Here is a 144,179-nt window from a genome sequence, read left to right on the forward strand (position 1 = left end):
CAAACAGGCTGGAGAGCTAGCAAACGGTAAGGAAACACCTTCTGATGTTTAAAAAATGTTTTATAAACATGTTTTATAACAATTTATAAAAAGTGTTTTTTTTATTATAACTGTGAACTGTAATCGACAAAGGTTTTCAAATGTTTTCCTTGAGCAATTGGACTTATTTGTAAATATAAACAAATGAAAAGTTTAATGCTTGAAACACACTCAGTATAGCTTGAGACAGATGCATGTACTCACTGTAACCTTAATTTAGCCTGAGATTAGCCTAAACCTTACAGGCTATCAGTGCTATTCCCAACTAAGACTGGATGATATGAAACACAAACTGTATTGGAAATTGCCATTATAACCTAAAAACCACCCACAAAAAAATATCAGTAATATAAGAAAACTAATTTCCCATCAATAACCATATGATAATATCACCAACCTCTAATTCTGCCCAAGCCATAATACTCTCGAGAAAACAGAGTTTTTTTAAATGTAACTCATAAAGATCTAATTAAAGCATAACCATTTTAACAGCATCAAAAACACTGCTGATTTTATTGGAATTCCAAGTGTAAGTGACACAGTATAAAACCCAGATTATGATGGCATCTAAAATAGACTGGAGACAAGAGGAAAAATTATTTTCTTTATGCCCTTAAGCTCAGACACATCAGCCTGCAGCTTTTTGTCCCCTTCCCTGGGTTTAATTTCATTAAGGGGCTGCATGAATATTTCTATTAAAAGGGGCCATGAAATATGAAGCCGTTTAACACTAGCCCGTGCCGACCAGGGCTAGAGATTTATGGCTCTTTTTTCATCACATCAGGAGAGGGTAGAATTAATATTGCACCCTGAAGATGGTGGCTGGCCCCCAAAGCCCAGGGCTTTCCTCAGAGCTGTTCCCCCCGCTCCATAATTACTCCCACAATTAACTAGCCAACAAATCACAGTGACAAATCGAAATAGTTTATATATTAATTATCCTTGGTAAATGTGTTCATTATGAAAAGACAATTTCACGGGACCCGTGCTGTCTCTTTTATTGCAATAAATACATTTCATTACACTCGCACAAAGTGGGTGCTATTTCCAAGCCTATAGGACAGCTCTGAGGCACCATTTGTGACTCATAATCATTTTCTCCCTTTAATTAGTCGGAGATGGCTCCTCATAAGGAGTGGGCTGGTTTAAAGCTGGACAGGAGGTTATTTAGAGTGGTTGGCCGGCACTAATTTTTGGAAGAGCACTGAGCTAATTTCTCTGAAACGTGCGCCATATGCCACAGAGTCACTCTGTGGAAGTGAGAGGTCATTAGTTAGAGGTTTGATGCAAGTGCACTCATAGCAGTCTTTCCTAATTCACAAAAAAAAAAAAAAAAAAACAGCAGTGCCTCAAATACACAAAAGCAAAATAAAGAATAGCAGAATACGTTTTAAGGGGCTCCTGAGTGATGCCTTTGCCTCTCATAGGGGTCTCTATCAACAGCAGACTATGCATCTGATCCCTGGTTATTCCTCAGGCAGTTTGTGTTCTCCTCAAAGTGTGTAGAGTTACTTGAAAGTCTCAATGACGTTACTTGAGTCACATGAAACAGCAGTCTTCTGCTTTTAACTCATACATGGCAGTGAACACACACACTAGTGCATAGGGGCAGTGAACCCGGATGCCTGAAGCGGTGGGTAGCCATCCATGGTGCCAGGGGAGCTATTGGGGGTTAGAAGCCTTGCTCAAGGGCACCTTAGCTGTCCACTGCCCCTACCCCCGAATTTCCTCCCGGTCATGGGGATCGAACCAGCAAACTTCCAGAAACAATCCCAGTTGAGGCCATGGCACACCACAGTGACCTGAAAATCTCACACCAGCATCCTAAATAACTCACTCAAATCACCTGAAAATCAACTGTAGCCCCATGGACAACATACTTAATTCACTTGAAAATCTCACCTGGGAATGTCACTCCAGAAAGTCTCTCATATCATGGAAAAACACTCCAGTCACCTGTAAATCTCACTTCATTTACAGCAAAATCTTAAACTCCCTGGAAAGCTCAAACTTGCCCCCTGTAATTATTCACTTCACTTAGTTGAACATCTCACTTTAGTTAGCTTACAATCTCATTCTGATCAGAGGTAACATAAACCAAGAAACAAAAGGAACTGCTGCTACTTGTGAAACTAAAGCATTGATTCTCAATCCAGTTCATGGGCTACAGTTTCTCTGTCTAAATACATTTTACTGCTCTGAGTTTGAACTAATTCACTCATTCTGATATTTCTGTCCAATACTGATATTTTAATAAATTAATAAATTTCTATGTTTTGTCCTTATACATGAACATTCAGTCATATCCTGTGAACACTTGATCCTGACTAGGGTTGCAGTTTGTACAGAGACAACTTGGAATCATTGGGCGTAAGGCAAGAACAGCTATTGGACAGTCTCCTTCACTCATGCATAATAAGTCACTCACACACCTGTGGACAGGCTACTTACCAATATGTGTTTTTGAACTGTGGGTGGAGCCTGGAGTAAACCCATGCAGATACAGAGAGAACACTCCAAACTTCTTGCCGACAGTGACCCAAGGCGAAGATAAAACCCAGAACCTAGGAAATGTTTAATGTTGACACTAACGTACCACACATATAATCAATATAATGAAGTATTTTACCTTAGCAAATGTACACATTTTCAGCTAAGTTTATTCATTATCTATTACCTATGCACATCTAGATCTGAACTACCACTTGTTACGCCAATACAGCAGCAATCTCGGACAATTAACATGTCCTCACTACTCTAATCCTTTTGGGGTAAGAAGGAAATTAAGTAAATTTGGTAATTGTTTGCCAGACTATCACTTTAAGGTTCAGGGCCTTTGGGGGAAATTAACCCTGCTTCGCTCCTAGCCTTGAAGACAGCCCTCTGTCTGCATGATGGATGATATGAGCAGATGTCAGAGGTTCAAATGAATTCATTATAGGGCTGTCAGAAAAGGCTGAACACTCATTCTACAGAATTTAATTAGCCTGATTACTTTGAAAAGAAATGAATGAAAATAATTTATTTCAACAAAACAAATTTAATTATTCAAAAAATAAAAGAAAATTTGCAAATGAAAGAATTCCATTGGAATCTTTAAAATAATGTAAGTATTTTAGAAATGACTGTGGTCTAGATTAAATTATCCCACAGTAGTAAACACCTACTCACACAATGTTTCTACTGAAATTAATAGCATAAAAAAGGGTGTCATTCCCCCCACACACATCCCACCCCAGTACTTTTCTTCTGGGAACAATTTACACTAAATATATCAGCACTTTTTGAGGAATCGAATTGTATTTAGCCTTATAAACATTGCCTTATATTGGCGATGGTTTTCTAGGGCTGCTTATTTGGGTAATATTTTTCCTGGAGATAATACATTTACCACAAGGTCAATGAAGATAAAATAGTCCCAGAATAAGACTTGTTTTAATCAGATTTACCACTTTTTTACCATCATCAACCAATCATATACAAACTCAGATTGTGTAGATGGTTTCATGTGTGTTTATAGCAGTAAATTAAAAGCCTACATTTGTGAAGGCACTGCAACCCATCAGGCTAATTTGATCCAGCTTCTACAAAACGTATGTCTCCTGTGGGAATAGGGATGAACATTTCATGTCAAGCTGAACTAAATACAAATGTGTTCTCTTTATCAGTTCTTCTCCGTCTCAGACCTATCAGACTTGACACTAGACAATGACATCTCTATTCCCACAGGAGACATTTGCTGTTTAGGGGTTGGAGCAAATTAGCTTGATAGGTTGCATTGGTATGCCACAAAAATAGCTATTTTATTTACTATTAAAAATTACCATTGGAAATACATGTCTTCTGGGTTTATATAGGGAATTTTTATCATAGCAAAAATAGCAGTAAATCTATAAACCACATTTTTGGGACACCTGGAAATTTTTTGGTAAAAATCAATAAAAATGAGAACCTGTGATTTGAAAATGTGGACCTTTTCTTAACTGTAAAAACAAATGATTGCCAATGTTTTTACCACCCAGCGCAATCGTATTTGGTAGATTTTAATCAATTCAGAATTCCATGCCTGAAACATAGTCATAAAATTTGGGACAGATGCAGGTTTACCACCATCTTACATTTGATTTCCTTATAAATATACCTTATAATTGTTTGTGAACTTAGGGTGCACACAGTTGCAGTTTGAAAAGTGGAATTTTAGTCCTTCATGATACGCCATGGGCGGCACAGTAGCGCAGCAGGTAGTGTCGCAGTCACACAGCTCCAGGGACCTGGAGGTTGTGGGTACGATTCCCGCTCCGGGTGACTGTCTGTGAGGAGTTGGTGTGTTCTCCCCGTGTCCGCGTGGGTTTCCTCCAGGTGACTGTCTGTGAGGAGTTGGTGTGTCCACGTGGGTTTCCTCCGGGTGACTGTCTGTGAGGAGTTGGTGTGTTCTCCCCGTGTCCGCGTGGGTTTCCTCCGAGTGCTCCGGTTTCCTCCCACGGTCCAAAAACACACGTTGGTAGGTGGATTGGTGATTCCAAAGTGTCCGTAGGTGTGAATGTGTGTGTGTGTGTGTGTGTCTGTGTTGCCCTGTGAAGGACTGGCGCCCCCTCCAGGGTGTATTCCCCGCCTTGCGCCCAATGATTCCAGGTAGGCTCTGGACCCGCCGCGACCCTGAATTGGATATGCGGTTACAGATAATGAATGAATGAATGATACACCATAGGAGACAGACCGACCTGGATTGCAGACAGGCCAATCAAGCACACACACTTTGTGTCTATGAAACCATATAGACCCGGCATTGTCTTGCTGAACCATGGACATACCACGAAATGATGCCACATTGATGGAATCATTATATCTTTCTGTTATCTATTATTGTGGACTGTGCTAAGAGACAGTAGTTGCTCAAAGAAGTGCTAAGCCCATGCGGCTATGTTATTCAGAGTTGCATGACAGCTTTTCATACAATGCTGATTGAGAGCTTGAAGGTCATATACATTAAAAATTGGTTTCTGGCCTTGCCCAGCATGGACTGAGATTCCTCTGGAGTCCCTGAATCTTATCGTATCTTTTTGGTGAAACCTTAATTCTTTGCAATCTTTTTAAACTGTTTAACCCTAACCCTTTCAAGATATTCGGCACAAAGTGGCGAGTAACCACCAATCTTTGCTTGCAAAAACAGCCTAATCGACCCAGCAATCTATCATTTATCATTTTAAATCATAATAATGAATGTGGTACATTCTTGTGTGTGTATTCACAAAACAATAAATACACAAAGCACAAAAAAATACCTGACCAAACACATAAGACCTCAAACACTTCACAACACACAAGCAACCACATGGGACCAAAGCAACCACCTAGCAAGCACTAGGGACACTATACAACCACCCAGAAACACCTAAGAATTGCATCCACCTAGCAACACTGTAACAACACCCTGAGGTACCTTAGCAACCAGCTTAGCAACTAGATGAAATCACCTGGGACACTATGATAAACATTGACTACACATTATCAACACTTTAGCACCACATTACCAATGACTTGGCCACCGGTGGCATCTTAGGAACTACCTAAAATACCATAGCAAGCACCTGAACCACCTTAGCACATAACAGAATTTCATCCTTGAGACCAAGAAACAGCCTAACAACTGTATGGAATGCTCTATCTAATGGGAACAAATTTATCTGCACAGGCATTATTCAGGATATGTGCCCTTTTGGTTTGTACTGTATTTTATTGAAGGGTTGGTTCATACAGACTATAATAATGCAAACTAGGCCTTATCAAAACTCATTACAATAAGAAATCTCTGAATGACTTATCTTTTAAATATTTAAATCTTAATGATTAAAATATACAAATGGTTTCGAACATCTTTTGAAGTATTCTTTTCTTTTTAAATATGAATCTATTAAGTCAACAATACTTAACTTTGAATGCAGTATTTCTAGACGCACTAATGACACTTTAACTCGTTTCGTCCAATGGACTTTCAGTATGTGCTTCAACGTCCAATCGCATGTGAGCGTTTTGTGTAGTGGGCGGGCCCATCTCTGTGTTGTGTTTCTCTGAGGCTAAAAGGAAAAAAGCTGGAGCCTAGTTTTTGTTTCGATTTCCAACAGTTTCTCTCAATTCCTTTAAATTTGGGCTCGACACAACTGTCCGGTGAAACGGGTAAAACACAAACGCTGTTAATTTTCGTTGTTGAAAGCTGTGAAATGGTTCAGATAAGCCACAGCCAGGAGCGACATGTCGAGTGAAGTTAATGCGGTGTAGTGAAGTGTTAGCCAGAATTGTTCGCAAATATATACTTTTTTTAAACTATCACGTTTTTAATTTAGTGTGAAAACACGTCTACTGTTATATCTGTTTAGCCTAGTGACTGTGATGTTAACTCGCTGAGTCATTAGCTAACCCTGGAAGAGGTTTAGGTTGGCTTCTTCTTGGAATTGTCCGTTCCATCTTAAATAGCGCGTAGGTTCCATTGTAACCGCCGGAGCATTTAAGGTGGAACGGCAATTGGAGAAAGGATCCAAATTCATTAACGTTTGTATGACAGGGTGATGCGACAGTGACTTCGTTTTCTGTTTTATCGATTTCTGTATATTTGTAGAATTAGACTTAGACTCGTTATAAACTCTGTTTTCTACTTGGTAATACGCGGCATGTCAACTCTGGGTTTCTTGTATATAACTAAATCTTGTTAGCTTTTTAGCTAGCTACTTTAGCTAATCTTGACAAACACAAAGGATTAAAACGTTATATTAATCTCAGTCTATGTATTTAATTTATTTTACATATTCATTAAACCTTTAAAATAATAAGTGTAAAGGGGCGAGTTTAAACTAACGTAAATTAGATTGGGCAACTGCACAGTGGGCTGTTCCGTCCCACCTTAAATGGCGCAGAACTTATGTTCTAGGGTTTAAGGTGGAATGAGCATAGCTGTTGAGAAGCTAACTTCAAATAATAAACTAGCTAGCAGTCTGAATGTAAACACAACGACGTTCATTATGTAACGTTAACATAAATGGCACAGTGACATTAAAAATAAGATCATAGCGCTCATTCTCATAACATTTAAGCCTGTTACACTTTCATATAGACCGTTGTGTCAGTATTAGTTACATTTATCTGGGAGAGTGAAGCTCTGAAGCTAGTTTATTCTGGAAGCATCTCTTGTTTGAAAGGACTCACTGGGGAGTAGGCTCGTGAATATTCAGGCTATATAGCTGTATGTATGCAGAATACATTTTAAAAATATTATTATATACTGACATATATACTCTACATTCGTTTTTGAGTTTAGTACCCTATGTTTTCAAAATACATTAAAAATAGAACCTCGTGTTTTGATACAGGGTTGAGTGGAGGTTTTTTGCACACAATAGACATAAAAAAATTTTAATGAAAGAAATAGCAATGTAACATTTTCAGTGTTGTATATGACACATATTCTCATGGTCACAAACATGAGAATTTTTTTTTCTGAGAATATTGTGCATATTTACAAGCTGTAAGTGCTATAAAGTAGTTACATTTGCTAAGTGTACGTGCATTTTTTAAATTTCTTCAATTACACGCCGTAGTTCATGTGTTTCTCTGCATGCTTGTTATCCCCCTTTTACCCTATTCTTCAATGTTCAGCACCACCACAGAGCAGGTATTTTTTTGGTGGTGGACCTTTCTCAGAGCTGCAGTGACACTGACATTGTTAGCGTATTAGTTTTTGTGTTAGGCTGGTACAAGTGTATCCAACACACTACTGCTGCTGGAGGGTTTTAGACACTGTATCAGACAACCATGTAGGGCTGTTGCAGTGAAAGAATTTCCGATGCAGTTGTTTAACATGGTTCAAAACTGCTATATGTGATATTACCACCCCAAATTACTTAATTCATCCTGATTCTAGTGCTACACTCCTAATTGTCACATGTAACCGGCCTGGACTGTTCCTTTTGAGGCTGCTCCAGTGCTTGTGGACGTAGTTGGGCATTGATAGCTGGATTATAGGTAGCTAGATGAGATCTCAAATTCGGATTTCCCTGTTTCACAGCAACCTTTCTGGTACAGATTTTACATATTGCCTCATCTGAATTGCCTGGGTCTCCCTTTTCATTTGGTTGAAGTCTGAAATGCTCCCAAACTGTCCCAAAAGTTCCATTTGGTTTTGTGACTAGGTTTGCTGCCATTGTGTCCATTTTATAAAACAATGACTGACACTCAGCCATTCAGACGCCAACAGCTAGGACAAATTACACTCCTAAACTTTTTATCATTTTTTTTTAAAACAAATTTATTTAACATTCATTACACGTATATACACCAAAGTGTAAAACAAGAAAGACCATGCAGTGTAAGGGAAAACATGTATACATTGCTGTGGTGACTGTTCTTGCCATTACTTGTTGTTGGCTGGTCAATAGCATGCTATTACACTATTGTGGTTATTGCGATAGCCCTACACACATGTAGATGTGAAATCATAGACAATAGCTCATCTTTTACTGCACACTGTGTGCACAGTGTGTGAGCCTTCAACAGTGGACACAAGAGGCTGTGAATTGATGCTTTAAAAACTCAGCAGCTGTGCTGTGTCTGATCCACTCATACCAGCACAATAAACACTTAACATACCATCACCACATATGTGTCACTGCAGCACTGATAATGATCAACCAACCAAATTATACCGGCTTTGTAGTGGTCCTGTGGGTGTCCTGACCATGGTAGAACATGGTAAAGGGAGCAAACAAAGAATGCAGAGCAACAGATGGACTACAGTCTGTAGTGTTAGAACTATATGGTCAGTGGATTGATCTGTTAAAATTGACAATCATTGTAGAAACAAGGAGGTCATTTTATTGTTTTCAGTGGTCGATGTATACACATGTCTAAAGAAAGGAAGCATCTGGGAAGGATACAGTGTGAATAAGGGAGGACAGCGGTGTCCAAGAGTAATGTAAAACAAGTCAAATGATCCACACTCTATGTTAAGGCGTTTTAATGTTGTATTTAGTGGTATCCTGCACTCCAGTGTTTACAAATGATTGATAATAGGCATCTTTAATTGTTTTAGAGCCAACTCACCAGAAACTATAATTACTTATGCTTGCTTTTATTCTTTTTTTTTTTTAAGTTCTGCCTTTATGTCCTTTCACCTTATCTGAACTATTGCCTGTCTCTTCTCACCCAGCCTGTAGCTCAATGGGAAAATTGTAGCCATGTTCAGCTTTGAAGGAGATTTCAAGAGGACCCCCAAAGTGTCCCTTGGGGGGGCCAGCAGAAAGGTAAGTGCTAGTCATCTTTTGACTTCTGACTGACTTACTCTTTTCATGCCCATGATAGACAAAACTATCTGTTCATGTTTTACACAGGAGGAAAAAGCATCTCTTCTACATCGGACACAAGAAGAAAGAAGAAAACGAGAGGTATGCATCAACTGTGCTGCAGTTTTAATCGTTTATGTGAAGTGTGCATCTGCTTTTGTTGCTAATAAAGGTTTCCATTTTACAGGACGAGAGGAAAAGACTGAAAAATGCAATAATCATCCAGTCCTACATAAGAGGCTTCCATGAGAGAAAGCGACAAGTATGTGACAAGTATCTTAAGGCCTTACATGGCATAGTTATTTTGGGTGCAAGTTATATAATCTCTATACTTAAATATAGTTAGAAAACACTTTTTAGGGAATGCATTTATATATATATTTATATATATATATATATATATATATATATATATATATATATATATATATATATATAGACTGAAGGCCTCTTCTATTCTGTCAAGGATTTACACTTTACAGAGGTTTGAACATCATTCAGTCATGAGTATATCAGGTTTTAATGTTGGATGTACACAATTGGCATCACTGCTAGCCAGCATGACTGTCTGTTAGTTGATGTCACAGATCTGGGAATTTTATGTTTTCTACCAATGCATTAAGCTTTTCAGTGGCAGTGGGAAAAGAAGTAGTGGGCTGGACATGTGTCTCCAAAATAAATAAAAAATGCACAGGCTTGCTCCTGCCATCCTAAGGCTGGGTAAAATCAGTGAGAGATGGACAAAAACTCACAGATTAAACATAAAAACCAACAAATGCCATCCCAACTAATTTTTAAGGCCCGAACTTCTGCATGTGCAGTAGGTGACCTTTTATAGTAGCTGAATCACTGTTTATGGGGGAGTCCACAAACTTTTTATATAGCATAGATGTTTTTGTTAATGTAAGTTGACAGTTATCATTAAACCCCTGAAAATGCTGTCAGAGACAGAATGTAAACTTTTTAATGACCTGCTTGTTGTTCTTATTTCTTGTGTGATCCTTGTGCCTCTAGCATGCCATGCAGAGAGGTCATTTTGACCGTTGTGTGGTTCAGGCCCAGTCAGCTACGGGCCCCACGCTCACAAACAGTACCACTCTCAGCCTTCTGGTGCGACAACTGCTCTTTTTCTACCGTCACAGTGAAGACATCCAAAGACTGGTGAGTCTTATTGCCTTTGAATATCAATATGATGAAATGAGAGGCAATAAGCCTTGAATGTCTTTTAGCTTTCATAACAGATCTGGGCACTTAGCATTGTTTTCCAAGTTTGTTGAGCAGTACAGTAATGTGTTGATAGGCATTATTAGTATTTACACTTGTAGTAACATCCATAATGTTGAGGAAAAAGAAAATCAGATTCTCCTTAATCATACTGACTGTTTCGGGAAAAAAAAAACAATTATCAGTGGCTTGTGCATAATTATTTGAATCAGGAATTTGTTTTATTTTCAAGGTAAGTGAAAATTACAAATGCTTTACCAAGATTTGCTTCTGCACATTTTAGTATACAGTTATATACAAATAAAAGATAAATTGTGGCTTCTGTATGTGCAGTTGAAAAACATGTCTCACAGAAACAGGGGCTACCTTCATCCTCCTAGCCTGTATCATTGTATGAAAAAGGTTTATCTTTTCCTGTATATGCCCACCAACAGATATTATTTTGGAATACTTCTGTGAGGGTCTGATAGCATTCAGTCTCAAGAAAATTATTGAGGTCAGGCACTGATTTTCAATGGTTAGTTCTGGATCACAATCTCCACTTTCCATCAGCTCATCAAGGTTTTGAATGAATGTCCTACACTTCAGAGAAGGGAGTTATGTTAGGAATGTCCCGATCCCATCTCCAAGATTGGTATCGGGGCCGATCATCAGTATTGGCTTTTATGAGCTTGATCTTAAGTCTGATCCTCCATTTCCTGTAGGAGGCAACTCACACTTCCTCCTCCTACCCCTCCTCGAGCTGGTCACTACCATTGTGAATATTCCCTCCCACCAGTGTTTCTAAAATGTAGAATGCTTTGTTAATGTTGTTGTGATCTGACTCTGTTGGCCAGCATAGTTGGGTGTCATCACGTCTCCACTTCCTGTATCTGTCATTTCAAATTAAAAGCCCTCTGCAGAGTTTTAATAAAAGTCTGAAGGGGCAGCAGTAGCTCCGCTGGATTGAGGGGAACTGTTTTTATTTGTTCTGTCTGTGAATATTAAGCTACTCTAGCATTTCAAAGTGGTATTGGGATTAAATTACTTCATTTGAAATGTTCTATTTTTACTACTGAATTATCACGTTTATCACTGAGCATGATGAAATTAAGTTAATGTGTAGCTGCTTAACGATTCGTTTCATGATTTTCAGTGTACAAGCAATATTTCTTTGTTTAGATCTTCAGGCATAGATTCTTGTTTTACCTTGAGTCGATTTTATATATGCACTCAGGAAAAAGTCAGGAGAAATAGGGTTGGACGCTTTCTGGAGTCGCCCTTACACACACGTAGAGAATGGTGGGAGAATGGTGCGTCTGTGCCGGCCGCATTCTCAAAGCTGGAAATGCATCAGGCAGCACCTGTGTGGTGCGAGCAGAAGATACAAAATGATTCCCAAGACTGTGTACTAGTGCACTAGCAGGAAAAAGGTTATTACTGGTAGAAGTGTTATGGACATTTGCATTCACACATACAGCACCTCCTGATACAATCTGGAAAATACTGTGCATGTGTGAAAGTGCTTTGAGGTCAGTTTGGAGCCTTGTCAAATTTGTAAGTGGTTTTGATAGTGGATGCTAAAACACGGATGGAGCTTCAGTTTGGGCAAAGTTTGGCTCATTAAAGGTGTGTAGAACATCTTCATTATTGCTGAAAAAGGAAACTTATTGTTAAATAAGTGTGGTATAATTTCTGATCAACTGAGTTGAATTTGTTTACTGTTTCAGATCTGGCTGTGTCAGAGTGTGGTGAAGCACCACGCTCAGTTCGTGAAGCTGCTGACTGGATCGGAGAGAGCCACGTGCATGTTCCAGATCAAGAGGCTCCTAGGGCACTGCTGCAGGTACGAGGATTGTGTCGTGCTAAAATTCTCACCCCCTGTTATCACAACAACAGCTTTAAAAGGCCTTTGTCCGACCATGTTGTATTGTGCTTTCAATCTTTTCCAGATTTTCAGGTTGTTGAACTTTGTTTCCTTGCCTTTTGCAAGACCATGCCCTATTTCTCACTTTTTATACAGAGAAAGATCTTCCTTTCTCCACGTACTTCATGTGATCTGCATGTCACTTGCTACTATACGGAACAATCTCCATTTAATCAAGCAGAGATAGATACAAGACCTCTAAAATAGTAAATAAAAAAAACCTTTATTTAAAAAAAAAAAAAAAAAAGGGATCTCTAGTTTGAAATCTTGCTGATACATAATTCTGATACATAACTCACCACATCCCTGATCACGTTGAAGAGGTTACAGCAGATGAATGAATATCCAAAATGTTACACAAAGTGGAATTTTTCCAGTGACAACCTGATTCTGTTGAAATTATGTTCAGTTTCTCCTGCATTGTTTTTTAATTTTAATTTTTGTGTCTTTTTGTGTTAGACACAGGGTAGCCAAACAGAACCAAGGCCATTAACATACAGTATACAGTATGTAGTCTTGAAGATACAAGTACAAAGCTAACTACTTTACTTCATTCTAAGTGATTGAGGTCGGAAATTGTCATGAAAAAAAGAGTTATAACTTGTTTTGGTACATCAGACCACATCAATCCTAAAATTCATGACAAAAGTGGAACATTTCTTCCTCTGAGAACAAGGAGGATCCTTTTTTTTATTATTTTATTTTATTTATTGTTGAGTTGTTGTATTATTGTGAGTTATTGTTACTAAATGCAAACCGCTAAATTATCTGCTGTGTATATACTTTCCAGATTGCTCCAGTTGTGTGAGGATGATGGTATAAATGTGGCAGTGCCTATGCGAATGGTGGAAGTATTCTCCTCTGAGAAAACATATCTGCCTGTTCTCCAGGATGCCAGCACAGCTACTGCACTTACAGAGCAGATTTTGCACTATATGGTACAGAAGGGTACGTCATCTCAAGTCTGCAGTCTCTTGATTTGTAGCAGTTTGGAACCATTTTCTTGATGGAGTTTCCTAAGAACATTTTTAATATTGATGTTTAATCTGATCTATATTACAATACTGATAAAATTGATTGATAATCAATGTGATAGAAATCAAAGAGTGAAGCAAAGATTATTAATAAGCTATACTATTTGTGTGTGTTTGTGCGCTCATATGAAGTTAAAAAAACATAGTTTTTTGTGATAAGTGATTTACAAAGTGCAGTCACACTGCTTCAGGAACCTGGAGGTTGTGGGTTCAAGTCCCGCTCCGGTTGATTGTCTGTGAGGAGTTTGGTGTGTTCTCCCCGTGTCCACGTGGGTTTCTTCCCACAGTCAAAAACACACGTAGCAGGCAGAATGGCGACTTATGTGTCCATAGGTGTGAGTATGTGTCACTCTGGGAAGGACTGGTGCCCCCTCCAGGGTGAGTTCCTGCCTTGCACCCAGTGATTCCGGGTAGCCTCCAGCCCCACCGCGACCCTGAACTGGATAAGCGATTACAGACAATGAATGAATGGATGAATGAATGATTTTAGCAAGTGCCATAAGATCGATTTTTTTAAATGTGTTTTGGATTGTAACATCACCAAAAATCTGAACGTACCTGTTTAGTCAGTATTTTTAAAATATCTTTTCTATTCCTCACCTTCTCTCTCTCTCACTGTGTGTATAGGATACTGCAGGTCTCTGTATGTGTTGGTGAATCACAAGTTGCCATCTAGTCTGGAATACAGCGATTCTCCCTCTGTTCCTCTGGCACAAACACTGCTGGAACACATACTGAAACCTCTGCACTTTACTTACAGCTCCTGTCCTGTGGGCGCCAGGTATAAACACCCTGTTATGTACTTACAAATACATACTGATGAACATAAAACACAATACAGTTGTGGACAAGCATTCAGCTACATGCACACACTCACTTGTTAATATAGTCAAGGGTTATCCATCAGATTACGTCACTTTTTCTGCATTTCTCTTGATTGGTGTATTACAGTGTACAGTATATATTCAATTCTCCATTTGATCTTTACGCACAGCAGCTGTACTATATTATCTCTCTCTGTGCAATGGTAGATGGACTGTTCTTGCTGAAACCGTTACTCTCTCACATGGTTGTGAACAGCTTGTTAGAAGCTAGTAGTAGGTAGTGGTTTGTGTGTGTTTGAGCACCAGTTAGACCCAAGGTAACATGGATGCAAATGGGTCTCATTTTTGAGCATCTCAGCTTCCCTGACATCATCATGGTATTTGACAGATGATATTTGATGTCCAAAGTACACGTTAAAGTTTTATAACAAAAGGTAGTAGCCTTTTCTGAACATCGCTCTGTAAGAGCCGAAACGTCTCTTTTTTTTAAAAAAAACTAAACAAAAAAACTGCGTCCCTCCTCAGTACGATTTGTGCTTGTTTGTTGTAAAAGGAAATGAACACAATTAACTAATTAACTGCACTTTGGTTGTGCAGAGTCTTGGTAAATTACTGTTGTTTATAGCATAAGCAGATGTTTACTGATTTTTGTCACTTCTATATATTTGAATATTTAAAACGGTTACATTTGTAGTGAAATAAACTTATTAATAAATAAAACAATTAAATGCAATTAATATATATTAAATATGATTAGTATTAATGTAACATTTATTTTGTTGCATTAGTGTGTTCTTGAAATTTAATGAAAGTATTTTTCAGTGTTTTGTTTATATTCACAAAGTATATCGTTATTGCCAAAACACCCTGAAATAGTGTGATATTATTTTAGGGCCACATCGCCCACCCCGTGTGTGTGTGTGTGTGTGTGTGTGTGTGTGTGTGTGTGTGTGTGTGTTGAGGGGTGGGCAGTAATTACCTCTCTCTGTTTACAGTGAGCAGTAAAAGTCAGGTCAAATCTTTGACTCTGGCTGTAATGTTTGCTTAGTGTTTGGTCTCTGTTCTAAACACTTTCTGTCACTAACGTCCTGTTGTTGTTGTTCCCTGTGAATTGCCACTGTGAGAGAAGCAGCTTATACACACATTTCCCACTGTTTACAGATTTTCACACAGTGACACACACGCACACACAAATCACACTGCCATATGTAGGTGGCTGTGGTGTGGGTTGTTCGGTTATGCTTCTGCTGTGATTGGGTCGAAAGCAGAAACACACCTTTGAATAATACTGATACTATAAAAAAACAAAAGAACGGGTTATTATTATTATCATTAATGTGAACAAATCATTCGGGACGGTGGAAGCTATATGTGCACTCTTGGGTGGTGGGGATGCTAATCTGTCTCTAGTGTGGTGTTCAAAAGTCATTTTTTAGTAAATTTAGCTCATGAAGATCACTGTACCATATTCCATTTGCTGTTATATGTTATTAAGCTGTATTTATTCCACACACAGGAGACTTTTATTTAAAAAGATATGTTATCAAAATTTGCAAGAGCTCTTATTTCTTCTGTTCTTTCTTTTAGGCAGTTTGTGTTCTCAGCCTTTACTGAGGAGTTCGTCTCTCCCCCCTTCACGGAGCAGGTCCTTAATTTCTTTGTGCCGGCTCTTGCAGACCCACGGCTGGCTTTTCCCTTTCAGGACTTCTTGTGGTCCCTCCAGGTCACCCTAGCCTCCTCTGCTGTAGCCCAGGCTCAGGCACCATGGCTCTTTTACTTCGTGCTCTCTGTTGGAGAAACGGGACTAGGTGAGAGGAGGGAGATCTGGACTCACTCTCACTGTTGGTTATAATTTTAAAATATTAGAGAAAGGAAAGTTTACATATGAATTTAAGAATAGAATGAATAAAGACTCATTTATATATCTTCTATAAAATGTAATGTGTAATATTTGTGGGTGAGAAATAAATGTTGTTGGTTCATGAATGGTTTTATAGAAATAGTGATGCCTAAAACTGAATGATTAATCACTACAGTATCTATGTATGTATGTGTGTGTGTGTGTAAGAGAGTATATGTGGAAAGGCTGTGCATGTATTTGAGTGCATTGTATTTTACAGTATTGTGTGTGTATGTGTGTGTACAGGGGCTCTATCAGAGGAAGGGCTACTGCTGTATCTACGCACTCTGCAAACTCTGCTGCCATTGCTGCCAGTGACAGAGAGCCACAGCAAAGCAGAAATCCACAGTGACTCAGAAGATGATGATGATGGCACAATACACCACCATACTACACAGGTACACACACACAAATATCATTACAGCCTTCTTGATTTGTTATTTGCGTCCAATATTGGCTGATATGTAGTAAATACCATTCTTCATGGTGTGATGCCAGATTGTGGATATAGAAGTGTTTTTGTCCAATGGCATTGGTGAATCAACTTTAGGGGATGGGAAACAGAAATTGTGCACTTGACATTATATCACACATATCTCTCTCTCTCTCTCTCTCTCTCTCTCTCTCCTTCTCCCCTCTACAGGATGAGCGGAGGATCTCAGTGCAGTTGATTACGGAGATGTGTGTGCAGAAGCTGGACACTAAACAGCAGACGAATGCTCTTCTGGCCCTTGTGTGGAGAGACTCAGCTAGTGAGGACGTTTTCACCATGATGGCCTCCATCTGCCACACGCTAATGGTACAGCACCGTATGATGGTGCCTAAAGTCAGGTTAGAAAACACACACACACACAATTAGATGAAATTAAACATCTGGCGACAACTTGTTACATTTTGAATGTTGACATGAAGCAAAATCTGCTGATGAAGATGGTACGCCCCTCCAAAATACTCTCTGAAATTGCATGGTCTATGCTCAGTAACTAGACTGTAATCAGTAACAAAAGCAAAAGGTTCATGAGTGGAAAGAGTACTGAACATTGCTCTTTAAAAGGACTGGTGCTGTATTTATGATTGTATTGAGTGCAAGTAAAATTATTTTAAAAAATAATAGATATAGCTAATTTTTTTTTTTTTTTTTTTAAAAACACCTTTGATCTAATTTTTCTGTATATTCACTATTACAGTCTGACAGAATCCCTGATTAGGCTTGGCTATTTGCAGTATAGTCAAATCTAAAGCAAAACGTTTGGATAGTCCTGGAACAGTATGTTTGAAGTTTAACTTGCCTGTAAGTTTTTATCCAATGTTTGAATTGCCAAAGAGACTCATTTGTAACTTGAGTTGTTTAGTTTTGTAGCACTTTCGCTCTGTGTTTGCTTTATAGCAGTTAGCTGACTCCCGAATTTGTAGACATTTCCACCTTAGTTTGGCCGAAACAGCAAATGTAAGTCAATATTACTTCTTATTGGAGCAGGAGTAGAGCAGTATCCTCATTTTGGTTTGTGCCTTTTTTTATGATTAAACTCCTGTTTGTTGTCTAAACACAACCCAGACACATTTTCTCTGCTGTGAGCAGAGAGAGAGAAAGCTTAGCATACCGCAAACAGACTGGATAGATGCAAATGGTGAAGAAACATCCTCAGATTTGTATAAAACATTTTATATTCTAAATAACAGAATAGAAACTGTAAAATGCCTGAAATTATTGCTTATTCTACAAGATAATTATTGCCTGGACAGATTTTCTTTAATCAATATCATATCTTTTTGATTTTAAAATCAATCATTCAGCCTGTTTTGAGAGGAGAAAATTAGTCACTCTGTGTGTCATAATTAGTTGCGCCAGGTATAACATGCAAAGTAGAGAGTTCTGTAAGGAGTGCAGAAAGAAAATTACAGACAAGCATTTTAAATATAAAGGCTATGAAATCATCGTCAAGTAGCTCGATGTGCCTGTGACTACAGTTTCAAATATTAAGACTGTTTAAAGCCAGTGGGACTGTAGCTATCCTCCCTGGGTGTGGCTGCAAAAGGGAAAATCAACTTTGGATTGAACAGAAGTGTAGTGTGAATGTTACACAAGAGCCAAGGAAAACTTTTGAGACCTTGAAACGTCATGGTCAAGGTACCTCAGTGTGTGATTGTCTGATTGGAATTTACAATGAGACAAAACGGAAACATTTTGGTAAGTGAAGTGGCTAAGTACAAAACCATTGAATTTTATATATTGGCCTGTTGAATAGATGTTCAGTATTTGGAGGTTTAGAGAAGACACCTTGTAAACCTGAGACCACTGGAGCAGTTTCCTCAGGAAGAGTGGGTCAGGCTACCTGTTCAGTCTCACTGAGAGCTACAGAAATTTCTTGTTGCCAGTGATTGACTTAAAATGTTATACAAAACAAATGTTAGGTTAAGGCTCCCTTCGTTTTGTCCATGCTGTATTTACAACACTGTGCTGAATCAAAAATGAAAAGCAGTTAAAAAAATACTTTAGTCTGTTTCAGTTTTTTTTTTTCAGAGAAAACTGAATTTTAAAAAAATCATTTGTTTATTTATTTATTTTTTAAATGTAAGGCTACCAACAAATTTGTCCACATCTGTACAAACTCATTTGAGGAGAAGTTGGTGTAGCGCACGGATCAATGCTGAGCGAGACAGTACTGCAAAAGAAAGCAGAAAAGCACTAGAGCTGAAGAGCGGATGCACTTTATACCAGTGTAAAACAGATACATGCACATCAAAATGTCCCTCGTCGGATTAAACATCGGTTGTGCTTCTTTTTTTATTTTTTGTTTCAGCGTATCGTTTGCATTTTAAATGCCCTAAAAGCAATAACAAAGCTAACGATGGAGCCAATTAGCCAATTAGCTCCTAACTCCATGTCCACCATTTTATGACCTGGGGCAGGAAGTGGGCCATCTTAGGACCTGTCACTCATCAATTAGGGTAATGAGTGCACTCTGTTCCATCTTTCATCTCTCTTTAACTTTCTCTCTTTTGCTGTGCTGACTGCTTAAGGGCAGTATTTAGAAAGAGATGGAGGATGAATCATAGCTTTTCAGCAGTTGTAGGCCTTTGCTGTGTTCCAGAAGGAACTGCTGTAGGTGTAAATGCTGTTAATGCTGTCTGGGACTTCAATGTCTCTGATTCACTTTGCTGTTGATATTATAGCCCTGCTAAAATGAAATGATCTGTTCAGTGGTTTGAATTCTCAGTCAGCCTCATATTAATTAATTAAGTGTCCTTCTTTTTTTGAGAAACATGTTTTGTGTGAATATTGAAGGCACACATTGAATTGTGCTTTCAATACCACTGTGTGGATATTTATAACAAGGTAGAAAATGGAGCTTTTATCAGCTGCTCCCTCAGTTTGGCAAATTTTTTTACAGGAAAATGGCAAAAACTTAATTTGCTTTCCTTTCCATGTGATAATATTTTGATAAGCTTTTTTGACATATATAATAACCAGATCATTTTCCAAGATCCACTTAAGTACTTTGACACCCATATTTGTGCCCTGTTTACTATTCCATTTGAACAAGTTTTTCCACGTTCTCTTTTATTCTTCCTCGTGTGCATGTATTTGCTGGAATTTATTTTATTTTACAGCTTGCTTGGAGGGAGAATGCTTTTTCCATAAATCTTACTCTGAGTGCTTTATCATTATCGGATATCTGTACAAAATAATTAGCTCGCCTGGAGAGATTCATTTCTGCGGGAGTGGACAGGATAGCTTTACAAGAGGCGAAGGGGAGCAAATTGCAGTTGCCTGTGATTTATGAGGCCTAACGAAGAGCCCGGTGTCTCTTAGCATCTCCAGCTAGCCTAGCTTGCTAAACAACTATTAAACAAGGAGTGTTAGGTCCTACATTTACTGCATCACCTGAAGGATTTTCAACCTTAATGTGAAAAAAATTACTGTGCTTTTTTTTTTCTTTTTATGTTAACTAAACTGCCATTACACTGGCACTTAATTTCCTTAATGTTTCAGAGACTTATTTATTTATTTATTTATTTAAAGTGACTTACTCTATGGAAATCCAAATCTGTAAATTTGGTTGCTTTGTAAAGGATGCTTTACAATCAACACCGACTACATACACTCATTCTGGAATGACCGTCCACCTGGAGGACTGAATCACTAAGGTTTCACCCAGGGTAGATCGGCAGTCCATGTATGGGCTCACTCACACATTCACTCACACACATACAGTAATATCTTGACTTACGAGTTTAATTCGTTCTGTGACTGAGCTAGGGTTAGTTACTTAGTTTGCTCGTATATCAAATTAAATTTTCCCCATTAAAATGAATTGAAATACTATTAATTTGTTCCAGCCCCCGAAAAAACACACCAATTTCTTTTTTGGTTTATACGTTTAAATGACGTATAAAATAATAATAACACATGTAAAATGTGTTATTATTATGTAAAAAAAAATACACGGGTTCTATTAAGTGTATTTACCTTAAAGATCAGATGAATATGCTAGCGGAGGTGGAGGACATTGGCGGAGGAGGTTGGGGGAGTTATTCGTTTTATGCTCTATCGCTTACATGAACTTCCTCGCTAAGTACTTAATGCTACAATTGCTTTGTAAACAACAGATATTTACCAAGATATGATGTTGTTAAAAAAAACCAATTATATATATATATATATATATATATATATATATACACCACTAAAACGAAGAAAGTTTAGTGCCTGAATATAATCAGCAAATGTAAACAAGTACAAAAATAGCCTTAAAACTTCACAGTTTATAACAAAAACAAAATTGATAGTATGCGGGGTAAGTCTAGTCTGTCTGCTTGGGTTAGAGCTCACATTGGCTGTTGAACTCTTCTGATAACATTTTTGACTTTACTCATAGTCAATTTCGTGCTTCCCACATTCTCCCGTATTTGTTGCATTTGTCCCATTGCTGTCGTTTGTGTCCCTTGTTGGAGTAAATCAGATCTCCTGAACATTTCTCTCTGTTTAGGTTTATTGGTGTATGTACCTCTTTTCTGATCGGTAGTCTATATAAAATTTTTACACAACAGAACAGCAGTATTGTCAGCATTCCTTCATGAAGGTCATTTTCACCCCTCCCCCAATTAGCCTGTGTGTGTGTGTGCACGTGTGTTTATCAGCACTTCATTTGGTAATTGAAATGGAGTTTTTGTCTTGGTCGGCTGTAAATCATTGGTGTCAGTCATTCAGGTCTTTAGAGCTTTGTCTCATTTCAATCAAACACGAGTGTCCTATAAAGGGCCTCTCACGCCCTCGTACAACAGCTGGGATGCTTTACAAAACACAGGCTTGCCCTTATTAGCTGTTGTAGAGGCACAACACTGCTTTCTTTCTTTTTAACATTTCTTAACCCTTAAATGTCTACAGGTTTTGTGCTGTGTGTTGTTAGTAGTAGGGCTGGACCTGTTATGTGATGATGTCTGTAATGGCAACTGCTATTTATTTCTTATAAAATTGCATTCAATATTGATTGTTCATTTCATTTTCAGCATAATATCACATGATCACTTAACCTAAAGAAATATAAGGCTGAAAGCTCAAAAATAAGTAAAGCCTGGCTGTGATTCGTTGATTATAAAGGGTAAAGCAGTCGTATTTCAGTTTCCTTTTATGGACAGTTTTCCCTGAAAACAAAACAGTTACTTATTGGTGTCTGATGCTGCAGCCCCATATTAAGGTGAAGTAGGAAGTTCAAAGGATAACAGAATCTTTGTAATTAATGCTCTGTAGTTCTGCTGTTCTGAACTGTCTGAGGACTCACAGTTTATAAAGTATGTAAGTTCTCAGAATTTATCTAATTAAACCTTTTAAGTGTCTCTAAAGCTTTCTACACTATATTGCCAAAAATATTCACGGTCTTTGCACGTATATGAATTTGAGTGACATCTCATAGGGTTTAATATGATGTTACCCACCGTTTGCAGATATAACAACTTCAACTGTTTTGGAAAGGCTTTCCACAAGGTTTGGGAGTGTGTTTATGAGCACTTTTGACCATTCGTGGGGTCAGACACTGATTTAAAGTTACACCTATATAGCGCCTTTCTAGAAACCCAAGTATGCTTTACAATCAACACAATATTCAATCCACACACACTGGTGAGAAGTGGCAGCCAAACGTGCACAGAGTACTCTCAACCAGGAACGACTATCCTCCTGGAGGACTGAATCTCGCACTAAGGTTTCACCCAGGATGGATCAGCAGTCCATATATGGGCACACACACACACACACACACAGTAATATATTGACTTATGAGTTTAATTCTTTCTGTGACCGAGTTCATAACTCAGTTTGCATGTATATCAAATTTAATTCAATTAAAGTTAATTGAAATACTATTATCAGTTCCAGCCCCCAAAAAACCATACCAGTTTTTTTGTTACATGTGTTGTACATGAAGATGCTGGCAGAGATGGAGGAGATTGGTTGGGGGAGTTTATCATGTCATGCTCTACCACTTAAATTAACTTACTTACTACATACTTAATGCTACAATTCTACAAAAAACAGCGATACAACAGAGATGCTTGCACAGCAAAAACAGTGTGAACTAAACGGTCACTGGGCTACATAGTAGCGAGTGGTGTAAGCGTGTTCACTGGTAATTCATATTGCAGCTCGCATCAAAGAGCAAAAAATTGACTGAACAAAGGCTCGCATCTTGGAAAAATTCGTAAGTTGATTCACTCGTGAGTCAAGGTATCACTGTACAGACATTCACTCACACCAGGACCGCCATGTGGGTTTATTTATTTATTTATTTATTTATTTTCATTTATTTATTTTTTGGGACTGTGGAAGGAAACTGGAAACCCATGCAGAAATGAGAGCCAGATGGGGCTTAACCCAAGATCCCAATGCTGAGAGGCAAATGTGCTAACCGTTAAGCCACCCTGCCGCCTAATGTTGGGCGAGAAGGCCTGGCTCGCAGACTCCACTCTAATTCATCCCAAAGGTGTTCTATTAGGTTGAGGTCAGGACTAATTGGAGGCCAGTCAAAATCGCTCATCCTCGTATCATGTCTTTATGGACCTTGCTTTGTGCACTGGTGCATAGTCATGTTAGGACAGGAAGGGGCCATCCCCAAATTGTCCAAAATCTCTTGCTTTGCTGAAGCATTAATAGTTCCTTTCACTGGATCTAAGGGGCCATGCGTAATCCCTGAAAAACAACCCACATCATAATTCACCTTTCCACCAAACTTAACACTTGGTACAGTGCAGTCAGACAAGTACCATTCTCTTGATAACCGCCAAAACCAGATGGAGAAGTATGGTTCTTCACTCCAGAGAACACATCTTCACTGTTCCAGAGTCCAGTAGTGGTGTGCTTTACACCACTGCACCTGATGCTTTTCATTGCTCTTGGTGATGTAAGGCTTGGATGCAGCTGCTCTGCCATGGAAACCCATTCAATGAAGCTTTATATGCACTATTTTTGAGCTAATCTGAATGCCACATGAAGTTTCGAGATCTGTAGTGATAGGATCTACAGAAAGTTGGCGACGTCTGTGCACTATAGGCCTCAGCATCTGCTGACCCTGCTGTGATATTTTACGTGGCCCACCACTTCCTGGCTGAGCTGCTGTCATTCCCAATCACTTCCAGTTTGTTATAATAACATTGACAGTTGACTGTGGAATATAACGAGGAAATTTCACAACTTACACAGGTATTATTATTATTATTATTATTATATTATAGTATTATTATCCTATCACGGTACCACTCTGGAATTCACTGAATTCCTGAAAGTGACCCATTTTTCCCCCCCAAATGTTTGTAGAAGCTGGCTTGACTGGGGAAAAAAAACCTCAAATCAATGATTTGGATGTGTGAGTGGCAATATAGTGTTTGTTGCTTTGAAGAGGCTCAGACCTAAAAACATTTTAACAGCTGATTCTGTTAAAATTTGTGAGATATTTAATTATTTAATTGGTTAAATGATTCTACTACCTTAAGAAATATAATGTTAATCTACATTATTATTTTTTATAATCAATTTTAGTTGCTGCTTATAACTTAAAAATACAATAGGTCAATACATTGAATCGATCAATTTCTATATATATATATTTTGCACGTGTTTTAAATAAGTGGCTGATGCTTAAGTATCGGCCATCGTTGCCATGAAACGGTATATTTTCTCATCTGACCAAAGAACTACTTATCTGGTAGTGTCTTTCAGATTTTAATCTGTAGTTAGACAAAAGAAAAGTTTTCTGGCTGGTAGTGGTTTGTTTTCTCAAAAATCTGTTGCTTAAAAACAAATAGCTTACAAATATGTAGTTCAAAAATATTTAAAAGATAATGGCACAAACTAATTAACTGCACAAGATTTAGTAGATCACCAAAACTGTTCCAATCAGATCTGCTCCTTAAGTCTGTCATCTTTCAGAGACAGGAAAAATTATCTCTAGTTTCACTTCAGATCTGGGGGCGGTGGAAAAGGTTGTGAGAAAGCAATTCAACAATATGTTTCTGAAAGAATCTGGAGTATTCAAAAAAGCTGTTACTGAGAAAAGCAAGCAGCAAAAAAAATTTCACATTTGCAGATCAAGCCTAGAAGCTTCTCATGTTCTTAAATAATGGGGAGCTGTAATAAGGGCAAAGGGTGGATGCAGGAAATATTGAAACGAAGGGAGATGTTGAGGCTACTGTTATTTTCTCTTAAATATCTGTTTTGTTTCGGGTTTTTTTTTGGCCAATGCTAATAAATAAAGTATAATGTGAATGTTTTAAATGTGAATGGAATGACTTTTGAACAGCTCTGTATAATCACTGTATTGCAGATTACTTTAGACTGTAATTTATTTACCTGTGGATATGTAGTTTTATTCCCCCTTTGATAATTAGCTCATTCATGTGCATGAAGCTGGAATGTAGTCTTGCTCTGTTAATTGAAGTCTTTGTATGTTCCTCTTGTGGAGTCACCTATTCTGTCCTTTATTGTTTTTTATTCTGTGTTGTCTTCATTTACCACACCGGTGCTACTTGCTGTTGGCAAGCTCTGTAAAAGGTGTCAACCGTGAGCGTTTGAGAGTGTGGTTAAGAGTGTGTGCACACACATTTCCCTCCTTTCTCTGGACTTAATCTTTCGTGCCCGACCTCCTTTCCTCCCTTTTTTTCCCCTCACACAAAACCACGCGTGAGTCAGCGTTGTTTCCTCACACCTAAGTGTGATATTGTCTGGACCACAGTGTTTGAGTTGCTGGTCACTCTAATGCTGTATCTCTATAGTCAGGCCCACAGCATTGTCTCTCTGCTGCTCATTAACTTAAATAGGACTCTCGCAGGAAACCACAGCCTGTTTATGACCCCGCAGCAGGTCACCGCTTCACTAATGGATGGGGGCCTGCCTAAATAAAGCTTAACAGCTCCTTTAATTTCTCCCGCAGTGAAGCAGTAGGAAGAGCTGAGAGCAGCACTCACTGATCTATTTGTTTTTCCACCTCCCATTCATTTAGGGGTTGAGGGTGAACAGTGTCCTACTCAAAGTCACGTACTGTAAAATGCATGCCTTAACATTATAGGCAAGGGAGAAATAATTTAATTTTCAAAAGCCAATCTGAACTAAGATATTAAGAAATATGAAATGTGTTTCTCAAACAGTGAAGTCTTCTTTTAAACTTTCAGATGTCTTTTTTTTTGTAAATTTAGTAGAGTGAGCAAAAAAATAAAAGTTTTAATTATCATATGTAGTAACCAGGATGACCCACTGTCATTAGTGTTGATTTCTGTGGACTGCTGTGAGTGCAATCAAGTGACTTTTACATAGAACAAGCTCTATGCATATTTGTATATGGTTTTGAATTGGCCCTTGTACATCAAATTTGCATCAAACATGCACAGATTTGACAAAATATTAATAATCTGATTCATGAAAATCTATGTGATAGATGAATAAGCCTCAGTGCGTTGACTCAAGCACTGCCTGCTTTTGCTTTATTTACATATTTACATGAACAACGCCCTAATTCCTGCCTATATCTTGGTAGTTACCCAATGATAAGGAAGTCAGAGGCTTGTGTATGGTGTCAAAATAGGTTCTTACTTTCACCTCCAAAAGTTTCCCGCTTTTGACAGGGGGCGGGATCTAGACAGTCATTGGCTGCTGAAGTTAAGCACCGCCCATTCTGCACACCCCACTACGTCAGCGAGAGTGCGCCAATCTTACCCTAATTGGAAAATGACTCTAAGCTTCTATGACGAACTGCACATTATCCAATCAGGGTAAGATTGGTGCACACCGGCTGACGTAGCGGGGTGTGCAGAATAGACTGGATGGGCAGGGCTTCTACACCCTGACTCCCATCAAAGGTCAAAAGCGAGAACCTTCTGCAGGCGAAAGTGAGACTGAGAGAAGCGCAACTGAGGAAAGGCAGAATGAAAGCGAACACGGATTCTTTAAGAATATTAAACTTATAATAGATGATTATATACTGAAATATTCTGTTTACAAACCTGTTTTTATAAGTCTCCATGTTAATGACAGTTTTCTCAATTACAAAATGTCATTTATTGGTTATGGGTTCTGTTTTTTGGTTCTCAGAACTTTAGAACCTCTTGTGAGCCTATAGTTGTGAGCTGGAGTTGGAGCAGTGAGAACACTGCTTCCCCTTCCCCTTGCATTTTGAAATAAGCAAAATGTCTAATTCTTTTGTGAAAGAATCCCTCCAGCCTCCAGCTCGCTTCTCTAAGGCCACCGTTGCCCCAGCATGTGCCCCCTAGTGCGTGTGTGCGTGTGTGTTTCACTGCACGGATTACTTTAAATGCGGAGAACATATTCCTCTGTGTGCTAGCACAGTGGTCAATAAAGTAATTCTAATTCTGATACTAATTCACTACTCATGAGTCTTCATGTCTGTTTTTTTTTTTTTTTGTCTTATTTTTGTTCTTGTAATTTCCAGACTCTTGTACAGCTTGGCCTTCAATGCACGATTCCTTAGACACTTGTGGCACTTAATAACATCCATGAGGACAAAAATGATCACAGGGTAAGTTTTCTATCTTAAAAAAGAACAGTCTTCATTCACTAAATTAGGAGCAAATATTTAGCTTCTAGTTTGTGGAAAGGAAGAAAAAAATTGCATATTGAATGTTCAGTGAAATATTGCAGCATTTAAAGTTGCAGCACGGCTTATTATAAAATGGCGGAATGCATTCATTCTATAGGCTCTCTGTACACTTTTGGATATATACTTGGACAAATAGCAGATTTTAAGTGAATAATTATGTAGGCCAAATACTTTAATGGTGGGACGGACCACTGGGTAATAATGTTTTGCTTAGTTGCTGCTTTATAATGTTGTTTTTCTGTATACATTCTACAGGTCTCTGGTTTCTCTGCTACAGCTAATGTCCCGTGGTTCTCCAATGTCTCCTGAAGATTCCAACAGGATTATCCCTCTCTTCTATCTGTTCAGTTCCTTATTCAGCCACTCCCTCATTTCCATCCACGACACAGAGTTCTTTGGCGACTCTATGGATGGTAAAAGTCCATACACACACACACAGGAAAAAAACGTAGATGGACATCATTGCTGCTGTTGGGGGGAAAAACTTATCCCTCACACATAGCCTTAGGAGAGATATTTAATGAGCAGTCATGATATTTATTCTTTAAATAGAATATAATTTCCAAGACACATGGAGTGAAATAGCCTGGACAAGAATAAACATTATATAAAAAAAGAAGTGTGGCCTGAAGGGTAGGCCAGAGCTTCACGAGTACGGAAGCAAATCTGTCTCATCAGACTTATTGTCTGATTACACCTTTGAATTTGTAGCACTGAATTTTTTTTGCACTAAAATTATGCATCTGAGTTTAGTTGCTTTTGAATTTACGTCTTCAGATTCCACTTCTGAATACTATGCTTCGCAATTATGCATCTGAATATAATTGCTCTTGATTTAAACTCGTGAATTTTCAAGAACACGTTTTCACTGTTATTATTCAAGGTTAATAAATTCAGATAAAAAAAATTCAAGCTTAAAAAAATTCAAACAATATATTTCGAAGTTGCTCAAATTCGAAAGGCCAAATTCAGATGCCAAAACACCTTTTCATACGTTTTTAGAAGTTTTTCTGTATTTTAAGTGTAGCAACAGACATTTTATTTAAACAAACTTAAAACAATTCCAGATAAATATTCTAAAGAAATTTCAAATTTAGTTTAAAATGTAGTATAAGGTGCATCAATGTAATTTGTGTAACAAAAATTTTAAATGTTATTACCCAGTGCAATTCGCATGAAAAAATAATTCCTTACATTTGTGTAAGATAGTGTATTTGTATTTTTACATCAAAGAAAACCATTAAAACTTTCCCCTTTGTCCTGGATTTACAGGTCAGCAGCAGCCATCGATGATGCCCTTCTCTCTGTCTGAGCTGGTAACGCTGTCTCGATGTCTGCGGGATGCATGTCTGGGCATCATTAAACTGGCCTACCCCGAAACAAAGAGTGAGCATCGAGAGGAGTATGCAGCCGCTTTCCGCAGTGTTGGAGTCAAAACCAACAGCCAGGTCCAGCAACGCATCCAGGCCCAGCAAAAACGCTGGGTCCAGCTCTTTAAGGTAAAGGTTTAAGGTTTTTACCACTTTTTCAATTTGGTCCCAGTGCTAATGAAAACTAGTGAAACTGTATATATTCATTCATTGTCTGAAACCACTTATCCAGTATAGGGTTGCTGTGGGTCCGGAGCCTACCCAGAATGACTGGGCACAGGGCGACACACACTCACAATCACTCACACACTCGCATCTATTGACACTTTTACTTTTTGAGTAAAAAAAATATTTTCATATTTAGTAAATATTTTAATCAGCAAATCATCTGTTGGTCTTAGTGTCTTTTTGATGTGTAGCTGATGGAGTTTGAAAATCTTTTCCAACTTTTTTTTTCTGAGGAATTGGGAGCTTTTCTAATTTGAGTCCATTTTCTACTTAATAGTGCCATTAGCTTAATTATCAGCACACTAGCGTGTAACATCACTCGTGTAAAAGATTGCCAAGTTGCCTTTGAGCCTTGAGTAACATCCTCATTACACTTTGCAGCTCTTCCAGTGGAGTTGAGACAAATTTTGCTAGGGAGCTGAGAGCAGATGATGTCTTTGAGGGTGTAATTAGCTGAGGTGGGGGTTAATGAGGTGGTGTGTGTGTTCATGTGTGATTGGAGGGGTCAGCGCTGCTCACTCAAGCACACGCCGGCACAGGAAACGAGGAGATGTTTACAATATCTAAGAGAGCAAGGAGTAATGGCTAGTTTCAGTCTCATCACACACAGCTCACAGCACAGATGGCCATTTTGTCTTTTAGACCTGTCCCTACAGCCCCTTTTTGTTTAAGCCCCCAAGAACCTAAATCTGAGTTTGCTTTCTAATTGTGTTAATTCTAATTGTGGATTCTCAGGCCAGCAATGTAAACTTACAAATTCTTTCTTTATGAATATCTTTCCAGAGTCTAATAAACGTAATAAACGTATTGCTCACTATTAGATATAGAATGGGAAGTCCTAAAAAGCACAAGGCTACCATGGCTCCCTTTGTTTGAGCAATCTTGCGCTTGAGCTGGCAGTAATCCTGAGCCTCACTAGAGATTCACCCTGAGTAAAACCCGCGCACATTTCAAGGCTCACACTAGGTAAAACCTATACTCATTCTGAGGCTCAGACTGAGTAAAACCAGCGCTCGCTTCGAGACTTACACTGGGTAAAACCTGCACTCATTCTGAGGCTCAGACTGAGTAAATCCAGCTCTCGTTTCGAGGCTTACACTGGGTAAAACCTTCACTCATTCTGAAGCTCAGACTGAGTAAAACCAGCGCTCGTTTCGAGCTCATACTGAATTAAACCAGCACCTACTCTGCTACTCACACTGAGCCAGACCCGTGCTGATTTCACTACCCATGCAAGCTCTAGAGCTCAGTCATTCCAAGTCTCACACTGAGTAAAACCAAATTCTGAATGATCTTTAAGCTTCTCATTGGTAGGTTTTTGCATGTATGATCGTATGGGAAGTAGTGTTAAGATATGCAGTGGTAGGGATGTGTTTGTCAAATACAACTGTCATAGTGCAAAATCCCAGACTTGTGAACATAAGAGCTATTAAAGTAAGCTCTGTTATATTGATGCTAGCATAAACCCCCTGGGGTTGGTTCACAGCCTGGCCAAACTTTGCTAAACTGCCTACTTTAGATTCACCTACACTACCTACTTAAGAAACATCTAGAATAGATCTTTAAATAAAATGAGCAAAAAACATATATATATATATATATATATATATATATATCTGTGTTATAAATACAAGTCCAAATCTTGCTAAATACTTTAAAATGAATTGCCTTACCACCCCCCCCCCCCAAAAAAAACCCCACAACCTACAACAATGTCATGCTTCCCATCCCCACCCCACCCCCAATTTTTGCGTTTGTCTTTGTCCTAGAATTTCCTGTTGCATAATATTATGTATAAAAAAATCTAAATATAAATACAACCATGTGAAACACCAAAGCTTTTCAGGGATTTCTAATAAGCAGGGTATGCATTTTAGTCCTTACCCTCCCATTGATAGAATGTTAAAGACACCTATATAACAAGTGCTGTGCAGTCAATGGTGGTCCGGCTAAATTAGCTAGCCCAGTCTTGGGTTATATTACTTTAGACTCTCTCTCTCTCTCTCTCTCTCTCTCTCTCTCTCTCTCTCTCTCTCTCTCTCTCTCTCTCTCTGTCTGTGTTTCTATCTATTATCTATTTGTAGTCTCTCTCTCTCTTTTTCTCTCTCTCGCTCATTGCACTGCAGTGTTGTTAGGAGAGAGCTGCTCTTCCTCATGTCCTGGGTGCAGGAGGCGGTGCTGGGTGATTTTTATAAAAGATGGCATGGGCGGCCTGCTGTCAGCTGAAACGAGCTGTTAAAGCACTGAGCAGCACAAATGCATTTTCCAAATTGAAGGTGGGATTTACAGTCAGCCGGACCACCACTGACCCCGCCCCTGCTAATGTTTGCCTCGGGCTCTCGCCTGTCCCTCCGTCGTGTTTTATCACCCCTATTGTCCGCCTATCCATTTAATTGAAAGAAGTTAATTGAATGAAAATGATCAACTAAGCTTGTATTAATATTGCTAATGGAAGGTTCCCTCTTGGCTGTGTTTGGAGAACGGTGACACGGCTGGAGTTTGGGAAAGGCCCATTATGGCCTGCACTTAACCTGATGGGCTAATTAACCAGTGCTCATTCATCCCCACTACCCACCTATGGGGGCGCCGAAGAGCCCCCGTCTTCTCTGCCGTTTGACCAGCAACAGCATTTTGCACTTGCCGTTATTGCCGCCGTTTAGGCGTTGGATCAGTGAGATTGATGGCCGTCCTCTAGAAATGGCCAACACTTCGTTTGTCTTAGGCAGCTGTATGGGGAAATCGCCTTGTATAGATATCACATCCTAACGTGAATTGGAAGTTTACCATTTCTGCTGAGTAAGGAGGTTAAAAAAAGCATCAAATGCACTACATTTGCTGTGGTCATGTCTTCAACTAGCAATTCTTGATTAATGTTTCATGATTGATTCAATATTTTCCTTACATAGCCAGTTACATAGCTCCTCATCAGTATTTCTTCTATAGCTCCAGGTATTCAGTAGACCTGTGTCTATCGGGCTTTAGTAGTTATGTGTGTCCTGGCCTTCAGCTGTTATGAATTTCAAGGTCTTCAGTAATTCCGTATCAGTAGTTATGTATATACAGGTCTTCAGCAGTTTTATAACTTGCATATCGCTTGTTCTTTACTAGTTATGCATCTCAGGTTTTTAGTAGTTATGTAGCTACAGGTCTTCAGTAGTTTATTTCTTGATGGATTTGTTTTGGATCGTCCATATTGCCTCTCTCCCTCTCGCTCTCCTTCTCCTCTCAATGTCAGCAGTCTGGTGGCTAATTAGCAGCATCGACTGGGCCATGACTGCTCATTTGTCTTCTCCACTCACCAGCAATTGGCCAGTAATGACCCTAGAGCTGCCCTTCATTTAGAGAAGAAGGCCAATCTGAAACAGTATACAATCATTTGCAAGTTTTGGTGCACTTTGTAAATAATGCGTTTTGTGGATTTTACATTAGTGTACAGTCTCTAATATGTTAAATTAAGTAAATACGGTGTAACTATGTGTTAATATGTGCAAAGCTGTATTTGATGAAAACGTTAAATTAGTTCTCCTTATTTTCACTGATGTAAACTCTAAATAGATGTGTGCACATTTAATTTATATATTCATCCTGAATTTGTCCAACATGGCATGTCTTTTTTTATTATTATTTATTTATTCAAAAACAAATGGTAATAAGATTGTAATGGTAATATTTTCTTCAAAACTTTTCCCCTTTTCAAACCTTGTTTTTACACTTTGCAGCTCTGATCACTTATGTGTGTATGTTTCAGGTTATCACAAACTTGGTGAAGATGTTGAAGGCACGAGATATCAGAAGGCCATTCTGCCCCAAAGGTCACTGGTTGTCAGAAGAGGTCAACATTAGAGCTGATAAGGTGCTACTGCTGCTGCAGAAGCCAGGGGCTTATATTTGTTCTGAAATGTTTCTTATTGTGAATTCAAACAAATGAACCAGATATAATGAAACTGTTTTTACATTATAGCTGTGAGTGAACTGAACTAATTTTGTTGAATCAAATTGAACTTGGTGTGCTCAATAGTGTTAAATGTCAGTTATCTAATAATAACTTGAACAAATGTTAAATACGTTTAAGAAAATGCCAAGTGATGAATGCCAGGCTTAGGTCTTGATTTTTTTTAACCTGTAAGTGATATGGTGTGTGTCTGTGCATGTGTTTTTTCAGGTGACTCAACTTTATGTCCCCTCTGCCAGACATGTGTGGAGGACCAGGAGAATGGGCCGCATTGGACCTCTTCAGTCAACATTAGATGGTGAGAAATGATCCGCAAATAGTGCTGTATTTACTACTTTTTAGATTACAGTTGACCTAGGCGTTATCATTAATTGATTAAGTTTCACGTCGTCAATGACTTATTGACATATTCAGAGTTGATTGGTTAACTAATAAGTTATTTAATGTTGGCCTTACTATGCTTTTGCTATCTGGCTAAAGTCATCACCTTTTTATAAGCAATAGAGAAATGACAGTTAGAGTTAGGTCTTCACTGTCATTTTAGACAATGAAAATCAGGAAATCAGAAAATAAGCATTGTAGTAATATGAATTTCTGAAAGCACCCCTTATGATTTTAGTATAGGATTCCATGAGCAGTTTTTAAGGCCATTTTAGATTAAACGCCTGTGTTTATTCTAAAATGGGCATAAAAGTGGTCATGGAATTTGTAAAAGATAGTCCATAAATATCATTTTAAATCATCATTTGTATCATCTAAATACAGAAGTAAAAGGAATTTTAATTAGCTAAGTACAAAGGGTAGGCACAATAAGCTAATGCTTCAGCCTATACCTTTTTGGTTTGTAATTGTTTTGTTTTGACTGTCATGTCTATTAATTTAATATTTGTTACCATTAATATTGTTGTCTTCTTTTTAGGTAATTGTTATTGTTGTTGTTGTTATTATTATTATTATTATTTTATTATTATTATTTTCTATATACTTTATTCATTTTGAAAACCGAAATAAACACTAACTAGCTAACTAAATTTGTAAGAGAAATTCACAGACATCAAAGCCCTAACAAACCTACAACTGTAATTTATTTCTAACAACTGACTGATGCTTGGTTAGACTATAGCCCTTGTCAGTCAGCATGGTATAAAGAAATTCAAGATTTTTCCTACTCAGCAAAAACTGGATTCCTCGTTACTTGCCAGTTGTTCTGGTAGTTAATAATGTGAATGTGTAGGGACTTCAGTTCAATTCCTTGGGGGCCTTACCAATGACAGAGCTTGATTTACTGTATCTACTTAGAAAACTCTCAATGGACAATTGTCCGATCAGGATATTCTAAGAAAGCTGTATTTCATTGACTTAATATATTCAGTCTTGCGGTAATCCTTTTATTTATATATAACATATTACTGATCCAGAAAATTATTAATTGATAAAGTTGGGCTTTCATCAAGAATGTATTAATATATTCAGTGTTAATTAGTTAAGTAATAAAGCTAATATTATTATTATTATTATTATTATTATTATTATTCCCATTGTGCTCTTTTTGTTTGACTAATGATGATTAGCCTTGGTAATCCATGACTGTTGGGTTTAGGCTTTCAGTGTAGACTCTATATTTCAAAAAGCGCTAAAAACTGAGAAAGTAAGTTCCATAGTAAGGCTAAAACTAATGGGTAAATGCAAACACAACACAATTTCTTTCTCATTATGTATTACTTAGTCTTAATGTCTTTATTTCAGACATCATTATGATTCTGTAAATGCTTAGAGCAAGGGGGTGCACCACTCCAGTCCTGGAGGGCCACTGTCCAGCATAATGTGGTGATCTTTCTGCTCACACGCACCTGATTCAGCTCATCTGTTAACTGCCAGCCTTACTGGGTGTGTTTTAACTGGGGAATCACCAACTTTATTGGGCACTTGCCTTCCCCCTTGTCTAGAGAGTCCTTTGGATTTATTAAAGGGCAAATTTTTCTGTCTTTTTAACATTATAAATAATCATATGAAGAATGGAAAGTGTGATGAACATATTAGACCTTCATTCATTCATTCATTATCTTTAACCGCTTGTCTAGTTCAGGGTTGCGGTGGGTCCAGAGCCTACCTGGAATCATTGGGCACAAGGCAGGAATACACCCTGGAGGGGGCGCCAGTCCTTCACAGGGCAACACACACATATTCACTCACACCTACAGACACATTTGAGTTGCCAATCCATCTACCAACGTGTGTTTTTGGACTGTTAGAGGAAACCGCAGCACCCGGAGTAAACCCACGCTGACACTGGGAGAACACACCAACTCCTCACAGACAGTCACTCAGAGCGGGAATCGAACCCACAACTTCCAGGCCCCTGGAGCTGTGTGACTGCGACACTACCTGCTGCGCCGTATTAGACATGTAATCAGAAAAAAAATCTTAACAATACTGAGCCTGTATTAGCCTAATAGCCCATTTGTGTAAACATAGTGGCTTTTTCCTTTCAGCAAATGGCTCAGCATTCATGCTGTGTGTGTGCGTGTGTGTGGTGTGAAATCTAACCAATAACAGCATCAGTACTCAGGGGCATAGGCGCTTAAAAATTCAATTAGCCTAAGGCAAGTCACATCTGGCCCCCTGTTTATCTGGACCCCTTTCATTTCCTTAAATGAACGTTTGCATTGGTGACGAATGGCCCTTGTATTGACCACACCATGCCATAATTCTCTCCCCAAGATGGCGTGTTGATAGGCTGCATCAGAGAGGAGAGAGAGAGAGAGGACTGACTAATTGAGCAGAATAATTGCGCTGTACTAGCAGCATGGTCGACAAATGATGCTTCTCCGTTGCTGCTCCCGTACGTTCTATCCCCCTTTGCTGTTTGAAAGGTCTCGAGGACGGAGCTTTAATCCCAAACAAACGTCTCCGTAATGGCCTGAGAAGACAGGTGGACGGATGCAGGGCTTCATACTTAATTAAAAGTGTTTGGCGGCTGAGGGAGACACAAGCTTGAGCGATCTTTAATGGGGGTGCTCTGTAAATACTGGCTCCCCACTAACTGCTAGAGCGTGTTAGAGTACACATCCAAATGATACTTTTTGGTTCTTTTACTGCTCCGTCAAATGGACTGTAATGTTAACCATGCCTAAAAAACACGTTCACACCTCTTCAGAACAGTCAGCGTTGTCTGGCTGTCATGCAATATTTGCACCACTTTTCTGTCTTAAAATAATTAATGGATAGTTTGCCAAAGACTCCAAATATAGTGCATCAGCCAAGAAACACTGAGTGCTGATAGATTTTAGGAGTCATAACATTGACCTAGGCCCTTTTTTCTCCCATCTGACAGCCTTATAGACCAATGTGCTGTGATATATGAACCTCCTATTATGAGATATACATCCCTGTACATTCAGTCTTGCTGGTGTAGTGGATATAAAAAGGACAAATATATTAAAAGAGAATTTTATACTTATTTTCTTCCTCAGTCGGGCTGGAGCCTCCACCACTGTCCGTATCAGAGGAGAGACATCTTGCCATCCTCACAGAGCTGCCTTTTGTCGTGCCCTTCGAGGAGAGAGTCAAGGTAGTCCAACCCCTGTTTATGTCTGTTTCTCTCTTTATATTTTGGTCCCTGGCGGATATATTGGCTGTCTGGTAAGAATCGGCCGATGTATGAAGAATTTAGTGGAATTGGTGAAAGCCGAAGTATCCTTGATAATTAGTGACTTGTCTTATGGGCACCATAGTCAAGGCAGTAACTGTAAGCATGGGGAGTTTTCTCTGTTCTACCCTAGACAGTTTTAATATTCCATCTTTCACTAGATGTTGGAACCTTGCTGTGGGAATATGGTTACATTAAAATATAAGAGCATTTGTGGTAGTAATAATTTACAGGACATTATCTACAAAGATTTTCTGTCTTATCTTTTCTCCGTGTTTATTTCTTTTTTTTTTTTTTTCTTTTCTGTGTTGTAGATCTTCCAGAGACTGATCTACGCTGATAAACGTGATGTACAAGGAGATGGCCCTTTTTTGGACGGGATCAACATAACCATTCGGCGAAACTATATTTACGAGGACGCCTATGATAAACTCTCTCCTGAGAATGGTACAAGACAGTTCTGTAGAAAATATTTCATTTGTAGTGCTTAACCTGGCAGTCCAAGTGTGTAAGGACAAATTAATCTTTCAGCCATAAGAAGAGTGGCAGGATTATATATCTTGTTTTTTTTTATTTTTTTTTATGATTTATGATGTGTAATTTATTATAAGCAAAGATGGACTTTTTGTTTTGACTCTTGACTGTCGCTTCACAGTGAGGTTTTGTTTTTGTTGACTTCATTCCCCTTTAAAAGCTGGCACTTCAATTTTTAGTTTCCCTTTGCTTCCAGAAAATCAATCCTACCCTTATTTAAATTCAGCATAGGTGCTTTTGTGCAGCTACCCGCAATTAAATGTCTTTGTTGTGTCCAGAAGAATTCCATTACCCAGTGTTGGTTCCCCCCTCCCTCTCTTACACAATCATTGTAATATGTTACTGGCAGAGAATTTTGCTGTAAGTTGTGTTATGAATTTAAATCTCTTCCTCTGAATCTGTTTCAGAGCCAGATCTGAAGAAACGCATCCGTGTTCACCTCCTCAACGCTCATGGCTTGGACGAAGCAGGCATCGATGGTGGCGGGATTTTCAGGGAGTTCCTGAGTGAGCTGTTAAAGTCAGGTTTTAACCCCAACCAAGGCTTTTTCAGGACCACCAATGAGGGGCTGCTGTACCCCAGTCCCACAGCTGAGATGCTCATTGGAGAGAGCTTTACCCAACACTACTACTTCCTTGGGCGGATACTGGGCAAGGTATGTCTGTTGGAAGGGAGTAAGCAGCACATTTAGTTTTAGAGGGCTCTTTTGACAATGCACACCTGAGGCAACTCCACAGTAAAGGCCTATTCACAGAGATTTATAGCGATTAAAAAAAAAAAACATGTCAAGTTTTGAAAACGAATACAAACACATTTAATGCTGTCTTTCACACAGAGAGAGACTGGGTGCGATGCTGTGGCAGTTTTTCATTTAGACCCTGTTCTATGCTTGGTGTTGGACAGATGCATTAAAATCAGACTGACCAATCAGAGCTCCATTGTCAAAGTTGCAAACCAAAGTAATGAGCATCAAGATAGCAGCAGAATACAAAAGATTTTTTATGAGAGGAGCAACACGCAGAAGCAGAACCTTTAACTCCCCCATGGACCTATAGAAGTACCTCTAAAACAGCTCATTTTACAGCTTTAGGTGTGGAATGAGGGGCTGGCACTCCCCTTGTTGTCTTTTCTGCAAAATCACTGGGCACAAGGCGGAAACACATTAAGATTCTTGCTTAATATGATGTCTCCAAAAGTCAAATTGACTAAAATATTACATTTAAAAACAATAGCTTTTGGCACCCATTTAGCAGTTTTTTACAATTCACACAATTGTTTTCTACTTTATTATGTTATCCCAAACTTTTTGACTGGTGGTGTATGTCTTGTAAGAGTAAGGTAAATCAGGTGATTTGGTTTTCTTTGCAGTTGGATAGACTCCAGTTAAACAGATAGCTTGAATCAACAATGCCAACATAGCTAGCAGTGATTAAATGCGGATAAAGCCTCAGACATGAGTTTTAACCATTTTAGAATGATACTTTGTCTGCCAGACACACTTAAAAGCATATTTCAGAGTAACAAAAAGGTAGTGTTCAATTTCTTACTGCCTCCAAACTGAATACAGGTCAGCTGCTGATAAGGCACAGTCTTCTGTTGACCACCTCTTCTGGCTGTTATTAATACAGTATAATACCAAGAAATGAGCAAATAATTTTGAATAGATGGAAGAGTCAACAATACCTGTCATTTATTCCTGTCACGTGTGGAAGAGTCAATATTGCCTTTGGTCTAGACTTTCAGCAAGTTGGATATGGTGTCCATAAAGTTAAATGATTTGACCCACCCTCCAATAATAACTAAGCAGTCATTGAAAAGTGATGTAATACCTAAATTATGTCTCCTGCTGTAGATTTCCTAATAAACCCTTTCAGACTTTTAACATCTCCACCTTATTTTCTTTCCCAAGTACTTGTACATATTTCTAACCATAAACCAGTCTTCAAATTGGTAACTTTACAGAAGAAGAGGAAAGTGTTCTTAACTTTAAACCCCCCACCCCCTTCAACCAAGTTGCTTTGGATCATTTCAATTGGTCCACCTATAAAATACTCACATGCTCTTTGTTTTAACTGGTGATTCCCATTCCATGTTTAACTGTTTTCCTACCTCTTTCCTTTTTGCTTTATTTTATCTTTGAGTGTGCAAAAGCATGCATTGCACTTTCAGTTTGAATCATTGCACCCTTAATTAATTCCTAAACAGGTCAATTAGCTCTTTTTGTCAAATGTATCAACATTTCAACAGTAGACACCACATGTATTGCTAGTTGCAATGCAGCATGTTTAAAGAGTCACTGTATGCCCAGACATTTGTAGACATCATTAATGATGAGTGAATTCATCCATCTTAAGATGCACATAATGTGGACATGCCTCCATAATCCCCTTGGTAATACATGGTCATTAGAATGGAATGCTCTGGTCAATTGAGTCCATCAAGTAATTTGTTGATGAGTTGCTATGGAGTGGCGATTTCAGTTCTCATCAGTGTTTACATGGCTGAATGCAAATTGTCACAGTAGTGTTTCAGTCCAGTGAAAATACTTTGAATGTTTAGGAACATTAAGGCACCCTGTGGCTATACCTCTGAAGGCATATCATGAAAAGATGACTACCTTGAACTTGGTCATGTTTTTCAAAAACCATGTGCTGCCCAAGTGCATCTTTCTGGTGCACCATGTGATTTTTATTTTATATTTTTTCCTTCCTAGAACTGGGCCTGCTGTCTTGCTTCAGTTTTTTTGTTATTGTTCCTTCATTTGATTGGCAGCAAAAGTATTCACAGCATATATGGTGATCTTGGATCGATGATGAGGGTGAAAGGTCATTTTCAATTAGCGCTCCAAGTCTGAGTGCTCGGATAACGGACCATACCCAAATGCTTTTATTTATGAGGTCAGCACAGTTGAAAGTCAAGTGTATTTGTGGCCTCTTCATTCAAACAATTTGCCCCAGTCGAGATTTTCATCAGCGTCGAGTGATTTCCGTAACATCTTGAGAAACCTCTCCTTGAGTCTCATTCCAGTACAGAGCAATGTAGCACTTAAAAGCTGTAAAATTGGGAAATTCTGTTGATCGAAACCCACTTTGTCAGACCACAGGACACCGTTTACATTAGCTCCTCTCCTGCAACTTCTCCCCGTCCCCTCAATGGAATATCTAATCGCTGTTGTTCTGGCTGTGTCCAAAAGCAGCGATTTATTAGCTGCTAATGTTTTTAAAGTTTCTTTAATGCTCCTGGCCCAGATTGTTTATGTCGAAATGCGGCGGCTTTGATGTGAGGAAGGTGAAATGACCTCACACCACAATCCCTCCCCAATCTTCAATTACACCCCTCCATTAGCCGATGGTTCCATAGCCATGTTTGTGTGGCGGCCACAGCGTGCTAAATCAGTTGCCGTCATAAATAATCTAAACCCTGCCCACCAGTAATAGAGTTTTGATCTGTTTTACAGTCACGGTATCAATGCTTTTCCCGCCGAGGCGATGCGGCGGTCTTATTAGAGTGCCGTAACACATACCACATACACAGTGCACACGCGCACACACACATCTACCTAGTAGCAGACATGGCCAGTGAGAAATGGCCACCCTTCTCCCATCTTATTCCATTCACTTGCCCTGTTCCCCACTAATGGCTCAGGCAATTAAGTTGAGGAGATTAATTTGAATTTGACTTTCAATTAACCCTCTTTCTCTCTCCATAAATATGCTGCCGAGTGGCAGGAGGAGTGGGCTATTGATATTTGTTTAGTGCTGTTATAAAGGCAGTTGACATAGATTAGAATTACATCACTGTTTCTGCATGGTACACACACACATACATACACATGAGAGTATACACACACACACATACACACGTATCCCTCAGACACTCATTATACTAATTAATGATTAAGGGCCATTGGTGTTGCTAAGGGTAATGGGATACAGTCACTATCACAGACTCCCAAGAAAGCGTTTGAACTGTTTACTAAATTGCAGTCAGTCATTGACACTCACTGTTGACATGTTTATGAACTCATTGCATCCCACTTAAGGATAACGTCATAACAGTCTTTGGATATTAAAGAGTGATACACTGCTTATAGCAGGTTAAAAATTGATTTTGCTAATACCGAGGGCATTGGTGTCCATCCTTGTAGAGCTACCCTCATTTGCTTAGAAATCATAGACATCATCTCAGTATAGGGACTGACCACTATGAAGGTCTTAAAGAAAAATACTAGTTTAACTGATCAGAATTTTTCCTTTTTTATAATGCAGTACTTATTTTCCTCATATAAAAATGGATTCATGTACATACCTGATATTTATATTCACGTTTGTCTCTTATAACTCCTCTATACATTTCATTTCCCTGATTTATTTTTGACGTTGTTATTTTTGCTAAAGTGCAAATTATATGACTGCTCCAGTTTCTTGCGAGATCTATAAAGCTTTATACTCATTAGTGACCTTGACATATAAAGCTAACGATGGGGGAACAAGCTCCAAACTAACTAGGGAATATTCAAAAAAATGTTCTGCATAACAGACCTTCCAGCAAACTTTACTAGCAAGTTTTCAAATATGAACAGTCAGCTGTGAAAAGCAACTGTAAGTAAGTCTTGTGAAACATTGCTACTTTAGATACTTTAGATCGCTACTTTTAAGTAGTTGTACACCAGCACACTAGTGCTGTAAGTTTTGTCTGATGAAGATTTATAGTCTAATAAGGGTACAATCATGTAAACAGCACAGTTCAATAATGTAAGGTCTTATTTAATGTAAGCTTAGTCTGAGCAAAATGTGAAGGGCAGATTTCGGACAGTTAAACTGTTTATAATAGATCTATCTTGCAAATGCTCTTATTAACATGAACATGTTTATGACAGTGTTTATGTGTGGTTGCATTTTCTTTCTTCATGCACTATTTGGATCATGGAAAGTTTTCCATTCGACCACTGATGACGGTTTCAGATGTTCGCTAGACTGAACTGGTGCTGATGACAACCCCAAGCACCAGTCATATAGGACTCGCTCCAAAAAATATTTATCATGGTTTGATGTGTCAGGGATCTAAACCTGAGCTCCCCTCAAACAACCCTCTAACACTTCCCACCTCTGCTCTTCTAAATATAATGAACATCTGGTCGTATTTACCCACTTTCCCTAAGTTTTTATACTTTCCAAGTAAAGTTCCTCTCTTAAGAAGTGATAGCCAGGAAAGAGAAGGTCACATGCTGAGTGATGGCCTCCGCGTTTGAAATGCATTATATTTTTTTATTGATTCTTAATGTTGTAAATTAACAAATTTATTTGGCAGCAAACAGAAGGCAGCCGCTTAAGTTGTTGGCATTTAAACTCCCCTGATGGCGTCGCGATTTGCATTAATTACCTTGCCACTGCACTCACTGATATTAAAAGGCTCGGCTGCCATTAATCCTTTTTATTCTGAGTGATTTTGGCACAATTTCTGGCAATAAACAGCAATAAATAACAAAGAGCCCCAAAGAACAGTTGCCGCCTCGCCTCCATATTCTTATTGCCGCTTGTTCCCGGCAGCACAGTTATTGATAGGTTTCAAGGGGCTCTCACGGTGCATATGTTGCCTCTCCGGTGCAGGCTAAGTGGATTATTTTGCATAAAAAATGCATTCTGTTTTTTTGGAAGTCGAGCGATTAACCTGTGTTTAGAAAAATGCCCTGATTTACGAGCCGCCTGTGTGTTTTAGATGCGTGCATTATGGAAATTTGGGAAATTTATAATCCATTTAGTTGATGTGGCCGGGAGGGGTTAGTGCAATTCTTTATATGAGGTCTGTATATTTTAATGTCCTGAAATGGGCTTTTTTTTAGGACTATTCCAGTACATTAGCTTTATGTCTTTATGACTTGCCTCACCAAGTGTTTGGTGGTGTCTTGGGTCAAGGTCAAGTTTGGCGTTTGTAAAGTTTGAGACTGCTGAATTTGTGCTGGTCATATTTCAGCTAGATTAGCATGCATTAACATTGTGTTGATAGCCAGGAGTTCTGTTGTGACACTTTAATATGTATGGTAGTGTCAGAAAACTGTAACGTTCCCTATTATGTTCAGCAAGCCCCGATAAGCTATTCGTTTTGATCTGTCAGAAATTAAAAGCAAAAATTGTATTTTAAACTTAAATAAATCTCTGGAAATAAATCTTTTTTTAATAGTTCCACCTTTTGCCTTTGATGTAGCATTCATTTTTTAATTTTCCACACCTCCAAAGTGTAGTCTTGGAAGTTGATTGCTTTTTCTGCTTGTCACAGTTTTCCCCTGTATTCCCAAGCATATTCAGCAGTGTTAAGGTCTGGACTCTGGAAGTCAAATGTTCTGAAAACACTAGTAGTGGCTTTTTAACAGCTGCAAACCTTTTAGGGGCATTCCATTCTGTTTTCTTCTCACAAGGGAAAACGCATCAGACTGTTTTCTATATAATATACTATAGGGTATATTTTTGGGAGGTCTTCCAGGTCTGTGTACATTTTGTGTACTTTTTACAAAGTCACATATGGAAACTCCTATTTTCACATGTTCTCCTAGGACTTTACCCTTCCTTGTTTAATTTTATTATCTTATATCTAATCTTTCCAAAAATGATTATAATTTCTATGAACAGCCAAATACCAGACATATCTAAGGTGCTTGGCAATCTTTGGAATTGGGTAGAAACTGTAAATGAAATTTGAAATGAAAGATGCTGGCCCTTATTGTACTGTTACAATCTCTCTCTCTCTCTCTCTCTCTCTCTCTCTCTCTCACAGGCTCTATATGAGAATATGTTAGTGGAGCTGCCATTCGCTAGCTTCTTTTTGTCTAAACTGCTGGGTACCAGTGCTGATGTGGATATACACCACTTGGCCTCTCTGGACCCAGAGATGTACAGAAACCTTCTTTTCCTCAAGAGCTACGAGGGGGACGTGGAGGACTTGGGGCTGAACTTCACTGTCGTCAACAATGACCTGGGTGAAGCACAGGTTAGGAAGGGGGATCGTCTTTCTTTGTCTTAATCACTCCCTTTTATTTGCTCTCTGACTTTCCAGTCAAACTGTAATGCTTCCAGTCTCCCCTTGCTATTGCTTTTCTATGTTATTTCTGTTTTTTTTATTTTTTATTTTGGATTCGCTTTGGAAGTTAATGATTGATCCAGACACTGAGGATTTGTACTGCAGTGGTTGAGGTGATAAAGCACGTTACTCTCGCCTTCTATTTACCAGCATAATCATGCTATCTTGTGAAAGCAGCTTGTGTAGTTCTCCTTAAGCTAATAATCCCCACAGAACCACTTATTCACCAGTTCACCATCCCGAACGTATCTGTAATTAATCTGATATTCTTCATTTTATTTTTACTTTGTTTTGTTAAGGCTTTATATGGCAGAAATGGTCGTCATTCGTTATACTCTCATTTTCCACATTTCTTAGTCCTTAGAATTAAACTTACTCTTATGAGACAGCAGTTTTACACTGCTGTACAGTGCATACAGAAACGTATCACGTACGCCTCACTTTTGTCTCACATCATAATAGCAAACTCATTAAAATATTTATTTAAACATTTTGCTTACAAAATTAATGAAGAAAATGCAGGAACAGTTGTGAAAATTAACAAATAATGGAGAAACCTTTAAAAAAACAAACAAGTGTAATGAGATTTAAACATTGAAAATCACCTATGCATTTCTTTGCACAGAGTAGACTCTGTGTGGCACTTTTTCAGAAGAGGCACCTTGCCACACAGTTTTAAATAAAGCTTGTGAGGTGGTTGTCACATGCACAGACCCACCAACCCCAAATGTAAAGAGTTGCAAGTCCTTCACAGTTGCCACTGGCCTCTTAGTAGCTTTCTTAATGAAGGGCCTCCTGATTCATTTGTCCAGTTTGGAGAGATGACCTGACATAGGTGTGGTATTTTTGGTGCCTTATTAATAAAGCCTTAATAATAAAATCTTTTTGTATCATTCTCCTAATTAGTGTCTTTTCATAACTTTATTTCAAAGCCAAAACTTATTATATAGTGCTTTCCATAAGTGGGTTTTTTAGCGATGACTAGAGTTAAAGTGAATTTATTAAAGTTAAAGTCTAATTATTTTGGAGCATATAAAATCTTGTCTTTCAAAGACAATTTAAGGAAAATTGTGTCTTTTATGTAAAAAATATAGACAATTCCTCAGACAGTCTTTTCCCTTTGTCTTTTTATTTATTTTTTCACAGGTGGTTGAGCTAAAGCCAGGGGGGAAGGACATCCCAGTTACCACAGCGAACCGGATTGCCTACATCCATTTAGTGGCAGATTACCGTCTGAACAAACAGATTCGTGCACACTGCCTGGCCTTCAGACAAGGACTGGCCAACGTGGTCAACCTAGAGTGGCTGCGCATGTTTGACCAGCAGGAGATACAGGTAATGATTATCCAAGCATGATTGGAGTGAAAACACACACACACGGGTATACACATTTACATACATATGCACACACACACACATGGCTACAAGTCAAAATTTGTAATGGTCCAGAATGATAGTGTCTTTTTATTAAACTATTCTTTTTAGTTCAACAGAACAGTTATGTCAGACAAACAAATTGTAACCCCATAAAAACGTGAAAAATGCAAATATATAATATATTTTTTGTTGTTAATATTTCTCAGGTTTTAATCTCTGGTGCCCATGTGCCTATCAGCCTAGATGATCTGAAGAAGTTCACCAACTACTCAGGTATGACTTAGACACATGTTAATTTCAACTGCTATCTGTTATGCCTCAGTATTTCAGACAAGTTTGTATGTATGGTATGCTACACTTAATGTACCTGACGAAAGTACCCTCTACAGTAAAAAATGACACGTGGAACCATGCGCAAGTAACTTCATAGTCCAAGATCAACCACCCAAATGATTTTAGGTGCAAGTTATTTGGAGCTGTTCTCACTTTGCCGAAACCTGAAACAATGTCACCCTCAGCTGAGGTACCATTTGGTCTGGATAGTCTGATATAACACAAGAACCATGAAAAAATATGGATATCTTTCTTCAAGTCTAGTTGAAGCTAATCTAGTCAGTCTTCAGTTTCTCACTTTGCAATCTGTGCACAAATGAGCAAAGGCAGGTGCAAGAGTGTAGGAGTGAGTTTGATATTGTTGGGGGACATATTTGCTAAGTCAAAGCACACAACATACCCAAAATATTAGCTATAAGATAATTCCTATGTATATAAAGCAGTAAAACCCAGCTAGTATTAATGTTAACTAACTCTTAGATCCTCCTCTGTTTCCCTAACAGTTATATACAAGCCGCTTTCATAACTGTAATTAGCCGTCATTGTTATCTGCTGTGCTCTCATTATTGACCTGAAGCCCAGAGCTGGTAAGAACTAACTTTATAAAACCAGACTCTGACGGTGAATCGGGGGCCAGTGAAGCTGATGATTAGAGAAGCTTTATATTCAAACAGGTGCATTAACGAATGCTGAAAGAAGACCCATTGTGTCTGATTGTGTTAGTCTCTGAGGCGCATATTCAAAATAAAGGTTTGTGAAAAAAAAGCATGGTTCCAGGCAAACTTAATTTTTCTGGTCTTCTGTCTAATGTTCTTTTAGTATGTTTAAGGGCTATTAATGAATACGTTGTGAGTGGGTGCTTTTTATTGAGTAAGCCTTAATGGCAAAACAGAAAAGCATTAATAAAGACAGGCATAAAAAAGCAAATTTCTTCCAATTATTTGAGCCCCTACCTGCAAAAACGTGGGGCACGCCCCACTCTTTGAGAAACGCTCCTCTAGAGAAAGACCAAATTCTCAGGTCTCCCGCACTTTTTTGTGTGAGACGTGTTCTCGCAGTGGAACAAGTTCTGCATGCTTTAGGCATGGGGCAGCACCTGTGCAGCGCATGCAGGAACTATAGCGAATTCTCCTCAACGTTACCTCCTCTGTTCACACATGCGCTGACTTAGACTTTACCCAGATCATTTTCTAAGGCACTAGGAGGACAAAGTCAGTGTGAAGTATGGGTGTAAAATTATCAGTTTATGCTTTCACATAAACAGATCCTCTAGGTAAACTCCTGAACATTTCTGGGTTACCATGCAGGTGTGAAAGGGCCTATATTTAAATTGAGTTAAATGTAAATTATTATTTGCTATTTGTGCAGGCGGCTACTCAGCCACTCATCCAGTGATAAAGATCTTCTGGGACGTTGTGGAGAACTTCAGCGATGATGAGAAGCGCAAACTGCTCAAGTTTGTCACCAGCTGTTCACGTCCTCCATTACTGGGTTTCAAAGTAAGTCACAGTAAACAAACATACAGCTGTCAATTACCTTTTTTAACATCCTATCTTTTGTTAAGTTTAATAAGTTTATTTAAACAGCGTGTAGCCTAGAATTTAGAACAGTAGAATATCTGCATTATACACAGTATAGGAAGTTTGGCTTTTTAAGATGGAGTGTGGTAAGAAAGTGCATATCACTTGAAGCAACTAAAATATTTTAAATCCCTAGTGTAAAACCATGTTAGAGTAGTGTTGTTAACCTTGTAAACAATGCGAAACAAACTGAAATTATTTGAGAATCAGTAGCTCATTTTAAAGAGGCGATATATGGCATGTTAGCTGAAATCTAGAGATGTTGTATGTGCAGGTGCTGTGCTTTTGTTTTGACTCAATTTCAGAGTTCAGGGAAAGTTCACAGAGACACTCACCTGCCCACGGGTTTGTTGTAGTAAGCACTGCATTCATAGCTGTTATCAGTGGTTCCACTGAAGTCCTTTAGAAGGGTGTGTGACTGCTTAAAAAAATGCTAATGGAATGAATTTGTGTGTGTGTGTGTGAGGGGGGGTTCAGCTGAACATACATGTACATTGAGAATCATTTTCACATTAAACTATGATAATAGGGCTAAAGTCTCTTATCTGGATTTTAGTGTGTTCTTTATGAGTCATGACTGAGTGCTTTGTTGTCATTTATATTACTCCCCTCCCCCCCCACCCCACCCCTTTCCCCTCAGTCATCTTTAGATGCTGTGAAGTTCGGCTAGGTAAAATGACACTTAGTCTTCTGGTTTATCTTCTTCCTGAACAGTTTTGTCTCTTTCAAAAACTAGTTAGTAAATCTGTGAATAAAAATGAGCCCATTCATCATGGTGTCATGGACAGTTAATTTGAAGCTTTTATTAGTAACTAAGACTTTTTTTATTATTATTTAAAAGACCACATCAAACTGGTTCTGGGTTAGGATATGTCACATTAGTTCTGTATTGACAGATATTTTGTTGTTGTTATATATGTAAACAAGTTGAGAAAAGGCACTGCTAAAAACTGTAGAGGAATAAGTTTTACTGGCAGGAAGGAAGAGAACCCGTTTAATGAATTTGACTTTGTAGCGGACAGAAATCAAGGGAGAACTGGAGGGGAGAGATGGCGTGAGGGAGACAGAGTGAAAGAGATGGAGGAGACAGTCCAAGGCACTATGCCCTCTCACCTCTACCTCCTCTTCAGCCAGCTCGGCCTTAATTAGGTGCCGTTAAACACCCGGGAATTCATTAAGGGAGAAATGGCCCTGTCAGAGAAAGCCATTTAAAAAAGATGATGGAAACCCTTTCCTCAAAATGATGGCTCCTGCCCTGACACTTTCTCGATAAGCAACGATACTTTAATACGTTAATTGTTAGAAAAATGGAGCTGTTAAAAAGGAGCCCCCAGATCGGTTTAATCGGGTTCGCTCTAGGGTTGAGCCCCACGTAAGCCTGTGGGCAGTCGCTAAAAGTCAGTGAAAATTTGTAGCTGCTTGTGTGAGATTTTGTGACATCAGTGACCTTATGGGTATTAGTTGTCAAATGTAGCAATGATTTCAGTGATGAAATGCGGTCAGCCCTGCTCTTGAATCAACATGTTGTATCGCACCAGGCACATACGTCCTCAGCGTTTTTAACTTATGTTAGAAATTGCTTACAGCTGCTGTTTTGTTGCCCTAGTATCATGGGGCCTGTCAGTTTGTTACAAAGACTGTCAGTTTATGTTGCCATACATTCTGTATCTACACACACACATGAATACATGGAAAATATGTTGTATATATTTCTTTAATTGCTTATTTAAGTGTTTCAGTATAGCACCAATAGGGGTAATTGTTCTGTCCTTTTTGGAACATTTTTCAACAAATGTTTTTGGGAATATAGGCCTAGAAAAATAATTTGGTGTGGCCCGAAAGCACTGACAGTATCGTATTGCTACTCTTATGGCACTTTTTCCACTGCATGGTATCTACTTTATTTTACTTGGCTCAATTTAGCTGTTTTGCTTCTCCATTTAAGTTTCTCATCTGGCACCTGGAGCAGAGTATTTAATTTTTTTTATTGGTACCTGCTCACTCGTGGTTCCAAGCAAACTGAGTAGGGACTAAGCCATGATGTTTCAACCTTTTACAGTGCTGATTGCCCAGGGAGACTTGTCACTCACAATGAAATGCACACATCCAGCACAAATAAATCGTTTGTAAAATCTCAAAAAGCTGCAGTTGAGATCACACTGTTTTTTTTTCACAAAGCCAGCTTATAAAATTATGCCATGGTCTTTGGAGAGGTTCAAACAATCCTTGGATTGGTGGCAGATAAAAGAATTCTTTGAGAGTTGTACAACAAGTAACGGCTCAGCTATGTTCTGTCCCAAAAAACAACAACTCCTGAATGCATGTTAAGTAAAGAATATCTAAGGTTAAGACCATGGTTGTTGTGGTTTCCGAAGCCTGCGGTTCCCTTTAGCGACAGAGTTTAATGACATCACAGGCCACATTTCAGTAGGGTGCAGTGGTAGTGGAAATCGAACAAGGTACCAGGGACCTAAAAATGTGTGTAAAGTAAAAGTGCCATTAATGTAGTGAAGTAGTAAAGTCTCCACGTAATGTAAATGTCTCCAATTGTAATAGAACCTTTTATATTCTGTTAAAGTTCATAAATCTGTAGAAAGGTTTCTCACACATGTCTATATTTCAGTCAAGGTTCCCTTAAAGAGAACGTCTATGACTGTGGGGAAACACTGTACTCTCTGGTTTGTTTACGTTCAGAAGCTCACTGTCTTAAGGTGGAACAGTATGTTTGAGGAGAAAAACAACCTGTGGCTTTAGTGTAACTTATCTGTGTTTTTATTCACTGTTTGAACTACCACAGAAGCTCATTTGTAACTCGAGTTGTTTAGTTTTGTAGCACTTTCGTTCTGTGTTTATTTTCATGCAGTTAGCTGTCTCTTGAATTTGGAGACATTAATCCAAAACAAAAAATAAGTCAATATTACCACCAATGGAGCAGGAATAGAGCAATATCTTCAAACAGGTTGTGAACGGTACGGGAAATGTTCGCCATGCCTAAATCACTGTGTCCAACACTGTGCGCGGCATGTGTGAACAACTGTTCTGGGACATCTCCGCACCCGATACTCCAGAGTTTCTCTAGAAATTCTCTGGAGTGCAGGTGTGAAAGGGGCACGAGAGAGAGACTGACTAGCATTTTTTAAATAGCCATTTACTGCTACTGGGGCTTCATAAACACATTGTGAGCATGCAAATGAACTAGAGAGCCAGCAAATAGTGAGGAAACATCCATAGAATTTTATAAAATGTGCTGTTTTTATTAACTTTTAAATGAAAATCATGAACATCGCCTTTAAGAATCTTTGACTTTTATTAAATTAACTTTTTTTTTTTTTTTTTTTTTTTTTTTTTTTTAATTAACTCTGATACATGAGCTAACTCCTGTTCTTGTCTTTCTCTTGCTTTCTCCTCAGGAGCTGTACCCAGCCTTCTGCATCCATAACGGGGGAAGTGACCTGGAGCGCCTCCCCACTGCTAGCACTTGCATGAACCTCCTGAAACTGCCAGAGTTTTGTGATGAACAGCTGATGAGGAGCAAACTACTCTATGCCATTGAGTCGTCCTCAGGTTTCGAGCTCAGCTGAAACATGACTGGCTTGTGCCACTAGGGTGGGAGGACATTTTTGCTAGGGTGATGAGACAAGACATGAGTGGATTAGGGAACTTTCCTCTGCAGTACATGAGTACATGTTGGTTTACCGGGACGATGTAAAAGAAATGAGGGACATTTTAAGAAAAAAATGCCTCAAGTGGATGCTCTGAAGTTTTAAATGGGCGAATGCTTGGACACTCATAATAGAAGAGTTTGGGGGAGGAGAGTGTTACACCAACTGTGTTGAAATTTTAAAAGACTGAACTTGGAACAGTATAGATGTAATAAAAACTGCATCAATGGAAGTGATTCTACTGCTCAAAACCTTAATGAAATACACCAGACTTCACAGATAGTGAAGTGCAATCTAAAAACAGGTGATGCAGAATTCACCAAAGATTTTCCTAGGCTGTTATAAGAGTATTTTCACGTTTTGCAGAATGGATTTGGTTGTTTAAAGTGAGATGAACATGCTAAAATATTAGCTGTGTTATGACTGTGCGGCAGATGTAGCTTTGGTAATAAAAACACAGGTGTTAGATCTACTAACATAAGGATGTGCTAAAAAACAAACCTCTGTAAAACAAAATCATGCTTAAGCCTTTAACACAAGAAGATACTACAAATTTAGCTTCGCTAGAAGACTTAACCTAGCTATGCTTATGAGAGCTTTGCACACAGGAGTGTTTTACCACTTACATTTTAGCTACACTTTTTTTTAATGCTTCACAAAGTAGCTTAAAGAGGATTAGCGAATCTGAAAACTTTCTCTTTAGAATGAAAGTCAATTCTTCCGATTTTCTGAATATTTTCCATGTTCATTGTTTTGAAACACGGCTAATATCATTTTTGAGTTGTGGTTCGCTGAGCTGGGAATGCAGTCAACGTACTGAGGAAAAATGTGAGACCAAGTCTAAAATCTCAAGTCTAAACAGCCATGTAATAAATAAGGTAATGTAATAAATCGGAAAGCACAACTATATATATATTATAAGATTTCTTCACACATTCTTTTAATTAAGCCCTTTCCAGTCTTCTGTTTTGAGAACACCAGCAGTCTTTTTTGGCCTTTTTCTCTCTCTCAGTAATGGCTTCTTGACACCTCCAAATACGTTTTAGACCCATTGTGTTGGACAGAGTGTCTAAAAGTGGAAGAATTGACTTGAGCACATGTGAAGCTTGGTTCTGTCTCAAATATGAAAACTCATACATTTCATTCCTTCACCTCATGGTGTTAAGAAATAAATGATAATGTGGCCCAAGAAAAATTTTCAAGTGGAAGTAGTCAATTGACACATTTGCAGAGCACTGTTAGGTGTAGTGTATGGCTTTGTGAATGTGTAGGTTTTTTCTACATGAACATTCGGCTGTCATAAGACCTGGGTTGACTTTGCATGGACACTTTCTGTGTTCATATTGCTACACATGAAATACATTAGTTGTTGAGCTTTACCACCAAAACTGAAGCCATGTGCAATAATGTACAAAATCACGAGTTGGAAACAAAACGCGAACGTAAACGTTCTGTTCTGTCCCCCGTTCTTTTCTTTTAAAATGACCTAGCTGCTTCAGTAATATAAACATTAAAGCAATGTGATTCTTTTTACCTGGCTCCAGCATGTGCCTATTCATGCTGTTAATTTCAATAGCATTTTTTATTTAAAGAAAAAAAACAAAAAAAACACCAGTGTGTCTACTTTTGAATGCTAAGTAATCTTTTTTTTGACTGCTCCTATTATAGATTGCATCGCTCCCTGCCAGACACCAGTCCGTAACAGATGTTGGAATATGTACAGGAGGTCCTCTGGTTACGTCAGTCCCGAGTTACAATGTTTCGTGGTTACGACACATCTCCCATTTACTGTATAAAGCCTTGTTTCGACTTAAGTGGTTTTGCGTCGTAAACATCGTAACGTGAACTTCGTGTTTGGTGTGCGCGGCGGAAGAATACATGGTTACGCGGCTCGGACCGAGGAGGATAGGTGTTAGTAGAGGATAGGTGCTTACAATATATTATTTACGTACAGTATGTACGTATGTTCCGACTTACACCGAAAATTGGTTTACGACGCGACGTAGGAACGGATCAACGTCGTAAGTCGAGGACCCCCTGTATTTGGAAAGTGTATGAGCGTATGGTGTTCTTTCTCCAGCTATGTTTGTCTTGGTTTGTCATCCTCTCTGACCCAAGTACCCTTCCTTAAAACATTTAAACAACCATCGCCCCTTCGTCCCCGTTCAAGGTGGAATCAGCCGTATAATCCTCCATCTGTCAGAATCTACCTTGATCCTACATTTCCCAGCCTCCACATTGAAAGTGGAATCAACACTGAGCCTCCATCGCCCAGAATTTTTATTAAAGGTAGAATCAGAACTATGTCCCTGTATCTCCCAGATGTAGGATGAATCAGCAGAATCGTCCTACATCTCCCTGCATCCATATTAAAGATAAAATAATAACATCGGCAGTGTGACTCTCCATCCCCCAGTGTTGTCATTAAAGGTGGAATCAGCATTCCCCAGAACAGGACGCCTGACTGTTTACAACTCCAACATTCAGTGTACTGTCTAAGGAACAAATCCTGGATGATCTCATAACACAACCTTCTTGTCCTGAACGCAGAAAAAGATTCTATGTAACAGATTGTATGAATGAAAAATGATTAAATATGTTTTTGGGATTTTATTTGCAACAGAAGTCAGTGCACTTTTTTTTTTGTCACAGTGTATGTGCTGAGAAAGCGTGCAGCTGGGTTGAAAGCCTCGTTTCTAAGTTTTATGGCCTTTGACATATAATTAAAGAAACATCCAGTGATGAAACATCGAGAGAGGCTGATCTGGCCTGGAGAGCTGCTATCCGCTGGACACAAATTAAGATGCGTTTGTCATAAATCTATTAGCCCATGAAAGCCAGTGTGAGATGAGGGCTTTCTCTCTCTCTCTCTCTCTCTCTCTCTCTCTTTCTCGCTCCCTCTCCCTGTTGCTTGGATTATCTCCACTCTCTCTCTCTCTCTCTCTCTCTCTCTCTCTCTCTCTCTTGCTCTCGCTCTCGCTCTCTCTCTCAAATGGCTGAAGCAGCGGTCAGCTCCCTCCAAGCTCAGAGAGGGCTAATTGGGTCTTAAAAACCCAACTTGTCCCGTAGATATGAGGGATTGATCTCAATTATGGGGAGATTTATTTGGGCATATTACCTTATAATGGATTACAGCTCGCAAACTTAATGCTACTGGCCATGAATCACGCCTCACACTGAGCTGCACTGAGGAATTTCCAAAGCCTTTAAGAATCGTCCTTACAGCTCCTAAGGTCAACTTATTTTACAGTGGAATATGAGAATCGAAACGTTTAATCCCAGGGAATTCATTATGAAAGACGGATGGGCTTAAGCGGCTGTTTAACTGCCGTACCTGTTTTTCACCTTGAAAGAGAGCTGTAATTAGACATAAATGCTGAAATCATTTCTTTCCTTTCCCAGAATTCTCCACAAAACATTTGTGTGGCTGAGTGTTTCTCAGGCTTGATGCAGGTTCGCATGGGCTGGTGTGAAATGTCATAACACTGAGGATGAACCTTCATTCATTTATACATGGGCAGACAAACAGGCCATAAAATATCTTCTAGGTGTTCTATAAAATATTTCACACATTTGACTGAGGCACAAATGCCCCCTAATGCCCATCCACTTGATTTTTGCTACTAGACGGTTGAAAACATGTTTTATCCCTAAGATTCTCTAGAAATATATAACATTTAAAATAGGAGAGTAGGTCATTATTAACTTTTGTATTTTAGCATTACAGGCAGTACGTCAGTTGTTTATCAGTTCAGTTTTCAGACATTGCAGATTTTGAAAATAAACAATTGGTTTTGAACCTAATATATATTTTTTTATGTTTATTTATTGGGCACAGTACACGTCTGCAAAAACCCAAGCCAGAAAACACCAAATAAGTGATAAATCACAACATAAATAACGTATGCTTGTTGCTGATTGGCTAGATTCAGTTATACGTCATAAACTGACAGTTATGAGTGTCATATAACCTTTGTCCACACGTGGGCAGCAGTCCACAATCTGCGTGATCACTTTTCACATTAAAAGTTTGTTCATTTATTACTCCCTAGTAATTGGTTTTCCAGTAGAGGTTCGTGTCATCAGTTCTGTAGTCATGAAGACAGAAAAATGCAGTTGATTCGACACAGCGTCATGGCTTTATTTTTATTTTATTTTATTTAATTGATGAAACAAAGAAGATACATTCAACAATAAAATGATGTGGGTAAGACTACAGTTATAAGGCTGTAATAGGGCCTTCTGCTGTTCAAGTCTCCCCCTGGCCACTCGAGCCTGCCCATTTTCTGAGCGTTTTGCTGGGTCCATATTTAGAAATAGTTTAGCTGTAACCTCTAACTCACTCTTAAATGGAACAAAACCTTAGTTCCTTTTGTATGAGAGACAAGCACAGACCTTAACACTCGACTCTCGCCAAGGTGAGGGTGCATTCTACTTAACCAGGGCAGAGGCACAAGTGGCTTTAATTGCTCCTGATTTGGTGGAATGCTGTGTCTCCCTCTAGTGGCCAGACGCCATTTTGGCAAGCATGAATAATATAGAGTAAATAAAAATGAAACAAATATTTTTATACTTGTTAATTATTCATTTTTTAATTTATTGTCAAGCTTGTAAACTCGTCAATGACTTTTTTATATAGGTTGTTAGAGTTGGTCATAAACATGACAGGAGTGGGCAGCTCATACGATACTGTTTATGGTTTTAGGGAGGGGTGGGTTAGAAAAAAAAACAATATAAAGCTAAATATAAAATGAGACACAACCTTTCTTCAAAACGGTAAATTCCGCAAATGCAATGTAAAGTATAAAATTATGTAGATATGTGTAGCCTAAACCGCCCAAGAAGTGGAGAAAAGGAGTGGCAAATAAACCGTCTTCGTGACGTCACATGGAAGAAACGAAACTGAAGCCGATCTTACGCCGTTTATTTCTTCTCGAAGTCTGCAGCCTTAAGAGGCGCTAACACCACTGCAAGTAAAATCTCAGAGACCAGACAGCACCGGTCCAAGGTACAACATCTCCCTCTTTTTACAATAACTTACAGAAGGAGAGTTTTAGCGTAAACAGGAATCAGAGTCGAAGTCTCGGTGAGATTAAAGTTTATCTGCAGGAAACCTGAATACACGTCAGATCACCGTTTACCCTCAACAAACCCGCTTTGTTGTTTTGGAGAAGTGGGGAATTGGAGAACGGGAAACTTTATACAATTTCCCAAAATGCATTGGCCTTAACCTTTTAATAACTACTTTTTTTTAACTGTGCGGTTTATGCGTAAACAAAACAATACCTATCTTTTTAATATGGTCACCCTAACATAACCGTTCTTACTTTCCAAGTATAGATTAAAAATCACAGCTTCATACAGAATAACTTTATCTGCGCGTGCGCAGAGAGCAGATCCCTTTCTGTGTACAGAGTCTGTCGGTCCAAACGGCGGGAAAAGTCTACTCTTTTATTATTGTTATTATATTGTGTAGGACAAAGTTATTGTGTATGTAGTTGTGATTTTTAATGTTTCTCGAACAGAATTACACCTTGTGCTTGTCCAGAGCTGGATAATTCCCGTTAGGAACGGTTATATCAGGATGACCATATTTGGGTTTTCAAAAAAAAAAAAAAAGACGACAAATGCATGAACCAGGCAACTATGCTGCTGAACTCAACATTTGGCCCTAAACAAAAATAACAAACGAATATTTTTGTAATTTTATTATAATTGACACTTATTTTCTGTTCATACCAAACTTTAAGACTGAAGCAGTGTATTAAAGCCACTTTACACCAGGAAATTCAAAATCATGACAGAAACTGTTGAATTTACATTTTAACTTTTTTTTTTTTTAACTAAAAGCAAGCACCAGTTTATCAACCAGAAGTAATAGACTAGATAAATGATCAGCGCAGTGCTGGGTTCCAGACATTTATGTAGAAATACTTAGATTTCATATTTTATAAGGTCTGGTTTCTCTTTTCTTCAAGGAACACAGACAGCCGGCCGCCGTATGGTAGCTACGAGTACCTGTATGTCGTGCAAACCACTGGGGACTTGAGCTGGTGGGTACCTCCTCTTAGGCAGTGGGCAACTATGTGGTTTACCATTTATTCTTCTTCCTGTTTCTCGGAGTCCACTGAGGCTACACAGTTCATGCCAGGAATAAGCGACAATTTTATAGCACTTCTTTTCTATCGGCCAGTCATCACCCCAACACCGCGGCTGTTTTCCCTTCAGCTATGCTATCTCAAATTAGCTGCATACACTACCCCTCCATTCTGGAGCCCAATAATGGACACTGGCTAGACAACCTGGGTGTGGAGCTTACAGACCCATGCTTCGATTGTGCGATGATGCCTTTGACCATTCACTAGGACTGTCTGGCAGGCTTTGAGGCAAGTCTTATATAGCGTTTTCTAAATGGATGGACTCTGTTTGCTGAGTTAAACCAGCTGAAGGACTTAGTTCTAGCTATGAGCAATACGAATCAGAGGCAGTCGGAAGAAGCCTTAGTGGATGCTTGGGGCTCAGCTTCCGAAGAGGAAGTGGAGTGGAGAGGATGCTGATACTCAAGCTGCATCTTTATTTAGCAAACATGCTGCCTATTGATGCTTATGTCATATGAACAGTGGTTTCACCGGATAAGGCATTATTGTTAAGTTTCATAATTTAAGGCACGTTCCTGCTACTGCTGAGGACCCCACCACTCCAGAGGAGCTGCTGAATCTGGCTCTTTTAACAGCTGGATATATGACCCACAATACTGGAAAGCTCGTCGCCAGGTGTGGCTGGCTCAGTCCTACCTACCGAAGCCATGCCATGCCCCTTTGGTCTGTGCCCCTAGTTCCTGGTTTTCTCTTTGCTCCTGTGGCCAAGGAAGCCCTGGAGCACCGCTCCTCCTTCACAGATGCATGGAAGTTTCATGGTGTGGGACAGTCGCAGACCCACCACACAGAGTTCAGGGCTATGGCTGGGGGCGAGGGATTAGCAGAGCGGCCGTGCGCCCGCACGCAGTCAACACTCCCAACTTCCTACTTTCATGCTTACTCTTACGTCTACTTTCATGTTCCCATTGCTTTGGACCACAGCTGCTTCCTCCGGTTTGCCTTCAATCAGCAAATTTGACATAAAATAAACTATAATATAATATAATTGTTTTAATGTCAAACATTTCCTACAATGATAAACATATGACTTCTATTCACCAGAACAAAACACTGCAACTCCAGTTTTACAGAATATAAAAACATCTTTAAAGTTTCACTCCTGGTCATAATTTAAACCCTAAGAACGTGTGTTCATCAAATTTATATATTTAGAAGTTATTTCCATGAAAACAAACCCCAAATGCTTTTAAAGTGACTTAGATGTAACTCTATACCTCCTTTATTCAGTAAATGCAGATCTATGATTATGCAATTAGTCTGCATCTCCATCTCCACTTACCTCTTCACCACTCATCTGAAGCTTGAACGTGTCACCCCACAAGCTGACCGGATTGGTTCCTTAGGTTTATGACATCAGAAATCCAGTCTGTTTGAATTCTGCCAACTGAGACTGTTGAATGCTGTTGAAGACTGTGAATGCTGCACCTTGTTATAGAGTGGTTATTTCATTCATGATGCGTCTTCTAGTTTATAAAAAACACAGCACAGAGGGGGAGGTCTGTGAAATCTTTGAAAAATTATATGGAAAATCTTGTATAACTTCAGTAAAATTGCTTATTCCCATTACAAACACTTTTAGTGGCTAAAAGGCTTACTTTATTTAATATTTGACAGGCTGTCAAGAATATGGTCACACAAAACAGAAATAACTTTCATCATTTAAATGTGTATCATTAAAGATTGCATGTGTTTTTTTATGCCTTTATCATGACATTAATGTACTAATTTGTACCATGACATACAGCATGTGTGTTTACTGTCAGAAGTATCACAATATGGTATGGGATATTTTTAAGATGTCTCACATTTTCTTCATGTCTCTGTGTGTCAGTCATGGCTTCCTGCAGCAGTCTCCTGTCTGAAGATCAGCTTCTGTGCTCTATCTGTCTGGATGTGTTCACAAATCCAGTTTCTACTCCATGTGGACACAACTTCTGCATCGTCTGTCTCAAAAAGTACTGGGACAGTAGTTCACATTGTCAGTGTCCCATATGTAAAGAGCAGTTCTCCAAAAGGCCTGAGCTACGTGTGAATACTTTCATCTCTGGACTGGCTGCTCAGTTCAAAAGGTCAGTTCCGGTCAAATCCAATAGGGCTCCAGAGATACCTTCTCCTATAGTGCTTTGTAACTACTGCATAAATGAAAAGCTGGAGGCTGTAAAGTCCTGTCTGGACTGTGGAGTGTCTTACTGTAACATTCATCTGATGCCTCATAAAACTGTGGCTAAACTCAAGAAACACAAACTGATGGACCCCGTGAAGAATCTGGAGGAATACATCTGTCAGAAACATGAGAGACCACTGGAGCTCTTCTGTAGAAACGACCAGACTTGTGTATGTCTGTTCTGCATTGAGGGAGATCACAGGAATCACAATGCTGTTCTCATAGGGGAGGAGAGCTTATTGAAGAAGGCAAGAAACATTTAAAAAATTTTCATTTATTTCTATATAAATTAATACAGTTTTTTAAAATAAGTACTTAGTAACTAGTAATTATTTTCTTTTTCTTATAGACACAGTTGGGGAAGACACAGGCCAAAGTTCAGCTCAAGATCCACAGTCGACTGAAGAAGATTGAAGAAATAAAACAATCCTTAGAACTCAATAAAGTGAGTAAATTAACTGCATTTCATTAATAGTTTTTTTTCATGCAAACACTTACAAATGCTAATTGTAATCAACAAGAAAAAATCACTTGCTGAGATGTTTGCGATTTTAATCTAGAACCGTTTCTAAAATCCAGAGAATATCTAATGGTCTAATTTAAAGAAGAGAGTGAATCTGGGCGAGCAACATATGTAGAGCAACAAGTGGACTACTGTCTGTAAATACAAAGAGCTCCTGTATAGACATTGGAGCTGAGAGAATGGAGAGTGAGTGTAGAAACAAGGAGGTGGTCATAATGTTATGGTTGAGCCGTGTATATCCTCAATAAAAGGCTTGAGGAAATGTTTCATTGCTTAATGATAGCTCATGAAGCAATGTGTGGTTTAATCACACCCATGGTCAATCAGAGTAGGTCCAGCGAGATTTAATCATTTGGAGTTCACTATCAAAACTTTGCTATAGATTGTTGTCAGATTTTATTATTGTTTTTGTCTTGGTTTATACTATGTTTCTCACATATAAAGTCTTATATGGATTTCTATAACGTTCATCATTGCAATTCAAGCAATCCCTATAGGGCGGCACGGTGGTGCAGCAGGTAGTGTCACAGTCACACAACTCCAAGGTCCTGGGGTTGTGGGCTAAAGACGGGTGACTGTCTATGGGGAGTTTGGTGTGTTCTCCTCATGTCTGGGTGGGTTTCCTCTGGGTGCTCCAGTTTCCTTCCACAGTCCCACAAACACTTTGGTAGGTGGATTGGCGACTCAAAAGTGTCCATAGGCCATAGGTGTGAGTGTGTATGTTGCCCTGTGAAGGACAGGTGCCTCCTTCAGTGTGTGCCTTTGTCCCAAGCATTATGGCAGGCAATGTATATGGCTATTGTTGTTGATAATATCGTGTTTACTGTTAGAGAAACACAGAGAAGGAGAAAGCAGACTGTGTGGAGGCCTTCAAATCTCTGGTGTGTTGCATTGAGAGAAGCCAGGCTGAGCTGCTGGAGGTGATGGAGAAGAAACAGAGAGCAGCAGAGAGGCAGGCTGAAGACTTTATTAAAGAGCTGGAGCAAGAAATCACAGAGTTAAAGGGGAGAGACACTGAGCTGGAGCAGCTCTCACACACTGAGGACCACCTCCACCTCCTAAAGGTAAGATGTCAGTGCACTGTTTATCATTTTGAATACCGATTTGTGTTTCTCACGTTGAAGTTGAGAAACTCCACCATAGTGGTGCAATTCAAAGAAAAAATAAAATGCAAAGTCTGTGTTTGAGATCTTGTTGGGTCTTACTGGGGGCCTGTTGGGTCATGAACTATAGCACTGGCATAAATATTTTTCCACACCCAAGAGTTAAGATCTGTTTTCTTGTAAATAAGTCATTAAAATTATAAACAGAGGACGCCTTCCTGGTGAGGTGTTCCGGGCATGTCCAACGGGGAGGAGGCCTCATGGCAGACCAAGAACACGCTGAACTCTTCGTCCCCCCCCCAGAGGGGCTGGAAGCAGTGGCTGGGGAGAGGGAGGTCTGGGTTTTGTCGTTACCACGACGTGTTGACCTTGTATCTAGGTTAGGTATCTAGCAGGTTTATTTCAACGCATCGGAGAGCATCTCAGAAGGCCTTCAGAGCACTCACAAAGACACAAGGAAAAACCACAGATTACATAGGCATCTTTTGGGGTGAAATCATCTTGACCCTCCTATTTTTTTTAATTATGTTGCATTCCATAGGACCCCAATTAAAATGCTACCCTTATCTCCTAAGGATGTTTTTTTTTAAGAAATACCTCGTATCATGCTGTACCAGGCTATTCCATGCTGCTCCATACACCATTCTTTTTTTACAGAGTTCATGCCCAAGTCATGAACTCCAGTGTCTCTCTATACATAAGACTCTTGTTTAAAACAAGCACATATCTCTATATTATTTGTGTGTGAGGAAAGTCCCATGCCTGACCTATGAATAAGTGGATTCATATGTTTTTCACCTGCTCAATTTTTTCGCTAATTCTCCATCAGTTTTTTTACTCGGACTGCTTCCCCCACGACCCAGACCCGGATAAGTGGTGGAAAATGGATGGATGGATGGATGAATTATAAACAGGATAAGATGTACAATATCTTATGCCAATCCATTACAGCTTCATATAGGGCCCACCACACTCTCTTCCTACCTGCAGCCACAAACTTGTTTATACCTCAACACTAAGGTTGCTGTGGCCATTTATGATCCAGTCAGAAACCAACTACGTTTAACAACTACGGTTACTCATTGAGCCTAGCCCATGTGTACCCAAACCACCCACTGTATCACTAGCTCCTCACAGGGTTCATCAGGTAGGCACCTCCCCTCTTCTGTGTTTCGCTGAATAAAGCCCACAACACCTCCAGAAAGCTCAACAGTGAAGCGACACCATGCGTGTTGGCCAGAGCCTCAGCATTGATTAGTTCACAAGCTCAACAGGACGGCTCTGAACTCTGCAGCATTTCCACACGTACTATATCTCACAGAGAGAGGAGGACTGCTGAATTTGTCTTATTTGAGTGAGTGTGTGTATTTGTCTGAAATATTGTAAAGGGAAGTGGTGGGGAGACATTTCTTGGTGTTAGTGTGTTTATAAAACCCCATATAGCTGTGTAGAGCCTCCTTAAAGTTCACATGCTTTAACCTGTTACACTGAATAAATAATTAATTGTAATTCTTAGAAATCAACAAAACGTTCTTGGTCTTCTTTGTTCTTTGGTGGTAGATCATCTAGTGTTTATCTTATGAACAAAAAAAAAACACTGATGGCCATGTATGCTTTATTTATACATATACAAAGAATTTGCCTGAGGTTAGCTCACAGTGTGATTATTTAATTTCTCATAAACACTTTACCATTGTTTCTCAGTAGTACTGTAGTAGGACAAGACTCCCATGCTGAGGGATTTCTCCTCTCCCCTGCTGTATTGTAGATTTACCCATCCCTCTGCAATCCTCCAACCTCCAAGAACTGGACTGACATCAGAATTAACCCTCATCTGAGTGTGGAAAATGTGAGGAGAGCTCTGTTTCAAATTCAGGAATCACTCAAGATGGAGATGGAGAAGATTCCTGACATTAGTGAGTATTTACTGGTGAAAATGCTTGTGAGGACGAACACAGGTGTTTTCAGAGGTTGACACAAAGTCACCAAGATTGTAATGTTCATCTTTAGCACATGTCTTGGGGTTAAATCCTTAATGTATGTTAAATTGTTCATTTTTCTTTTCTCAACAGAAATGAAGCATATTCAACATTATGCAGGTGTGTGTGGCTTTTACTGATCTCTAAATGTATGAGTCTGTCCTGTTCTATTACATTCTGTCTTTTGTAAAATGTACAAAATAAATCTGCATTTGATTTCCTTCTCTTTCCCTCCACCAGTGGATGTGACTCTGGATCCTGTCACAGCTCATCCTAAACTCATTCTATCCAGTGATGGGAAGCAGGTGACCTGCGGAGAAACAAAGCACAGTATCCCTGACAACCCCAAGAGGTTTGATCACTGTGTCAACGTACTGGGAAAGGAGGGGTTCTCCTCAGGGAAGTTTTACTATGAGGTTCAGGTCAGCGATAAGACAAAGTGGGATTTAGGAGTGACCAGTGAGTCCTATAGCAGAAAAGGCGAGATTACACTGAGTCCTAAAAATGGATACTGGACAGTGTATCTCAGGAACGAGACAGAATATAAAGCGCTAGACACCCCTCCTGTCACCCTGTCTTTAAAACGGGCTCCTGAGAAGGTGGGGGTGTTTGTGGATTATGAGGAGGGTGTAGTATCCTTCTATGATGTTGATGCCAAGACTCAAATCTACTCTTTCACAGGGCAGTTTTTCACAGAGAAAATCTATCCATTCTTTAGCCCCTGCACAAATTATAGCGGTACAAATTCAGCCCCGCTGATCATCCTGCCGGTTAAAAGGGACAAGGATCCTTTGACTTTGTAAAGTCACTACTACAGAAAGACACTTTGGCTGCCATGGCTTTGTAGAGCATACATACAGGGGTTAGACAATGAAACACCTGTCATTGTCTCCCACAAACCTGTGGGAGGTTTCATGGCTAAACTGGACCAGCCTGGTGGCCAATCTTCATTAATCGCACATTGCACCAGTGAGACCATGTGAATCCAATGGTTCAAATATTGTGTCCTGAAGGCGGTGCTGTGTATCAGGATGACATATTCATTCATTCATCCATTATCTGTAAGCGCTTATCCAGTTCAGGGTCATGGTGGGTCTAGAGCCTACCTGGAATCATTGGGCGCAAGGTGGGAACACACCCTGGAGGGGGCGCCAGTCCTTCAAAGGGCTGATTGAGTAGTTGTGCCCAGAAATGGAATGTGTGTTGAGAAGTCAGAAAAAATAGAAAGCTGTTACAAACCTAACAATGGAACTGACTTGCTCATTAACACAGTCAAAATCACAGCTAACTTTGAGTCTAACTACGAATACCTACCATTAGGACTTGTAACACTATAGCACTAAGAAGTGAAAGATGTCACAACAATAAGAATCTGGCCACAGCCTGCACTACACTCTCATGGAGAAAAAAAAAGGTTCTGTGTACAACAGTGTTTAGAAAATCCAGTTTTGTACCCTTAAGGTACATTACATTCTCTTTTCCAGAAGGAGAGGTGAATATTTGTAAACTTTAATTAGAGAACTGTGTGAAAATAAAACAACAATATACAGTACCAGTGTTTGGACACGCCCATGGGGGTTTGCTTTGTTTTGGGCCATTTTCCACATATTGTGAAGTACCAGTCAAAAGTTTGGACAACATCTCATTCTGTTTTTATTTCCTACGTTGTGAATGAATATGGAAGACATTAAAACTATAAAGGAACACATATGGAATTTTGTAGTAAACAAAAAAGTGTTAAACAAACCAGAATATTTTATACTTTAGATTCTTCAAAGTAGCCACCTTTTTGCTCTGATGACAGTTTTCCACACTCTCAGCGTTCTCTCAATCAGCTTCATGAGGTCGTCACCTGGGATGGTTTTCAGTGAACAGCTGTGGCCTCATCAAGAGGTAATTTGTAGGACTGCTCACCTTTAAATGTGTTTAAGACCTTGGGATGTGCAGAGGTAGGGGCTGGTACACAGTTCTATACAGTGACTAGCCCTATTCCACCAATCACTAATGAGAAGGTGTGTCCAAACCTTTGACTGGTACTGTATAAGTAAGGGAAATTAAATAGTGAACACAAGTGAACACAAAATTTGGAATCATACTCATACTTCCAACTTCAGTGGAAATTCCTCAAGACTTAAGTATTCCTCAAGTTAAAATGAGGCTCAGTAGTGTGTATGACCTCCCTACAACGCCTGGGCATCCTCATGAGGCGGCGGATGTTCTCCTGAGGGATGTCCTGGACAGTCTGTGGTGTTGGTGGATGGAACGAGACATGATGTCCCAGGTGTGCTTGATTGGATTCAGGTCTGTGGAAGGGGCAGGCCAGTCCATAGCATCAATGCCTTCATCATGCGGGAACTGCTGATACACTTTAGCCACATGAGGCCTAACATTGTCAAGCATCAGAAGGAACCCATGGCCCACTGTACTAGCCAATGGTCTCACAATCACCCTCCACAGTGTTGGGCTGTAAGCTCAAACCCCACTTGTGGATCTCAGGCCCTCGTACCACCCTCATGGAGCCTGTTTCTGACAGTTTGAGCAGAAACATGGACATTAGTGGCCTGCTGGAGGTCATTTTGCAGGGCTCTGACACTGCACTTACTGTTCTTCTTTGCACAAAGGAGGAGGTAGTGGTCTCCTACAGCTCCCTCCACATCTCCTGGTGTACTGGCCTGTCTCCTGGTATCTCTTCCATGCTCTGGACACTGCTGACAGACACAGCAAACCTTCTTGCCACAGCTCACATTGATGTGCCATCCTGGATGAGCTGCACCTGAGCAACTTCTGTGGGTTGTAGACACCACCTCATGCTTCCTCTAGGGGTCAGAGCACTGACAAAATGTAAAAGTGACCAAAATATCAGCCAGAAAGAATGAGAACAGGAAATGGTCTGTGGTCACCACCTACAGAACCACTCCTTTATAGATGTCTTGATAACGTCCTCTAATTTGGTTGGTAATAAACAGGTTGGTTTCATAGAAGTGTGATTGACTTGGAGTTACATGGTGTTGTTTAAGTGTTCCCTTTATTTATTTATTTTTGAGCAATGTACATACAATTTCAACCATGCAGAGATCACTGAGATCCTCTTCCTCACATAAACATGTTGGCTGTTCAGAGGTCATTTTTGAAGCTTAGGGGTGCTTTTGCTTTCTATTCAACAAAAATATGGAATAGCCAGTATTTTTAAAACATATTTGCACACACTGGCCTTTGGATAGACTCAAGAGGATTGTTTGTTTTGTTATGTGTGTAATGTTTGTTTTATTGTATTTGTGTATGTTCCTGCTTTATTTTAAATATATATCCTGAAGAACCACAGTCATTGTCCATTTTATCAGCTCCACTGACCATAGAGGAGCCCTTTGTAGTTCTATAATTACAGACTCTACTGCATCTGTGTTTCTACATACATTCTTATCACCATTTTCCCCTGCTGTTCAATGGACAGGACCCCCACAGAGCAGGTATGATTTGGGTGGTTGACCATTCTCAGCGCTGCAGTGACACTGACATTGTGGTGGTGTGTTAGTATGTTGCACTGGTTCAAGTGGATCAGACACAGCAGTGCTGCTGGGGTTTTTAACCCTATAAAGCCAAATGTATTAAATATGATACACGATCTTTGGAGGTGGCTCTTTCTGGATCTAATGACGAGAAATACCGAAACTTCCATCCTTTTGGGGCAAGTGTTCCGAGTCCTCTACTGAACTGTGAATGAAGTGGAAGCATTTCCGTGTATTTACCAAACCATTATAACATTATTGCTATCATCATGAAAACACAGGAGAAGATCTGAGATCTGAAGGCTACTTTTTTGTCAAACTGAAGCAATTCCAGGTGTGATCTGTATGACTTTAGTTGTAGTAGAATTAAGCATTATTTATATCATTTCATAGATGTAGTGTGTTATACCTGTCAAAAGCTCATTAATATAATAAATATTCAGAAAATCCAATCTGTAGTATTGAGTATTTTTATACTAGAGTATTTTTATGAAACAAAAAGCTTTTTGTGTCAAATGTGTTGGCTCAGTTGTCGTCATAGATTGTGTGAGATTCAGAGGAAGAAGGTGGTGATACAGATGAGTGTGGGAGGTCTGTTGAATGACCTCATACCTCAAGCCAAGGTTCAAACAGTAACAGAAACAACTGTAGTTCCTCTAAATATGGAAACATGGCTGTGCAGATGAACAAAAAAGACCCTTTGTGGTTTTGGGGTTTTTATTACCACCAGTATATGAAATGTACAAAGATCAGAATGAAGAACAGAGTGCTCATGTGTCAAGGACATCTAGAGCAGTTTTCCTCATCTGTTCAATGTTGTTTTCCTGAATAATGGAGACAATCATTTGATATCGATTGCTTAACTGAATTTAAGAAAAATTAGCCTGAAGAACTGTTTTAACTGATGCAGTGAACCAAATGAAAGATCATTCATTCATTCATTGTCTGTAACTACTTATCCAATTCAGGGTTGCTGTGGGCAGGAGCCCACCCGGAATCATTGGGCACAACCCTGGAGGAGGCGCCAGTCCCCCACATGGCGAAACACATCCACATCTATGGACACTTTTGAGACGCCAGTCCACCTACCAACATGTGTTTTTCAACCATGGGAGGAAACCCACGCAGACACAGGGAAAACACACCAAACTCCTCACAGACAGTCACCTGGAGCAGGAATCGAACCCACAACCTCCAGGTCCCTGGAGCTGTGTGGCTGCGACACTACCGGCTGCGCCACTGTGCCGCCCAATGAAATACCAATTCAAGAAAAATAAATAGTGGTAAATACCTAGATATGATGCACTCATAAATGATCCAAAATTTATAAATGAGCAAGATTTAGATTTTTAGTTAAAAAGCCACATAATGTTTTATTTATTTCAAGTGTCAGGATTTACAGTGTCCATTCACTGTCCACTCTTTTAGACCTTGCTGGTTCACCTTGTAGGTATAAAGTCAGAGACAGTAGCTTATCTGTTGGTGCACAGTTTGTGTTGGTCGTCCTCTTGTCCTTCATCAGTAGACACATGACGCCACCCAAAGGATGCTGTTGGCTGGATATTTTTTGTTAAAGGACTATTCTCAGTCCAGCAGTGACAGGTCTTTAGAAACCCTAGAGTATGCAGTGGAGCTGATAAATTGGACAGTGAGTGTAGATAAATGGCAGGTGTTCCTAATCCAGTATTTGTTCAGTGTATGTTCATGCTCTTTGTTTAACAATAGTAGAAATGGCACATGGTCAGGACTTGTATTTATCCATTAATTCATTGTATGTACTGAAGATGTGAAAATTGTATTTTTAGAAAATTAAATAAAAGTTGATGGTTCTAAAGAGAGTTGTATGAGGCGGGTGGAAACCTATTTCAAATAGATACAAAATATAGTGATGCTAAAAGAATTGAATGGTCCTTCATGATGGGGACCAGCCACTGAATTTCATTACCAACATTACAGCATAACAAAATTTTGAACATTGGTAATTTATGGCACTTTCCAGTAACTTGTTTTATTTTTGCGTAATTGCTTCACTTATTTAACTTTGTAAGATGAATGGGCTTCACCAAATAGCAATTGGGCTTTTGAGAGTTTAAAATGAAAACATTGTTGCTGGTTGTGTTCTATGTCCACACTCGAGACCTGAGGGGTAGTGTAGAATACATTTGAAACCTTAGGGCAAGTTGGTAATGTTGGTAATACGATTCAGTGACTGGTCCCACTCATGAAGGACCGTTAAATTCTTTTTGTTTGTGTTGCACGTTTAATTTGGACACATTTATGACAAAGAGTATGTTCATGTTGTCAATGTTTATTTCTGTCAGCTTGAGGTTTACATTAAATTATGCTTTTCATATTAATTTCTATAAAAATATCTATAAAATAACATTTTAAATTAAGTACTACTTGCAGATAAGGCACTCAGTTAAGGTCAACCATCCTGAGATGATCTGTTGATTCCGTCAAACTTCATATCTCCAAATTTTCAGTTGTACTGTTAAAGTTGTCTTTGCAGACTGTTGTGTGTTACCCTGGTGTTAAACACTGCGTTAACTCCAGAATCTGTAAACTATGGTTAAGAGGAACAACTGAACGGACTAAAGCTACTCTGGAGTTTTAAAAAATAAGTTGCCATGAGTTTGAAATCTCTGACTACTAGTGTGGTTCTTTAGTTGAGTTAGTGGTTCTGTAGACTGGAACAGGAAAGCAAAAGGCACTAATGCATATTAATACTTCTTATCTGTGGACTATAGCTCTTTGAAGTACAACTTATTATTCTGAGGATATTTACAGTGTTGAAAGTGCTTTTCATTAATTACTATTGCCATAGTTATGTTTCTCTGAAGTAACAGACTTTCAGCTTTTGTTTTTGCTTTGGTTTCTCTTTCTATACTTCCCTCCTTTGGCTTTTGTTTTTTTCTTTCGTTTTGAATCAGTGGCAGTTCTGGCATTTGGGGTGGCACCTCTGTTTGTTCACGTTGCAGCGGCAACCTCCGCTTGTGTCTCCAGGACCCTATGAGGAAAACGAGAATGATCAGCACTAAACCCTGAATGCAAACCACAAATAAAACTGGTTGCACACTTGAAATTAAACCAAGCTGAACTACAGAACTAAGAACAGGCTTCAATTAATAGATTTAAAAAAGAAGGTTCTATGCTTCAGCACGGTTAGAAATCAGCTTTATGCAGTGGACCAATCAGGAGGCAGTCTAAGAACAAACAGGCCACTTCTGTTCAGCAATCATACAGCATATTAACAAATTCAAACCACTCCATTCTTTAGCCATGAAGACGGCTTCAAAATACTCAGCTTCAAAATGCCATTCCTGTTTAAAGCATAATGCCAGTTGAACACGGTGAGTCTGACAGGTTACACACCCCTGGACCCCAGCGCGGCCCTCTGGTGACCCAACAGATCTCTGTGTGACAAACAGTACAACGCAGCCAATCACAGCCTTCTTTCTTCTGCACAATTATGCCACACTGGGGACAGTGCATTGCTTCCCCAGACCTCACCAGATTCTGAGGGAAGAAATGAGGAGGTGGGGTTAATAACAGGGAAACTAGGAAAGCCAAACAAGCAAAGCAGTAAAGAAATATCAAATAACTCAAGAAAACAATCAAATTCATTTACTTAACGTGAATAAGTGTCATGACAACACTTCCAATTAGTAAATACTTCATGTTTAACAGAGGTGGGTAGAGTAGCCAATAACTGTTCTCAAGTAAGAATATTGCTACTTTAGAATAATATCAAGTAAAAGTAAAACGTAGTCACCTAATAATTACTTGAGTAAGAGTAAAAAGTACTAAGTGACAAAACTACTCAAGTACTGAGTAACTGCTGAGTAACCTCTTTGTTTAATAACCAGGACGTCAAATAATACACGAAAATATAAAACAGCAATGAACAAATTCAGAGCTGGAGAATATCTCTTAAACAACTAAAACAATAATAAATTAAATCTTTACAAAGTGGCAAATTAAAGTCAGCCACAATAACGTAAACACAAAACAGTGGTGAGATGCAGTTATGTGACAGAGCCTCTGTTCGAAGTCTCGACAAAACAAAAAGAGATGGAATGATAAAAACAAGTAGCGAGTAGCAAGCAGATTATAGCTCAATGTAACGAAGTAAAAGTACTGCTTCTTCTTCTTCACAAACACACTCAAGTAAAAAGTAAAGATTATGCTGCATTTAAACTACTCTTATAAGTACAATTTATCCAAAAATTTACTGAAGTAAATGTAGTGTGTTATTACACAACTCTGATATTTAAGTAGCCCTCATTTCAAGACCTCTGAATAAAAGCAATGAATAATAAACTGGAATGCTCTGAAGAAGCTGCACCTAAGCCCAAGGTCATTAGCTGGTACTGATAAAAACTGCCTAGAAGCATGCACTTCTACAAGATGTGAATGCGGGCAGTGAAACTATGTCCTCTGGAGTCATGGAGCCGCCTCCAATTTATTCGGGATGAGTTGGAATAACATTTGTGATCAAGAAATTAACATCCACCATCAGTATCATAATCTCAGCAATCAAATCCTCACTGCAATGTTCTGACAACTAGTGTTTTATTTTTTAATATATTTCTTTACATTTTTTATAATATATTTAGTTCTACTGAAATAATTTTACACATTTATCTGCAGCAAATATTTAAACACAAATATAGGAAGCCGTAATGGCAGCATTAAAATTCCATGTGTGTGTATGACCTTTAACAGATCCCGGGTTCTTCGGGCTGCAGTGTCATTAATGGCACGAGCAGCGAGATCGTCCTGGTACTGTTTACAGTTCATACCTTCATGGATTGCCTAAGAGACACAAAGACAGAAAACACATTTATTGCTAAACTTGTTTTAGAGCAATTTTTGACCTGTGCTTTTACACCTGGTAGTTTCATATTAGTTATTGCAAGATTACTGTAAGGAATGTCATATCCAGATCTGTTTGTACAACAACCAATGCACAGATGTTCATGTCAGCAGAAGCAAATCTAAGTACTGAAAGGGGTACTGGTGTTCAAACGTGACTAAGAAAATATTTATGTTTTTGCAGTTTTACAACAATTGACTATATTTCATCTGAGACCACCTTAAATACACCTTGGGTGAATGTGGATAACTTCTATCCAGACACACAATGCATATGAAAAAATAAGTAGTAAATGATGTGAGAGGTAGCAATAGCAAAGTTTTGTTAATTGCATTTAGATTTTATTTATTCAAGTATCTATGAAGGTTAATTGAGCGATCGCAGTGAATCAAAAAAGGGAAATATAGGGCTGTATACATATATTTTTAGGTGACATTTTGTGTCTTAAAATTTAGCACCAAAAAGCTTACTTTGTAGCACAAGTTTTAGAGTAGTTGTAATTAATGAAATGGAACGTAACATAAACAGATCCTTGTTTCTACGCTCACTGTCCATTCTCTCACTCCACTGACCATACACGAGCACTTTGTAGCTCTACCAATACTGACTGGAATCCACCTGTTGCTCTGTATACCTTGTTCATACTCTGCATCAATGATCAGGAATCCCACAGAGAAGGTATATTATGGGTGGTGGATCATTCTGAGTGCTGCTGTTACACTGACGTGGACTTGTGTGAATAAAACAGGTGTTTTTAAAGCCCTATGTCACTGCTGGACCAGCCAAAAGCGTCCTGTGTCCACCGATGAAAGACAAGAGGAGGACAAACAGGGTGTACCAACGAGATAGTTGTGTCTAACAGAGTGAACAGTGAGTGGAGTCAGTGTTTAAAATGTCCAGCAGCAACGCTGTGTCTGATCCACTCATACCAGCACAACATACACCAACACACCACCACATCACTGCAGTGCAGAGAACGATCAACCACCTAAATGATACCTGTTCTGTGGGGGTCCTGACCATTGAAGGAGACGGTGAAAAGGGGAAAAATAAAGTATACAAAGCAACAAATAGATTATAGCCTGTAATGATAAAACTACAAAGCTTCTGTAGGGTCCGTGGAACTCAGATTATGGGCCTCATTCATGTCTCGCTGGTCAGATCCATCCATTCTTTTGTATTTGTGCAAGATTTTAGAACCTCATACTGTTCCCGAACCTGTGCAGGGGCTGTCCGCATTTGGTTCCTTTAACACTGGAAAGCTTAAAGCATTCATTTTTAAGCCCTCATCCCAGCATCATCCTAGGTATTTTAAGCTGTGTTATACTTGACTGCCTTATAAGTGGAAATTCAAGGGCGGAGAATATGGTAATAGCATATTAAATGCAAAGAAACATGCACACCCACCCAATTTGCGAACATTTGGTATTCAGTAACATACACACCTTCTACTAAAATATCTGGAGGGAAGTTTTCGGAAATGTCAATTTCTTCGTATATTACGCGCAGTTTGCTTGTGTTTTTTCAAAGGTTTCATGAATGAGGCCCAGTGATTGTAGAAATAAGGAGGTGGTCATGATATTATGGTTGATTGGTGTATATACTTGTTAAGATGAATAAACATTCACAGCCTTGTTAAAACGTTTCATTGAACAGTTTGTCTTCCTGTGATAACACAACAATGAATGACCCAATGGTGACTTAATATCAAGTACAGGTACTGGCACCCCAATTGAGTGAATGCTCACATCCCCTATGTACGTGTGTGTTTGTGTGTGCTACCTTGCAGAGCAGGCAATTGTGCTTTCTGCATACAGGGCAGTGGAAGGAGTTGACCGTGTCCTCGTACACACACCAGCCTGGGCAGTCTGTGGTGGCACAATGATAACTGCCCTCACAGCGGGACTCAGCTACTGACAGACCCCTCTGTAGCCAGTGTTCATACTCCTCACCTGAAACCAGCTGAAACAAAAACCTGTGAAGCATGTTACTGGTTCATACATATATACTAATGTGTATAAAGCTGTGTAATGTAGGAGTCAACACACAACTTACAGCACGGATCTCTCTCTCCTGCAGGGTACAGTCACATGCGTATAACTCGTCTCTATATGGACAGGCCACCTGAGGATCCTCTGACAGCAGGATCACTGAACGCAAGCATTCTCTGAACACACACATACACACATCTCTATTATGAACATCCTGGACCACCATTCAAACGTACATATACCCATTCATACAGTATTTTTATTTTTTTTTGTTAAGTTTATTAGAGGTTTCAACTGTTTTACAGGAGATGATCAAAGGTAGGATTAGGATCCTGTTCCTAAAATAACTTTTTAAATAAGCAAATATACCACACATGATTTTAATATAGTACAGGAGGTCCTCAGGTTACATCAGTCCCAAGTTACGATGTTTCGTGGTTACGACACATCTCCCATTTACTGTATATAGCCTTGTTTCAACTTAAGTGGTTTTGCGTCGTAAATGTCATAACACGAACTTCGTGTTTGGTGTGCACGGCAGAACTTGGACTCGGGACCGAGGAGGATAGGTGTTAGGATAGGATAATTGCTTACAGTATGTTATTTACGTACAGTATGTACGTATGTTCCGACTTACACCGAAAATCGGTTTACAACGCGACGTAGGAACGGATCAACGTTGTAAGTCGAGGACCCCCTGTGTATTAACTGGGGTCCTGGTGTAAGAGTTGACAGCATTATCGTGATTTTTTTTATACAGAGTAAGGTTTGGTTACACTGGGCTTAATCATCTTGCAGTAGCTTGTGGAGCAGACAGAGCTAAATGACCTTTCCCCACTGTAGCTCGCCTAGTGGGCAGACTGAGAGAGAGATGTTTCTGTCGATGTGGTTAGTGGGATGCCATTTTGTATTTCACCATCATTTGTGAATGTGCAGTTATTTGTCATTGTGCAACATAAAATGAAACGTGTCTTCAACCCATCTATGGCATTGAAAACACCCACACAGAGACAATTCCAGTCTTCCAGTCCTAAGCCCTCTTCTCTAACCATTAAACCACAGATGCAAACACCAGCACCATTTTCCAGTACTGCTGTACATATTATTATACATCCCAACCACAAGGGACAGAGAAGCATCTTCAAAATCTCCTGCCCGTTATGTATCTATCCATGCTTCTAACATCACAAAATCTGGACTTGATTAAGAACTACAAGATTTATGGCACACATTGGGACAGGCACGCTGTCATTTTTCTCTCTTTTTCTGTGGCATGCTCACCTGCAGAAGCAGTGCAGACACTCCCGCAGTAGAACTCCCTCTCCTGGTTGGAGCTGCACGTAGCAGATCCTGCACTCCACACACTCTGGGTTCGGCACCAGCTCCTGGCCATCCATCTGCACCAGCCGAGCATAGTTCTCCCTGCGCTCCGTCTCCTGGGCCTAGCGCACACAAATTATTATTCAGTTAGAAAACCCAAGCAAATACAGACACGTTCACAAATTATAAAAAGTGATTATCACAGGACATTGTGATAAAACTGTAGCAAGCACACCTGATCTGTTGTCCAAACCAGGATTTATATTTTCTCACTTTTAAGTGGCCTATTTCTTTTGATCACGAACACACATAAATTGGGGAGAAAAACTGTCTGCCTTTTTCTTTTTATAAAAAAAGAAATAAATTAGAAACTATTTTTAAAATGAAGGGCTGTGGTACATTAACCGTGGTGTGATCATTTATTGGTGACTTTTAGGTGACATTTATTGGCATATATTTTTAATTGTGGAATGTGGAAATGTAATTGTACCATGTGGAAGCTGTGAAACGGCAGTGCGTTCAGCAATCTGATCACCTCAATAAAGAGGAAGCTGGTATGGAGCATAGTGGTGGAAACACAGATGTTACATTGGCTTTTAGAAGGCCTTTAGTGAACCATGCATCTTTATTGTTTTTTTTTTTATTTTGTCTTTCCTCGTCTTTTACCATTGGCACTTTGTCACCAGCAAGAACATGAAGGCCTGATGGGAATTCTGAGTGTCATGAAGTCATTTATGTGGAATTTTTGGTATCCTGGACCCAAAGTAACATACAAAGTAAAACAAGTCAGGTTTCCAGTTTGATGAGTGATGTTATCTGGGCTTCAACATCAGACGTACTTCAACATCAACTCTGCTGTTTGCTCAAGTCACTTGAGAAAAAAAGGTGCTGAGCTGGTTTCGGTATACTATGTAGTGCAGTGGTTCCAAAACTGGGGGGCATGGGGTTATTGCAGGGAGGGTGGTGCAGCTAGGCAAATCAATGTATATATAAATACATGTTATGTAATAATCCCACTGTAAATGTGATGTCATATTATTTAGTTTAATAAGAAGTTAAAGATTTGTATGGATTACAAATGATGTCCAGTGAAGTCTGGAAGAAAAATACATGTGTGCCAAAGTGTGTGTGGGGGCAGGGGCTAAAAAGTATTCTTATAAACAAAACGGGCACTACAGAAAAAGTACCACTCAGACCATGCTCTACTGCTACAGCTCCTCCACATGACCAAAATGGCAGTCAATTTATATGTGGCTTAAAAACCTTAAGTTCAGTGTTCCACAAGCCTGGGCTACTTATTGAAGTGGCAGCCTTTCTGTTCTATCAGAGATAGTGGCTCCACAGTTTCTGGATAGCTGTGAAATTATGCAAAAGGCATGTTCATGGTTTGCTGTTGGTTGGCCCAAAAAGAAACTGATTTTGGAAAGATGGAAAAGAGATGGTTTTACCACAGCCATATATATCTACGTCTGTAACAATGTTTAAATTATTTTTTAAATAAATTAATTATTTGCAGAGAACTGCATACAAAAATTGGTAAACCAAGACAGTCCAAGACATATTTGTTTTCCTCAGACTTAACACTGTTAAATTCATTATATTTAATCACTGTAGTCTAAAATGTACTTCTATTTTACTATTGTCAAAATTACCTTTGGAATCTCAGGGATCCTGTATAAGTTGAAAGTTCTAAATAATCTACAAAATTAAACCATAACTAGGTTAAACTAAAATTTAAGATGTGAAAACAAACATGTTTAAATAAATGCTAAATGAAAATGAAAATGCATTCATGAAAGTTCCTAAAACCAAACTGAATTGTCCCAAGAAACTGAAAGTAGAAGTTAGTTTTGAAAGGTGTGGTGACAGACTCAATGAGATAAAGTATATTAAATTACAAATGCTAAATCACTCAAGTTAGGTTAGCACAACCGCTGGCATCACATAGGAACAGCATTTTAATGTTCAAGAACCATGAGAGAAACAGACCTATGCACATTAAAATGGGCATACTACTCTCTGTATATTGATAAGAAATATTTAGTGAATGTGTAATGGAGAGAGTGAGACACAGCACAAACAAAGATTGTACACTGTTCATTCAGCATAGACAACTTCTTACATTCAGAAACACAGGAGAAACAAAGCAAACCCATACAGATTTGAACAATCAATAAAGTACTCAAACTGAGCAAGGTGAAATTCACCTGACAATATGACAGAAAATAAGTCCTCAGTCTTGCCATAAAATACTACCATAACATCCACTGAACAATGAAACTTAATTCTATTTATAAATGAGATATAATATAAACTAGAAAAAGCTTATTTACTCCCATTTCTATAGAGCTTCAGTGCTGCACAGTGCAAAGATCAACTATTTCTGGAGGCCATCGTGAGTAGGATCAGATTGCTTAAAGCTGGGAAAGTCCTAATTCAGTAATTCAGGATGTTTTGATGTGAAATAAACTCCTTACAGTGGTGATGATATGGATCATGGGTTTCAAGACATAAAAGTGTCAACATTTATTTACCATTTTAACCAATACATGAGTTTCATGTTGTGTGTGTGTGTGTGTGTGTGTATTAACACAAAAATAAAGGGGGTAGGGGGCAGGGTTGCCTTTCATTACCAGTACCATGACTGAATTGTGTAGTGTGATATGAAAAACTAGAGGAAAAAAAAAAATCTTTAGTATAATATCTTGTAAATTTGGGCAATTTTGGAAATATAATCTTTTATTTGTTGACTAAAGGTTTCAGGGAGAGCTTTAGCATCAGCCACAGAAAACTTAATAGAGAAACACGCTCAAACATGCAAACAGGAGCTGTGTCTCTGCATGTGTTTGTGTGTGTGTGTGTGAGAGAGAGAAGGAAGGCCAAGAGCTGATCCAATACTCATAAAATGATCATTAAATGATATCTTATATATATTCATAATGTTATATAATAACACTGTGAGGAATAAATCCATTACACTCTCCAGAGGTCTGGTTTCTATCACCACCATTTTAAACAGTTCACTTTTACCAAATTCCTTGTAAATCACTGCAGTTTGCTAGGATTCACTTATAACCCTAGCCTTGCATTCAAATACAAACCCCTACCCGCTTTCCTTGCATTCCTACTACTTGTAGGTCCACTTGTATCTGATATGTCCAAAAGTTTTTAGAGGCTATAACTGCAAACTCTTAATTTCATTTAAAAAAAAAAATACTGAATGAGCAGTTGTCTACAAATATTTGGCCATAGAGTGTAGGTGCACAGTTAGACTATAGCTAGTCTATACTGCAAAACAAATCATCAATTTGTGCATCAACGGCCTCTCTCTAACTGTGCACCAGCAAAGCATAGCTACAAGAGAGGGTTTTGTATGAAGTGGCTGAAGAGATTACATATATTTATATAAAAACGTTCTTTGTATTTTATAGCAATAAAAATTTACCACATCACAACCGACTAAAGAAAGCAGTACGGTTTAAAATGGTTAATAATTTTGAATGTTTTCAAACTACAATTTGGTTACAATTTAGTCAACAATCTCCCCTGAAGTTAAGTTAAAAATATGAATTGGAGCTCTTATGGTAAGTAAATACATATACACAGTATAACAACAGTGTATACACATTGGCTCTTATTCATCAAGTTGCATAGACATTTTTTTATGTGAGCACTTAATGTCATACAACATTAAAGCATAAATCTAAAATTAAACAAGATTGTGTAGCTTGTTTCAGACAGGAGAGAGATACCCAATTTTCACTCCATTTTAGCCAACACCAGATCCTAGTATGAGCTAACTAAAGCCCTTTTCAGAAGGGATTATTTTACCCTGGGAAGCTGGAGAAATGTTGTTTAAAAAAAGCATCAGTATTCATGGTGGATTTGCATTGGACGAGAAATCTCAGTGAAAACAACAGATATGGGAGAGACTACTCGATCAATATAGTGAGGATCAGACACAGCAGAGCTACTGGAGTTTTTAGAATGTCACTACTGTTCTGAGGACAGCCCACCTACCAAAAATGTCACTTTCATCACTATTGCTGAATACATACAAATTTAGTTATTGTTGCCTGCAACGCTCAGAAAACAGAGAAACATGTTTATCACAGGGTCACATCACCTTTGTTTTAATAGTACTTTTTAATCCTTGGGGAAGTAATGTACTAACTGTTGCAGTTTTTACAAGCAAGCTATTTGCCCATCCTTGCCTGTGATCACCATTGTCTGATTCTCATTTATATGATGTGGTCTACATTTTCAACAGGAGACATATCTGGACACAGGCCGGTCAGTCAAGCACATAACAATACTGCCTAAAGCAGGGGTCATACACAGCAAAGCTACTGGAGTTTTTAGAATGTCACTACTGTTCTGAGGACAGCCCCCTTAACAAAAATATCACTTTCATCACTAAACGCCTCCTCCAGCTCTTTGAATCTCAAGAAACCCATAAAAAACTCCATTACCCTGAGACATGAGGAATATTTACCCATTAACCAATTCACAGTGGTTAACATAAATAATTTACACACCCTGATATTACAATAAGAGTATGTCATATGCAACTAAGAGGAGTAAAAGGAGAGTTTCACCCTTCATGCAAGTGCTTTCATTCACTATGAACCCTGATAACATGTCTGAGTGAAACAATTTTTTTTAACTAGATTGACCAATGACATTGGCATGCATGAAGATTGTTTGTATTGTATAGTCACATTTTTGAATATATATTTTTCTGGGATAATAAGTCCCAAAATACAGTGCACAGATTTCACCTCGTAAAAGATGATTGTCTAAAGACTATTTACAATTGTGTTAGTAGTCACTCAAGTCCCTTCAAGTTTCAAAGCATGTAGTGCAGATGTTTTTTGAGATACATATATCAATATATATATATAAAATCTATCTGTCTCTGTGTGTAAAATGTATAAATGTATGAGATGTTCTGTTTGTCAGTAGTCCTGGTTGAGGTTGTGCTGTAGTGAGTTGCTGGCCCTCAGCTCTTCTCTCCTCCCTTTTTCCTTTAAAAAGAAAACCAGACAGAAGAGAAGAGAGTCAGACCGAGGAGCCAATCAGCACCTAATTTTCAGCCTACCCATTTCTTGAATGTTTTTGTGAGTAAAACTTGTAGAAAAATTTACTAGTGACTTATCCTATTTTTAGAAGCATGAGGGCAGAACAATAGCTCTCCCCAAAGGCTAAAAATGTGGACCATCTAGTCAAGATGCCACTCCAACTATTCTAACTATTTATTCTGAAAGTATCTAACAGCAGTAAGCTGTGGGGTAGGGGGTGCTGCGTGTTTATAGCAGAGCAAGAGTGGTGCGAGTTGTGTGATGCACTTTGGGGGTTCAAGTTTTAGCAGAGCCTGTGTGTATCTGACCTTTTGTGAAAGGCATGCTTTCAGCAGGGGGATCCAATTGATCTTAAAAAAAGTAAACATGGTGTGTACAGGTTTACTGCTGCTAGTGGCTGTGCAGACAGAATTTAACATACAAACCCCATTTTTCAGAAAAGCTGGGACTCTTAAAATAAACTGTATAAATCTGTAGTTTGTTCGTTCATTTGAAAATGTATTTAGCGGTCAAAAAGACAAAAATATTTTAAAAGTTATCAGCAACAAACAATGCTATTTGTTTAATAGATATAAATGTTACTAATTGTTGCAGTTTTTACAAGCAAGATATTTGTCCATCCTTGTCTGTGATCACCATTGTCTGATTCTCATTTTTATGATGTGGAATACATTTTCAACAGGAGACATATCTAGACACAGGCCGGTCAGTCAAGCACATAACAATACTGCCTAAAGCAGGGGTAATGAATTAAAATTCATTAAGGCCCAGTTAGAGAAAATTCTGTCAAGTTAAGGTCCAGAACATAATGTGTAACCTGCACTATGATCGGTGCCATATCCTGCATGTTAAAGTAGCCTTGTAGTTATAGCAACATTTTATGTAGTTATCAACAGAATTTCAAATGACCATTTCAATATATTTCAACAAGATTTATAAATGTGCTTTTCTTATTTCAAGTAAAATTTAGAATTAAAACAATGATTTAGAAAAAAAAAATGCACATGTAAATAAAGTCCCTAAAGAGTTGCCGTTAACTTACTGTGTTACATAACCAGCAATCTGATTCGTTCTTATTGCTGGAGCGTGGGACTTTATCCATTAACAGCAAGCTGATAGGCTCTTTATGCTTAAGGACAGGAATCCATGTTCAGTGTTTAAAAATAAGGGAACGATTAGGGGTTAAAATTTTTATACGTTTCTGGTTTTAATTCACACAACACTGTCGTCCTGAAAGTGTCCCGAAAGAGCTTTCATCATGTCCCTTGGGATATTTTTACTGGCCTCAAGGACAGCTGTGTCTAGAGCCCTGCCCTGTGTGTGCCACAGATGTGTAATGCACAGATCTGATTGGCTAAGTATCCTCACGTGTGATATGCAGAAACGCATGTGATTAGTCTTTAAAATGAGTAATTTCCTGGAGCACTAAACCTGAACCGTAATGACTAGAAGAGTCACACCATTTAAAACATACACTCTGTTTAAAATTAAACTGCTCTTAATAGTTTATCAGTTAAAAGTCCAGGTCCTGATAGGACAGATAGGTCCAGACTCGGGCCACGGGCTGCCTATTTGTGACCCCTGTCCTAAAGACTCATGCACATTCAGCAGCCGTTTCTGTCCTTGGCATTTACGCAGAGATTTCCCATGACTCCCTGAATCTTTTTATATTATAAACTCTTGATGGTGAAAGACCTAAATTTTAGCAATCTTGCTTTGTAAAATATTATTGGATGACAACTCCCATGAATTTTGGCATAAAGTGATGAACAACTACAGATTTGTGCATGGATGCTTTTGTTATGCCTTTTATATTCACCCACTTTTGTATACATTTTTCACTCCTACTTTACCCCTGTCCAAGTGAATATATTTCTTTGTTCACTTTTTCATTAAATAAAAGTTAAAGAGAATAACAAAATCACAGATTAATATCTTTATTTCATTTTACAAAATGTCCCAACATTTATGGAAATGGGGTTTGTATGTCTATGTCAATGGGTGTCTGAGTATTTTGTCAGGGACTGTATTAATGTAACCTATAGAGCATGCCAGTCTCATCAATGCATTAATATACAGGGAGTGTTCAAAACAATACAAAATACTGATTAATTTGCCATTTACCATTTACTTTGAGGTGCACCAAATGAACATATACTGTGTACCGCATTCACTGGAGTGATTAATCTACATCCAGTACATCTGGGATGAGTTGGAGTAGAATTTGTGATCCAGAACTAATCATCTGACATCAGCACAAGATCTCACCTATGCCCCTTAAGGCGGAATGCCATGAGCACATTAATCCTCAGTCAAATCCTCTCTAATAAAACTATGAATTTCAACTAATTTTCAATAAATTTCATTGAAATGTTGGAGGAACATGTGACCACAAACGTTATAATGTAGGGGCACATGACTGAAAAAGGTAAAGCAGTGGTAGTCTTAAACTTTTTGACGTGTTTAGCAGATAAAATGGCCTGTGTACATAAGCACTTCTTATGTTGTTCCTGTCATTTCATATGCCACCTGCCCCCAATTCTGCATTTGCATTTTGGAAGCCCCCTGTCCAACTTGTTCTGGTGTTTTCCCTGCTGCAACATCCCTGCCTCAGATTGTTGGATGATTAAAGCAGGGAAACCACCAAATTACTCATTGCAGGGTTCTCAGCAATAGTACTGGGAAACACATTGTGTCAATGAAGTGTTAATCCATTGAATACAAATTTTCCCATCAATATTAGAAGCATATTGTCACATATCTAAAAAAAACAGGAAATCTATTTAGTTGAATACAAATTTTGTCCATGTATGTAGCAAAATGAACATAAATAGGACCAGGTCTGACTTGCTTACTTTCTGTGTATGACCAAAACAACTGTGTTCTCAACTCTTGCTCATTTTAATTGACTTTTTATCTATTAAACTTTTAAAGTATGATTATTAGATACATCTCACAGTAAAGAAAATTAAAACTGGGTCCACTGCTGTTCTTAGTAAAAATGTTCTAAATGTGTATCAGTGAAGTTATATAGTTGAAAGGCTGCCAATATAAAGACTAGTGTTTATAGAAGTTGACATCTATGTACAAGGGTATGTGAGAGATATATATACATCTCACCTGCTGATACTGTCTGATAGCCTCTTTCTCCTGCTGGATACGGCGCAGTTCGAGAGCATCTGGTCTGTATCCTCCAGGCACAGCGTAGTTTTCAGGCCGGTCAGAACTGCACATCTCACAGCCTGGACGTGTGGGCTTGTTAATGTATGTACAGGATGGGCAGGCCCAACCCAGCTACAACAAGAGGAAAATGTGATAATTGAAAGAGAACATTTGTCCCTCCAAATCAATATATATATATATCGTCACTGTACAATTAAAAACATTTATCTCCATTTTTGTAGATTATTAGTTTACTGCATCATTTGAACACGACAGTCTTTTATGATGAATGAACCGATAAAAATGCTCCAACATTTTTTACATTGACTTCCATTGAAAGTTAAAGTTTTTACATCTACTCCAGTGAAGTTACTATTTTTAAAAAATATCTATTTTTAATTGGGAATCAAAAAATTCTGTGGCATTTTTGCAGTGTATATATCAGTCCTTTATTAAGTAAGTCTAGTGGTGTGAACTTAAATGTTTCTAAATTTAACATGATAAAATGAAACATATTATGAATTACCTCTTCAAATTATAGATTTTCTCCTTGTTAAATTATATCTGTGGTCTACATTTTCAGGCTCTGAAACATGTTGCTTTCTCTAATAGCCAGAGTCACATGAAATGTTGCATAAAACCTAACAGATGGCATTTTAGGACATTTTTAGAGACAGGTCTAAAAATGTACCCATGAGTCTAAATTACTCAAAGGCTTCAAAAAAGTACAATGTATATTTTGGACCCCAACAAATGATTGCATCATCATAACTGAAATACTGTTTAAGCTCGTGGGATAAATAATTTGTATTCAATAACAATCTGGCAAAACTAAGATCTTGAAGTTTGCCTTTTGTTGTCCAAAAGACTTTTTCACTGGAAAGCTTTCTGGTTTAAACACATGCTTTATTGAGCCCAAAGGAGATTGATGCTTAACAGAAGAAGAAATAAATATTGTGTGAAGAATGGGTACAGGTGTGACTGTGATATAAATATATATATATGTACCTGTTTGTTAGATCTGTTAGGCACCATGGCTTCGTTCAGCTGTGGCATCTCCAGATTAATGAGGTCACGAATTTCGCTCAGCCCTAACCTCTCTGCTCCAACTGTTCCACTGCCTGAATGGGATAAGGAAGTTAAAGAAAGAGGTATCACTTTGCAATAAGCTTTAAGAATTTTAAAATGGTTTAAAATGTCTTTATTATTTGCAATTTAAGCAGTTATAACATGTAAATAAACAGAAAAACACTGACACGTTGTTAAGCAAAAAGGGTGAGCCCATATTCACCTGCACTGTTAAAGCTCAGGTCTTACAGTTTACTGACATAACCTTTCCTCTAAATGAGAACCGAACATTTCAGCTTTATCTGATATTTATATTCTTACTCATCTGTAAAACAGGGGGTTGTTCTTTCTATTTATGTGTTACAACTATTCATTATTATTGATTTTATGGCCTTATTAATAATTACATAAAGACACATTTACATGGTTTATGATTTCATTTGTATATAAATGTTTTTGCAACCTATTCGTTTTGCACATGTAGGGCACTCAGGCTAGGGTTTGGGTTAGTGTATCCAGATGGATATACACTTGGACAATTTTGCCTGTACAATTACAGCTTATTGAAACTTGGTTTATGAACCAAGTGGTTGATATTTCAGAGTGATATAAATAGAGATAAATTAATATTGTTCTAAAATGACTTGGATATATTTGTTGGTATGCCCAGAAAGATAAAAAAAAATAATACGGTTAAAATGACATATACAACTAGCTGTTTTCCTCTTCGTATCACAGATTCTCAAACATCTAATCACTCACCCAGGAGAGGAGAGAATAGGCTAAAATGATTAGAAAGACAATCACAGTCAAACATGTGTGTTTCGACCAACATAAATTGGTTCGCAAACCAGAAAAGTTTATTTCCAGCTGGAACCAAAAAGTTAGTTCTTCAGCACGAACCGTGGTTTCCATCTGTGGACATGTCTAGCTTCAGAAATTCCAGAAGGGCTCAGAGTTTCAAATAAAGCATATTCCCACCAAAACAGGAATCTGCTCTTTTGCATTTGTTCTTTGGGCCTGTGATGTTTCTCTGCTGTTCACAAGCTCAGCAGGACAGCTCAGAAATCTGCAACATTTACTCGTGTATCACAACTCACTGTGATATGACCCCAACTGTAAACAAAGAATAATCAAAGACCCTGTCCTGACTCTGTCCATTTATCTGTGGCTCTGGCACTGAATTCAGCCACAGTGATCCTGGAACCAAGCAACCCTGCAACATCCCCCACTAATGACGTATACTTGTTTCCCCCATCTTAACCGCTGGACACACGGGTCGGTCCACTGGAGAGCACCAAGGTTTCAAGAATCAGGAATGCAACAGGTTCAAGAACCAGAGTTCTAAACCAGATTGTTAAAACTGAATCCTATCCAACATCTATGGGAACAGCCAAAACATGAAGTCCAGAGAAAGCAACACTTAAATAGTGACATGAGCCGTTCACTCAGGAAGAATGGGTCAAACAACCTGTTCCTAGAGGCAGAAGTTTCACTGAAAGCTACAGAAATCAACTGTCCATGCCTTTTTCATTTGTTGTATAATTTTTAAATATTCTGTTGAATCAAAAATCAAGAGCAAAGTCTGATTTACAATAAATATGGAATAAGCAATATTTGGAAGTTTCCAATTATCTCAGAGAAAATTGCAGGATCATTTTTTTCTTAGAAGGGTACCATCGTCAAGTCCATGTATATTCTTCACTTTCCAACAGAAAATAAGTGCCCAATGGCAAACGAGCCTCTGTACAAGCAGCAGGGAATTCCATGGGAGTTACTCACTTGGTGCAATGTGTGTAGGTGCAAGTCTGTATGTCTATTCTTCTACAGTGTTTGCAAGATCCATTATCAAATTACAGAAATACTTGATACACTTTTTCTTAGCTAGATTGTCTTTCACCCACTATTCCTTTTCTAGTTTTGCGAAATTGCTGGACTGTTTTGAGAACCATCCACATATTCTCAATGATATTTAAGCTAATTCCTTTTTTAAAGCTTATTCTCATTAGGACCACCAATGGACTAATGCTGAACAGTTGTTCTGAGATCACTGGTTTCTGAAAACTAAAATTGTGCAAACAAGTTTTGTGAAGTACATTACAATTGAAGAGTAATACAGTTTGAACTGCTCTGGAATTTATCAGCTGACAATCCCTAGTGAGAATTTTTGACTTACTTACAAAATTCTAAGGAATTAAATAAGGTTTAATAATTTAATTATGTTCTTTGGACTCTTAGACATGCTACAAGTTTAATAGAAAAATGTAATTGATAAATAGTAAACATTTGTTGCAGATGTTATTTTTACTTATTTTAAATACAATAAATTTACAAAATATGCCATTTTGTCTAAACCACATAAATAAGCCAGAAGTAACCTTGTCATGTGATCTGGAGAGAACAACGAAAATATGGGCACCACATACTTATCATGCATATACACAACAATTAAAAGTTTACATATACAACATTAGGAATAAATTCAGTCTCACTTCAGTTCTGCTGTATTTAAGCATACAGAACTGAAGAGAATTTTGAATGCATTTGGGTGTTGTTGCACCACTAGTTAGCATGGCAGTAAACTCTATTGAAGCATGTACATGCAAGTTGTGTGTGCACACAAAGGACCCCACCTGAGTTCTTGTTGTGTGTTTGGTGTAATCTGCTGGGCAGAGTGCTGTAGGGCCTTGAGTGTGCCGCTGGTCCGTTGGCTATAGGTTGTGTTCCCCCGTTGTGTGTGTTTGGCGAGAGTAGAGCATTCTCCTGCTCCTGCTGAACCATGGTCTGGGTCAATCTATGCTGCCGTGCTGACACCAGATACAAAAACGCTGTATCTCCATCACGCTGAACGCCATAGGATGCTAGAGAGCGTGTATCAGCACACAGACACTGACCAATCACCCAGCGCTGCACACGAGGGTGGAAGCCATACTCCACAAACACCTGCAACAAGAAATCAGATAACAATCAATATTAGGTGTTCATGTTCTTCTCTCATGCTGCAAGCCCAGCAGACTACACCAAACACACAAGAAGACAGGTGGGGAGCGGGACATGCACGCACACAACTTGCATCTACATGGCAGAGTTTTTGGAACTAATTTACATATTCTTCTTGTGTATAATATGAGTTTCTGACATGCCTTAACACACCTGCTGTTTGAGAGCAGCTATCGTGATGTGGGGGAAGACTTTTACTGTGACACAACAGGACGAGGACGCATCCTCCACCACCACTGCCAAACTGTACCAAAATAAAGATTAACAATGTCAGAGATAGCAGCTTGGTAAATTCACTTTCACATAGAAGCATATTTGATTTCATTAAAGTGTATCAATTCTAGACTTCCTACACTCATCAGTTCATGTCAATCTCCTCTATCACATATAATTACACCATCGTTTCAATCAGAAATTACAACTTTTGATGTTGTTTTTGTAAACTCTAATTTGTACTCAATAAATGCATTCCTGTTGCTGGGTATGGGCTGAATACGAGCATGTGTAGCCTTTTGGGAACAAACTTTTTTAGGTAGGTGAAATTTGTTAAAATATCAAAACACCTCAGACATGGTTGAAAAGCCTCAGACTCCAGGGGGTTAATGTATTCCTCACAATATGCATAAGTATGAAAGCAGTTCTGTTTTTTTCACCTGATCTCTGTGTCGGTGAAGGATTTCTGTGATGGCTGAATAGACAGCACTGTCTGCTGACGAGCCAGAGTCTCTGCACACACAGAAGCAGCCTGAACATCGCCAGCCTTTATGGCCCGAACCAGCTCCTGACACACCTCCTCTACAGAGAAGAGAAGAGAAGAGGTAATGTGAGCGTGGAGGGGTAGCTGGTTAATATGTGCATCCACACAATGGACAATAGTGGCTGTGTTGTTTGTTAGAGAACACATAGCAATGTGGAAACACAAAGGCCTACCTGTACTAGACAATAGGTCAGCACTGTTTGCAGCAAGGGGCTGAGGAGGCAGCTGTCTGTGATCTGTTGAAGAACTAGCAACTGAAGGAAGGATTAGAGAGACTCAGTTATTAAAAAAAAAAAAGTCACTATGCAATACAGTGAAAAACCATCTGCAACCCCACAATTAGTGTGTTGCTACTGACATGGAGAGTTAATCATAAAATCAACTTAATTCAAACCAAAGTATGTGGCTAATTCGTGATAAGGTACACAATGCCCTTAAAAATATAAAGGTCCATTAATAGGCAAACAAATTTGTTTCATACTCTTAAACATTATGTATTTTTGAAAGTGGTGATCAAATACAGCTATTTCAGCTATTCCATACTGTCAGACTAATAGCATTAATAAGTTACAGGTTAATTTAGAAATTTAAGGAAAGTTTTAAATCAATAGAACATATAACAAAATTAAAGGGCACAAAAAGAAGATGAGTACAGGGTGTCTTTGTTAAGGCTTTATAAGTCTGTGAAAGTACATCAGAAGCCAGAAAGAGAGAAAAGGGACAAAAGCAAGTGAAAGAGAGGCAAAAACAAAATGGATAAAAGAGAGACAAATGTAACAGAACAAGCAGCAATGTAGAAGTGGGTAATATGGTACTATTTTACTGCGAACAATTCTGTTATTGTCAGGATTGTTAGGACAAAAACATGGCACATGCATTTTTGTTACTTTCTTTTTTTAACACTGATGTTCACATAGTGTCAAAATGTAATAATTAAATTAGAAAGAATGAATCCTTTAGTTTCAATTTTGGAAACTAAATCTTGGAAAAAGTTGGAAAAGGCTTCTCTGGATTGCCGTTTTAAAATGTTCATTATACGTCCAAAAGTCTATATGTTATGTATATTTAATACATATACACAAGCACTTGAATTAAACGTATTACAGTCTCACTTACATTCTCACGTCCATGTGGTCACATTCTCACGTCAAGTGTGGCTGTGTTAACCGGAAATAGAAATGAAGGTTTATTGAACTTGTGAAATCATTCCAGATCGCCCAAATTTGGAGCTGTCTGCTCGTTAGCGCAGCCACGTGCACTAGGCACACGGTATCGGATGTTGTTATCAGAGTCTTGTTTGCGATTACGGGTACGAGTCAAATACCCAATACTAGTACCGGTATTCATGCATCTCTACTGCCTATCAAAGAGTACCGTTTCCCTTAGCAGGTGAAGAGCTACATACCTCGATGGGCCTCGCGGAGTGATGACATCACCACAGTGGCCCAAGCCTGTGCTTCCTGCTCAGACTGGAAGTTGAATGTGATGTGGTCATGAGGGGGCATGGTCAAGCTCAGCTCATGACACCGTGGTGTTTTGACATCATAGCACACCTTCCTCAGGTCAAACTCTACAATAGTCTTAAGGTACGAGATGACACAAAATATCAGAAGGTCATTTACATAACATAATGAAAAGTACATTTTGGTGTAAAATCTCTTCAAATAAATTTTCTGTTGAAAGTGAAAAATAACCACATCGATAACTGTAAGTTTAAGCTTGGACTCCACAGTTCATGTTTTGAGTGTTTTTTTTTTCTTTTTTAAAAATTGGGTTGAATAATTAAGGTATGTTATAAAAGAAAAACCCAACAATGTAGATTAAATGTAGAAAATAAACAGCCTGATAAGCTGTTCAATTTAGTATTCAAATTCTCAGATTCAGTTTCGCTTAAAGACGCAGCTGTAAATACTTCCACAGTCTCTGGAATAACAGCAAAGGCAAAATGATTAAAATGTAACGATACAAAGACAACAAATGTTGCTTTAACGAATTTTAGAGATTGTGAGACCAGGCAAAAGCAGAAGTAGCTAGTAAAGTAATGTTACTAAAATTCAGTGCTAAACTGATATGGGGCTTGTGGGCTCATGTTGATATCTGATATATTTGTACATCTTCCAATGCCAATACATAGACATGTATTAAATGCAGGTTTTTGGATTATATCTACCTATAAAACAGAACATTTATTACTGACGTTTGTAGAATAATCTAAATACAAAATTAATAGTATCATTAAATACTGACAGTGTTTTTTTTGTGAAAAGAATGTATGAACTAACATGACATTACGGAAGAAAAGAGAAATTTCTATTGGTGAAATGGCTAAAGGTTTGGGCACAAAGTAAAAATGATTACTTCAAGTGTGTAAGAGTTAATAAACAACAGTGGGTTTAATTGTAACTACAGGGGTTCCTCGACTTACAACATTGATCCGTTCCTACGTCGCGTCGTAAACCATTTTTCGGTGTAAGTCGGAACATACGTACATACTGTACGTAAATAACATACTGTAAGCACTTATCCTATCCTAACACCTATCCTCCTCGGTCCCGAGCCGCGTAACCGTGTATTTTTCCGCCGCACACACCAATCACCAACTTACGATGTTTACGACGCAAAAGCACTTAAGTCGAAACAAGGCTTTATACAGTAAATAGGAGATGTGTCGTAACCACGAAAACGTCGTAACTCTGGACTGACGTAATCCAAGGACCTCCTGTACTTAAAATTGGAGACATTAAGATGACTATTTTCACTGCAGATGCTAATTCAAAACCATTTTAAAGGATGGATAAAGAGTAATTCCAGTTTTCACTGTAAATCACTACAGAACGTCTTTCAAGAGCATATAACGTGAAACGTTTTACTGTAGAGAAAGTTGCCGATTTTGTTTAGTTGTTTTACAGCAGTGGTGTGAGAAACCAATGTTACGAGATCCTGTCATTAATTTCTCTTTCGTAGCTGCTTCATCAGGGTTGTGGTGGCTCAGGAGCCGACACAGAATCATTTGGTGAAAGAGAGAAACACACCCAGGACAGGGGACCAGTCCATCACATTTTGGTGGTCCGGTATCCACAGCACAAATATAGCAGTATTATTTAACAGTCATTATGAAAACTAACTTATGTTTATTCTGTGCTTTTATATCCAACGTCTATTATGCTGCAAAAGCAATTAATCTTCAAAAGAATTTTAGAATTTGAATCACTTTATCGGTCACAAAGATATTGCACAGTAATTTGTTCTCCACATTTAACCCAATCCGTGCAGTGAAACACACGTCTACTAACACTAGTGAACACTAAGTGCGGTGGGCAGCTCGGGTAGCAGCTGGGGGATATGTGCCTTGCTCAAGAGCACTTCAGTCATGACCTGCCGTCTCTGGGGATTGATCCAGCAAGCGTCCAGTTACAAGCTCAGTCCCCTGACCACAGCTGCCCCTTACAGTGTCCTCCATGTCTCTCAAACTTAATGGGTCCTCAAAACTATTTTAAAAAAACAATGTCTCAGTCAGTGTAGCTCATTCATAACAATATAGACATGAAGCTATTACCAAAATGCACATTTCTTGAAATATCTTGAAAGAAAACACAACCTAAACAACTTAATTATGCACAATATGGTGGAAATCTGACTGCGTAGACATTACTTCGACTAACATTATCTATAGTATTTTATATATACATTTATAGTAAAATAAATACTTTGACAGGTCTCCTATAATCTAAAGGATGCTGCTCCCACCCTCCACAAGTATTATGGATTATATTTTACTATTAAAAACAGAACTGGGTGAATATTAAAACAGGTAATATTAATTTTAAAAGGTTCACGTCCTACATTAATAATGTTTTGTTTGTGTACTGAAGTAAGGCAAATGTGAACGAGCCCTGTTCTGATTTAAAGTTAATTTACTGGTGATTTTGGTAAGAAATAAGAAATCTTTTTCATAACTAAGACTACTCGACCCATAGTGAAGGAACTTTTCCTCCACAAGAGATGTTTCACTCTTTCTGTAGTGTGAACTGTGTCAGTTAAAGTGCCATCGTAAGCTGTTTCTCACCCCGCTGCAGGCTCGGAGCTCCAGCCGGAATTCCCCCTCCTTCCGCGGGTTCATACTCAGCTGTAGCCGCAGCGCCTCTTCACCGGCGCCGGGCACACAGAGTGGCCGAGCTCCGGACAGTCCCACCGACACATTCACCGACATGAGTACGGTGCTGCAGCCCACCTCGGAGGCCTCAGAGCCCGGCAGGGCAGAGCCACAAGAGCCCGGCGGAGCAGAGAAAGGCCAGGAGCCCGAACTCAGCGCCATGGCACAAGAAACCTCAGACAAAAAAACACAGCGCTGTGTTTATGAGGCTAAGAGCCTTAGAACCCTCCACATATCCTGCGTTAAAGACATTTAGGTCAAAATGTGTTTCGTCATCATCCTCCTGTTTGACATCGAGCGAGGAAACTGCGCTTTCACTTCTGCTTGAGCATGGCTGACCCGCGTTTGTCTGGAGTCTCCCCGAGGTGGCCAGGCCCAGCAGAAATCTCCTCCCAAATGTGAAAACCCCCGCCCAACAGAACCACAGTCTGGCACCAATATGCGTGTCTAAATTTGCACGTCGTAGTATTTGTTCCTTAAAAATCTAAGTCGCATTAATGAGACAGAAGTAAAGAAATTCGCTGCTAAACTATAACATCCTTCTGCTGTTGTGAGTCGCCTTGTTAAGCCTGAAATATTACTAATAAAAAAAAACATAAACAAAAAACAAAGCTGTCAAGTCAGGTTTGGACTATTCAGACACCAGCACTGTCCTGAAAGATAGTGAATGTAGTGAGAAGGATAAATATGTATTTGGACGAAGATCTCCAACTATGCACTACATGTGTGAGAGGACCACTCTAGAAAGACTTGATAGTCTGTATTTTCCCAGATGTGACACCTGTGTAGGTTTCGTTTGTTGAATGCTGCACATTGGTGGTGGTTAAGGCAACTTAATTATTTACCTCCTATAAATGTGACATATTTGGGTGTCCAGATAAGTTATATATGTAGTGATTATCTGGACACCCAAATATTTCCCATTTTGTTACATTTTTATTTAACAAACAATTTTGTTAAATAAAACATAACATGTATACTTTTTTCTTCTCCAGGTAATATCTAACACATCTCCAATCTTCAATACATTCATATTACTTGAAATAAATTTGAATAACAAATTGTCAAGTAACCCTGCAACGTCAAGTATTTTCTCTCGTTAACTACACATGATTTTATCAGGATAAGCAAAAATCTGGCAACCCTGCCTCCAACTGTACAAACAAGAAGCCTGCTGTGTAAAATCCATGCCGACCACAACAAAACCACGCCCATTTCACTTAGGTTTCCAGTGAATTGTGGGGCTTTTTTTATTTATCAACAGAAGCACCGAACTTCTGTATTTCCTGTATAAAAACTTCTAAAAAATTTAAATTAATATGAATTTAAGAGAATGTAATAAGTCTCTTCTTTCTGGTCCAAAAATGCCTTTTGTAGCAGCTAAAGCGGTGGTTCTCAAACTGGGGCGTGAAGCAGAAAGAGGCGAATGTAAAATGTATTACTTAGAATTTAATCATAACTGAAAATCTAAAGTTTGTATGTTTAAATTACACAATGTTTATATTTTTCTTAATTATGTTCCAATGAAATTCATTTGTGTTGTAGAAAAATACAACGTGCGGGACCGGCGGGTGTGGGGACAGTGTTCCTCCGCTTTTGTCCAGGGAGGGAACGAGGCCCCCAGTTTTTTGAGAAGTTTGTGTAAAAAAGCCAAGTTTCAGTTTCTAGACTAGACGTAAGCAAAAGTTATAGACAAACGTGAGCAATTTGGATTTTATTATAAAAAACGGCAAAGCAAAAACGAGAAAAAAGAGACCATGCCCGAGAAGCCCAGAATGACTAAACCCAGAGGCAAAAATTGAGAAAAACTTAAAACACTCGGCCGAAGGAAACATTTAAAAACCAAAGCTGCAAAGAACAAATTACAACGCATTGTCCTGTTTTTGTCATCGTTCTTTCAGTATCTCATAAACAGAAAGCCCTCACTGTGACTGACCCTGAAATCATAATTCTAGTTCATTCATTCATTATCTGTAACCCTTATCCAGTTCAGGGTCGGGGTGGGTCCAGAGCCTACCTGGAATCATTGGGCGCAAGGCGGGAATACACCCTGGAGGGGGCGCCAGTCCTTCACAGGGCAACACACACACACACACACATTCACTCACACACTCACACCTACGAACACTTTTGAGTCGCCAATTCACCTACCAACAGGTGTTTTTGGACTGTGGGAGGCAACCGGAGCACCCGGAGGAAACCCATGCAGACACGAGGAGAACACGCATGTATTATCAGTTTGTGTGAAATTAAAGACTTGTACGTATGTTTTTTAGCATAAAATTTTAACATGGAATGGATTTTAAAATCATCTTTAAATTAAGTTTCCTAAAAAACTAATAAAATGTACACAGACCCTGCCCCACCACTTAATAAAGCGCAGCATACCACACATGCACACTATATAGACTCAATTGCCTGTGAGTTCGGTGACGTATTTTTGACAGTGTTTTCTCACTTTTCAATTCGTGCTCATAATCTAGAATTCGTACCTGTAATAATTCAAGTCATATTCAAAAATCTTTATAATCGTATATTTTAAAGTTGTATTCATACAAAACACACACAAAACAGACTTTGGTGTACAAATTAGATATTTATGTACGAATGGTTGGAAGGACCAGAAAGCCATGCCTTTTGTACTGATGTATCAATTAACTTGTTCACTTTCAAATAAGCAGCAAATCTTGTGTTGTTACACTAAAGAAAATCTTACCCTCCACATTAAGAAGACTTATGGGCTGAAACTGTTTTATACTCACAGCATCTTTAGGGATAAGAATACTACATGCTCTTCTCCACTCTTTTCAAATGATCCCTTTCTTCCAAACAACCATCAACTTCTACAAAAACTTCAAGACCTCAGGTGCATACTTGTACTCCCGATATGGCTCACCATTAGACCCTGGAGAAGAACCTGCCTTTGCATGATGCATCATATCTTGAACCTCACTTCATTTGCTGCTCAATTTCACCTAATGGTGAAATATCCCATGGCAACTCTAGCTCCTTTGCCTCATCTTTATCTGTATACACACCATTGAAACGCTCCATCAAATTCTCTCTTTCCAACTCCCAGATTTCTCCTAACCAAATAAAAATTACTCAATGCTGCCCTTTTTGTTCCTTTTTTTCCCTCAAGTTCTCTGCTCTTCTTAAAGAGCCTTTAGTGTAATTTTTATAGTGCTTGAAAAGCACTATATTGTTATTCCTCTTCTTATTATATTTTACAATAGTGCTAGAAAAGCACTCTATTCCTCTTCTTCTTATGTTTTATTATTATTATAATTATTATTCTCCAGTTTCTGTGATTAATACAGCCTGAGCCACTTAATATACAGACACAATTTGCGTTTCGAAGCTCTCAATTCTGAGAAGGGTGCTATGTATTTTTGGAGTTGATTTGTCATTTTTAATAAATGTGCGATTAATTATAAGAAATCCCCTATTTAAATGAATGAGTTGAGTGTTCAGATTCAAATCTTAACTGCACACACACACACACAAATACACACTGGTCAGCCTTAACATTATGACCATCTCTCTGCAATCACTATCCATTCTCTCAGCTTCACTGACCAGACAGAACTTTGTAGTCTGACATTTACAAACTGTAGTCCATATGTTGCTCTGCATACGCTGTTAGCCCCTTTTCCCCTTGTTCTTGAATGGTCAAGACGCCCACAGAGCAGGTGTAATGTGGTGGTGGATCATTCTCAGCGCTGCAGTGATACTGACACTAACACTGGTGGTGTGTTAGTGTGTGTTGTGTTGTGGATCAGACAGCAGTGCTGTTGGAGTTTTTAAACCTCTCAGTGTCACTGCTGGACTGAAAATAGTCCACCAACCAAAACCATCCAGCCAACAGCGTCCTGTGTCCACTGTTGAAGGACGACCAACATTCAATGAGCAGCGGCAGATGAGCTACTGTCTCTGACTTTACATCTGCAAGGTGGACCAGAGTGGACAGTGAGGGGACACCAGCAGCACTGCTGTGTCTGGTCCACTCATACAGCGCCACACACACTAATACACTACCACCACGTCAGTGTCTCTGCAGCGCTGAGAATGATCCACCACCCAAATCATACCTGCTCTCTCACACACAATAACACACACACACACTTCCAGCTCTTTTCAAGCACTATTTATTACTTTCAGAAAATGCAAGTCTAGTTGTTTTATATTTTTCCCATGAGGTCCACTTTAATAGATCTCAAGTTTGCATGCAAATAAAAAAAAAAGTAGATGCAATACATTTTAACATAATCATTAGCTACGTAATTCAGTAATTAATATATGATATGTGTGCTGCACAGCGGGGCTACAAGGAGTGTTTCTGTCACACAGCTCTAGAGTCTCAAGTCCACACCTCGAGACTTGTGCTCCTTTCACACATGCACTCTAGATAATTTCTAGAGAAACTCTGGAGTATCGGGTCAGGAGATGTCCTGGAATGGTTGTTCACACGTGAGGGAGATTATCTGCCTCAGGCGCGCTCTCACAGTGGGAGTTGAATCACGTGATTTAACTCTTGTACAGAGTGGAGGAGAAACTCTGAACATTTACAGTGTCATTCTCACATGTGCTGACTCTGACTTTATCCAGAACATTTACTAGCTCTCAATAAAGTCCGGGTAAGGTCCGGGACAAATGTTGCGAAAGGTCGCGTTCCCACATACAGCTCCTCTGGGTAAACAATAGAACATTTCTGGATTACTGTGCATGTGTGAAAGGGTCATTAGTGAATGATGTTCTGCGATGGCCTTGTCTGGGATTTTTTCCTGCTTATTCTAATGATTCTGAGTAGGCTGTAGATCCACCATGACCCTGACCAGGATAAAGAAATTACAAAAGCTGAATTAATACATTCATTTTGATATATGAATGTAGCTTTTGATATACTAACTGTATTGTCTGGAAAGTGGATGGCACGTTTAAAAATCTTTGTGAAGTAAGTCTGATCATGTGGGCCTTTTAGAAAGCCTCTGACAAAGGGTGGGTGGGCGGTTGTTCTTTCTAACCAATGACCTATTTTCTCTTATTTGAGTAGCCTGCAGCTGGGACCAATCAGATTTTTAAAAGAACAGTTAACTGGCAGCTCAAAAAAAGATTTGATTGGCGGGCCTTATTCGATACCGCTAAAAAGGCGTGGCTAAGCAAGACGGAGGTATGTGCGTAACAAAGGCTGGGCGGGGCAGAGAGAGAGAGAGAGAGAGAGAGAGAGAGAGTGAGAGTGTGTGTGTGTGTGTGTGTGGAATCGAGTCGGATTAAGAGAGGAACGGACGAAGAATAGACGACCTACATCTTCGCTGTTGTTGTTTTCGTTGCTTTTAGACCCAAATTTAACATAAGAAGCGTCTTTTGTGCACATTTGGATCAGGTCGCCTTATAAAAAGCGACGCTGATCTTTCATCATTGCGGGTTGCAGTAGTTTATTGGTTAAAAACAGGGGGATGCAGCTGCAGTGGCGAAGACCATCGCTGGATGTTAACGGTTTATTTTTTTGTTTAACGTCCGAAAGCGGATTTTTTATAAAAGCGAATGTAAACAGGATATTTATGTTACGACCGTGGAGCATTAACGTTAGTTTACTTCGACACTGAACCTTTGACAAAATTATTATTACCGTTTGAGCTGCAGCTTCTCGTTTTGACTTTATTTCCATTTGGACAAGTGGACTACCAGTGAAAGGTAAACGTTATTTCAAACAAACGGTGTTTTGTGCTCGAAAATCAAGTAAACATGACGCTGTTGTGTTTTGTCGAGTAGCTGAGCTCAGTCTAGCTTTTGTAGCTATGAAATGTTACTCGATTAATTTTGGGTTTATTTAGCATTATTTACAGTATCATATCACATTGGTTCCAAACAAATGATCACAAACGCCCCTTGTTTTAACATTACATTCAGAACCGTGTATATTTCACCGTCCTCTTTGTCGTATAACCTTTTTTTACAAACCAGGAAATTGTGTTGCTAATCTTAAATGGGTTGGGTTGGTTATAACGTTCTACGTATAACATTCAGTAATTATAACAAAGCTTAAAACAACATTGTGACTTAACCTTAATTTCTAGCTAAATTTCACATTCACAAATCCAAATTTTATTCGAGGATTGCTAGTCGTTTTCAAGAATTTGGAACAGTATTTGAAGCTAGCGAATTAGAATCGAATCTTGGAGTCGGTTCCCCTTTTCAAAGCGTGTGTAATTCTAGATCTGCTGGTTGCCAGTGATCGACTGAACCGAAATTGGAGTCGGCTCGGTCTTTTATTTGTGACTGCATTCTTCATGGCACTTTGGCATGAACTAAGCTTGAAATAAGTTTTATCCAGACTTTCTTAATTTTTCTATGACCCTGACTAGATTTAGTATTAAAACAGTTGAGTCTTTGGTCAAAATGAATTGCAGTCGATTCTGTCGAATTGAGGGGTGCAGAGTCGATTCGATTCCGGAAGACATTATTTGACGACAGTTTATTTATGTGACAATAAACACATTGTTACAAGTTTAACTATTTGAAATGGTATTGTGATGATCTCTCAGTATTGTTCTAATATAAATGCTCATATTGCTTTAATTGTAGTTACTTCATTGTACACTGTCCACTGTAGGTACCAATTTGTTTGCAAGTTTCATGTGTATTAAAACGTTGGATTGTAGCCTAATGATTAATTAGTTCACTTAATGTTACCTGAGGTCACATAGAAAAGGATATTCATTGTCTGTAACCGCTTATCCAGTTCAAGGTTGCTCAGGGGCAGAAGTCTACCTGGAATCACTGGGCATAAGGCAGGAATACACCCTGGATGGGGTGCCAGTCCTTCACAGGGCGACACACACTCACTCACACCTACGGACACTTTTGAGCTAACGTGTTTTTTGACTGTGGGAGAAAACCCACGGGGAAAATCTCCACTGTGAAATATTTTGACTAGCCACTTGCAGGTCAAATACGGTCTTGAGACACATTACATAGATTGTACTTCATTTGTCTTCATTTTTTGTGCTGTCTAATGTTCTGTTTTTGTTGTTTCCTTACATTCAGTAATGAAGCTTCTGGAGAACTCGAGTTTCGAAGCCCTGAGCTCTCGCCTGTGTGTTGAAACAGGAGATGCTCACATCCTTGGCAGGTAACCTTATCGTTTTGATGCTTTTGGTTAACCCAGGGGTGGTGTTTGACCTAAATTTCCAGCTTTCATTTTTGTTGTTGTTGTTGGGTTCTTCCTCACCCTTTCATTTTCCACAAATATATTTGAGATGAGAAAAAATAAGATGTATATTTGCCTGAATTGTGCAGTTTTGATATACCAGAAGAATAAGAGATGTGACAAAAATGTTGAAATATTTGCTATGTGCATTTACTGTACAATATGCATCAAAGTTTTGTGAGTACATTTTAGGAACGCTAAACAAATATATATTGTTTTTTAAAATATGTAAACAAAAGGAAATAAACATAGTTCAATGGCATAGTCTGGGCATATCTTTATATAATGTGACATAATTTATCACAAATTCTTTGGACTTGCAGTCAGGCTACTAACTTTTGTACCAGAAGAAGTTTTAAATGTTTAAATTAAGAGGTGGATGCGTATATACACTACAAATCTGTTTCTGTGAGCTTTTGAATTTAATGCACATTCTGTTTTTGTACAGTCGTGTTGGAAACATTTCACAGTCATACACTCACAACACCCACATGCCCCAACACGTCCCCCTCTCTCTTCCTGTTTGGTTATAAAGTGAGGCTTATGTATTTTTGTACGTGTTAAGAAGTACCATTTAAGCTGATTAGATTGTCACCTTTGTCCTCGGCATGAATACAGACATCCAATGCTCTTAAATACATGCAGAACACCCTGAAACTGAGCAGCTGAACTTCAGATTGTATTAAATACAATTCATCACATTATATCACCTAGATTACTTCATAGTGCATCAGAGGAGAGGGAAAATGATTTCAATCAATAATATCTTGTTTCACTTCCCCCTTCTATCACGCTAGCCCATCATAAAAGACATTTAGCAACCTTGCAGACCTTTCATGATCCGATGTCTTACTCATAAATATATTACATGACATGCATTTCTTGGCTGATTGACCACATCTGCTGGGAGGGGGGATACTGTGTATATGACATTAAATATTTAAGATTTTACACAAATAAACATCCACATTTATTTCTGACACAAATCTAAACGTCAAGAACAATGTTGGTTTTAAATAATTGATTTACTTAATCTGTCGATACTTATTCAGAATATATTTATTTTGGTTAAAAAAACATTTAATTAAAGCAAAATATTTAAAACTGAAGTTTTTGATTTTGTCATGTCCACTTTTAAAACATTTCAGGATTGATAGAGGAGATATTAAGATTAAAAGATCTTTACAAACCCAGTTCTGAAACAAACCAAGAACACAGCTGGGATTTGTCAGTACAAATTCATATCTGAATTTAGACACTGGAACCCATTCCATAAATGTTGGTAATGGGGAAATCTCAGACTAGAAATTTGTGAAATTCTTTAAAACTTTTAAGGTTATTATACTTGTGTATAAAACAGAAATTGTTTTTTGAGATTTGCTTGAAATATGCTCAAAAAATGCACCACTGAATAAATACAAACAAGGCATTAGAAAAATTTCTCACACTACAGTGAATACAGCTCTGTATTTATGGAACAAAGAACACAAAGCAATAGTGAGTAAACTATGACTGCATTTACACAGTTAAAACAAATTTGAAATGTTATGTTTGATTAAAACATTTAGTAATTTAAACAGAATTCATTAACCTCTGGTTCTGTTTTTACTCTCATTTCACATACTGCCCCAAAATGTTTGGAACTGATGTTTGTAAAATAATAAATGTATTAAAAAAAGAATATTAGACTTTAGAACTAGATCAGAACAATTCTATCAAACAATTCTGGAAAGCAAAATCTGCTCAGATTTTAGCAACACACGCACAAATGAACAATCTTCAGTGAAGTGGAAATTGTCGTCGAGTGCATATGTTTTTTAGGCTTTGGTATAAGCCTTAGTAAGTAAATGAGTTAAATCATGTATGTTTACAGAAAGGAAAATACTGAACTGTGTGTTGGTGTGAGCCTCTAGGGTTATAACGTTACACTCTTGCCATATTTGTGTGTGTGTGAGAGAGTGTGCTGACTCACAGGGCCATGTCTTCATATCAGAGTACAGAGAGTAGTACAGTGTCTCAGGGTCTGTATAGAGTTATGTAAACAGGACATCATTGGACATGATTGACTTCCTTTTGTCTGTAGTTTTTGTTCTTCCATGTATTACGTCTCATGGAAAACAGATATTTCCTATGAATTTAGCATAGCCCGTGTTGTATAAACATAATTTCAGAACACAAACATGCACTCCACAGTGCACATACTGAGCTGCATTTAGTGATGTCATGGAAACACCTATTCTAACAAATGTTTAATGTACAGCAGTTTAGTTCCACCCTATCACAGTGCATAAAGAGTTCTCGTAAAGTGTGTTTCTGTCCAGACGGCTTTTTCAATGAGGCAATAATCACCACAGAATGATTATGTAAAATGAGTATCCCTGGTAGGGCAAATTATTTCAAAGTTTATTGTTTTTCAGTGTAAACCCAGCTGTAACACTTTTGCTTTTAGTTTGTAGGCATGATTTCAGAAATGTCTTTGTCATTGATCACTGCTTTGTTTTGTTTCTTGTTTCACAATTGCTCCTGTGTGTTTTTGTGTTGGGGAGGGGTTGATGCAAGTCCCTGGGTAATGCTGCTACGCAGAGAGAGAGTTTGTGAGACATTCTGACCTTGAATAACCACACACAGAGCAATGTCTTCCATACAACTGCCAAGATCACTAGTGCCTATTGGATTAGTGCACAGAGCAGCCTTAAAACCATGATGTCTTTTAGTATGAATATAGTGTGATTTGTTTCTCATACATTAATATATTTATATATAACTAAATATGACAAGCTTTAAATTCAAACATTGTGGTAATTGTATGTTTTGGAACAAAATTGACCTTAAAACAAGCAGAACGGAGTTGTCATTAAATAATCAGTTCTTTAATTTTAACATTTTATATTTTAGATTTTGACACTTTAACTAACAATGTTTTGTGCTGCTCTGTTTGTACGGCCGTTGTAAAGAAAATTAGGCCACAGTGTTCTCAATCACATGACACTCATTTAAAAAAAAAAAAAAAAAAAAGTGGCTTTTGCCCTTCGACTATAAATAAGACCCGGGCAGTGTGTCTGCACTGTGACCGCACAACTTTTTCTATTGCATAACCCTACAGACACACACACACACACACACACACACCAACCCCATCTCCTTTAGCATGGATAACATTTCATCCATTCTTTACTTAGACCTGTAGATAAACACCAGTCCTCCAGAAATAGGACACAGCAGCCTCTGCTCTGCAACAAAACCACAACTCTTCAGATCTTTTCCACCTTGTTCAGTAAATGCAGTATAAAATAAAAGATCACATCTGTTTATTTGTCCTTTTTGGATACTTATTCAAATATGGTGTAATATGTATCTACTCACTGTGATTGGATAATCAAAATGCACACCCCATTGTGATTGTATGGTTGAAATACATTCACATGCACCTGCTGCTTTAACAATACAATGTTCGCTCAGCGCTGCCATAAAAGGAAGCAAAGCTATTTGGCAAGATCTGTCTTAAGAAGGCAAGCCAGTGGTACGAGATAAACACAAATTACCCCCCACCCCTTTTTTTCTTCTTTCTTTTTTTTTTTTTTTTTTTTTAAACAGATAGCTATTTTTAGGCTTTTAAACCTGATCGTATCAGATTACAGCTAAACATCTGAACTGCTTTGAAAAACAATTTTAACGTGATTAAAATAAAAATGGAGAAAGCTGGGGTAACATGTTTTGAGAGTGGAGGTAAAAGAATAATATTATGTTAACCATTTTGACCAAATCTTGTAGAGTTTGTCACTGCCTCACTGAAGATTTTGCATTATATAAATACATGTACAATGTCATACGAAGGCACATACAATTCTATCAGCTTTGTTGCTCTCTCTATTTTTAAACATGGAACTTGATCCATGTTCTTTCACATTTAGATTTAAGACTATGGGCAGTTCTTAATGTGTTTTATTAACTAAACTAGTTTGTTTCCTTAAAATAGGGTACAGTTCATGCACGTTTGTCCTTGGACATACTTATTTACTTGGACATTTCTTCTTTAAATGCAAAAATACATGTGTTGACTGATTAGACGTGCAAACTGAAGTTAAACCGAGGGAGAAACAGTGCTGTTGTTATCACTCTATTGCTGAATGTATGTAATATGTTTGCCTTGTGTATTTTAATTGCTTTTTATAACGTTCGCCTTTATTTTTATTTTTACATGTTAGTTTGAAGATTACACTGCCATTTTACCTAATTTTCTTGTTGTATTAGCAGTTCAGTTACTCTTTTATTCTTATACATTTTTTAAATGGCAACACGTGGAATACAACATATGAAATGCTTGTTACAAATACAGTATTGAATTATTTTACAGTAATTTTTGCTGACCTCAACATCACCCATCCCATTGTGTTTATTTGCATAATTCCGTTCTCTGACCTGTGGCTGTTTATATACAGTGGTTTTATTTTAGTTATACACTGCACAAAAAATAAAGGGAACACTACAATAACACATCCTAGATCTGGAATGTGTTGAGAACAAAAAAAAAAAGATCAATGAAAATCTAAATGGGTATACCATGGATTTGGAATCAAACTAAAATAAATAAATAACTTGTGGAATATCAAATTGCAGGCTGATCCAATATCAGTGGAAATTCCTCACAACAAGTTAAAATGAGGCTTAGTGTGGTGTGTGTGTGGCCTCCATGTGCCGTATGAACCCCCCTACAACGCCTGGGCAAGCTCCTTATTAGGATCCCCAAAATGATCTCATCCCGGTACCTAATGGCAGGCACTGTACCTCTAGCTAGCACATGGAGGGTTGTGCGGCCATCCAAAGAACTGCCTCCCGACACCATTACTGACCCACTTCCAAACTCATGCTGGAGGATGTAGCAGGCAGCAGAACGTTCTCCACGGCGTCGCCAAATTCTGTCACATCTGTCACATGCGCTTGGTGTGAACCTCCTCTCATCTGTGAAGAGCACAGGGCACAAATCTGAGAACAGAGAAATGGTCTGTGGTTACCACCTGCAGAACCACTCCATTTATATTATCAGTATAGCTAGTTGCCTCTCGGTTGTCTGATCCATTTACACAACAGCAGGTGAAATTGATTCACACTCACTGTTGCTTCCTGGACAGGTTGGTTTCACAGAAGTGTGATTGACGTGGAGTTAAACGGTGTTTTTTAAGTGTTCCCAATTTCTTTTTTTGAGCCATGTATTTCATTTATTTATTAAGGACTTTTTAAAAAATATTTTTCTTTCAAATTTCAATTATCTGAATATTCCTAATGACAGCATTTTTGCTTAAAATTCAATGCATTTAATGGGTTGTAATTGCATCATTATACTATTAGATATCAGTTATATATTTATATCAGTAGCATAAAATGGTAATATTGTTTATGGCAATTATTTCTGGGAAAATACATCGACCACAAAACAAATGGCGTTCATGACAGGCCTAAGCACATTAGTAAAACTACAGCACACAACCACAGTCCGGCAGTTGATAATACTGTATGCATTCACCATTTCTCTAAAGACCACTGCAAGATCTGCTTCAGTACTCTGTCTCTACTGTAGCTATTGACTCCTAAAGTGCCTTGCTTTGTTCACATCGACTGATGTCATGCTCCTACACTCTATACCTCACCCGTCAGCATGCCTTTCAGACTGTGTCTGTGTACAGATTAAGGAGAAATCTGGAATTGCTGCAGATCACTGTATTTAAACCTTATGTACACTTATATGGCACTGAAAACACTAACAACTTCTAAACATAAATATATATATAATACTCTTCTGACAGGCACAGCACCAGTCAGAGTCCATATTTCTTGCTCAGTAGTATTGATGGTATTTTACATCAGAGATTTTAGTTTATGGCACAAGCCAGAGAAGTGTGTTTGTGTGTGAAAAAAAAGTGTGTGTGATTATGGTCATGCTCCTATATGAAGCTGTTATTAAAAAAAGATCTCTCTCTTCTCTTTTTCTTTTCAGGATTGAGAGTTACTCCTGTAAAATGGCTGGTGATGATAAACACATGTTTAAGCAGTTCTGCCAGGAGGGGGAGCCACACGTTCTGGAGGCTCTTTCACCCCCACAGTCAAGCAGTGCCCCTAGCCCCAACATGTGAGTAACCTGCAGAAACACACAAACATAAAAGCAAACGAATCCCAGCTACTGCAACCGTTACATTTCCACCATGCTACATTTTCACAAATACTTGCCTCAAACTGGTTTAAGGTTTAATTCCTCACTAATAGACTTGTTTACAGTTGTTATGGTGCGCGGTACGTTTCAATATATTAAGCAATAAACAAATAAAAAAATAGAATATACACACATAAATGTGCAGAAGAATGAGAACAACGCAATAATCAAACGTATTAATTATTTCCACCCGTTCTGTCTCAGGTTGGGGAAGAGTGGAGATGACGGGGAAAATCCTCTAAGTGATAAATGCAGCAGGAAGACGCTGTTCTACCTCATCACAACGCTGAACGAGTCGTTCCGACCCGATTATGACTTCAGCGCCGCTCGTGCTCATGAGTTCAGCCGCGAGCCCAGCCTCAACTGGGTCTGTACAAACTCAAAAAAACAAAAAACACACACTTTCCACATAAGGCAAACTTATCCACACTTAAAGGTTCTGTCCTTTCTCGCTTTCAGATTTTGTCAGTTGTTTTTCCACTGTAACAAATAAAAAAGGACAACCTACAAAGTACAAGGAAAAAGTACAACCCCAATTCCATTGAAGTTGGAATGTTGTGTAAAAAAATCAGAATACGATGAATTGCAAATCCTTTTCAACATATATTCAACTGTAAACACTACAAAGAGGACTGTTCACAACAGACACTTGCTTTTTTTGTAAATAACTACAGCCAGGAACTATTCCATGAAAGAAGATGCTAGAACTTTAACAGGAGCTTGGCCACATAGGAGGTCACTGAAGTGCAAGGACAGTTGACCTTTCTAGGACTCCCAGCCTTGAATGAAGCACTAAGGAGTGCGTTCGCTGTGTCCTGATAATCCTGCTCACACACACACACCCGGAGACTCACAAGCCTCATTACTGCTTTTATTGTAATACAGATTCACTGTTTTCTTGTTGAGTTTTCCTCAGTGTTTAGCAGGTTAGTGGGGGAGGTTTTCAGAATGCAGTCAGCCTTGTTTTGAGTGCCTGTGGTTTTGTTTGCTGATTTTTTTTTCTCTTGCGCCCTCAGGTGGCCAATGCTGTGAACAGCAGCATGTACTCAGCTGTAGGAGAGGAGTTTAACTCTTTGGGGCCAGAATTGTGGAACGCCATTGACCAGGAGATCAACCTGCAGAGCTGCGACATTTACAGGTGCGTATCTGTCTGCGTAGTATGTTTGTTACATGCTAATTTATAGCGTTTAGTCAAATAAAAGAAACCAGGCCATAGTAAGCGCAGTGAAATCCAATTTCCTTGACAACAAAGAATGGTTGGTCATCCGAGGTGATTAATTAATTAATGAATTCCAAAGATATTTTATTTGCTACTGGTTCTTTAGTTTTAAATAAGTACTAAGAAATGAAAGACTTTAAAATGATTCTTAAATAATTTGTATTTTGGCACTTTCCTAAATTTATTTTTTAATCTGGATTTCATTCTGACTTTTGGTGAAAAATTGTCTTTTATGTTTTTTAAAAATTATAAAAGTTTGGTTAAAAAAAAGTTTGCTTATTTAATTTAGTCAATTTAATTATTTAATTTTAGTCAGCCTTTCAAAAGGGTGTTGCAAACCCTTGCTTAGAAATGATGTACTGGGAGATTTGTCTGTTTATTTACAGGGCAGTAGAGTTGTATACTTTGTTGTGTTTTGTAGCTATAACCCTGACCTGGACTCTGACCCTTTTGGAGAAGAGGGCAGCCTTTGGTCCTTCAATTACTTTTTCTACAACAAGAAACTCAAACGCATCGTATTCTTCACCTGCCGCTCTATTAGGTGAGGATTCAGAAATCTCACACAAAAAACATGCAACAGTTTTGGCAGCAACGCTGAAGAGAGATTGGTACTTTTCAATGATCATATTTGTTCCCTGTTTAGTGTCCTGAGTAGCTATGGCCGCGGACACCTTGAGAATGAGCTGGACATGGAGCTGGATGACGATGAAGATGAAGAAGTGGATGGAATTCTAGAGGACAGGTGAGTTTATTTACAAACTATTCCTAGTCTCGAGGTTGTCTAGGTATTCATGATGTATAATTAATTTATGATATATAATTAGGTCTAATCAGTAGCCCTCTTATAGTAGGGCTGTGCAATATCATATTTGCGATCTTTTTTTTTTTTTAATGATTAAAAGAAATAAATAATACATTTTAATATTGTGATAAAGGTGATATTCTGTCTTGTTTACGTGGTGACATCATGCTACCAGTAATACCATATAATTGGTAATGCCAGCTACCCATAATATGGCATACGGTCTTTACATGGGTCATTTAGGCACAGTGACAAGTATGGTGGAATGTGGCAGAATTACAATTAATTATTAATTAATTAGAAATGTGGTAGATCAAAAAGAGCAAGAGAATCACACTCTAGGTCATGTAAATAAAACCCAACTGTTTACCTGTGTATTTTCTCTCTCGTTTTCATTCACACCTGAGAAGATGAGGTAATACTAAACATCATGTTTTTCTTACTGAGATTTGACATTATTCTCTCTGTCTCTCTCTCTTTTTCAGGTTCCCCCGAGCCCTGTGTGTTTAAAGCTTTCTCGGGGACAGCCTGAGCTTCTGCAAGTGAAGCATCCCTGTTTCTCCATCTCTGATCCAGCTCTGCTTCTTAACCCTCTTCTGTTCCTGGAGCGCAGCAATCAGCTGTTGGATTTTATCTATCATCTGCACGTTTAAATGCCAAAAAAAAGGAAAGGAAATAAGAGACCTTCAGTTTGAAAAATCTATGTGTTTTGATTACACATTTGGATGTTGGAGACCCCTTGTGGACATTCAGAAAATGCCAAGGAGGTTTCAAACAGGTCTTTTATATAAACTGTTTGGGCAAATTCCGTAAAAGACTCGAGGATGGTCTTGAACACTTCTTCTGCTCTTTTTGGTTTACCCAAGAAATGATGTCAGTATGATCCAGCATACACCAGCAGTTCAGATGGCAGGGGCTAATCTGAGTTATATAAGGAATTCTGTCCAATGGTATGTGGGGAAAAGGAAGATTGACTGGCTTCTTTCCCCACTCTTCTCCCTATTTAGCATTACTAATGGCTTCTCTGACCGATTTTATTGTTTCTTCACTTTGCCTTTTTTATGTTTAAACTGTGTTTTAAATTCAGAGATTTTAATCTGTGAAAGCTTTTCATCTCACTGAAGTATACCCTCTGCCCCGTGCGTGAGCGCTCTGTAAATTGTTATTGCGTCTTTGTTGATTCCTAGGTGGAGAGCCTTTTGTGAGTGAACAGTACTAAAATGTGAGACAGCCTCATCATTAACAGTGGGGGAGATTTAAGATTTGAAATATGTGATTAAAACATCTGCTGTCATGCTGTATTAGTGAAAGTGTTGCATCTTATTAATTAGTGTTAGGTGAGTTATTCTAATACAGAATTTAAAGCCCTAAACGTCTTGCAGTATAGCATTATGTTTAGAAGCCTAAAATTAAATAAACATTTCTAAAATAAAAAACTTGTTAAAAGAGCAACCCATTTGCTTTCACTGAAAGCCACATGAAGTCCACAGTATACAGCTTAAAGCAGCTGTCATTTAAGCTTTCCTCCTTGTCTACAGTATCTCATAATGCACTGACTGTTATTGTTTTATTGGTTGAGCTTAAAGAACAGATTAATTAGCCTTTTTAACTGATTAATCTCCTCTGTTATCTGATTGCTACAGCGTGGTATTTACAGTGATATTTCCCCTCCTTTGGAAACAGCATAAAATGTAACCATGTAGCTGTCATATGGAAAAGGTGTTCTCTTTCGATATCCTGATTTACATATACGAGCCTCTGTAAATCTTTTCACTGAATAAAGTTTTCTGTCATAACAACAGTGACCTATTCATTTTGTCTGAAGAGATACTCCACGATGACCAATGCTCCTCACGTGGAAGTGAAACAGACCCAAGAAACTAAGCAATTAAAGTTATTAAGCTGCAATGGTAACTTGATCTCAAATTTAAAGCTGGATTAAAACACATTAATGTCTTTTAATGTCTGAAAGCCTAAAGTGTGTGTAATATCCGAGAGATGTTGAAAGATTCTGACCTGACTGAATATGAAATAAAATTTATTTAAAAAGAATTAAAATGCATGAACTAAATAAATAATACATTAATAAATAAATGAAAATTCACAAAACAATCCTCAATACAGCCTGGGGCGAGGGTTTGCAAGCCCAAATTATAAATACAAAATAGGATATACTTGTGATTTTCTTGATCGTATGAAGTTGTGAAATCAACAGCACACTTTATTTAGCATAATGAAGTATGATAACCTCAAATATAACTGACTGCTGTGTTAAAGTTTAAGCCAATATATTAACACTCAGAATATCACTACTGCAATGTCTTATCTGAGCACAATCTCTTACTGCTCTTAATCTCATATTCTCAGGTACTTAAAAACCTTGGCACAGCATTAAAAATGTATTCAAGTATGCCTCATTATACTTTCACATATGTTAGCAAAAAATATACATAGAATGATACTTAAAAGTGCAGATTTGAAGTATTTAAGAAAAAAAATTCCACTCAGGGTAGATCACCCTCTAGATCACCCTTCCATTCTCAATTCCCTCTATGCCATTGGAAAGGTACCATCATGGCACACCTGCCAACGGAAGACATCTCACTTTATTAATGCTGCCCCTCTGTAGTATTTGACTTCAAGGCTGCTACTAATCCACTTTCCACCTATTGTTGCCAGCCTCAGACCCCTTACCATTACCCAACCACCAGCAATTACACTGAAGTAGAATTTGAACTTAGCAACACTCTGCCCAATGTATGCAGTCTGATGCACTGTCATGGTGGCCCCAGATTAATGTCACTATTATTGTTACACTGTAGCTTAATGACATTTAGCTGGTGATACTTTAAAATTCTATTAGTAGTTGATCAATTTGACTTCCTCTGGCACGATGATCTTGGCCATCGTAAGACCAACACTGACTCTATCACATTGCGCATTCATTACCCCTTTACCACTGCAGCATTTAAATACTCAGATTACCAATCACGCTAGAATTTCTGTCATCATTATAATAAAGGACATTCAATTTACTCAGCCTAATGCTATTCCTCTACCATCTCACAAGGCGCTCAGTCATGCACCAGTTTATTAAAGGTAGTTCATTCATAGACTCACTAACCTCTTTCATTCACCTACGCACGATCCAGGACACCAATCAACCCTCGGCCAGAATACCTGAACCTGTCCATTCTGTAGCAACTGGACATTTTTGGGGGTCCTGCTTCTTACGCATTCATAAGCCACCTTGAATTCCTCCCCAAAGACTTCTGAGTTCACCTCCCCATTTCAGCCTCTACTGACGTGGCCCGTACTAGCAAATAGCATGTTAAAACATGCACGCCCACCCAATGTGCGAACATTTGGTATTCACGAACATACTCACTTTCTACTGAAAAATTTGGTATTTATGCAGCGTTCATGAATCTGGCGGAAGTTTTTTGGGAATGTCTATTTCTGCGTACATTATGCACAGATTGCTCACATTTATTTTTGAGCTCTCGCCCCTCGCTTCCATTATATGCTTAGCTGAACCTATGTGTGCTTTTAGGTCCTTTACACCTTTAAACATGGGAAAACATAGGAATTTCTTTTTTAATTAATCCAAGAACATTTACGTTTCGGCATACCTGCTCGAGATGAGGGTAGGTACATGAGACTGACCATTTAAATGTTTACAGAGAAGGTTATCGACCAATAACGGTAGCTTTACTAATAACCAATAGCATCAAAGCTATAAAAAAATACAAACCGATTTCCAAAAAAGTTGGGACACTAAACCAATTGTGAATAAAAACTGAATGCAATGATGTGCAGGTGCCAACATCTAATATTTTATTCAGAATAGAACACAAATCACAGATCACAAGTTTAAACTGAGAGAATGTATCATTTTAAGGGAAAAATACGTTGTTTCAAAATTTCATGGCGTCAACAAATCCCCAAAAAGTTGGGACAAGGCCATTTTTTACCACTGTGTGGCATCCCCCCTTCTTCTTACAACACTCAACAGACGTCTGGGGACAGAGGAGACCAGTTTCTCAAGTTTAGAAATAGGAATGCTCTCCCGTTCATGTCTAATACAGGCCTCTAACTGTTCAATCGTCTTGGGCCTTCTTTGTCGCACCTTCCTCTTTATGATGCGCCAAATGTTCTCTATAGGTGAAAGATCTGGACTGCAGGCTGCCATTTCAGTACCCGGATCCTTCTCCTACGTAGCCATGATGTTGTGATTGCTGCAGAATGTGGTCTGGCATTATCTTGTTGAAAAATGCAGGGTCTTCCCTGAAAGAGATGACATCTAGATGGGAGCATATGTTGTTCTAGAACCTGAACATAGTTCTCTGCATTAATGGTGCCTTTCCAGACATGCAAGCTGCCCATGCCACAAGCACTCATGCAACCCCATACCATCAGTGATGCAGGCTTCTGAACAGAGCGTTGATAACTTGGGTTATCCTCGTCCTCTCTGGTCCGGATGACATGGCATCCCAGTGTTCCATAAAGAACTTCAAATCGTGACTCATCTGACCACAGAACAGTCTTCCATTTCGCCACACTCCATTTTAAAAACCCATGGCCCAGTGCAAATGTCTGAGCTTGTGGAGCTTGCTTAGAAATGGCTTCCTCTTTGCACTGTAGAGTTTCAGCTGGCAACGGCGGATGGCACAGTGGATTGTGTTCACTGACAGTGCTTTCTGGAAGTATTCCTGAGCCCATTCTGTTATTTCCTTGACAGTGGCATTCCTGTTTGAGGTGCAGTGACGTTTAAGGGCCCAGAGATCACGAGCATCCAGTAGAGTTTTACGGCCTTGACCCTTATGCACAGCAATTGTTCCAGATTCTCTGAATCTTTTGATGATGTTATGCACGGTTGATGATGATAACTTAAAAGTGTTTGCTATTTTACGCTGGGTAACACCATTCTGGTATTGCTGCACTATCTTTCTGCGCAACAATGGTAGAATTGATGATCCTCTTACCATCTTGGCTTCAGAGAGACACTGACACTCTGAGAAGCTCTTTTTATACCCAATCATGTTGTCAATTGACCTAATTAGTGTTAATTGGTCTTCCAGCTGTTCGTTATATGCTCAATTTCCTTTTTCCAGCCACTTATTGCTACTTGTCCCAACTTATTTGGGATTTGTTGACACTGTGAAATTTTGAATCAACATATTATTCCTTTAAAATGTTACATTTACTCAGATTAAACTTTTGATCTGTCATCTATGTTCTATTACGAATAAAATATTGACATTTGCCACCTCCACATCATTGCATTCAGCATTTATTCACAATTTGTTTAGTGTCCCAATTTATTTGGAATCCGGTTTGTAGAAGATAAAAAAAAAAGAAAAAAATAATACCTAAAAATGACCACATTGAGTAATAACTCACTACATCAGAATTAAATAGAACAGTCATTCTCAAACTTTTACACCAAGTACCACCATTATCAAACCCAAACCTCCAAGTACCACCTATGATATTTACCACAGAAACATGTGCACCCCTGGTTCTTCCTCTGTTCCGGAGGCAAAAAACAAAGTCTTGCTTGAATTATTGCATGTTTTTGTTGTTTTTTATTTGCTTTTTATTACATGATTAAAACAAAATAATTACTAAAAACAATTACTAAAAATTATAGTGAGAATACAAATACCTACTCCTAAACTGAATGTTTTAAACACAATTATACATTTATGAGAACATATACCCACCGCAACCCTGAACTGGATAATGAATGAATGAATGAATATAAAATTTATGGGCAAAAAGCCTTTTGTAAGAAATAAAAACGGGAAGAAGTTTAATATTAGTTATGTGCTTTAACAGGCTACAGGTGAAAACGGCGCTTGGGGCAGGTGCTAACAGCAGCCCTCTGTGCTTGTAACAGTAGGTGAACAAGGCGCAGTGCTGTGTTAAATCTTCTTTTGGGCTGTAATTGTGCAAAGAACAGCCACATTTTCCTTCAGCTGAGTGTTTTATTCATGTGTACAGATTTCTCGCTTAATTTTTCTTTATTTTTGTGGCATTTACAATTGATTTCATGCAGATACACTGGGCTTGGATCTGGATCAGGGCAAAATAACTGGGATGTCACTAGATTTGGCTATTAGCAAATTTGATTAATTTTATGGTTGTGTTTGTATGTTAATTTACGTTTATCACAAAATTGCTTGTATGTCAGTTCAGAAAATGTAACTACAGAAAATGATCCAGTATTCAGGTTTATTGTCAAATCCTCTTTATATTATAAATCAGTGGTCCCCAACGAGTCAATCATGATCGACAGGTTGATCTCCAAGGCCATGCAAGTCGATCGAGATAAATCATGGCTGGTTCAGTTATGGCATTTAAGTTACTTTAGCTGTGTCATTCTGTACAACCACCCAAATAAAAGGTAGGATATTTGTATAGGCTAAAAGAGGTATATCAGAAAATTCTCCCAACAGAAATATAAGCAAGACATATGCACAGCCTAAATCCCCTTATGAGGGCAAAGATAAGGTAATTACAGTGATAATTCATTGATAATAAATGTTGAATTTTTTGAACATTTGTTTCAGCATGTACAGTTTTGGATTGATAAAGCAAATAACAATAAGCTAAGATTGTATAATGCACCGGAGAAAAAATATGGGAGATTTTTCATGAAAAACACATGAAGACATTCAAAATTGTGGGTCTGAGCATGCGCAGAGCTGCTGTAGGATAGTTGTCAATAGGTAGCACAACATGTCAGAACACCTGTTTAGCTCTTACAGACAGCCTCATACCACTACAGCCAACACTCAGCTGTACATTAATGAAGTAAGTAAACAGTTATATTTTATGTTATTGGAGGCGATGGGGACGTACACAGCGTTGTTTTTAAGTAGCCGAAGCCTGGCTTTTATGCTGTTAGATCTTTCATTTCAAGTTGATCTTGTATGTAAAAAGGTTGGTGACCACTGTTATAAATGATTAAGGTATTTGTTTGCTTTTCAAACCAAATTAATTATCTAAATAATAACTGAACATCCTTGCTCTTGTAAAAATATATATTCTAAAATATTGTCTAAAATCTACATTTACTTTACATGTCTGAGACTGAATACCACACTATTTCTTTGATTAAGTGGTGCATGGCTGTGTATTTCTCCAGTAGATATTCAGACCACGTTATTTATTGTGTTATTTTTTGTATTCTTTCAGATTTCATTATTATTATTATTATTTTTAAAACTGGCCCTGAAGTATGAAATAATGAATTCTTTCACTGAAAACATCTCACATGGCAGGTTTCAGGTAGTCATCAAAGAAAAAATATGCAGGAAGTGGGAGACATACTGCTTGAATCTCTCTTTTCCCTTTCAAAGTGCTGCTGTCTCCCTCAGGCTGCTGCAAAGAAGATTGTTAGAGCTGCTGGAGGAACAGGGCTTCCTCTGCTGAACACTAAATAATGGAAATCAGCCACTAAGCAGTGAGGCAGAGAGATGAAATGCTGGGGGCCTCTGGCAAAATAAGCATCGCTGAATTCAAAGCAAGGATGTCAGCAGCAAGGTTGTGATATCACATGAACTATATGTTTGATTTAAAGAGCAGCAAGGTACTGTTGTGTTTTTTGTTGTGTCTTTTCCCTTGTAATCTTTAATGCAAGCTCAATATTTCTGAAGTATTTCTGGAAACCTAATTATCTTTCCAATAGCAGAATGGAAAATGACTGTTCATGAAAAGCACCTAATGCAAGACTGCAATAGCTCTATTTGTTTATTTACAATGAAAATTCACACACAAAAAAAGAAAAATCGTTAATGAGGCACAGTACTTAGCCCAAAAATAGCTTCATAGCTATTCTATCATGACCATTGCACCATTATGAAGCCAGCAGCTATAAATCATCTTATATTTATCATCTGTAATGGAACACTTTAAAATTTATACTGATGGCTTTTTCCCTTGTAATTTTTTTCTGTATATTGGTCTAATAGCAGATATATAGTGCAAGAATATGTCATCTCTGATGGAAATTATTCATAAAAGGCTATAGATGCTGATTTTGTTAAGGGATATTGAGATAGCAGTGACACATAAAAAAAATAATAATAATAAAGAAAAAGGAAAAAAAATATATATATATATATATCAACATCTAGGGAGCAATATATACAATAACAACTTTAACAGAGGATTGATAAATGCTGACCATTTAATAATTTATTAACATTCTTTGCATTGTAATCTTCATTTACATTTAAATAAAAACAGTGTGGGCGCATGGTGGTGCAGCAGGTAGGTGTCGCAGTCACACAGCTCCAGGGACCTGGAGGTTGTGGGTTCGATTCCCGCTCCGGGTGACTGTCTATGAGGAGTTTGGTGTGTTCTCCCAATGTCTGTGTGGGTTTCCTCCAGGTGCTCCCGTTTCCTCCCACAGTCCAAAAACACATGTTGGTAGGTAGACTGGCAACTCAAAAATGTCTATAGGTGTGAGTGAAAGTGTGTGTGTGTTGCCTGTGAAAGGTGTGTTCCTGCCTTGCACCCAGTGATTCCGTGTAGGCTCCAACTACCCCCACCCCCACCCCCAATATTACTCCAGTTAAAGTAAAAGTCCTCTGTTTAGATTTTCACTCAATTAAAGTATAGACACATCAAAATGGTCGGTATTTCAGAAGACATTAAAAATATCTACTTGTACTTCTTGCGTAAAGACCTGTACATCTGTTGCTGTCTTCATTTAATGAGCAAAGGGGCCAGTCCATCAGCATCCGTCTAACCATGAGTGGTTGAAAACACTGTGCGCACGTTCAACACGCTTTCAATAATGAGCTGCAGGGCACAATTTTGACAACGACTCACTAGACTCTCTGATGTATTGGCTGCTCTAGAAAACTCAGGGAGTAATATTGTAAAATATGTAAGGATACATTGGATTGCATAGTTTTTCTGTTTTATTGAATAACATTTAAATTCTGCAGTTACTGTTGCTGCATACTTAAGGAATAGGGATATATGTTTACACATGTTTTAATGCTGTGAAAGCTGATATTTTATGATGTGTGTTTACTTAAATTGTTTGCACTCTGACATGTATTGTACAGATTGGATATATTGTAAGAATGCAGAGTTTTACTGTTTGCAGTTTTGCTCAGTCTGTGATCCATTGTGATCCATTACTCCTTTTTGAAATATTAAGTCTATGTATCGAGATAGGATCTCATTATTTTGAGATACTAAGTCAATATGTTGAGATTGTATACTATCTCAATATATTGATTTATTATCTAAAATAATGAGATGCTGTCTCAAAATAATGAGATACTATCTCAATTTAATGACATAGTATCTCAAAAAATTGAGATAGCAACATGTATATTAACGAAAAAAAATTGGGGCCTTTTTAAAAATTATTTTATGTGGAGGAAACGTGCTTCCATAGCTGCAAAGTAGCACATTTAATCAAGGTAGCACAACTCAACAGAACACTGGTCATGAACTTGCAGCCATGAGACCAGCCTGTCTGTAAAGGAAGTGTAGCCATTCAATAACAACATTGGAATTGAGTCAGGATATAAAATGTGAATGCCTAAACGAAAACCTACCTCATATATTGATCCAAATACAGCCCTCTCCAATTCTGTGTCCAATGCATTCCTTTTTTGCTTAAGGTTGTGCTGAACACAGCATCTTCTTGCTAAATATCCATCTGCTGCAGCGTGGAGGATATCTCTGCATGCATCTTTCCAGTTTCAAATAAGTCTCTAAATTAAATTCCAGTGTGGCCATGTTGTCAATGACTTATCCACACCAATATGAAAATCAAGTATAGCCTGTGGACCATTTTTTTCATTTTGTAATTTTGACTAGAGCGTAAAATCAAAAGTTTAAAACACAAACCATAATTTGTTTTTTGTATCGGATTCATAAACTAAATAAAATATTTTTTCATTTTCTGGTTTTGGGTTCTCAACTGAATATGAAAAGAATGAATGATACACAGATTTTAAATTGTCAGTTTGAATTTTATTTTTAATTTTCATTTTCATTTTTATTATCCAGTTTATGAAAAAAAGCAAAGCCAGAGTGGTATTTGAATGTTCTTTTCCTCTTTAGCCTTTTCATTTTAGATTTGAACATGAAATACCAACATAGTTTTGAAAATGAAATGACAAAAAGCTTTTTTAATTTTTATTTTATCACTGCTTATGCTTGAGTGAAAAATGAAATTGTAAATGAAGTTATTTCATTTCTTTTTTTTTTCATGATATTTGCTCCCAAGTTTGGAAAAAGAAATCGCAAAATGGTATTTTTGTTGCAATTTTAATTTAGGCAGGATTTGCCTCCCGTACCATACAACCACAGCCTCTCACACTTTACCAAGAATTCAGTCCTGGAGGTGGGATTTTAGCCGTTTGTGTATCAGATACATTGACAAAACCTTGTATTGTAATTTTTGTCTAAAATTATTTCTAGGGAAAATCCAGTCACTCACCCAGACTCAGAACAGAATTTCAGAACAGATTGCTATTAAGCTAAAGGAAAGAGAATCCAAGGAGTTCTGACAAAATGTCTTGAGCCTAATAAATGTAACTGGACAGATGTTATGATGTGCTAAATGAGAACCTTGTTTAACTAATATGTGTACATACATTTCTGAAGTACTGGTTATGTACTAAAACATTTTATACATATTTTTATACTGTCATCAACACAAAGAGCCCACGTACTGTAAAGAACGCTTACATTTTGATTACCTGTTTACATGTGGTGATTTGTGATCAGATAAAGCTTTTTACTTACAAAGTGGAATATGTTGTGGAAACTGAAGAAATAAACTTGTAAAAATGTTGTACAAAACATGGTGTTTATTGAATGAACAATGCATAACACTCTGAAACAATAGTGAATGAAGCTTAATTTACCAATGCATACTTTTGTCACACTCTTGCCCTGTCTATTGTGTTCCTGCTCTGTCTGTGTCTCCTTTGTTTCCTTGTTTGCCATGTGCTAGGAGCACATGGCTCTGTTATTGTCTTGTTTCTGTTTCCCTCCTTGTCCTTTGTGGTCCTGCCCCCTTGTTATCGTTATCCAGGTGTCCCTTGTCTGTTTTGTGCATTTAAGTTCCTTTGTGTGTCTACTTCTCAGTTGGATATTTTCCCTTCTTCTTGCTCTGCTCACAAGTTCCTGTCAGTTCCTGTTTGTACCTTTGTCCTACTGTTTTACCTGTCTGTATCTCTTTCATTTGTTAGTTCTTCCCCTTCAAGTCTGTTAGTATCTCTTGTCAGTCTTTGTCTCTCACTCTCTCTCTCTCTCTCTCTCTCATCTGTTTCCCCTTCTAGTCTGTCTGTACCATTTGGTTTGTTAAGCTCTCTTGTCTGTCTGTATCTCTAGTCTGTCTGTATCCCTCTTTAGTCAATTGTTCAAGAGTGGCTTGACACAAGGAATGCGACAGATGAAACCCTTGTCTTGTAATACATCTGTGCGTAGTGGTTCTTGAAGCACTGACTCCATCTGCAGTCCTTTCTTTTCCAGGGTGCGGTTATCCCTATCGCTTGTACAATTTTTTCCTTCCATTCTCCTCTCTATTAATGTGCTTGGACACAGAGCTCTGTGAACAGCCAGCTTCTTTATCAGTGACCTTTTGTGTCTTACTTGTGTAAGGTGTCAGTGGTCATCTTTTGGACAACTGTTGAATCAGCAGTTTTCTCCATGGTTGTGTAGCCTACAGAACTAGACTGAGAGACCATTTAAAAGCCATTGCAGGTGTTTTGAGTTAATTATCTGATTAGAGTGTGGCACCAGGTGTCTTCAATATTGAACGTTTTGACAATATTCTAATTTTCTGAGATACTGAATTTGGGGTTTTCATTAGTTGTCAGTTATAATCATCAAATTAAAAGAAATAGACACTTGAAATATATCAGTCTGTGTGAAATGAAGGAGTATAATATACAAGTTTTACTTCTTGAATGTAATTACTGAAATAAATAAACTTTTTCATGATATTCTAGTTTTATGACCAGCACCTGTGTGTGTGTGTGTGTGTGCATGTATATATATACACACACACAGTTTTTATAGTTTTTTTTCTAGTTGGAGACGAGACAGTTTTATAACCCCTTTTTGATCACTAAATCAAAGCTTATAAACCCTTCAGTTTTCAGAGTAATGATGTAGAGAAAGATGAGATAAAATCCTTGCAGCCCCCTGATGTTTTGTTTACACTCTGAAAGCTTTATCATGGGAAAAGACAGATGGCACTGAAATGTGTCACAGCAGCCTGAAAAAATGAACATGGTCATCCCTGAGGCTACAGGCTTATGCAGTTCAGCATGGACAGCTGGATATGACAGTCTTATTACCCGTGGAAGGACTGTGATTGCACCAGTTCAACATGAATATATAAATGCTGATAACAGCTAGAGTTCCAGCGATAAATCCTACCAAATCCTTTTCTCATAGATCTTTTTTTTTTTCAAAATATATAAATGAATGATAGTTAAACTTATATATCACACTCTAGACACACTAAACACTCAACCACCAACAATGTATGGCTCCAAGTGGATGATGTACCAGCAACCATTCCAGAACATTTCACTCACCACAGATGAGCTATTAGGTACACAACAGACAAGAAAGAAAGACTAAGCCAGTTTATTTGAGGATGGGGAAGATTAGGAGACCAGAAATTAAGATTTGGCCTCTTTTCAAGGAAATGCCCCATGATCTTTCATGAGATCCTGGAGAGACGAACTTGTTTTTTAACGTCTAATCCAAAGGATGGCACTATTTGTTCAGTGCTCAAATCCACACATAACACAAGGACAGCATAAAACATTGAACAACAACACTTCCACCAGTCACCCAAGTATGTTATCATGTTAGCATGTAAACATGATAATTGAGTGACTATTTGATTTGATTGTAGGTTTTTAATCTTAGGTATATAAAGTTGCCAACTCTGCATTTCCCATGGTTTATATGGGAGCTATATGTACGGTGATAATATATATATATATATATATATATATATATATATATATATATATATATATATATATATATATATGATGTTGATAATAGATTAGATGGCACTTGAATGTTTATCACAATAATTTAGGTAATCATGGGTGGTAATTTGATGATGATTTTGTATACGGTGGTCACTGATAATGTAAGAATTTTCTTGGGCACAGTTTTCTGAAGAGAACTGTTTGTTTACGTATAATGTTGCTGTTCACTAAAGAAATGCAGCTTAGATCAAAGGAGCTGTATTTTGTTGTTGTGTTCTATTTACATCTGGACATACAGGCATAGGCTGTACAAAGCCTTTCACAAAACTTTGTAATGTTTTATTCAAAGTCCTCTACTGAGAGCTGAATTTTTTTAATCCTCGTATCCCAACAAAACAAAATCCCAAACATAAAAAGGACAGCTTATTACCTGATGTGTTCATCTTTTTTCTGCTTGTAGAGTTTATATAATCTCTCTGTGTTCTCCCTATAGCTGTGCTGGCAATCACGCCCACCAAAAACACAGCTATGACAGGAAACGGCAGAGATACATCATTATCTGACAGAGGAAAAAGTGCAAGTGTCCAATACTAGAGTGGGAAGCTGCAGTGTGGAAAAACAACAACAAAAAAGATTTCTACATCGACAATGAATCTGTGTGACAAGAAGCAGCTAATGCCATGTACTCACTGTTACATTCAAAATGTAACACTATGACTGATCAGTGACAGAAGGTCACAAGATCTTTCACCAGGAGGAGCCCACAATGAGTCTGGTCCCCAAAAATACATTCTGTGATGAAATCACACATGAAGTGGTGCAATGACAACTTTTTCTTTAAAAACTGATGGGCAGAAATGAGCAATATAACATGTTATATACTGATTTACAGTGAAAACACATGTAAGGTAAATATATACTAGATGAGAAAAATTTGGGTGTGGGTAGCTAGGACTGTTTGTTTTGAAGAGAGGTTTTTTAGATTAGATTAGATTAGATTAGATTCAACTTTATTGTCATTGGGCAGAGTACAAGTACAGGGCCAATGAAATGTAGTTAGCATCTAACCAGGAGTGCAATATATAACATTATTTACATGATTTACATAAAGTGCAGTTGTGATTATTTACATAAAGTGCAGTTGCGATATGACATTATGATTATGGATTGTGATACTGTGATGGTGGAGAGAAATAAACATTTTTGCAATAAAAACAGCTACATGCTGCTATTACAGAAAAGCCTGTGTGTATGCACATGTATTCTGATAGAAACTATACTATAGTCATCCCTCACTACTTTGCGGTTCATCTTTCACGGATTCACTACTTCGTGGGTTTTTTCAAGGGGGCTTATGGCCGCTATATCGCGGATATTGAGGGAAAATCGTGAAAGATGTGTAAATTAAAAGTATATTTGTTTATTATTTACATGTATTAGACTAGGCCTGTAGGTGACAAATTATATCTTTTACAAATATTTCTTACGTACAGTACATGTATTGTTCATGTCCACGTCCGAGTGAAATTTACGCTAAATCACAGCTTAGGAATTACTCTATTAAAGAAACTGGTAGGATATCACATGTAGTTCCACCTGAAAAACATTATAGAATGACTGTTTAATGCAAAGGGTGGGTTGTTAACAGTACAGGGAGGGTTTTAAAAGTCCAAATACTCATTAAATACATAAAAAATATCTTTCCTCTACTTCGCGGAAATTCGTGGGTGGTCTTGGAAAATGAGCGATCACAGTACTGTACAAGGTCAAGAGGTTTTGTTGTCATTTCAGCTATATTAAAGTACACATAAAGTACTAAATAAAGTAATAATAAAGTACATATTAAAGAAATTGAGCAACAGTCCTCCAGGACCAACACAGAACAGGTGTGCAGACAATATAATGTAATAATTATAAATGGTCTTTCAATACAAAACAGAACCAAGGTCATTCTATAATTTGTGGTACATTTCACATCAACAAAAAAGTACAAAAACAATGTTCTCCCAATAGAACAACAGTGGTTCAAGTTAACTTCAGTGTAACATATCTACTAGTTTCAAAGCTTAAACATTAATTTTTTTTTTATCTTTAAGGGAAAGGATGTTTTCACTACTCAGGTTGTCAACTATGCTACAGACAACCTTCATGTCATACTAGGTATTAGATTAAATTCTGCACATCAAGTAAAATACAATTTTAAGGGTTCTTGAGTCTATTGCAGCATATATAAAATGATGTTTTAAAAATAATTTTAGGAATTGTTTTTTCAGACACACGTGATATATCTTTAAGGACAGCAATGTTTTTTTTAATAATAATTATAATAACAATAATAATAACTACCATATGGTTCGTTTTGAGAGTTTTAAGAGATTTTGTTGTTGCAGAATTGCTTGATGCTGCTGCTCTAGTGATTGAGGTGATCCCCGCCGCTCCTGCTCCAGTGAATGTGGCACCTGCATCTTCTGTTCCCACGTCCGTGGTTCCTATCGCTTCTGTTCTTGTGTCAGCAGTCCCAGCCGCTTCTGTTCCTGTGTCGGTGGTGACCCCCTGCATCTTCTGTTCCCACGTCCGTGGTTCCTATCGCTTCTGTTCTTGTGTCAGCGGTCCCAGCTGCTTCTGTTCCTGTGTCGATGGTGACCCCCTGCGCTTCTGTTCCTGTGTCGGTGGCCCAAGCCGCTTCTGTGAATGTGGCCACTGCTGCTCGTGTCCGTGAATAAGCCCCAGGGACTTTGAGGCTGACTCATAGGGCAGTGCCAATGCTGGTCTCTAAGACTATGCCACAGACATATACCAGTCCTGGGCACTCATCTGTGTTTTTTTTTTTTTCTGTCTATTCCTGTTTTGGTTCCTGTCCCATTCCCTGTCACAATGTTTGTGTCTGTTCCTGTTAATGTCCTGGTCCCTGTTCCCCTGCCTAATCCTGTCCTGTCTCCAGTCCAGTTTCCTGTCTTTGCTCCTACCTTGTCTCAAGTCCAGTCCCCTGTTCAGTCCCAGTACTCAGCTCCAGTCCTGTCACCTGTTCCTGTTTCTGTCTTGTCCCCAGTTCAGTCTCCTGTTTCCGGGCCTGTTCAGTTCCCTGTCTGGTCCCATGTTTCGTCTCCTGCTAATTCCTTTTGTCAGTCATCTGGCTCTCCGGTCCAGGGTTTTGTCTTCTGTTCAATCTCTTGTCTCTGCTCCTGTCTAGCTCTAGTCCTGTGATCTTTTAGTCTCTTGTCTTTTGTTTTCCAGGATCTTCTCCTTCGCCAGCTCCGGGATTCTAAGTCTACGCAACCTGGGAGTTGTACATTCAGGAGGGGGTTTCTGTCACGCTCTTGCCCTGTCTCGTGGTATCCTCATCTGCATTATGTCTGTTTCTCTGCCGTGTGCTCTTTTAGCAGAAGACTCTGTTTGTTTTGATCCCTTTTCTCTGCCTTAGCTCTGCCCTCTCATTAGTGTTTCCACTTGTGCCTCCTTTGTTACCCTGCCCTCTTGTTATCTCTTCCAAGTGTGCTCCTTGTATAGATAGTCCCTTGTTTGCAGTGCTTCCTTGTGTGTCTGTGTGTAGATGTGTGTTTTTCGTTTGTGTAGCTCGGTGTTTCTATGTCTTTGTGTTTATTAATTTGTCTACACCGGTTCACAGTCGTTTCATCTTTCAGTATATTCTAGTCTGTTTCCAGTGTCCTGCGAAAAAATGAGGTGTAACACAGTTGACAATGAAATCACTCAGTTGATGCAATTAACATAGTTGACTGGACACATTATTAATCATCAGCACTATGTTTATTTCGGGGCAGGAGTAGAAAATTCGATTGAAACTTTAAATGAACACAAATAATTAAATGATGCAAAAACATATTGCAGGAACATGTTTCACACAGTGCAAATTAAACATTCCCACTGATCAGTGGTAAATGGTGAAGTGTTGGAACAAGTGGTTTTAATTTTTACATTCACACATTTTAATCAATTAATTCAAAATTAATTTAGAATAATTTAATTAAAAAATAATTTAATTCATAAAGAAAGTGGCAAACTCATAGAAGAGGAACAAGTAAAGAACAGTTTTTAAAGTAGTGTTTTTGTAATAAGTTCAAACCAGAATAAAGATCCAAGTGAAGCCTAAGCTAAAAGCTAAGTATTAACAAAAGTGCAGTAACATCAACATTGCAACATTCAGCTGAAACTTTTAGAAACTAGACCTAGGGGCCCTATTCACAAGCAGTGCCGATGGGTCCCTCACCACATATTAATCTAACAACTCTTAAATATCTAACAAAAATAGCGTAATCACACAAGACTTCACTGAATTTTTGTTTTATTTGATTAAAGGCTATAACAGTAAATGCCATCAAAGGCAGCCTAACATCATAAGCCTGCATGAAAACTGAGCACTTTTCATTCATTCATTCATTATTTGTAACCACTTATCCAGTTCCGTTTAGCAGTGGGTCCAGAGCCTACCTGGAATCATTGGGCACAAGGTGGGAACACACCCTGGAGGGGGCGCCAGTCATTCACAGGGCAACACACACTCACACATTCACTCACACACTCACACCTACGGACACTTTTGAATCACCAGTCCACCTACCAACGTGTGTTTTTGGACTGTGGGAGGAAACCAGAGCACCCAGAGGAATTGAGCACTTTTGCATAAACAAAAATTTATTTAGAGTTTACAGATTACAGATAGGTCATTTGGTTATTTCAAATTTTTATTTCTAGTTTTTAGCACTGACAATTGCAGGTATTGCAGCTTTGTGGTATTGAAGTGTTTTATACCCACAGGAGTTCATTTAATGTAGGCTATTTGGTTTCACATTTGTGCTCACCTTTCTTGGAAGATAAGTTTGTTAGCAGTTGCTTTTCCTCTTTCTTTTATGTCTCTTTCCTTTTCTGATAATTGTATTTAGCTTTCTTGGGCATCATCTTTGTTAGCATGGATTAATGCTCACTGCCGCTTCAGCAGAATGAACGTTAAGTTAAATGGGCCTAGTCTGGTGAAGGCGGACGAAACCATTTTGTGCAAGGGTTCATTCTCAATCATTCTCAAAACGTGCCTCAGACACAATATGAAGGCTAGGACACACAATTCAATCCATCAATCAACCGATTTATTTATCCAAAACCTTAAACTTACATTAGTTAGCAACATTTATTGTGATTTTTAAATTATATTAATATTTAAAGGGGGCGGCACAGTGATGCAGCAGGTAGTGTCGCAGTCACACAGCTCCAGGGACCTGGAGGTTGTGGGTTCGAGTCCCGCTCCAGGTGAATGTATGTGAGGAGTTTGGTGACCTACGTTGGTAGGTGGATTGGCGACTCAAAAGTGTCCATAGGTATGAGTGAATGTGTGTTGCCCTGTGAGGGACTGGCGTACCCTCTGGGGTGTGTTCCTGCTTTGCACCCAGTGATTCCGTGTGGGATAAGCAGTTACAGATAATAAATTAATGAATATTTAAAGGAAAATAATATTCCAAACTCCACAAGGGTCCTCCCCTCACATGGGGCCCTGGTAACTCAGTTCCACTTTTCACCCCACTATGACGCCCCTGACTAGACCAGATATCTTTATCAATCTAGACATAGTGTGACATTATTGGCTTTGGAGGAGGAATCATTCTCAAAATGTCCTCAAACAGATACCACAGGACATCATCTCAGTGGTAAGACAGAAACGGTTGACTACTACATGGTGCATACACTTTGCACGTGAGTTCCTGAATGATACCTGGGTACATTTCTCCATCATATTTCAGAGCACACCACTAGCCAATCAAATCAGGACCCCACAGCATTTCATTCTCCTTGCTTCTGTGTGTTAGAGGCAATGATGGGGCTTGTTTTCTGAACCTCAAAACTAAAGGTATGGGTATCATCACACTGACACTCATAACTTTGTCTGGCAATGCAAAGGCAACTTACATCTTGATACAAGATCTCTCCTGGTGCCCCTGTGACCACCTGGTGGATCTGCATAGTTGACGGCACTGCTTTCAGGCAACTTGGCATCTATTTAGTAGATTCATCCACCAGATTCTCTGGAATGTAGAACACCCTAACAATTCTGCTGTTGGCCAAACCACTATAGAGGTGTTCTGCTGAAGGGATGTCATGACCTTGACTAACAAGTCTGTCAGCGGTTCATTTCAGGAGGCCTCCCACTCCATCTGGAGCACCCTTCTGATGACTTGTTTCAAAAAAGTTCCATGTCCCCCCTTTTGAAACCACGCTTCATCAGCTCTGTGCTGAAGAGGAAGAAGTGTCCCTTCTGTCTATATTTTGTGCATGGTCCATCACTGAAGAAAGGCACCACCTTGACAAAAGGATGTGGGGCCTTCACTTCATCCAGGATAGAGGATAAATGTACCCAGATGGCAGGTGGGACTTCCGCTTTTGATGCAGGAATTTCTCCAAAGCACATATGGTCTGCTGTCCCACCAATATAAAGAATCCCTGTGTGGAGGGCTGCTTGCTTTGATGCAAAGGGCATTGCCTGAATTTCCATTGATAGCTTGCATGAGTAGTTCTCCCGAAAAATCGACATGAATTAAGCATTCTTGTTTGGTCATGCTTTTTTTTAATTCACGGTAGGGGTGAACTGACTTTTGATTTTAAATATATGCCCTTTGAAATATCACAGTTAGCCTTGAAACATCTCTAGCAGATCTGTCAACATTATGTCCTTTTTCTTTTTCATGGGATTTTCATGGGGGAATTTTTCTTTTCACCATAATTGTTTTCTTTTCTCTGATGACTGTTTCAGTTGACCAATGAGTGATTTGGACATTTGCCTGTAGGTTACCTTCTGCCATGGTAAACTCCTGTCCTTTGCAGTTGGGACACGTTGTAAATGCAGTTTAGTTTGGATTGCAGCTTATTGACGTCACCATGTCTTCCATGTCTGCGTTCCTAATTAACTTAAGAGCTTGAAGTTTTTCAGACAGAAAGGCAAGATTCATGAATCTTGCAGACAGGTTTACCCAGTAATTAGTAGGCTGTAATTTAAAATGGTACCGAAATTTCCTGTGGAGGTTTCTCAGGGTATCATTTAAAGACCTTTTCAGTTTCTTTATCTTGCCTCTGGTAATAGTTTGTGCTTAACAAAGGCTTCGGTACTTCACATTGCCTTCAGCAGGACTTTTCTTTTTCTTTCTGGAGAGGTGTAGCACTGTGTGAACTTCTTTTTGTAATGCATACTTCTTAAGGATCTTTCCAGTTACAATTTGTGACATTACCTGCCTATGTGTTTTCTTTTTGGTGGCATTAAGGCATCCTTTTGTACTGGCCATGAAGGCATGTTTGACAAACAATGATGTCCGTAACAGGGACATTTTGTAGAAATCACCTTGTTTTTGATGCCAGGGATTCTGAGACCGTGCAGCATCTTTTGAGACTTTTGCATTGTTTGTCTCTTCCTCTTTTTGGTTTGTTGAGCACATTTTTTAGATTTTGAATTTCTTTGTATATTTTTGAGTTTTCTCTCATGACTGTTTTCCATGCAGATTTTATTCTGTCTGAAAGATTCAAATATAATTATATGTTTAATTATATATCAAAATATAATTAACAGATAATGTAACTTGAATACATAAACCTCTTTCTATCTTGCTATCATGAATCTCTGCCTTGTTTCCTGTGGCTGATGGTTAGCTTGGCTTTGTGTAGCGAAGTTGTCAAGCTTGCACTTTCTTTCTCTGCTTCTCTGTTGTGCTTTCTTCCAATAGCCAAGCTTGTTTCTTCTTTTTCTTTCACTCATCTCTGCCACTATTTTCACCTTTTCTTGTGATCTGAGCTTGTGCCATGCCTCTCTCTGCTTCTCTAAATATGTTGCCCTCCTTGCAGGGAAACAAATAAAAAATAGATATTATTGACCTTAATAATTTTATTCATTATTTTGAATAAACCAAGGCACTCTCAACTGAAAAACAGACATAGAAAAATGTTTGCATCATGGAAACATCATGATAAATTTCAAGCTAAATGAAGCATATGATGCACATAATGTTATTGTGATATTAAAACATGTTTTCATTATCATTAGTAGGTAAAAAAGAAAAAAAAAGAAAATAGTTAGAATAAATATAATTATTATAAATGGACATGGAATGTACCCCAAATAATAGAAAGACTGACTATAAAGACTGACGTTGCACTGACTGTGAGCCAGTCCTTCTCATCCACTAATACAACCTCACAAATGCACTTCTGAAAGAATAGTCAACAATTCCCATAAACACACTCCTAGACCCTGTGAAAAGCCTTTCCAGAAGAGTTGAAGGTCTTATAGTTGTAAAGGGCTGGCCAACATCATATTAAACCCTATGGATTAAGAATTGCATGTCACTTAAATTTGTAGGCATGCGAAGGAAGACAAGCGTATATTTTTGGCAATATAACGTAGATCCTGTTCCCAAGCTTATACATTCCCTGATTCCCCAGTCATTGTACTAAACCCTGACAATCATGAGCTCTTCTAAGCTACTGCTTAAAGATCTGAATTTTTATTTTTTACTGTCTCAGTAGGCCCTCCTCCAGTCCTTTGTCTGCCGGTTTGTTTTTCAGGTCATCTTTTAGTTTAATGTCATGGGGCTAGTAATGTAATTTCCCTGACTTGCTATTTTAGTAATCCCTTTCTTTGTTTCTCTTGTGTTTCTTATCAGTCAGGATTTGTCTTTGCCTTTTTGATTTGCTCTTCCATTTCTTGTGCTGTCTCTCTCTGTCCCTTGTTGCTCACTCTTGCATTATTCTTTAACGATGTCTCCTGTGTTTATCTCTGTCCTGCCTTATTTTCTTCCTGTCTTTTTTTCCTGGTCCCAATCCCTGTGCCTGTCAGTTAAATGGCTCTTCTAGAGGGCATGTAGATGCTTTGTCAAGATCAAAGCTGGTCAGTGGTCAGGCAAGGCAGGGACTTTTAAAATTGGACAGCCTTTCTCTGTGAGAACAGTGGGACTACAGCATACATCACAGATTACCAAAATGTCCATGAACCCATAGATCCGCATCTTTTTAAATAACTGGAAAATTATTTCCAAATACTTGACTAAATAAATAGTTCCTTTTAGCTTAGACTTAAAAACCGAGACAGTGTTTGAATCTTGAACATTCATCATTAAGGGTCTCTAAGATTATGTGTTTATACTGAGAAACCAAGGCAGCAGGATAGTAGAGTTCAGAAAATCCAGCCTAAAATGTCTAAACGTGAGGACCAACAAATTAGATTAGATTAGATTAAACTTTATTGTAATTGTGAAGAGTACAAATACAGGGCCAATGAAATGTAGTTAGCATCTAACCAGAAGTGCAATATTTATAATTATTTACATAATTTACATAAAGCGCAGTTGTGATTATTTACATAAAGTGCAGTTGTGATATAACATTGTAATTATGGGAGTTGTAACCCCCATTGTGTAGATGATGTATTATGTACTGAAGGATGGATGAAATACAACTTTACAGAAGGTGCAGTGAAATTATTGTGCAATGTTTATTTAAAGTGTCTGAATAGTGTTCATCAGGATAACAGCCTCAGGAAAAAAAAATATTTACGAAGCCTGCTTTCAAGCTGATATATGCCCTTTGGAGTTTCAGGTACAATTTCTTTTTTTTTTCTTTTGCAGTGGTGAGCTATGTAAAATACAATGATTTTCCAATGTCTGAGCTAATTTATAATTAATTTATAATTTATGAGAATAGCATGTTGGTTTCTTATGCAGTGCCATGAAGTTATGCACTGCACATTCAATGCACATTCAATAGTGTTATTTTGCTTTGCCATATATGGACTGAGATTTCATTAATTCATTCATTCAATCATTATCTGTAACCGCTTATCAAGTTCAGGGTTGCGGTTAGTCCGGAGCCTACACAGAATCAAGGGGCGAGGCGGGAGCACACCCTGGAGGGGTCACCAGTCCTTCATAGGGTGTCACACACTCATTGTACTCACTGTATGGATTGATTGCGTTAGGTCCTTCCACAACATTTCTATTAGATTAAGGTTGGGAATATGACTCGACCAATCCAAAATATTAACTTTATTCTTCTTTAACCATTCATTGGTAGAACATACTGTGCATATGTTTGTGCTTTATAATTTCTTGGTATAAATAAGAAATCAATATTCCATAATTGATAGGCCCTGTGAAGGACTGGCGTCCCCTCCAGGGTGTATTCCCGCCTTGCGCCCAATGATTCCAGGTAGGTTCTGGACCCCCCGTGACCCTAAATTGGATAAGCGGTTACAGATAATGGATGGATGGATGGATGGATAATTGATAGTAAGCTCTCCTGGCCCAGATGCAGCAAAACAGGCCAAATCCACAATAATACCACCTCAGTGTTTCACAGATAGAATGAGGAAAGCAGAGATTTGGTTTCTCTGAAAAAACAAGAATTGTTTGTCCAAAGATTCATGAGATCAGAAATAAATTTTAAACTTTGAAGAAGAATGGACAGATTATGGACAGTTTATTTCCCAATACCAAGAAGGTGGATAAGAAGAACCGGATGCCACATACCAGTAAAGTTATGGTGAAGATCTTTCAGTGTAGACTAGAGCTTCACATTGAAAGAGAGCTTCCAAATGCACAAGTAAGATTCAGGGCAAACAAAGGCACAATAGATAACATCATAAATGTACCCTAATTTATGGAAAAGGCCAATGAATTAAAAAAGAAAGTCAACAAGTGCTTCACTGACTGTACAAAACCATTGCCTGTGTTGACTACACAAAATTATAGAATACCCTCAGGAAGATGGGAATAGTAGCACATCTCATTGTTGAGGAGTCTCTACACTGGCTGGTTTCGCATTGGCAAATGAGTGAGACAAGGCTGCATTCTGTCACCCTACCTGCTCAACCTTCATGCCAATAATATAATGAGTGAAGCAGGACTGGAAAACAATGTTTGAGAATTCAAGATTGGCAAAATATTTAATATGGAGATAACACAATGCTTATTTCAAAAAAATCTGGAGATTCACCATGCCCTTCTAAGGAAAGTTGGAGAATGGAGTGAAATGCTTGGATGTGAAGAAGACACTAACTTTACAATTGATGGAGAAGGTATGGAAATGGTAGATAGCTTTTGCCTACTTTGATCCATTATAAACAACAGGATCCACATGGTCAGAAAATATGACACAGACTGATCAGGATTTTCCAGGCTATATCTTTTCAGTGTTTCTTTATAAATGTGAAAGCTGGACAATTAACAAAGCAGGACAGGATGTATATTGGTGCCGTTGTATTTGGTGTTGGAGAAAACATTTGAAAGTACTTTGGACTGCATAGGAGACAAACTAAAAGATCATGGACCAAACCAAGCCTCACCATTCACTAAAAGCCCAGATAACCAAATTGAAACTCAACTATTTTGGACATATTGCGAGATCTATTACTTTGGAAAAGGCATTTATGTTGGGAAAAGATTAAGTTAAAAATGGAAGAGGATGGAAACAATAAAATATATGTAGAACGGAGCTAAACAAAATGTGGGATGTTCTGAAGAAACACAATTCATATGGTCTCCAGGAGCTGGGACTTGACAGCAATAATAACTTATTAAATTACTACACTACAAAATATAAAATCCTGTCCTGTATTATCATACTAATATAGCCAAAATAAACTATTATAAACTAAAATAAACTAATTTAGCCAAAACCCTACAGGTAATTTCTTAACATTCATGAATTTAATTTACACAGAATGTAAAGGCCAGCTTCTTTGTTCATGTGAAAGATCAGCACTAGGTGGGAGGTTAGGATCCATAAGCAGAACTTTAATAGGCACAATAGAAAACACAGGCACAAAAGCCAGGTAGAGAGTTCAAGTCCAAAAAATGGAGCACAAGGATTCACAGAGTCCAAAATCCAAAAATTTGGAAAGGAGACCAGGCAAATGTATCCAAAAACCATGTGGATTAGAAACAGAAACAGGCTTGTAATTACAGTAGCACTGGCAATACTTTAAAGGGGACTGAGAGGATGGAGTGGTTTTTAAAGAAATGATGAAGTTCAGGTGAGATTAACACGCAATGTGAAAAAAATGTGCAAAAAATAATAATAAAAAATGAGTTCCCAGTGGCTTTAACTTCAAGGCAGCACCTACACAATTCACCCATCCTACAAAAACAAAACAAAACATAAGATTAGGAGGTTCCTGCTTACCTCCATGAAGTCATGTTTATACATTTCACCTTCAAGGTCACAATTTCACAATGAGACTGGGCTTTTACTTTAGCTAGAACTGCTCACTGTGAACCTGCCTCAAACTAATTTCTTAAAACAGCTCTTAAAGTCAGTGGTGAACAGTAACATAATAAATGTAATTCATTACTGTAGTAGTTTTTGGTGTATCTTGTTTTTTGTGTACTTTACTGAAGTATTTCAATTTTGGGCAACTTTTTATTTTAACTCCATTACATTTCAAAGTCAAATATATTACTTTGTACTCCACTATATTATGAAAATTTGCTGTTCCTTTCGGTTTATATGTGGGTAAAATCGTAACATCTGGATAAATCTCCCAGGTCCGCAGATCTCTCCACGCTGCACTGTTGCCAGGAGTTGGATGGATACATCCTTAGCACTAAAACAAGATAACCTCAAAATTCTCTGCATATATTGTGTATATATAAATATTGTGCATATTTGAGACTTTAAGTAATCCCTTGTTTCAGTTATGAGAATAGTTATGAATTAACAAAATTATACTGTTTAGTTAGAATCAGCATTGACTAATATTTATTCTTATATTACATGGTTTATGGATCTGTAGATGTCATTAATCACTCCAAACCAAGGGTGATTAAGGGTTAAAAATTTACAGTGTAAATTAACACAATACTTGAAGCGAGGTCAAAACCAGAAATATTCAAAAACCTGAAAATCAGTACAGCAAGATAAACAAGTCCAAAATGCAAATCCAAAAAACAAAACAGAGTATCAGGCAAAAAGTCAGAAAAACTAAAAATGTATTAAAAACCAGATGGCTCAGAACTGCAGAAATAGCTCAAACAATAGGCCTACTTTGCAGCTATAAAGACAAAACAGAGGACTTATAGGAACTCTATGTAATATGTTTTACCTTACAATTACAGCTTCATAATTATTGTGATGCTTCACTGAGCTATAATAGGGAGAATAGAGCCTCTGCCAATGCTAATCTTGGCTCAGCACTGCAGAAACTGCATGGTTGGAGAAGGGTAGGCATAATTTTCCATGTGTTCTCTCTCCTTGTTGTGAGTTTTTTTTCTGAAACATTTGTATTTTTCCATTTACATTTAACGGGTTGCTAGGCGTACTCTCTGTGATCGGGTGAGGAGCTCAGTGACTAGGGAGGAGCTTGAGGTGGTTCGGGCATGTGGTAAGGATGCCTCCTGAACACCTTCCACTGGAGGTATACCAGGCATGACCAATTGGAAGGAGACCAAATATGCAATATGCAAATAAATATTAAACATATATTTTAATAATTGGTTCACTAAATATTAATAGTATTTTCAAATCTGCAGTGGTACAATTGGTGGCTCTGGAACAGTGCATGTACACCAGACTACAAAACACACAAGCATACAACATACACAAAATATAGAATTTTTTATGTACAGTAGAACTCCGGAAGTCGATCGTTTCTGAAGTCGACACAATTGGAAGTCGACGCCAAATGTTGAGAGAATTTTGACTCTGAGGTCGGCCTTAAAACTCGGAACCCGACCTGGCCCACGCGACTTTTGTAAACCAACGCCGCTCGTGTTGAGCTTAACTGACGCTACTTGGCGTCAGTTTATGGCGTTGTTCCGCAAGGTTGGAAGCTTTTTGAGGTTGTGCTCAAAGTTTTTGCGTATTTTACGCATTTTTGTGACCTTTGTTAGCAAAAAAACAATAACAAAGATGGGTCCCAAGAAAGATACATCAGAAAAGCAAAAGAGGAAAAATGTGAGAACTACAATAGAGCTGATAAAGGGGGTAATTGAGAAGTTGGTTTTCTAGATTCATGTCACTGTTCATTGTTGTTATCTCCATCCAAACAAGGATATGTTAGATTATTTTGTTAAAATATTAGCTTTATACTGTATTACTTACCTAAGAGTGTAATTGTTGATAATTTTTGTAGGGAAAAAGGGAAATTTATGGTAAAAAATTGATGGTCGAGAACCAATTAATGGGCTTTCAGTTTTTTCTTATGTGGAAATTCGATTCGGAACTCGACCGCATCAGTTGTCGACGCGAGTTCCGGAAAGGATTACCGTCGACTTCCGGGTTCTACTATATTTGCATTCATGTATAATTTTTTTCCACTATGTTTTGTTGGATCTCTAATTTATTATGTCTATAAATACAGAAATGAAATATGCCTTAGAGAAAGTAAGAAAGACTGGGCAATGGACAAACTTATACTCAACTGTTTGTAGCTGCAGAAAACCTCAAATACAATTACCTACCTCTTATACACCACGGTCTGCACTGAAACATGATTGTGGCCTTCCACTGGGCAGCACAAAAGACGTATTGAATTGCTTTTAGTTATTTTAACCATCATTTCTTTTCACTGTTACGTTATACTTTCATTCATTTCATTCGGTCTGCACTGAAACATGATCGTGGCCTTCCTCTGGGCAGCAAATAAAAGACTTATTGAATTGCTTTTAGTTATTTTAACCATCATTTCTTTTCACTGTTACATTATACTTTCATTCAAAAGGAGTATCCTAAAAATCAATTCAAAATCTGTTTATTGAGCATATTATTATGTAGTGATACTATTTTAACACTCATGAAAATGACTAGGTAAATCATTCATTTATGTTTTGCTGTTGTGGTATTTTTTAATGAATGTAAAATAAACAAATGAATGGTTTTGTTTTAAGAGGGTTATTTTCTTTATTGTAAATAACAAAATATTTGTGAAAATGATATCAAATGGATGAAAAGCAATTCAATAATAATATATACAATAATATTTCACATACATATTTTTAAATTTTTAAAAATACAAACTCAAACAAACCACACATTCTATTTATATAACTTCAAATATACTATTGAACTAAAAATGTAGAACACAATATGTAAATATTTTCAGCTAACATTTTTTTAACAATACGTAATATTTACAATATCTACACTGTTTTGGAAATTGCTTTCACATTTCCACTTACTGTATTTTCCGCACTAAGGCGCACCTAAAAAAACTCAAATTATCTCAAAAGCCGACAGTGCGCCTTATAATCCGGTGCGCCTTATATATGGACCAATATTGAGCCACAACAGGTCTCGCAACTACGGTAAGCAGCCGCCTACTTCATTTTCTTCCGCGCGCGGTGCATGCTGGATATATACCTGTATATATATTTCATTTCCATTTGTTTTTTATGTAAAGACCCCAAAATGGCTCCTATTAAGAGACACGCATATGACGCAGAGTTTAAACTCAAGGCGATCAGTCACGCAGAAGAACACGGGAATAGAGCAGCAGCAAGAGAATTTAACATTAACGAATCAATGGTGCGAAAGTGGAGGAAGCAACAAGATGACCTACGCCAAGTAAAGAAGACTAAACAGAGTTTCCGAGGGAATAAAGCGAGATGGCTACATTTGGAGGAATAACTTAAAGTAAAGTGAGCTTTACGTGTTTATTTTGTGTGTTGTGTGATTTTAACGTTTGAGCAACGTTGAGTTATTGATATATTGTTATCGCTTTGCACTATTTCGAGTGTTACTATATTGTGATTATTATTATTATTGAATCGAGGAAAAGTCCCCCCCCCCCCACTATGTGGGGTATATTAACATTGCACTACATGTTTTACCTTAAACTACGCTGGGTTGTAATCTATTAATAAAGTTGAACTGACCTATCTGACTGTTTTGTTGACATTCCCTTTAGCGCAGCTCCATCTAATTGATGCATAACGTAACCCCCAGCCTCTACTGTAGCGTCTATTGTATGCGCCTTATAATCCGGTGCGCCTTATATATGGACAAAGTTTTAAAATAGGTCATTCAATGAAGGTGCACCTTATAATCCGATGCGCCTTATAGTGCGGAAAATACGGTACCACTGCTCTTTGGAGACAGACTCTGTCTGGGGACAGAAGATTCTGCCCCAGTACTGGCTATGCCTTGTGTCACTGGATCTGACCACACTTCTTGCACGTGTTTTCCTCTACAGTGCTTCTGTATGGCCTCTGGGATTGTTCCAGATGTTCCAGAGGTATTTGCAGCCGGTTGCTGCATTGAGCCCTGAATTAACATCACTGGCTGTAGCACTGGCACTGTCTGAACCACTGCAAACAACGGCATTCCTTGCACCACTGGCTGAGCCTGGAAAGCTATAGCTGCTGACATGACAATTTGTGGAGCAATCTAAAAAGATGTTCCAGGCACTACATGCAATGGCAAAAAAAAAAATCCTATTTTCTGGAGGTTTAGGTCTAATGGATTGTAGCCCAACAGACTTTGTCCTTTGCTTTGCCTGGCCCGCTGTGTTTTCAGGCAGCTTGTACTGGTGCTCATCCCTCTGCTTCTGTGGTTCTGCAGAACGTGCTCTAGTCACCTGGAGAGGTTCACTGGCTTCTGGGAGACGTGGAGGCAAAGTAGTTCCCTGAAGCAGCACAGACATTTCCTGACCTTTGGGCCTGTTATTGTGCCACTGAATCAGGGTGTCCTGGTTCACCTCCACAAGTTGCAATGATGTTCCTTGCATCACCATTTTATTCCCAAGCACAAGCTGCCTGATTTTGTAGTAGTCTCTGAGCATTAGCAACCATCTCAAGAGTGCTCCTTGCCCTTTCTTCTTGGACTGGAGTAAATGTTGCACAGTCTGATGTAAATAGTCCCCACCAACTGGCAGCTGTCAGGCCAATGTGCAAGGGTGCTACTTGCTCCCAAAACACATCGGGTAGTGCAAATCGGTTTTCTAAACAGTCACTCAAAAGCCATTTCTGGTGCATATATTACCCGCTCCTTTTCACCCTCATCCAATTTATCCCACAGTCCAATTAAGGTGCTGGTCTGCTGGTTGTGAGGTAGAGGGATGTCTGGTTTGTGAGCTCAACCAGATATTCTTCCAGTCTGTAGACATGCTGAAATCCAGGCATATTCTGGTCATCAACAGCCTACATAAATAAGAAAAGTTAAATATTATTGCTGCAGTATGTGTAGGGGTGTATATGGTGGTGCAGGTATATGTGTATGTCTGTGTGTGTTCATGTGTATGTGAGTATATATATGAATGTGTATATGGGAGTCTGAATTTGTGCTTATCTGTAAATTTGTGTGCATCTTATGCAAAAGTATTGTTGCTTCTGATCTAAGTAAGTTTTGTTAAATGTTAAAACAATTTAACACATCTGTATTATTAAAAAATATAATAACTAATGGATACAACAAATAGTAATAATAATATAAATTTAATTTAATTATATCTCCAATTTGTTAAAGTCAGTTAATAAATGGAATCTTGGGCCCAAAGTTGCAGACAAATGCTTCATTTAAGTTTGTTTTACATGTGATGGCTTATTTTCTGATCTCAGTAATCAACCAAATATGTAACTTGTGTTCAACCATTGGCACATGTCTACATGAATGTGTTTGAAAATATGTGTATGTTCGTGTTTAACCCTTTTTGAACTAATATAATATATAAACTGCAAAAACAGAACTTACCATCTCTACATCTTCACTCTCGCTGATAGCTTCAGGCTCTGTAAAGAAATAAGAAGATGCACATGGCAGGGTGGAGGAACTGGGGACTGGGTTGGAGGTGCTGGAGGCAGGGTTGGAGATGCTGGGTGTCAGTGTGGAGAAGCTGAAGGCCTAGATAATGGTGTTTGGGACCAGGGTGGATATGCTGAGTGCCATGGAGGATGTAGTGGAGAGAGTACAATGTACACTGGAGCTTAATGTGAAAGTATCAAATGTCTGTAAAGAACATTTGTCTGTAAAGAGTCACTTGGACCACAAGGTCCAGCACTGTCAGATCAAGCCAGCCACTGAATCTGGCCATGAGCTTTGTTTCTTCTGACTGACTACAGCACCCACAATACACACAATGCACATAAAGCACAACAGGGGGAGCCACACCAGCATGTTAACAAGGCCATCTGCCATCAGGTCCAGGCTAGCTCCCTCCTGAGCCCTCAGCATTTGACCCAGCTAATTGCTGACAGTGTTGAGCCAGAGTGCTGTTCGACTGACTGTCCCAGCCAGCTTCACAGTGATCTGCAAACAAAATTTAGAGGGTTTTTTGTTGGTGATTTCTCTGGCATAATTTAGAAATAGAATTTCAGAAAAACAGTCAATACATATTACAATTTTTCTCTAACCTTTTTGAGGGAATCTAATTTAAAAATGGTTCCATGCATGGGGTTCTGGCTTTAATATCCACAAGCCTTGTCAGAATGTCCTGACTATAAACTGCAAAGACTGCAGCAGACTGGGATGATTTAAATTGTCAACACATTCTGTGGTGAAGCATGCGACACAATACAGCCACTCTTCAATACTAGGCTTCTGCAACTTGGAGTTTCAAATAATTTGCATGCTGCAAACTACATTTTAGAAAATTATATCACTGAGAAAGACTGGCCATGGACACCTAGTTCATATTATGTTGTACAGTAACACTAACATCTAGTACATACTATTTACATTGTCAATGTAAATGTCATTACCGTGTATGAAAAGTAAAAGAAACAAGGGATTTTGAAATTCTCTCACAGTTTCTTGCAAACAGAAATATATTGTAAATACTTAGTTTACTGACTTGCAAGTGAGGATGACCCTGAATTCATATTGGCGGGCCAAACCTAGCTGCTGCAAGACCGTTTGGGACTAGGAGACATGGGTGGCTCTACATTTGGTGCAGGTGAGTGTCTCAGTTACCATGTTGTAGACCCTGTCCATATCCAGCATTCGCCATGCCCTCTTGTGCAGGCCTGCTCCTGTGAGCTGGTGCTGTCCACAGGCAGGATTGGGGCAGACAACTTTGACGTTCCACAACCTGTATGGCATCGAGTACAGAAGAGGATGGGGGAAAAAAAGTGGTCTGGAGTTAGGGCCTTGTGACAGAACGGACAATACAAGACCACTAGATAAATATTTCTGTTCCCATCTTATTCCTCATAGCCCTTTCTGTCCCTGTTTTATCTCCCAGTAGCCCACACCTACATTATTCTTTTTCAATTTTACATCCATATTGCTAGCTTGGTAAACAATCTCACCCTTTCAGTTAAAAATATACTACTGAGTTGTAAAACAGATGTTTCATACTTACAGAGGACTTACTGCACCTTCCTGTTCAAAAAAAGGCCCAAACTGAGTTTTAGGTGTCCTTAAATAGTGCCTGAGCAAATTCAGACCTGCCTGTTGGAGCCAGGTTGGGTTGGTCCATTTGAGTGAGGGGGGGGGGTTGTATGATTGGAAATATTTTTCTTTTATTTTCATTTTAGATTTAACCTTGTTCATGATGTGTGTTTGTAGTTTGATTAGTATCAAGTAGTCACTTTTTGAACAAGGGTTTTACAGAGTACAATTGCATGTTTGTTTGTTTGTTTTCTCTTTGATTGTAGCTGTCTCCCCTTGTAGAAGAGGAGGAGTGGTACATGCTGAATTAGTTAAGCCACTAGGAGTCTATATAAGGACTCATTTTGAGGACAGAAGGGGGGGAGTGAAGGTTGGAGAGTTGGCTGAATAGATGTGCCAGAAAAGTATCTTTATATTGGAAGAGAAAAGATTGTTCCCTCCAATCCCCTGTATGTAACTGGTAACTAGTTTATTTATTTATTTATTTAATTTTTCTTTTTTTCCTTTTTTTTCTTTTTTACGTTTCACTAAATAAAGCACCCTTGCACTGAAGGTGCTATTGTGGTTTGCCATCATTTAATTACTTTATAGTTACTTATTTTATTAACCCATAACCTTGTTGAGACACACTACCCTCACCAGTGAGCAAGGTGTGACATATGGTGGCAGTGGTGGGATGGCAAGCCACAAGAAAGTGAATGTGCCAAAGAGAACTGGATTGCGGTCACAGAAAGTGGTTCCAGGGAAGACAAAGTTACCTGCAACAGACTCGGACACCGATGAGCATTGGGGCACAATGGACTCTGAGGAGGAGTACACAGTCCTGGGAGCCCGACCAAAAGCCCGGGATAGTCATCCAGCTGATCCATTCAGGACCTCAGGGGTGTCTGAGCTAACCATACTGCTCGGCCAGTTTCTCTCCACTCAGCGAGATCGGGAGGAAAGGCTATTTCATGAGTTCCGTGAGCTGAGGACCAGCCTTACAAAAACAACCCCAGAGCATGTCACTGTTGGGTCAGGGGATACAGCTGCAGTTGGGACACCGACTTTATTGTCTTTGAATGACCAGAGCCCCAGAATACCTCTTCCAACACCTGCACCGCGACGTTCACAAGTGTTTGATCTTCCGGAGTCTCAGGAGTCAGTCTCTCAACCACCACTGGTTACTACTCAGTCTATACCAGCAGAACCTAGCCAGAGGCCCAGAGAAATGTATCGGACTGAGCCAAAAATGCCTGTTTTTCAAGCTGGAGAAGACATGGAGAATTATCTCCTCCGCTTTGAAAGGCTGGCAAGAACCTGGGGATGGCCAAGGGACGAATGGGCTTACCGACTTGTTCCATTGCTGACAGGCAAGGCCCTTGAAGCTTACACAGCCATGGATGAGGAGATGTCCAACTCATATTCAGATCTGAGGGAGGCACTGCTTGCCAAGTTTGACATATCTTCTGAAACCTATCGTCAGCGATTCAGGGCAAGGTTAATACCAGCAGGAGAAACACCAAAAGAGACTTATCACCGCCTGAAAGGACTTTATCGCCGCTGGGTTAAACCAGAGCTAAAAAGTAAGGAAGAGATCGGGGAGCTCATCATCCTGGAGCAGCTGTTACGGATCCTACCAACCGATGTCCGCACCTGGGTCCAGGAGCATGAGCCGGCAAACGGACTGACTGTCTTTGATAAAGGGGGAATTTTTGCCACCTAGCATGGTTGATTTTTCCGATGTCCGCACCTGGGTCCAGGAGCATGAGCCGGCAAACGGACAGACTGTCTTTGATAAAGGGGGAATTTTTGCCACCTAGCATGGTTGATTTTTCCAGACTAACAAAAATACAATGTGTACATGGTGAGGTAAAGGAATATCCCACAGCTGATATTACACTTGGGGTCTCGGACAATGTATTTCTATTGCGGGTGGGTGTGGTCAATGATTTGCCAAAAGATATGGTAATTGGAAGGGACTTACCCGTGCTGTCCGAATTGCTGGGGGAGGTAGTGCGGTCCAAGGTTAATTTGTCCTGTGCAGTCTTGACACGTTCCCACACCAAAACAGGTATTGAGCCACTACCTTCTATGTCTGATAGCCTGTTTGAGGGTGGGACGAAGGGACCACGTTAGTCACGCCAGAAACGACGAATAGAGAAAGCACTGGGAACACCCGTACCCCCATTAAACACAACTAATCTTACCAGCACGAGCCAATGGCAGGTTCCCATAAACATAGCTGAGCTTCAGAGAAAGGATGCATCCCTGGCTCATTTATACAAGCAGGTGGGGGAAGAGAAAGGCAATGGGTCACTTAGTTGTAAAGACTGTTATGTTCTTGAGGACAACATTCTTTATTTGGCAGATTCCCCTAACAACCGTTTGATTGTCCCCGGTAGCTGCCGACCTTTAGTCTTACATCTTGCACACACTATTCCATGGGCAGGCCACCTGGGTCAAAATAAAACCTACCTCAGGGTTAGCCATCAGTTTTTCTGGCCTTCTATGTATGCGGATGTCCAGGAATACTGTAGTTCATGCCCTGACTTCCAAAAAACCAGATACATTCGTCATTTTGACAGAGCACCTTTACAGCCCATGCCCATTATTTCAACACCATTTAAACGTATTGCAATGGATATCATAGGTCCCCTTGAGAAGAGCAGTTCTGGACACAGATACATATTGGTTGTTTGTGATTATGCCACCAGATTCCCAGAGGCATTTCCCCTACGCTCTATCACCACCCCTAAAATCATTACTGCCCTTGTGCAATTCTTTTCTAGAGTGGGATTCCCTCAGGAAATCCTCACTGATCAGGGCACAAATTTTACGTCACGTCTCATGTCACAGTTTTTTCAGCACCTGGGCATCACTGGAATTCACACCACACCCTATCATCCACAAACTGATGGTCTGTGTGAGAGGTTCAATCAAACCCTAAAGACCATGTTGAAAAAGTTTGTGTCTGACACTGGAAAGGACTGGGACAAATGGCTACCCTTCCTCCTCTTTGCATACCGTGAGGTACCCCAAGCTTCAACTGGGTTCTCGCCGTTTGAGCTTCTTTATGGATGGTCTGTTCAGGGACCCCTTGATCTCTTTCGCCACCAGTGGGAGAACAACCCTGAAGTTGGTAAAGAAAGCATTGTCAGCTTTGTCCTACAGATGAGAGATCGTCTGAAAGCCTATAGAGAAGAGGCCAGTCTGCACCTGGAGAAAGCCCAGTATAAACAGAAGGTCCTTTTGCTACTTCCCACCTCCACCAACAAACTTCTGGCAAAATGGCCTCTGCAAGGGTTATTGGCAGGTTCCGCTGGCGGAAGCATCTCGAGAATACACCGCGTTCAGCACTCCCCTGGGCCTCTTCCACTTTACTGTCATGCCTTTTGGGCTTCATGGGGCTCCTGCAACCTTTCAGCGGTTAATGGACCATGTTCTGAGAGGCTGTGAAGCTTACAGTTCAGCATATCTTGATGATGTCGTGATATTTAGCAACAACTGGAGTGACCACCTCAAGCATGTGACAGAGGTCTTAGAACGAATTGACAGAGCTGGCTTGACACTCAATGTGGACAAATGTGAATGGGGTCAGGTGGAGACTCAGTACTTGGGATACCGCCTTGGAAGAGGTCTAATACAACCACAGGTTGACAAGGTGGAAGCTATTAGAAGTAGTCCCCGACCTCACACCAAAAAACAAGTGCGGTCTTTCCTTGGCTTGGTTGGATGGTATCGTAGGTTTATTCCACAGTTTGCCACCATTGCTGCCCCACTGACCGAATTGACTCTCAAATCTGCAAAGAATCCAGTCCGATGGACGGAGGATTGTGAGAGGTCATTCACAGTCTTGAAAAATGCTTTGTGTTCCAAGCCCATTCTAATCAGCCCAGATTTTTCCAAGCCATTTACAGTACAGGTTGATGCTTCAGCTGTTGGAATTGGAGCAGTCTTATTACAAGGTACTAATGAACAGGAACAACCAGTGTTGTACCTTAGTCGTAAGCTGTTACCAAGAGAGACAAGATATTCCACTGTGGAAAAAGAGGCTCTTGCAATAAAATGGGCTTTGGAAAGTCTCCGTTATTATCTGCTGGGAAGACAATTTATGTTAGTAACTGATCACAGAGCTCTGACATGGATAAATTCAATGAAAGACAATAACTCACGCATTACCAGGTGGTACCTGGCCTTGCAACCCTTTGCTTTTCAAGTCTGTCATAAGCCTGGACGTCAGAACATTATGGCTGATTACCTTTCCCGTTTGCCGACCTTGGTCAAACCAGAGGAGGTGGTGGGTGATGTGACAGAACGGACAATACAAGACCACTAGATAAATATTTCTGTTCCCCTCTTATTCCTCATAGCCCTTTCTGTCCCTGTTTTATCTCCCAGTAGCCCACACCTACATTATTCTTTTTCAATTTTACATCCATATTGCTAGCTTGGTAAACAATCTCACCCTTTCAGTTAAAAATATACTACTGAGTT

At 38.7% G+C, this 144,179-nt stretch overlaps 4 protein-coding genes across 8 annotated transcripts; 3 read left to right on the forward strand and 1 right to left on the reverse strand.

Annotated features, from left to right (window-relative positions):
• The first annotated feature begins 6,065 nt into the window (after positions 1-6,065).
• Positions 6,066-53,739, forward strand: ube3c (ubiquitin protein ligase E3C). Of its 2 annotated transcripts, none has more exons than XM_066681494.1 (24): positions 6,066-6,213; positions 9,236-9,329; positions 9,417-9,470; positions 9,556-9,630; positions 10,383-10,529; positions 12,302-12,417; positions 13,289-13,446; positions 14,160-14,313; positions 15,944-16,164; positions 16,503-16,654; positions 16,900-17,087; positions 27,191-27,277; positions 27,614-27,771; positions 28,631-28,857; positions 32,705-32,809; positions 33,119-33,206; positions 36,382-36,479; positions 36,872-37,004; positions 37,499-37,746; positions 43,863-44,075; positions 45,312-45,500; positions 45,749-45,815; positions 47,244-47,374; positions 50,866-53,739. In XM_066681494.1, exons 2-24 carry the CDS (start codon positions 9,264-9,266, stop codon positions 51,034-51,036), a joined length of 3,246 nt encoding a protein of 1,081 aa, XP_066537591.1. In that variant the 5' UTR covers positions 6,066-6,213; positions 9,236-9,263; the 3' UTR covers positions 51,037-53,739. The 2 variants fall into 2 exon arrangements, with proteins under 2 accessions (XP_066537591.1, XP_066537592.1); XM_066681495.1 differs by lacking the exon at positions 6,066-6,213 and adding an exon at positions 7,256-7,273.
• Positions 53,740-56,027: 2,288 nt separating this feature from the next.
• Positions 56,028-68,323, forward strand: LOC136706897 (E3 ubiquitin-protein ligase TRIM39-like). 3 transcript variants are annotated; one of them, XM_066680620.1, is made up of 9 exons: positions 56,054-56,125; positions 57,096-57,170; positions 59,107-59,687; positions 59,789-59,884; positions 60,793-61,026; positions 62,834-62,981; positions 63,138-63,164; positions 63,285-63,396; positions 67,519-68,323. In XM_066680620.1, the coding sequence occupies exons 3-9, from the start codon at positions 59,109-59,111 to the stop codon at positions 67,829-67,831; spliced, it is 1,509 nt and encodes a 502-aa protein (XP_066536717.1). In that variant the 5' UTR covers positions 56,054-56,125; positions 57,096-57,170; positions 59,107-59,108; the 3' UTR covers positions 67,832-68,323. The 3 variants fall into 3 exon arrangements, with proteins under 3 accessions (XP_066536716.1, XP_066536717.1, XP_066536715.1); XM_066680618.1 differs by lacking the exon at positions 67,519-68,323 and having other exon boundaries at positions 63,285-67,472; XM_066680619.1 differs by lacking the exons at positions 57,096-57,170; positions 67,519-68,323 and having other exon boundaries at positions 56,028-56,125; positions 63,285-67,472.
• A 530-nt stretch (positions 68,324-68,853) lies between these two features.
• On the reverse strand, positions 68,854-92,320 carry shrprbck1r (sharpin and rbck1 related). 2 transcript variants are annotated; one of them, XM_066681184.1, is made up of 14 exons: positions 91,875-92,318; positions 89,214-89,388; positions 87,982-88,062; positions 87,705-87,846; positions 87,205-87,295; positions 86,685-86,994; positions 83,992-84,104; positions 82,942-83,115; positions 74,702-74,862; positions 73,485-73,596; positions 73,212-73,391; positions 71,270-71,368; positions 69,926-70,069; positions 68,854-69,560 (listed from the first exon to the last, which is right to left on the reverse strand). In XM_066681184.1, exons 1-14 carry the CDS (start codon positions 92,121-92,123, stop codon positions 69,480-69,482), a joined length of 2,112 nt encoding a protein of 703 aa, XP_066537281.1. In that variant the 5' UTR covers positions 92,124-92,318; the 3' UTR covers positions 68,854-69,479. The 2 variants fall into 2 exon arrangements, with proteins under 2 accessions (XP_066537281.1, XP_066537282.1); XM_066681185.1 differs by lacking the exons at positions 68,854-69,560; positions 69,926-70,069; positions 71,270-71,368 and having other exon boundaries at positions 73,232-73,404; positions 91,875-92,320.
• A 4,877-nt stretch (positions 92,321-97,197) lies between these two features.
• Positions 97,198-109,281, forward strand: maf1b (MAF1 homolog, negative regulator of RNA polymerase III b). Its single transcript, XM_066682071.1, has 8 exons — positions 97,198-97,655; positions 99,009-99,093; positions 105,164-105,295; positions 105,581-105,743; positions 106,393-106,514; positions 107,017-107,136; positions 107,239-107,337; positions 107,883-109,281. Exons 2-8 carry the CDS (start codon positions 99,011-99,013, stop codon positions 107,905-107,907), a joined length of 744 nt encoding a protein of 247 aa, XP_066538168.1. The 5' UTR covers positions 97,198-97,655; positions 99,009-99,010; the 3' UTR covers positions 107,908-109,281.
• The last annotated feature ends 34,898 nt before the right edge of the window (positions 109,282-144,179 follow it).

The sequence above is a fragment of the Hoplias malabaricus genome, chromosome 9 (genome assembly GCF_029633855.1).
Source record: "Hoplias malabaricus isolate fHopMal1 chromosome 9, fHopMal1.hap1, whole genome shotgun sequence".
In the NCBI taxonomy this organism is placed as follows: Eukaryota; Metazoa; Chordata; class Actinopteri; order Characiformes; family Erythrinidae; genus Hoplias; species Hoplias malabaricus.

Bases quoted from the DNA above. Each gene is read 5' to 3' on its own strand.
- maf1b (XM_066682071.1), top strand. From the start codon at position 99,011: ATGAAGCTTCTGGAGAACTCGAGTTTCGAAGCCCTGAGCTCTCGCCTG. The intron at 99,094-105,163 runs GTAACCTTATCG...TTTTCTTTTCAG, and splicing joins GATGCTCACATCCTTGGCAG to GATTGAGAGTTACTCCTGTA. The intron at 107,137-107,238 runs GTGAGGATTCAG...TTCCCTGTTTAG, and splicing joins TTCACCTGCCGCTCTATTAG to TGTCCTGAGTAGCTATGGCC.
- shrprbck1r (XM_066681184.1), bottom strand. From the start codon at position 92,123: ATGGCGCTGAGTTCGGGCTCCTGGCCTTTCTCTGCTCCGCCGGGCTCT. The intron at 87,296-87,704 runs GTGAAAAAAACA...ATTTTGGTACAG, and splicing joins TTCACCGACACAGAGATCAG to TTTGGCAGTGGTGGTGGAGG. The intron at 83,116-83,991 runs GTACATATATAT...CTCTTGTTGTAG, and splicing joins CTAACAGATCTAACAAACAG to CTGGGTTGGGCCTGCCCATC.
- LOC136706897 (XM_066680619.1), top strand. From the start codon at position 59,109: ATGGCTTCCTGCAGCAGTCTCCTGTCTGAAGATCAGCTTCTGTGCTCT. The intron at 61,027-62,833 runs GTAAGATGTCAG...GCTGTATTGTAG, and splicing joins ACCACCTCCACCTCCTAAAG to ATTTACCCATCCCTCTGCAA. The intron at 62,982-63,137 runs GTGAGTATTTAC...TTTTCTCAACAG, and splicing joins GGAGAAGATTCCTGACATTA to AAATGAAGCATATTCAACAT.
- ube3c (XM_066681494.1), top strand. From the start codon at position 9,264: ATGTTCAGCTTTGAAGGAGATTTCAAGAGGACCCCCAAAGTGTCCCTT. The intron at 36,480-36,871 runs GTAGTCCAACCC...TCTGTGTTGTAG, and splicing joins CCTTCGAGGAGAGAGTCAAG to ATCTTCCAGAGACTGATCTA. The intron at 45,501-45,748 runs GTAATGATTATC...AATATTTCTCAG, and splicing joins TTGACCAGCAGGAGATACAG to GTTTTAATCTCTGGTGCCCA.